The sequence below is a fragment of the Rhineura floridana genome, chromosome 22, assembly GCF_030035675.1.
Source record: "Rhineura floridana isolate rRhiFlo1 chromosome 22, rRhiFlo1.hap2, whole genome shotgun sequence".
Lineage (NCBI taxonomy): Eukaryota > Metazoa > Chordata > Lepidosauria > Squamata > Rhineuridae > Rhineura > Rhineura floridana.
Window position 1 is genome coordinate 14,798,957 of NC_084501.1, and position 139,829 is coordinate 14,938,785.

The window sequence follows — 139,829 nt, forward strand, 5'->3', positions numbered from 1 at the left end:
TAAAAAAACTCAGATTAGCTAGATACCAGTGCTAATGGTATATTCAGACAGCTTATTGACACTCATTTTTTAAAAAAAACAAACAACCCTTCAAATTAGGGGTAGGGTAGGACTAGGTCTAATGGTTTTAAGTTGCAGGAGAGTAGATTCAGATTGGAAATTAGAAGGAACTACTGGACAGTAAGGGCAGTTCGGCAATGGAACCGACTGCCTAGGGAGGTGGTGGGATCCCCTTCGCTGGATGTCTTCAAGCAGAGGCTGGACAGCTATCTGCGGGAGATGCTCTAGCTGTGGATTTCCTGCTGTGAGCAGGGGGTTGGACTCAATGGCCTACAAGGCCCCTCCCAACTCTATGATTCTATGATTCTATGATTAGCAAGACCCTAATGCTTATGGTAGATTCAGACAGCTTATTGACACTCATCACATTCTGTACAACGTACTCATCGCAACTGCTGTAGTTCACATCTTGTGTGGAAGTGATCGGCCATTTTGTTCAGGTTCAGCCCTACCATTAGGTATAGTGAGACAATCACCTCAGTTGCTGGAGTGTGTGTATGGCAGGGGAGGAGCCCCTCCAGGCATTTAGATCCTCCTGATTCCTCCCTTCCTAATCATTCTCCTCTCCAAACTGCCAGCCAAGCACTCCCAAAGTGAACAGGACTCTGTGAGCTCTAGTCAGGAGCAGTGGAGGACATGGTCCCATTGCTAATATTGAAGCAACATTCAACTGCCTGTCCAGATGGCTTCTGTGCATACAATGGCAAGGAGGAGGGCATCATGCCCTTTGCTTCAGGAAGCAAAAAGTCTTGGACCAACCATGATTTAAAAAGAAAAAGAAAAAGAGAGATGTCCTCCCGAAGACCACCACAAACCTTTGCTTGCTATGAAGAGAACTGCTATGACAGTAGAGGTTTTAGGACTGACCTCCATAAATGAGATTTAACACACACACACACACACACACACACACACACACACACACACACACAAACACACACACACGTTCCCCAATTCCATTGCATTCCCCTGTATCTTCGCATAGTCTTTTGCTGACCCTTTGGTCTGCTTTTCAATTCTTTTCTTGAAAGTTCTTGAAGGAAGGCTGTTCCATTCTCTGCATGACTTGTTGCTGGAACTGCATATGTATTTCTTCTTGCCTCCTTTTTAATAAAATCTATTCTAGAGCACATGCGTGTGTGTGTCTTATGATGATTTCTAAATCCCTGTTGTTGGAAGACTGGGATGGAGAACCTCCGGATGCTCTTGCCCTCCTGTACTCATCAGCCCCAGCCACAATAGCCAATGGGCACAGGCAGTGGCACCCTTTGGAACTGGTGGGGTGGAAGGCAGGGAGCCCAACAGTGGGTGGAGTCAGAGCCAGTGAGAGCCAACTTGCTCTAGTTTTGTTCTACAACTGAATCACTGAGCTAAGGGGGAGGAGACGAAAGTGAGATGCTAAGGCTGGTTCTAAGTAAGATGCCAGGCAAGTGGGGCCTGTCTGAGGCCAGGCTGACATTGGTGGGGTGCTGCCCCACTGGACCAGCCTGCATTGGTTACGGATGATGGGAGCTGTCATCCAAAATATGCCCCACCCACAGGCTCCCTGACGCCACCTTTTTTAAAAAAACTGAGCACCCAAATGGCTCTTAACTTGGGAGTAGATCTGTGTTTTCTCTGCTGGGAAATGCCAAGGGTATTGTATCTGTGGGATTGACAAGGGAAACCAATATTGTATTAATAAGGTCAGCTTTAAGAAGATTGACAACATTTCTCAGGGATCTTCTGCAGATTCCTAGGATTTCACAATATTTTGCCCATACTGAAATCTGAAGCTTTTTAGATGGGTGTGTGTGTGGACATGGCAGTCCCTGCACTGGCATGCAGGGTTTACTCATACCTTCTCAATGACGTTGTGGGTGGGCCTATTGCAAGATCACAATCATCACTTGCTTTTTAATTCCGCTGAGACATGCACATGGAGGGAAAGGCATGGGCAACCTAATTAAGGGGAAGGTTTTCAATGTGTGGATCAAATAATCATGTCCATGTGGATGGCAGGATCTAGAATCAATCTAGATGGAAAGTAGCATGTTGAGGAAGAGTATGCACGATTCTGGATTGAGAAAAACTACATTTTTGTATTGCAGATTGGTTAGTACATATGTATTATTATTATTATTATTATTATTATTATTATTATTATTATTATTATTATTATTATAATTTATTTATTTATATCCCGCCATCCTTCCAACACTGGAACTTGTGGCAGCTTCCAGATAAAAACACATATAATTAAAACATACAAAATCTACATTAAAATAGAATTAAACTATATCCAGTATTAAAACCATTCAAACTGATAGCTAAAAGAGGATCAAAACCAATTTAAAATAATGATATTTGGCATTAGCAGTGCAGGTCCCGGCAGTCCTAACTTTAGCATCCATCAGTACCAAAAGCTTGTTGAAATAGGAAAGTCTTTGGTTGACGCCTGAAGGTCTGCAGGAAGGGGGTCATTCTTATATCCCTAGGGAGAGAATTCCACAGCCTAGGGGCTGCCACCGAGAAGGCCCTATCCCGCGTCCCCACCAGTCAAACTTGAGAGGAAGTGGGTATGGAGAGAAGGGCCTCTCCTGAAGATCTCAGGGCCCAGGCAGGTTCATACAGGGAGATACGGTCTGATAAATAGCCTGGACCTAAGCCATACAGGGCTTTATAGGTCATCACCAGCACTTTGAATTGTGAATTGAAATAGGTAACCTTAATAATGTGTACAGGGCCAACATTCTGCCAATTTAAGCTATGAAAGAGATTGACATGTGTTATGGAAACAAGCAGAGATACTCAGCGTCTGAGCTGCATGTGCCAGTGTTTGTATTTACCCTAGAAGCAGGTTTGACCCTGCATTTAGATCACTGAGACTTAAGACTTAGTAAAATAAGAAAAACTACTTTATTTATAGAAATACACAGCAGATAGGAAATATATACCCAGCTGTAACTAACTGACTAAGTTGGAGATGCATTGCCCACTCATGGGCATTGCCCTCATGGCTCAGGGGAGAGAACAAAGGCAGAGATGTCTCCTCTCTCTTCGGACGGTGGAAGAAGTCAAAGGAAGGAGGGGCAGGTCAGCTTCCCTGAGCATATCAGTTTACATCTCAAGGAAGTTAGGTAGAGAAGAGCACAGGTAAAGGTAGGCAAGCCTAGCCAACTGGAGGACCCTGACTATATCTTCCTTCTGGAATACAAACAAAAGAACTCAAACAGGAGTTGCTCTTGCCCCACTTCCAACAACATATCAAATAACGTATTTGACTATCATATCCCGGAGCAACAATTTACAAGACAATGCAAAACCGCATACATTCTTAGGTATCATGTAACTGCATTTTCCAAGTAAATGTTATTCTGCCAGCTCCAGTGGGACTATATGCCACCCGGGCTGCCAGATAATATTCTTGTGGAGGTGTGGGATCCACCCGCTCTAGATGTTATTCAGGCTGCTAAAGGGAAAGCCCTCACCATCAAATTGCCCAGCAACAACTTGTAAGACAATGCAAAACCATGTATGTTATTAGGTGTCATGTAACTTCATTTTCCAAGTAATTGTTATTCTCTTCTGTGTATTCGTTTTTTCCCCCTTCTTTCTTTTGAACACGGTGTGGCTTTAGGGTGGATGATCTCATGGGCCCAAATGCCAAGCATCCCCAATCGGATCACCAAGGTGGCAGGGTGTCCAGATGCTTGCCTCATCCATGTATGTCTTACACATCTGCAGCTGTTTCCTCTGATCTTTGATACCTTTCTCTGCTCACTATAGTTTTCTTCTTCTTCTCCGCTTATGCCAGATGTTCTCTTACATAGACTATGGAGCTATCTGCTGCCCATCCTAACACTTTACATGCTACAGCTATGGAACGCCAATCCATTCTGACACTTTAAGAGAAGGTGTTGCAGGACAAGTACAGATTACTACCCCTCTCTGTTATCACTTGCAACAGAAGAGGATGGGGATGTTACCATGCAAGAGTTGTATCCAGCTAAGATCTACAAACAGTAAACCCGCTGAAATCAATAAACCTATGTTAGTCATGTCTTTTCTTAGCAGGATGAGCATTCCATACATTCCTAAATCTATAGAAGGAGGCAAACATCCACAAATTAATGCAGAAATGCAGAGAACTGAGTTTACGACTAGAAAATTGAGAGAGCTGAAATTGATGGATTCTTTCCATCCCTAACACTTGCCAATGAACATGGAGATGGCCAAAATGTGAGAGAACATCAGATGCTTCCATAGGGGACTCCAGAAGGAATGAGAAGGTCTTGGAATATAATTCATGGGACTCTCCCACAGTTATTCTCTATATCATCTGACATGCATAAGAAGACACATTGGTCTTTCTAATGGAAAAGACTGCCAGTATCTATTTGTGGTGTCCCCTTTTGTCTGAATGTGCAGAGATTACATTATCATCAGCATATTGAAGTTCTACGACAGAGGTTGACATTACCTTACTTTTTGCTTTCAGCCTACTGAGATTAAAAAGCTGTTCGATATATGATTTCCACACCAGTAGGAAGTTTCCCCTCAATAAGGTGTAGAATCAAAGCAATGAAGATAGCAAATAAGGTAGGAGCAATGACACATCCCTGTCTTATGCCTTATCCGACTCTGAGTGGATCACTCTGAAAGCCACTGTTATCCAAAATTGTCACTGTCGTTGTCATGAAGGAGTCGCAAAATATTCACAAATTTATCAGGGCAAACAGTGTTCAGAAGGATGGTCCAGAGAGCGGTTCAATTCACAGTATCTTAGTCAGATTAATAGACACCATATTTAAAGGTTGATTCTGCTCCCTGCATTTTTCTTGAAGCTGTCATGCAGTGAAGATCATGTCCACTGTCCGCCTGGAAGGGCAGGAACCATTTTGAGATTTGGGGAGGATATCCTCTGAGATTGGTAGGAGGTGATTTATGAGGATCCTTGCAAGGCTTTTACCTGTGGAAGTAAGAAGAGAGATACCTCGATAGTTCCCACAATCTGTTCTATCACCCTTCTTAAAAAGGGTGATAATTATGGCATCCCTGAAGTCTTCCGGGATCTCCTCTCTCATCCAGTTTTTTCCCCGATGAGCTTATGAAGTTGTGTAAATTCAGGCCCACTTTCTTTAAAGACTTCAGCAGGAATCCCATCAGGTCCACTAGCTTTGTTATTCTTCATTTGATTGATGGTTTTACTGACTTCATCCAAATTAGGGGATACTGAGGGTTTGTCTCTTGTTTGTTGTTGTGGAATTTGTGAGAAGTCCTCACCAGCCACAATAGAGTTATGATTAAGGAGGTTGTGCTAATGCTCTTTCCAGCGCAGTGGAATAGACTCTTTATTCTTAAGAAGTTTGGTACCATCCATTGAACGCAAGGGATTTGCACTGTAATTTGTTGGTCCATAGATGGCGTTTGTGGCATTAAAAAAGCCTTGTGCGTCATGAGCATCTGCAAAGTGCTGGATTTCTTGAGCTTGCTTTATCCACCAGTTAACGTCTTTCTGCCATATCTGGAAGGTTTTCCTTTTCTTGTTGATGATAAGTTCAATCTCACTATCATTCTCATCCAACCAATCCTGATGTTTCTTAGTTTGCTATCCAATAGTTTGTTCACATGCTGCAATAATGAATGTCTTCAGTTTAATCCAGTATTCCTCAACATTTTCAGGGAGTTCCATCGGTAGAAGTTTTTCAGAGTTGTTTGAAAGCAGGCTCAGTTAATAAGATCTTGAAGGCCATGGATGTTCATTTTACGCCTTGGTTTTCTTCCTTGGAACCTACATTGAAGAACAATATTAATTGTCATAGTGGATGGAATTAATCGGTGATCTATCCAACACGCATCAGCACTCGTTATGGTCCTAGTGAGGAATACATCATGACGATCTCTGGCATGGACAATTACGTAATCCAGGAGGTGCCAGTGTTTTGACCGAGGGTGCTTCCATGATGTTTTAAATTTATTTTTCTGACAAAAGAGTGTGTTTTATATATATATAGCAAAGATTCTGGAGACAAGTTGGTGAATAACACTATTAAGAAGACCTTCTGGGGCAGTAATATTTATATATTTTCTTTCAGACCTTTGGCAGATTCATTCACCCTTCCAAAGTGCAAATTTCTCATGCATCCAACTTAGATCATACTAATTAGCATCTCTGCAATCACAGCCCAGGTCTCTGGGAGTCCCGTACATTGGGTTTCAAGAACATTCCCTTTCATTTTGAACTAAGACATGGATATGTTTTGTGTTCTATTTCATTTTGGGAGTCTCGGCATTAAAAAAATAAAATCAGACATGTGCATAATAAAATTGTAAGCAGTAAAATCAGGTTTTTATTATATTGACAAAATGTTTCAGCTTCCACCTTCATCAGCTGCCAACATACAAATGCTGTTATCAAGGTGGCAGTTACAGAGCTTCGAGGAGCTTTGAGCTTTTAGCTGAAACGTTTTGTAATATATTAATATTAATATATATATTAATGATTAATGCTGCCACTCACGCAAGTAATTTTGTAATGCTATTCTTCTCTTTTTCAAAGTAAGAAAAGCTTTGCTTTAGTCTGGTTTGTACCTGCATTGTTTGGTTATATACGTACCATTTAGTCACATTTCAGGGCAAAATGCTTGTTTTTATCCCTAGCAAAAGATCCCCCTCAAGGAGGTGTGCTTCATGGGCCATGTGGGTGGCAAGTTCACACACTCAGACTCCCAAGAGCACATGTCGTAACATTATCCTTCCCAGGGCCTTCAACAAACTTCAATTTGGTTTTACTTGTTGTGGACCAAGAGCAAAGGGTGACAGAAGTGTCTGCAAGATTTTTAGCAGATGCTGTTAGAACAAGATCTTCATTGGTACCTTGGGTTTTAATCTGATGTAGGTTGTTTTGTTGTTGATGATGACGATGATGGGTTTACTTGTCCATTTCTCTTACAATGATGGATTTTGGATATATCAATCTCACCAGTTGGTTTTCACCGGTTCCCTCCGGTATTGGAGGGAAGGTGGGGACATACAGGAGATTATTGAAGAAGTCATGCTAGATGCATGATGGCACAGGGTTTCTGTAACTTGCCAATTAGCGTAAGGGGGGAAAGGGGGAAAATTGGAAGCTTTCTCTTCCTTGGTTTTTAGAGTCGTGATCTGAAATGTTTCAAGCAGAGACAAAGGGAAAGGACCAGACTAAAGTGAGCAGGACTAGGGATGGCTGAGAAACTCAATTCAATTCACCTTTAATGCTGAATTTATCAAATTCACATTTTCCAAAATGATATGAGAACTGAAACACGGCCATATTTCAAAATTCCCACTTCTCTGTGTTCTTTTCTATGCAGTCTAACCAACCAGTGTTTTACGAATACCGATTATGTGAAGGGAAACTGTGATCAAAATGAATACATGCAAGAAAATAACATGCAAATATGCATTGTGTGAAGGGAATCTCTTGCAAAATTGTGTACATTTGTCTCAAGTGGAGAAATTCACAGGAAAATGTTTGGGGATTTTTGTTACTGTCGAAACCTGGAGAAGTAAATTTAAGACTGGAAAAAATGAGAAATGGAGGGAAACAAAACTGACAGATCCTTGCATCTCTCTGTACGACACAGTACTACCAAATTTCCAGGAGTACACCTCCATCTCTGCACAAGATTTGTGGGAGGTCTCCATTGGATGGGGAAGACTTAAATCCAGCAGCACTTGGTGGGACAGAGTGATGTGGCATTGTGTAACGTCCTTCCCCAGCACCACCTTTGAAGCTCTCACTTGTGGCTACCAGCAGACAGGAACGTCAGGTTTTCTTCTTACCCTTTACAGCTCTAGCACAGATTTCAACAAATCCCCCTGCTAGGCCTCACTACCCAACACTCTGTATCTCTTATAGCCTTTAGACTGTGCCTTAGTCTCTGCCAGGCTATCTCAATACCTTGTCTCTGGGTATAGGTAATTCCCAACCCCCCCCTGCATCCTCTTGTCTCTGAAGCATACAGCCCTGGGTTTCTCTGTGGGAGTGGATGCACTTTCCTCCGATCCGCCGCTGCCACCATTCGATACAACTGTTCAGCCTTGGTTACTTTGCTATTCCCCCTGGTATGTGTTCCCAGCTGAAGGAATCAGGCTTATGTTTAACCAAGAAAGTATTTATTTAATATTAAAATAACAAGATTACTGAAGGAATGTTTCACAAGCATATGGTTTCATCTATATTCTGTTAGGTACTTGACTTCTTACTAATTGTCTCAGAACTCCGACTCACTCTCAACGGCAACACCAAACACCATCCACCTCCTCAATTCACCACTCAATTCACCACCTCCAAACACCTTCTAAACACCACCCAGATTGAACTGTCATTCTTCCATTTATACTCCCAACCATTCAAACGCTCAGCCAATCATCCAGCATTCTACTGCTCATGTACTCCCCCCTCCTCTTTCACTCCACTTACCATATGTCTTCTATATAAACAGCACTTACCATATTTACAATATAAGCAGGAACATCACATTCTCCACCCTTAAAATAACAGCAAAGTATTATTCCTACTCTAGGATTCATACGACGCGTTAATAATAAAAAACAAGTCTCATGGGAAAATGTCTTTTCGCACCCACATCTGGGTCATGTCACTGCAGTCCCAGCCACCTGTCTTGAAAGTCCATCGGCTAATACATTGTCCTTGCCTTTTATGAACTTAAAGTCCACCTGGTAATCTTGTAAAGCCCAGGACCACCTCTGCAGCATGGTGTTATTATTTCTCATGGTCTCTAACCATAGCAATGCTCGATGATCTGTTGTCACTGTAAATCTTCGTCCCCACACGCATGGGCACAACTTGCTCAGTCCCCACATGACCGCTAGGCACTCCTTTTGGACCGATGAATAATTCTTCTCCCTTGATGTCAGCTTGCGACTAAGATACGCCACTGGATGTCTGGTGCCTCCCCTCTCTTGCAGCAAGACAGCTCCCAGTGCTAGGTCCGACGCATCCGTGGCCACGATAAATGGTTGCTCGAAATCTGGTGCTATCAATACAGGCCCTTGGCACAAGGCTTGCTTTAGAAGGTCAAAAGCCTTTTGACATTCATCTGTCCACACCACACGCTCAGCACACCTTTTCCTTGTTAGGTAATGCAAAGGGGTTGCTATTTTCCCAAAATATTTTATAAATTTACAGTAGAAACCAGCCACACCTAAAAATGCTCTCCCTTGTTTCCTGATTTCCTCAAGCATGCTTTCATTCTGACTCACTCGTTTGTGTAATGAGAAAGAAATAATCGGGCTTGACTCCTTTAAACTCCTGGGATGCTTGGGTAAGGTACATGTTATGTCTGCACCATGAGGCTTTTTAACCCCATGATCTAGAGTCATTAGGATTTTTACTTCTGTAGACAGACTAGTGAAGAAATTCTTCAAGAACCCCAGGGTATCCTGATCAATATTGAGATGAAATGGCACTAATGACACTCGTAAACAACACTCTTGTGATCTGCCCAACTCAGGGCACATCTGCAATGCTTTGACTGTCAACATATCAGAATGTGCCTTTCTAAACATTTATTTACTACAGTAAAGGTATAGAAATTTATTCATCTGAGATGTATCCAAACGATCTCTGTTCTCAAGATCTTGAACCACAACCACTTGACAAGAAACTGGTTGCTTTAACAAGTTGACCTCTGATTTTGATTCGCCAGATGGATATACTTCAGGCTTGAATCGCACCCTGGTTAATTGTATTTCCATCAAGAAATCTGGGTTCCTTCCTCTTTCCCCACAGGATGTATTACGCCCATGCCTCGTGGATGTATGAGAAGGAAAACTCTGAAAACTAATGTAGTTTTTAACCAAAGATGTAGGTGGTGCTTTTCCAAAGTCCTTTCCCCCATAAAGGTACGAAATGGGTGAGGTTTCTTTTACAACATAGCGCACCAATGGAATAGGAAATCTCAGTGGAGCTTTTGTTTTTACCCCACTTTTCCCCTCTTTATGACATACCATACTTGATGAACAATATTGTTTGACATCTTCAGAAATGTTTGGCCAATAATAGTGTTCAGCCAATCTTTTCTTGGTCTTCTTTATTCCAAGATGCCCTGAACATGGGACATCATTGGCTACCTCTAGCAATCTGGCTCTGTATTTGCTAGGTACCACCAATTGTTTCACTGGTTCACATTCATTCTCTCTCTCAGCAGGCATCCACAGTCTGTACAGCACACCATTCTCACACACAATTTGATCCCTCAGAGTCTCTGTAAAAGGGATTCTGTTTTGGAGGGCTTTTTCTTTTATTATATTCAAACTGCTATCATTTTTCAGCTCCTCCCTGAACTGCTGTGTCTCTGTGTCAGACCCCATTCAAAACAGTGTCTCTCTCTCTCTGCAGGCCAGCTAGGGGTTGCTATGGCGACCTCAGGCTTGATAACAGGTTCCACCCTGTTTTCTTCAGCCTATGTTAAAATGGCCTCTGTTGCTTTGCCAAGTTGTTGTCTGGTCACCACATATATTTTTCCTTGTGCCCCCATAACATCTCTTCCCAGTATCACTGGTTCTTGTTGTTGGGCATTAATACCTACTTTACAGATCTCCTCCTTTCCTCTCCACTTTAATTTTATCAGGGCCATGGGTATGCTTCCTGGTTCACCCCTCACTCCTTGGATTGTCACTGTTTCCTGAGGTAATATTTCCCCAGATTTTATCAAATCTGGCCTCAGTAATGTCTGAGCTGCGCCAGTATCAAGCTATGCCCAATAATTTGCCCCTTGCACACTCACTTCTTCCCTCAGACTCGAATCAAAGTCTTGTACATTTGTCCAGTTTATCTGGCAGAACTGAACTTTCTTTCTTTCTAACTCCCTTGGTTCTGTTTTCACTGCCCTTCCCTGAGCAGGATTACCAATGGGGTTGGCGACCTCACATTGAAAACGTAGGTGCCCCGGTCTACTACATTTATAACATAATTTCTCCTCCATTCTGGGGTACACAGATCCACTCTGGGGTGTTCTGTGCCCTTCAGTCTTTATTGGAGGATTCATTTGCTGTGGTACCACATCCTTTCTACCACCATTATATGGTCTGGGTTTAAACTCTCTCAATGTTTTGCCCACCCAGCCAGTTCTATTTGAGGCAAAGTGATCTGCCAACTCTGCTGCCTCTTGAACAGATTTAGGGGAACGGTCTTTAATTTTATTTATTTATTTATTTATTTATTTAATTAAGCTTATATACCGCCCGACTAGCAACAGCTCTCTGGGCGGTGAACATTAAAAATACAATAAAAATAACACAAAACTGTACACAAAACTGTACAGTCTAAAATCAAAATATAATAATTTAGAATTAACAGGAATTAAAATGCCTCAGCGAAGAGAAAGGTTTTAACCTGGCGCCGAAAAGATGATAGTGTCGGCGCCAGGCGCACCTCCTCAGGGAGACCATTCCATAGTTCGGGGGCCACCACTGAGAAGGCCCTAGATCTTGTCACCACTCTCCGGGCTTCCCTATGAGTCGGAACCCGGAGGAGGGCCTTCGTAGTAGACCGTAGTGTACGGGCCGGTTCATATCGGGAGAGGCGTTCTGACAGATATCGTGGTCCCGCGCCATATAAGGCTTTATAGGTAAGTACCAACACTTTGAATCTGGCCCGGAAGCATATTGGAAGCCAGTGCAAATGGGCTAGCACAGGTGTTATATGCTCAGACCACTTAGTTCTTGTTAGCAGTCTGGCCGCCGCATTTTGCACTAGCTGTAGCTTCCGAATCGTCTTCAAATGTAGCCCTACGTAAAGCGCATTGCAGTAGTCCAGACGCGAGGTTACCATAGCATGTACCACTGATGAGAGGTCCTCCTTACTCAGATAGGGACGTAGCTGGGCTACCAACCGAAGTTGGTAGAATGCATTCCGGGCCACCGAGGCTACATGAGCCTCAAGTGTGAGGGAAGAGTCTAAGATGACTCCCAAACTACGCACCTGTTCCTTTAGGGGGAGTGTAACCCCATCCAGGACAGGGTATATATCCACCATCCGATCAGAGAAACCATCCACCAACAGCATCTCAGTCTTGTCAGGATTGAGTCTCAGTTTGTTAGTTCTCATCCAGTCCATTGTCGCAGCCAGGCAACGGTTCAGCACGTCGACTGCCTCACCTGAAGAAGATGTAAAGGAGAAGTAGAGCTGCGTGTCATCAGCATACTGATGACAACGCACTCTAAAACTCCTGATGACCGCCCCCAGCGGCTTCATATAAATGTTAAAAAGCATGGGAGACAGAACCGAACCCTGCGGGACCCCACATTGGAGAACCCACGGTGTCGAGCAATGTTCCCCAAGCACTGTCTTCTGGAGATGACCCACTAAGTAGGAGCGGAACCACTGCCAAGCAGTGCCTCCAACTCCCAATTCCGCAAGCCTCTCCAGAAGGATACCATGGTCGATGGTATCAAAAGCCACTGAGAGGTCAAGGAGAATCAACAGAGTTACACTCCCTCTGTCTCTCTCCCGACATAGGTCATCAAACAGGGCGACCAAGGCAGTCTCAGTGCCAAAACCAGGCCTGAACCCCGATTGAAATGGATCTAGATAATAGGTTTCATCCAATAGCTCCTGGAGCTGGTCAGCAACCACACGTTCCAGGATCTTGCCCAGGAACGGAACATTGGCTACTGGTCTGTAGCTGCTGACATCCTCTGGGTCCAAGGAAGGTTTTTTCAGGAGTGGTCTCACTGCCGCCTCTTTTAGACAGCCAGGGACCACTCCCTCTCGTAAAGAGGCATTAATCACTTCCTTGGCCCAGCCAACTGTTCCTTCCTTGCTAGTTTTAATTAGCCAAGAGGGGCAAGGATCCAGTACCGAAGTGGTCGCACGAACCTGTCCAAGCACCTTGTCCACGTCCTCGAACTGAACCAACTGAAACTCATCCAACAAAACATGACAAGACTGTGCTCCGGACACCTCAGTAGGATTAACTGCTATTAAATAGGAGTCTAAGTCCCAGCGAATGCATGAGATCTTATGCTGGAAGTGTTCAGCAAATTTATTATATCGAGCTACCGATGTATCTGCCGTATCTTGTAGGCCTGGATGAAGTAGGCCACGAACCACTTTAAAAAGCTCCCGTGGGCGTGAGAGAGATGACTGAATAGTGGCGGCGAAATGTTGTTTTTTTGCCCCCCTCGCCGCTCCTACATAGAGCTTAGTAGAAGCACGAACCAGCTCATAATTGCATTCATCGGGAGTTCGTCTCCATCTCCGCTCAAGCCGCCTCCTGTCTTGTTTCATCGCTCTCAGCTCCGGAGTATACCAAGGAGCTGTATGAGCTCTACATAGGAGAGGGCACGCAGGAGCGATCGTGTCAACAGCCCAGGTCATCTCTGTATTCCACAGATCGGCCAGGGCTTCGACAGGAGCGCCAGTCTTATCAGCCAGAAAACCCCCCAGAGCCTTTTGAAAACCTTCAGAATTCATTAGTCTCCGGGGGTGGACCAATTTAATAGGTCCCCCACCCTTGCAGAGGGAAAAGGCTACTGAAAGTCTAAACTTCAGCAAGCAATGATCTGTCCATGACAACGGGAGAGATGTAAAACTCCCCACATCCAGATCACTATCCCCATGTCCAGTAGCAAAGACCAGGTCAAGAGTATGCCCCGATGTATGTGTTGGGCCACTAACATATTGAGACAGCCCCATGGTTGTCATGGCGGCCATGAAGTCCTGAGCTGCCCCAGACAAAGTAGCCTCAGCATGAATGTTGAGATCTCCCAGTACTAATAGTCTGGGGGATCTCAACAGTATCTCCGAGACCACTTCTGTCAGCTCAGTTAGGGAAGCCATTGGGCAGCAAGGTGGGCGGTACACCAAAAGGATTCCCAGTCTGTCCCTCTGGCCCAGCACAAGGTGCAAACACTCCCGATCAGTGATTGCATGGACATGGTGCTTGGTGAGTGAGATGGAACTCTTATAGACCACAGCAACCCCACCTCCTCGACCCTCAGATTTACCATGATGCTGAACCAGATACCCCAGTGGGCAGAGCTGGGACAGACTAACTCCTCCCTGTTCGCCCACCCAGGTCTCGGTTATACATGCCAGATCGGCCACCTCGTCCACAATCAAATCATGGACAAGGGAGGTTTTATTATGTACCGATCTGGCATTAAAAAGCAGCAACTGGAGATCTGAGAGTTGGCTGATAGGACAACCAACAACCCTGCCGGTATGAGAAGGACCAGAACGCGGCACAGCCACTACATGTCTAGGCCGCATTCTCCTTACCTGGCACGTCCCTCTCATATCACCATACCTCCCTCTACCCGTCACTATGGCAATTGGGGCCCCCTCAGGTCTCCCCTCTTGATGATAAAATATCTTCCCGAGGCACATGATAAACTATAAATACAAAAAACTGATATACATAAAAAATACACATTCACTCACAACATACACTCATATAACACCCATTCATCCACTTCAAACCCACACAGAAGACACAGTCCTGTATTCTGTGCGCCCAAACGCCAGCTCTAAGACCCTTCTTCTTCCCACGTATAACACCACCTGGGGCCTGGTCCTGCAAGGTGCCCACGTGCAGAGCAGGAGCCCAAGAAGGAGAGACCAGAGATGTTGGCTAAGCAGCAGCAGCAAAGCAGGCAGATGGCTCTCCCTTCCTGGGCGTTGATGGTCCTCTTCCCTTGCAGGCACTGGATCTTAACAAGGAGCCTTATTTCTGGACGTAACTGATGGTATAATTGATCCAGTATCATGAGGCTTTTCACCTCTTCTACTGACTGAGCTTTGGCACTTCCCATCCACTTTCCAAATATGTCCACCAATTTTGCTCCCAGTTCAACAAAAGACCTTCCTGCCTGGATCTGGCAGTTTCGAAATAACTTCCTGAAATAGTCAGGTCCCAGTCTGAATCTTTTGTACACTGCCTCTTTAAACTCGCCATATGTGACGGGCCTGTCTGAGGGGAAATATTGGTATACCTCTTCCAATTCCCCTTTGATCAAATTTGATAAATATTGCATATATTTATCCTCCGGTAGCCCGCACATCTGAGCTGCCTTTTCGAAGGTGTTGAGGTAAATCTGTGGGTCTTGTCCAGGCTCATACACCGTAAAGTCTTTTGGTGTAACCTTGATTTTTGTTTCATTTCTGTCTTTCCTTATTTCATCAGAATGAAACTTCTCTCTTTCAAATTTTAACTTTTCCACTTGTATTTCAGCATCCATTCTCATTCTCTCAATTTCCAACTCCCGCTGTTTTGCTTTCTCCTCAGTCTCCATCACACGTTGCTTTTCCTTTTCCCCAATCTCCACCCTCAGTTTCATCATCTCAATCTCTCTGTCCTTATCTTTTTCCTCATTTTCCTTTCTCAATTTCTCAGCCTCCAATTTTAACTTCTCTCTTAAATACTCCACATAAGCAGGATTCCTTAAACACCCTTCTGTGGTTTCTTCTCTGACAGGTTGTTTTCGTTGGACAGATGCAAATGCTATCAATGCTACTCGCAATTCATCTACCCCTTTTCCCTCATGAGGTAAATTGAATGTTATGCACTTCTCCACCAGCTCCTCTCTTTTCCTCTTTATATATTCAGCCATGTTTTAGGAGTTCACTCACACTTTGCCACACACTCTTTGCCAGTCACTCTCACAAGTAATCTTTATTTGTTATTTCTTTTAGCCACACCACTTTTAGGGACTGTCTATTGTTCGTATCCCACCGCTACAGCGACCACATGTGATGCCCTTCCCCAGCACCACCTGTGAAGCTCTCACTTGTGGCTACCAGCAGACACAAATGTCAGGTTTTCTTCTTACCCTTTACAGCTCTAGCACAGATTTCAACAAATCCCCCTGCTAGGCTTCACTACCCCACACTCTGTATCTCTTATAGCCTTTAGACTGTGCCTTAGTCTCTGCCAAGCTATCTCGATACCTTGTCTCTGGGTATAGGTAATTCACGACCCCCCCCCCGCAGCCTCTTGTCTCTGAAGCATACAGCCCTGGGTTTCTCTGTGGGACTGGATACACTTTCCTCCGATCCGCCGCTGCCACCATTTGATACAACTGTTCAGCCTTGGTAACTTTGCTATTCCCCCTGGTATGTGTTCCCAGCTGAAGGAATCAGGCTTATGTTTAACCAAGGAAGTATTTGTTTAATATTAGAAATAACAAGATTACTGAAGGAATGTTTCACAAGCGTATGGTTTAATCTATATTCTGTTAGGTACTTGACTTCTTACTAATTGCCTTAGAACTCTGACTCACTCTCAAGAACAACACCGACCACCATCCACCTCCTCAATTCACCACCTCCAAACACCTTCTAAACACCACCTAAACACCCCCGATTCAACTGTCATTCTTCCATTTATACTCCCAACCATTCAAATGCTCAGCCAATCATCCAGCATTCTATTGCTCATGTACTCCCCCTCCTCTTTCACTCCACTTACCATATGTCTTCTATATAAACAGCACTTACCATATTTACAATATAAGCAGGAACATCACACATTGCTCACTTGGCTTCCTACATGCACCCAGTGCTCCTTCCAACTTCCTGATATCGACATCCCGAGTTGGCATTTTAAGGTCTTTCTAGATGCACATTTACTTTTTATGAAACTATATAGCTAAAGTGATTTGGAGTGCCATTCAGCATCTTGAAATGGTGCACCAACAATGGCATATCTTCAAACAAGAGAATGTCACATTTTCTAATTAAAATACTATCATTTAGGATGTTAATTACAGCAGAAAGGTTGATGCTGTATCCTGTCCCAATCTTGTCTTGGGCTGGATTTCCAATGTGCTCTTAAAATCTTAATGATCTGGATGCTTTATAAGAACACTGCTGACTCACCATATGGAAGTCGGGAAACAGTATAAATGCTCTCACCATTTCAGTTATTTCCACCAGGGTCTTTTGGCATCCAGCGATCTTTGGGGCTCATATTTTCCTGCTGCTGGTAAGTTGTCTTTAATAAATCCGTTCTGAGAAAAGGATGTGAAGGCACTCTGTGCCTCTGGAGCATATTTGCTTGGAATATTAGATTGGGAAATTGAATTTGGGAAGAGGCAAATGAGAAAACTAGGGTATTTTGAGATTCGACTGACAGACTTGGTGTGGCTCACCGTAAAAATGGAAGAACATGATGGTCACTGGAACAGTGTGCTACGTTTTATTCTACCTTGGTTTGTGACATGATCCAGTGGCATCAAGTTCATTATTAGCAATGGGCATTCCTACCTAGATCAAGCTCCATTCAACTCAATGAGGTTTACTTCTGAGTAAGCATAAGTAGGATTTCACTGTCAGTCTAGGAATATATGCAAGCGATATGCAAGATTCCCTTATACATGCACAGAGCGCTCCAGTTTGCATCTTCCAAACAACAAGCAAAGGAAAATCTTTGATGGTAAAAGAGTTGTGTATTAGGAGGCTGTTTCTGCTCTTCAAAAAAAAGGAGTTGCTGGATGAGGGGCAAGAGCATCTCCTGTTTGGTTTCTTTTGTTTTTATTCCAGAAGGAAGATAGAGTTAGGGTCCTCCAGCTGACTAGGCTTGCCTACCTTTACCCATGCTCTTCTCTACCGAACTTCCTTCCATTGTAAACTGATATGCTCAGGGAAGCTGACCTGCCCCTCCTTCCTTTGTCGTCTTCTTTAACTGTCCGAGGAGAGAGGAGACATCTTTGACTTTGCTCTCTCTCCTGAGCCATGAGGGCAATAGCCAAGTTTGGGCATTGGGCCTCCAACTTAGTTAGTTAGTTAGAACTAGGTATGTTTTTCATATCTACTCTGTATTTCTATAAATAAAGTAGCTTTTCTTATTGTGCTAAGTCTTAAGTCTGAGTGCTGTAAATGCAGGGTAAAAGTCTGCTACTTTCATAAATACACAAACGGGCACACACGCAGCTCAGACCACTGAGGATCTCTGCATATATATACATATTTCCATCACAGAGTCAACCAAAAATACAGGAGGCATTTTGAAAGGAACCTGTCATGCAGAGACAGCTCTAATCTCTGCAAAAGGAAAACATGCTTTGAGACCTTTGCCTCAGTGCTCTTGAGGGATTAGCATTTGCTGACACAATTGAGCTGTTTGATCTCTCCCTCCCCTTCCAATATTAAGCAGGAGGCTTTTTATACTGCCTCAAGATGCAACCTACTTTGAATACTGTTGTACAGACTTGAAAAGTATTACGTTTTTCATCCAGGAGAACCCCTGCGGGTCTCAAACTGAAATGCCACCAGTTTCCAATCCTGTGATACTTTGCAGCACACCCTTGCACAGGAAAGAAAAGAGAGGCTCCAATGCTTTACCAATATACCTCCTTGCTCTCCACCACACCACAACCCCATCCAGTGAATGCCAAAGAGCTCATTCCTCTGGTACAATCTTGCCTTCCCCTTGCTGCTGTCTGTTCAGCATAACATAGGGAGCTGACATTTACTGTGGTGGCACTGACCCTTTGGGATTCCCTTCCCTTAAATATTAGACAGACTCCATCTCTGTTATATTTTTGGCACCTACTGAAGACCTTCCACTTTCAACAAGCCTCTTACATAGAGACCCTCCTAGTCTGAGTCTGTCTTGGAATTGCTTTTCAAAATATTTTTAAAGCTGGGTATCTTCTTAAAATAAGATTGGATTTGATTAGTTTTTTTTAAAGCTGTTTCAATGTGTTTTTCAAGATGTTTTGTTTTCATATGTTTTAAAGATGTTTTAGGGTGCTTTTCGTGTTTTTGTTTACTGCCTGGTCTCCTTCTGGGAGGAAGGTCAGGTTATAAATTGAATAAAAAATCAAAAAATCAAACAAGCATTCAAGTGCACGTCAACATTCACAAGCTTAAATGATTCCACTCCCTTTCCCCCCAGGTTCTTTCTAGTCTGGAAAGTCATCTATCAACATCAGAGTGATGGAAGTGCTCCAGCCACTGACCGTGCCACTGCCCTATCCTGTCATAGTTCGTAGGCCTGTTCCTAATCCCTACCACCACACAGAAATCCTCCCCTGTCTGATGGAGTCCCCATATGAATTTTGGAAGTTGGCACATCCCAATTCCTCCTGAGCAACAACCCTGAGCAGATATATGGAGGGTCCTCAGGCACTAGCTTTCCCCAACCTTCATCTGAAATTCATTTGCCACCACTGATACAACCATACTCATTTCTTTACAATCCCGGAACAAGCTCACCCCTTCATTGAATGGGAACATGATCATCACAGGAATGGAAAAGAACGGTACCCGAATTGCACAAAATGGATTCACAGGTGATGATTGTATGGGTTTTGTTGCCAGAAATGTTGAGCCTCTCCATCCAGATAAACAAGAGCAGACTGGATCATCACCTCTGACACTCATACCTACACCTGCCTGCTCAAAGCACCTCTCAGGTTTCCCTCCAACTCTCTTAGATATGGAGTTTTTTCCTTCCTTTCTTTCAAGGCAACCTGAAGGCATTCTGACCAAAATTCAAGGGATCCCAAATTCACTGCTCATTCTTTGATGCATCTCTGAATATTCCTCAGGCCTGCAAGATTTATGATGCTTCCACTTTACTGAGAAGCTCTGCTATTCTCTTTGTATTTATGCCTTCTCTCATGTTAGTCATCTTTCATCTATCATTCCGCTCTTCTGCACAAAATGTATTGCTCACCTTTCTGAAGCTGCTCATCATGGAAAAGCTTCCCTGCACTCCTCTTTCCCGCACAATAAACCTTTATTTATAATAAACCTCAAGGGGATGGAGCGACTCCCTTACGAGGAAAGGTTGCAGCATTTAGGGCTTTTTAGTTTAGACAAAAGGCGGGTCAGAGGAGACATGATAGAAGTGTATAAAATTATGCATGGCATTGAGAAAGTGGATAGAGAAAAGTTCTTCTCCCTCTCTCATAATACTAGAACTCGTGGACATTCAAAGAAGCTGAATGTTGGAAGATTCAGGACAGACAAAAGGAAGTACTTCTTTACTCAGCGCATAGTTGAACTATGGAATTTGCTCCCACAAGATGCAGTAATGGCCACCAGCTTGGACGGCTTTAAAAGAAGATTAGACAAATTCATGGAGGACAGGGCTATCAATGGCTACTAGCCGTGATGGCTGTGCTGTGCCACCCTAGTCAGAGGCAGCATGCTTCTGAAAACCAGTTGCCGGAAGCCTCAGGAGGGGAGAGTGTTCTTGCACTCGGGTCCTGCTTGCGGGCTTCCCCCAGGCACCTGGTTGGCCACTGTGAGAACAGGATGCTGGACTAGATGGGCCACTGGCCTGATCCAGTGGGCTCTTCTTATGTTCTTATGTTCTTACCTATCTGCATCAAAATGATCTGTTGTGGTCCTCTTATGTTTTACTCCTTTGGGGCAATCAGGTTTAGATTCTGGTTGGGTGAGGATTGCTCAAGATAGAAGTGATTTTAGGAAAGATAGAACTATCAACACTAAAAGGGTAAAGTCTTAGTGATTGGTCACTGTTTGAGTAAGGTCTCAGAGTTCAATTCCAGCACCCTTTTCAAAAGGATTAAACATCTGGGTGGAACTCTCCTTCCTCAGATATTACCACCAGTTCTGAGCTTAGTCCAGTTATTTCCCCTCAATGTCAAGGTACCTCTCAGGATTGTTGCTGAAATTGGACTGAGGCATCACCATTTCTAGAAAGAGATTCCCTCTAGTATTCTGTAAGCTGATCCTCAATGGATGAATGTGCTTTGACATTGTGTTCCATTATTTCTTGCTTGCTTGCTTGCATTCATATACAGCCCCATAGCTGAGGCTCTCTGGGCGGTTTACAACAATTAAAAACAATAAGAACAAATACACAAATTTTAAAACACATGAAAAAAATTTAAAAAGACAATTAAAAATAATCTTGTGTAGAATCCAGTTTCATCTGGAACATTCTGCACCTGGGGATCCCACACAAAGGATATCAGATTCATCAAATGGAACATCATGTGTCCCAAGGCGAATTATGGTTGCTAAAGTGTTTGTGGGGTATCCGCCTTGTGCTGCCCTCTGGGCGGCAGGTTTGGGAAATAGCAGAACCAAAGACAGGTGTGGGTGGAAACAGGATGCAACCTTAATAAATAGCACAACTAATTGGTGTCGGCATGGCACTGGAGATAGGGTTGAAGTCTCCTCAAACCACCTGCCTGTTGTTTAAGAACTGCCTCAGAACGACTATTGAGGAAACCGGGGGAGCTGGCAAGACTAAAGTGCACCCAGTCTGGTGCTTTCCAAGCATCTGGAGCCCCACTAGCAACTGGAGTTAGTTGGCTTCGGATCGGGTCTCCGAGAGAAGCCCATACTATGAACTTCCCTCCAAGGTGATGTTAATTCTCCTCTCCAAAGCCATTTCCTCCCCTTCCAAAAGTTTTGAAAAATTATAAGTAATGTGTAATAGTTCTAGCTGCTCACTGAGGGAAAGGAAGAACAACCCTCCCCATGGGAGAGGAAAAAATCCTTTCTGACCCTGTTAACCGGAGACCCCATAAAGCCTCAGCAGGAGCTGGACCCCGAGGGTGGGTGGATTGGGTGAATTTCACAAAGGAGGGGATCCAAGGAGGGGATCTGGGAAGGTGCTGCACCAGCACTTCTGCAGGTCAAGGCACCACCAGCCATGGATTCTTCCCTTCCCTTGCTAGGGCCAGCCCCGCAACCCCACAACCAGGTCTCTGCACACAATGGCAGCCAGAACTTTGTATCAAGAAAGATGTGTTTCCTAGGTCACCTGAAATAAGATGCATGGAACTCACAAAGTATTTGATGATAATCTCCAAAGAAGACAAATATGTAGAAGTTTGACCTTCCAGGAGTCTTTTAGCTAATGCTGTTTGGGACAATTTCAGAAAGTAGAAATGTTGTGTCTGTGTGGCAGAATACACATTCACATGTGCATGGCTGAGGGTCAGCACTCATGTGCAAATGGACTCCACAGGAAGGTTTCATATAGGGCAACACAAACCCTTCATCCAGCCGGGGTGGCACAATGCCCCTCTCGCTGCAGCCCCTCTCCTTCCTCCTCACCTCCTACCTGGAAGTCAGATCTGTCATGTTCAGTGACTCTGTGTTGCTGTTTTTGTTAAAGGTCAAGGTGTCCCCACAATTATAGTGCGAGTCGTTTCCGACTCTTAGGGTGACATCTTGCCACATTTATGAGGCAGACTGTATACATGTGGTGGAATTGCCAGTTCCATCCCTGGCCTTTCTTTACCCCCCAGCATATGCCGGGTACTCATTTTACCGACCACAGATGGATGGAAGGCTGATTGGACCTCAACCCCTTTTACCGGAGATTCGACTTCCTCCTTCCGTTGGAATCGACCTCCGTCCGTGAGCAGAGCTTTGACTGCATTACCGACACTTACCACTCTGCGCCACGGAGGAACTTGCTGTTTTTGTTAGGTACGCATATATACTATGGTGGTGACAGAGAGCTGTTCCATTTTTTTTAAAAAAAACTCTATCCAATAAACAAGGTGTAATGCACAATGTTTGCTTTCTTTTTTGTGTAAACAGTTTGAACATCTTCAATGTATTAATTCATGATGATTTCTAATTAATGTGGGGGGAACAATGGTATTCTGACCTTTCCCCTCATATAGGAGTTTGTTGAGGATGGGCTAAGAGCAAGATGAGATGACTGTTTGTTAGAATTTGACCTGGGACTTCCTCGTGAGCACAGCTTACAGTGCATCTGCTGCTACAGCCCTTCTCCTTCCCCTCCTCTCCGCTTGCCTTTTGACTGTCAGAAGACCTATCCTTGGTGAGTCTGTCAGTGTTGTTGTCTTTGTTGCATATGTATATGCACAAACTTATGTGGCTGGGATTTTTTTTTAAAAAAAATTCTTTCCAATAAACATGTTCTTACTGTTCCCCCCATATGTAGTTAGGTTGGGCTTGATGCACAAGAGATGAGGATCCCAGAAGGTAGCATTGGCTGAGTTTTTCTTGGTTCCGTTGCCCCCCAAAAGCTTCTGGGGTGCCCCAGAGCACTATCTTGTCTCAGATGCTATTTCACATCTACATGAAGCTGGGAGCGATGAGGAGATCTGGAGGGAGATATGAGGAATGGGCCGTAGCTCAGCTGTTCTGCATGCAGAAGGTGTGACGTTCAACCCCTGGCATCTCCAGGTTGAGCTGGGACAGACCCCTGCATGAATCCCTGGAGAGCTGCTGCTGCTCAGTGTAGATGCACCAGTGGGTCTGGCCCAGTATAAGACATGTTTCTATCTTCCCAAGTCTGGCCACTGTGAGACAATCACATAAGGCTAAAAAAAGAGAGGCAGCAATGGCCAAGGGGAACACCCCCAACAATTCCTACTTTTAAAAAAGGAAATTGCAACGCCCTCGCTGCCCAAGGGTGGGTGGCCAGGACTCTGACCTTCTTAGAGGAGAAGTGAGTGGGGTGGCACAGTAACTCAAACAATAGCCCAGGTATAATTCTCCCTGCCAGTCCAAAGAGTTTCTCACCTGCTCCTCCTGATGGAAGAAACTTCTGCAGACTTCCTCCTCTAATGATGGGAGGGACGTTCACCCTGGTTGAAGGGACAGGGGTGGCATTTGCTTCCTAGCTTTGGATATGACAGCCGGTTTTAAGAGGGGGCATTAGCCTACTGGGTTGGGATAACTCTTTCCCAATTATTGATTTTCAGTACATACAATAATAAATAATAATAAATTTAATTTCTGTGTCGCCTATCTGGCCAAAGGCCACTCTAGGCGACGTACAAAACAGTTAAAACACAATGAGATAAAATACAATAATACAATAAAAACAGTATGAGAACAATACAGCAGCAACAATATTAAAACAGGGTAGGAGGCATTTCAGTCACAGTAATTAACCCTCCCCGGAGATCCCAAAGGCCTGTTGAAAGAGCCAGGTCTTTAAGGCTTTACGGAATACATTTAGGGAAGAGGCGTGCCGGAGATCTTGTGGGAGGGAGTTCCAGAGAGTGGGGGCCGCCACTGAGAATGCCCTCTCTCTTGTACCCGCCAATCTAGCTGTTTTTGTCGGCGGGATTGAGAGAAGACCTTGAGTGGCTGATCTTGTCGGGCGGCATAATTGGTGGCGTTGAAGGCGCTCCGTAAGATAAACTGGGCCGAGACCGTATAGGGATTTAAAGGTTAATACCAACACCTTGAATTGGGCCCGGAAAACAACTGGAAGCCAGTGTAGGTCGAACAACACTGGTGTGATGTGATCCCGGCGGCGACTATTCGTAAGTAGTCGAGCCGCCGCATTTTGTATAAGTTGTAATTTCCGGACCGTTTTCAAGGGTAACCCCACGTAGAGTGCATTACAGTAGTCCAAACGAGAGGTGACCAGGGCGTGTACTACCAGGGGGAGCTGATGAGCAGGAAGGTAGGGTTGCAGCCTTCGTATGAGGTGTAGTTGATACCAGGCTGCCCGGCTCACCGCCGAAATCTGAGCCTCCATGGACAGCCTGGAGTCAAGTACAACCCCAAGGCTGCAGACCTGGTCCTTCAGGGGTAAACTCACCCCATTGAACTTCAGGTCAACATCTCCCAACCTTCTTTTGTCCCCCACAAGTAGCACCTCGGTCTTATCGGGGTTCAGCTTCAGCTTGTTCCTTCCCATCCATCCACTCACGGATTCCAGGCACTTGGACAAGGTCTCCATAGCCAACTCTGGTGAAGATTTAAACGAAAGATAGAGCTGAGTGTCATCTGCATATTGGTGACACTGCAGCCCAAATCTCCTGATGATTGTCCCCTGCGGCTTCATATAAATATTAAATAGCATGGGAGAGAGGATAGAGCCCTGTGGCACACCACAATTGAGAGGCTAAGGGTCTGAAACCTCCTCCCCCAATGCTACTTGTTGGTACCTATCGGAGAGAAAGGAATGGAACCACTGTAATACATTGCCTCCAATTCCCAATCCCTCCAGGCGATGTAAAAGGATACTGTGGTCGACAGTATCAAAAGGCGCTGAGAGATCGAGGAGGACAAGAAAGGTGAATTCTCCCCTATCTAATGCCCTCCTCAAATCATCTACCAGAGCGACCAAGGCTGTTTCAGTTCCGTGACCAGTCCTGAAACCCGATTGGTATGGATCCAAGTAATCCGTTTCATCCAAGTGTGTTGACAACTGGTTGGCCACCACTCGCTCAATGACCTTGCCCAAAAATGGTAGGTTCGAAATTGGGCGGAAGTTATTGAAAACTTGGGGATCCAAGGAGGGCTTCTTCAGGATGGGCTTTACAATTGCCTCCTTGAATGCTGATGGCATCACACCCTCTTTCAAGGAAGCGTTTACCACCGCCTTGATCCCCTCGCCCAATTTCTCTCTGCAGCTCATAAGGAGCCACGATGGGCAAGGATCAGTTAGACAAGTGGTAGGCTTCACAGATGAAAGCACCTTGTCCACATCCTCAGAAGGGAGAAGCTGAAACCGATCCCAACTTACCGGCATGCAACTGGCCAACTCTGGTTCATCCACTGTATCCATGGCGCACGGGATCGAGCTCTGTAAGTGTTCGATTTTGTCAGCGAAGTGCTTTGCTAATATATCACAGGAGGCCTTTGACTGTTCCAAGGGTTCCTGAGCAACTGGACCGACCAGGCTTCGGACCACCTGGAACAGCCTCCTGGGACAGCACTCCACAGATGCAATAGAGGCAGCAAAGAAAGCCTTCTTTCCTGCCTTTATTGCCACTTGGTAGGCAGCTACTGCTGCTCTAACCTGTGTCCGGACATCTTCGGAGCGAGATTTCCGCCACCGGCGCTCTAGTCGTCTCACCTCCTGTCTCAAACTACGCAACCGTGGTGTATACCATGGTTCTAGTTGAGTTCTATTCAGGGGGAGAGGATGTTTTGGAGCCACCCGGTCTAATGCCCTGGTGATCCCATCATTCCACTCCTTCACCAGGGTTTCGACCGGGCAACCTTCAGCAGGTTCCAATTCCCCTATCGCAGTCAGGAATCCATCTGGATCCATCAGGCGCCTAGGGTGGACCATTCTAATAGGTCCTTCACCCCTGCGGAGGGGGCATGGCATTGAGAAGTCTATGTTTACCAGGTAGTGATCTGACCATGACACAGGGGTGGAATGAACCACTCCCAACTTCAGACCACTTCTCTCCTCTCCCAGGACAAATACAAGGTCAAGAGCATGACCGGCTACATGGGTGGTCCAGTATTACTAAGGTGCAGTTCCCAGGAAGCCATGGTTTCCAGGAAATCCCGAGGGGCTCCAGTGAGAGTGGCCTTGGCATGCACGTTAAAGTCACCCAGCACTAACAATTCTGGGGACAATGCCCATACAGCTGAGACCACCTCCAGCACCTCGGCCAGGGAGTCTGCTGTGCAGCGGGGTGGGCGGTACACCAGCAGGATCCCTAAACTGCCCTTCGGGCCCAACCTCCAGTACATACAATCAACAAATTGAGTCCTATGGAGAGGAGGTCTGGAAAAAACCAAGGACTCTCGGTAGATGACTGCCACACCCCCTCCCCGCCTTCCTACCCTCGGCTGCTGTGCATAACAGAAACCTGGTGGACACATGGCCTCAAGAATGGGAGCAGAGGCCTCGTCCAGCCAAGTTTCTCTAATGCATGCCAGGTCTGCCCGCCCATCCAAGATCATATCATGAATGAGTGAGGTTTTCTGAGCCACAGACCTGTAAATACAAGTAAATTTCACAGTGTGCTCTCGTTTTACTTCCAAGATTATACTTTTGGCAAAGAGCATGTGACAGAACAATCTGTGACATTCCTAGTTTCTTTATCACAAAGGTGAAATTGCACCACATCTTAATCCCTGGACCTATTTGTTTGAACTTTGATATATTTCTTACCCAGGGGCACCTCCTGCATGGCCCCAGTTCTCAGTCTGACTGCCTAAAAACAAACTAAGGGAGGAAAAGTAATTTCTTCTTCTGGTTTCCCTTTCCAAATATTTAAGTCTATCCTCATGTGAAAAGCACTAATATTTCTGAAATTTGGCAGACTTCACAATCTCAGTACGGATGACCATCCCTGCACTCCTGAAGGAATTGATAGAAACTTTCCTCTTTTTTCAAAAAAATAAATACATGAATAAATATTCCTTCCAGGAAAACCCTTGATCCTAGTTGAAATTTGTCATCATTAATTCACTCTGGTAATATACTTGAAATTTTATTTATTTATTTATTTATTATTCACTATTAGATTTATATCCCACCTGTCCTCCAAGCAGGAGCCCAAAGAGGCAAACAAAAGCACTAAAAACACGTTAAAACATCATAAAAACAGACTTTAAAATACATGAAGACAGAACATCTTTAAAGTTGTCATGCTCACTCCACTCTGGTCATATGCCTGCAAGTTTTATCCGCTTATGTGAAAAGAAACAAAAGCTGCATCCATTCTTTATGTTTCCCATTCCAGAGCTTCAAATTTAACTGATCAGATTAGGACCTGAATAAGAAATCAGATTAGAATGAGGCAGAATGGATTTGAAAGAGAGACTAAAGAAGGAAGTGTGTCTCAACAGGACAGACATACACACACATCATGATAACAAACACACAAGACTCACACATCATGATAACAAACAAATTGCAATCAGAAGAAATAATGACCTGCTGCAAAACTGATATGATAAGAGAATGCAGAGAATGTCCCCTTGTCATCCCTTGATGGATCTCTGAATATTCTTCGGACCTGCAAAAGTGATGATGCTTCCAGCTTCCAGAGAAGCTCTTTGTCTAGAGTCATTTTAATTTACCTGTCATTAAACTCTCCTGCACAAAATGGCTTGTTGACTTTTCTGAAGCTGCTCACCTTAGAAATGCTTTCATGCATTCCTTTCCTCCCTACAATAAATGTTATCTATCTGCATGACAATTATCTGTTGTGCTTTAATTCAGTTATAGTTTCTTTTAGTCATTATGGACAATCAGGTTGAGGCTCACGTTAGCTGGGGGGGGTACGTGTGCTCAAGGCAGATGCAATTTTCAAATGACCCAGATGGAAGAATTATCCATTTATGCTTCCTTCTTATGTGGCCCTTACATTCTACATTCCAGATTAAAATTCCAAATCAATATTTATAATTATTTAATCAGGCTTTCAATTTCAAGGTCCCCCTCAGGGTTTTTTGTTGAAAACTGGATTGAGGTATAACCGTTTCTAGAAAGAGATTCCTTCTAGTATAGCATAAACTGTCCTTCATTGGATCAATATGTGTTGGCGTTCTGTCCAAGTATTTTTTGGAATGTAGCACCAATTCCTCAAAATGCAAACATCTTTATATGGAATTAGACATAACTGGAGCAAAGAACTGGAAGCTCACCTAATACCTGCGCAATAAGAAAAAGCCATATGCACTATTAAACTGGCCATTCATGGTGTTAAGATGAGGTTCATCCAACCAAAAATAATCCTCTGAGCCTACTGGACACCAGCACGCCTTAAGCACAAGGATATCCCACTGCTGGAGATGCAAACAGCCACAAGACAACCTAACTTGCCTACTATGCTACTGAGCAGTAATCAAACCCTTCTGGAAGGAAGTACAGGCTAGAATTAACTTGCTTTTTGGCAACTCCTCAGTAACAGGAGACACCAATATAGTGATCAGCTACATAGTTGCCAGATGGGGGATCCCCCAAAGGACAGGAAGAATGGATCAAGTGAGCCATATTGGCAAATAAATAAATGAATAGATATAATGATGGAACACCATTTAGGTGAGTTACCCTTGGCCTAGGGATGCAACACTAACCACAAATGAGAATCATTTCATGGCTTGCTAACCCACTCAACTAGTAGTATAGTGGCAAATTCAGAAGGGCAAGGTCCCTTCATGATAGTCACAGCCACACCCCTCCCTCCACCCTTTGTATTGTTGCTGGGCTGAGAATGAGATGCTTGTTCATGCCTTCTCTTACTATGTCAGACACCCTAGGAGACTATCAGCATGAAATGACAGAGTGTTAGCTGCTGAAGAGAGTATTCTCAGTGGCCGACTCACCTCCTTTCACTCTTATTTGTTCCAATCCACAGGAAAAGGCAAGGAAGCATCTTAGAAGACAGTTCTCACTCCCCCTCTCATGCTGACCGGCTCATCAGATGCTGGAGATTCTGCTCCCATAAACATAAGGGGTATAAGACACACACCCCAAGACCCTGGCCAACTATACCCCTGCACTCAACAACAGCTCCCATTTTTTCCTCCTTTTTTCAAGTAGCTTGCCATCGTTTCCACCTCCCACCTTAGGAAACTATATTCCTTTGTCATGACAGTCAACTGGGCTGCTAGATGAGTAAAAAGAATGTGTGTCCTCGTGTTAATGGCTTAATTAAGCAATTAGTTGTGTAGATGCCAAAGGATAAAAAAAACTCATCTGTTGACTGGCTCATCTCACCAGAGAGAAAAACAAGGGACAAGTGCAAGATATATTCTGGAGCTATGGGAAAGGTTTCAGTCTGGGAAAACAATCTCAACCTGGAGAAACTTCCTATGTGGTGTGTTGGTTAGAATCAGTGGCAGATTTATGGTCTGTAGGGGCCCTGCGTGCAGCCTTTTTTCGGGGGGAGTGTTGTTCATCTAAATAAACGTGATGATGTCTGAAAAGTATGATGTAGCTATATGCATAAGAACGAATGTGTTAATAACATGGATCTCTTTTTTTAACTATTGCATTATTAAAAAGTAGTTCTTTGTTTTTCGTTCATTATATCCAACGCGTATAGAGAGAGATTGAAAAATCTCACTTCTCTTCTTCCGAAAAAGAACTTTATTTACTGAGACAAAATAGATGAAAATCCAAAGGTTTTCATAAACTGTTCATAGAGCTTTGTCATGACAACAGCATAAAGAGGAAACAGCCTTTCCATTGGGACATCTGGTGGGCCACTGTGAGAACAGGATGCTGTACTAGAAGAGCTACAGGCCTCATCCAGCAGCCAGGCTCTTCTTATCTTCTTATGCTCTAAAAGTCCATCAGCATCAGAAAGCCCAAGTCACACCAAGCACTGAAGACAGGGTAGTCCAGACCTTCTGCACCTAGCAGACCACCAGGAAATTCGGCTCAATAACTACACAAAAATAATCAAACTTCCAAGAGATTTGGAGCCCATTTCTGGAACCTTTCATTAGGTAAGACCCACAACTAGGAAGAATTGGGATGCACAATTTAATGCAATGCAGCGATGGAAACTTCTCCAGTTCAACGGTGATGAATCTGGGACCTCAGCAGAACACTGACAATCATTCACCTTAACGCTTATCTGAGCAAAGGAACCCTAACACTGCACAACATGCCAAACGACTGAGCTTCAGAAATGAAAATGTTGTAAACATCCCTTCCCCTCAAAAAAAAGTGGGACATGAGGGCAAAAGGTGGTAGGAGAGTGCGGGGGAGGGATAAGAAACTGTGTTGTTTTAATAATGTGAAACCCTAACATACTATACATTCAAACATGTTGTCTTTGATTGAGAATTTCAATGTATATTTTATATTCTTTGTAAAGCATTTAGAGGGATTTCCCTCCTTCATATCATTCAGTAGGAAACAGATTCTGTTAAATAGAAAGTAAAAAGTTACCGGAGTCACATCAAATGTTTTCATGCATCCAAAATGAGCCATTCATTCTCTTTTCCACCCCAAATTTGGCACAAATCATCCTCACACCTACCTCTCTTACACTGCTAGGTTTTAGATCAGTCCGTTGAAGCATTTTTTAATGATAAGCCATAGAAACCCCCACCCCACCCAAATTTCTCATTATAATGGAGGAAGACCATTCACCTGAGCTACCCATGACCCTGGGATTCAACCCTAACCACAAATGAGAATCATTTCATGGCTTGTTAATCCACTCAACCAGTAGTGTAGTGGCAAATTCAGAACTGCCGGGTCTCTGCATGATAGTCACAGCCACACCCCTCCCTCCGCCCCTTTTTTTGCTGCTGGGTTGAGAATGAGATCCTTGTTCATGCCTTCTCCCACATCAACAAACGCTGTAGGAGCCAATCAGCATGAAATGAGAGAGTGTTAGCTACTGAAGAAAGTCTTCAGAGAATTGGTGACATTCCAGTGGCGGACATCTTAGAAGGGCTGGTGTGAGACTGAATCAACTTACTTGGGTGGGAGTTCATCTGTAACAGCTAAAGGAATTGGTTAGGAAGGGTAATGCTGACACCTAATCAGACTCTTACGTGAAATTTTGTTTTTAATTGTGTATTGACACACCAGAACAGAAGGGAATTAGGGTGTGCAATCTGGAATAGTACACTAATGCACGATTCAACTTGCTATAAAAATAAATGGGAGAATACATACATTTTGTTTGGAGGGGAAGCACCTTAAAACTATTTATTTGATATTTTTTTTAAAAAAATCACATTATAACAATATTGGAAAGGTGTTGCTTGAAATAATTGAAAGGAGACACAAGAATGACCATGGGGAGGAACGTAGGATTTATAGTCTCATATATGACCACAGGAATATATTATTAAGAATATGGATTCTGATGTACAGAAGAAAATATGGACTACCTATGTAATGAGAAATTTCTATCAGAAATCAGAAGAAGACTAGGACTGGGGAGGGCCGCTATGAGAGAACTAGAAAAGGTCCTGAAATGCAAAGATGTATCACTGAACACCAAAGTCAGGATTATTTAGACCATGTCATTCCCGATCTCTATGTATGGATGTGAAAGTTGGACAGTGAAAAAAGCAGATAAGAAAAAAATCAACTCATTTGAAATATGGTATTAGAGGAGCACTTTGCGGATACCATGGACTGAGAAAAAATAATAATTGGGTGTTAGAACAAATTAAACCCGAGCTATCACTAGAAGCTAAAATGATGCAACTGAGGTTATCATACTTTGGACACATAATGAGAAGACGTGATTCAGTAGAAAAGACAGTAATGCTGGGAAAAACAGAAGGGAGTAGAAAAAGAGGAAGGCCAAACAAGAGATGGATTGATTCCATGAAGGGATCATAGTATAACATCCTGCCTTGAGTTTCTGAAAGAGCAATCTCAGCACCATCACTGCACATAAATAGTTATACTCGCCCAATATTAACACAAACTCAGTATTTTGCATACAAACATTCTCTTTCCAGTTGTCAATGGTTTTTGTCAAGAAATGTGGAGAATTCCAATTCATCTACATGGTCCCAAATGCAGAACAGCTGAAATTATCCTCTAGTTTCAATACCCTGCATATTTGAGAGTCACCACCATCTATTCTTCCTTCAAAAGGAAGTCTTCCTTCAAAAAATGGAAGTCTTGTCCAAATGAAGAAAATAAAAAAAGAACACAAACTCTGGCAAAAGAAATGCAAGAAGACAATAAGGGATGCTAAAAAAGAATTTGAGGAGCACATTGCTAAGAACATAAAAACCAACAACAAAAAATTCTATAAATACATTCAAAGCAGGAGACCATCTAGGGAGACAATTGGACCCTTGGATGATAAGGGAGTCAAAGGTGTACTAAAGAACGATAAGGAGATTGCAGAGAAGCTAAATGAATTCTTTGCATCTGTCTTCACAGTGGAAGATATAGGGCAGATCCCTGAACCTGAACTAACATTTGCAGGAAGGGACTCTGAGGAACTGAGACAAATAGTGGTAACGAGAGAGGAAGTTCTAAGCTTAATGGACAATATAAAAACTGACAAATCACCGGGCCCGGATGGCATCCACCCGAGAGTTCTCAAAGAACTCAAAGGTGAAATTGCTGATCTGTTAACTAAAATATGTAACTTGTCCCTTGGGTCCTCCTCCGTGCCTGAGGACTGGAAAGTGGCAAATGTAACGCCAATCTTCAAAAAGGGATCCAGAGGGGATCCCGGAAATTACAGGCCAGTTAGCTTAACTTCTGTCCCTGGAAAACTGGTAGAAAGCATGATTAAAGCTAGATTAACGAAGCACATAGAAGAACAAGCCTTGCTGAAGCAGAGCCAGCATGGCTTCTGCAAGGGAAAGTCCTGTCTCAGTAACCTATTAGAATTCTTTGAGAGTGTCAACAAGCATATAGATAGAGGTGATCCAGTGGACATAGTGTACTTAGACTTTCAAAAAGCGTTCTCCCAATGGAGGGCTGTAGAAAGTGGAGTCCCTCAAGGATCGGTATTGGGACCTGTACTTTTCAACGTTCATTAATGACCTAGAATTAGGAGTGAGCAGTGAAGTGGCCAAGTTTGCTGACGACACTAAATTGTTCAGGGTTGTTAAAACAAAAAGGGATTGTGAAGAGCTCCAAAAAGACCTCTCCAAACTGAGTGAATGGGCAGAAAAATGGCAAATGCAATTCAATATAAACAAGTGTAAAATTATGCATATTGGAGCAAAAAAACTTAATTTCACATATACGCTCATGGGGTCTGAACTGGCGGTGACCGACCAGGAGACAGACCTCGGGGTTGTAGTGGACAGCACGATGAAAATGTCGACCCAGTGTGCGGCAGCTGTGAAAAAGGCAAATTCCATGCTAGCGATAATTAGGAAAGGTATTGAAAATAAAACAGCCGATATCATAATGCCATTGTATAAATCTATGGTGCGGCCGCATTTGGAATACTGTGTACAGTTCTGGTCGCCTCATCTCAAAAAGGATATTCTAGAGTTGGAAAAGGTTCAGAAGAGGGCAACCAGAATGATCAAGGGGATGGAGCGACTCCCTTACGAGGAAAGGTTGCAGCATTTGGGGCTTTTTAGTTTAGAGAAAAGGCGGGTCAGAGGAGACATGATAGAAGTGTATAAAATTATGCATGGCCTTGAGAAAGTGGATAGAGAAAAGTTCTTCTCCCTCTCTCATAATACTAGAACTCGTGGACATTCAAAGAAGCTGAATGTTGGAAGATTCAGGACAGACAAAAGGAAGTACTTCTTTACTCAGCGCATAGTTAAACTATGGAATTTGCTCCCACAAGATGCAGTAATGGCCACCAGCTTGGACGGCTTTAAAAGAAGATTAGACAAATTCATGGAGGACAGGGCTATCAATGGCTACTAGCCATGATGGCTGTGCTCTGCCACCCTAGTCAGAGGCAGCATGCTTCTGAAAACCAGTTGCCGGAAGCTTCAGGAGGGGAGAGTGTTCTTGCACTCGGGTCCTGCTTGTGGGCTTCCCCCAGGCACCTGGTTGGCCACTGTGAGAACAGGATGCTGGACTAGATGGGCCACTGGCCTGATCCAGCAGGCTCTTCTTATGTTCTTATGTTCCTATGTTCTTATGTTCTTATTCCATAGGGTTCATCAAACCTGTTCTTTCTCTCTCAAGAAATTATTATTATTAAATGTTCTACCTCTGCCTTCCTCCCAGAGAGAGCCCAAGATGGCACACAATGGACAGAACACATGAAAAAACACTGAAAACATCTCAAAAACAAAATATATTAAAAACATATTAAAATATCTTTTAAAAACGAAATATATATCTATAAAACAATTTTAAAAGCAATTCCAACACAGACACAGACTGGGATAAGGTCTCTACTTAAAAGGCTTGTTGAAAGAGGAAGATCTTCAGTAGGCACTGAAAAGACAACAGAGATGGAGTCTGTATAATATTTAAGGGGAGGGCAATCCAAAGGGTCAGTGCCACTACACTCAAGGTCCACTTCCTATATTGTGCAGAGTGGACCTTTGGATAACTTGGTGTCTGCAGGAGGCCCTCACCTGCAGAGCACAGTGATCAACAGGATATGTAAGGGGTAAGATGACCTTTCAAGTACCTTGTCCCAAGTTGTGTAGGGCTTTGTACACCGAAACCAGCACCTTGTTTTTAATTTCTTCATGTATCCTGGCAACCACAGCATCAAAACCATTGAATCCTTGACCCATGAATCTTTGAACTGGGTTTGAAATATTTTCAATTTCATTTGCACATGACCTTCCTGTCCTCTAAGAGTCAGCAGCATAATACGCATGTCTCTTCAAAAGTGATTCCCACAGAGAATCAAAGCAACGAAGAGAGCAAATAAGGTAGGAGCAATGACACATCCCTGTCTTACGCCTTATCCGACTCTGAATGGATCACTCTGAAAGCCATTGTTATCCAAAATTGTCGCTGTCGTTGTCATGAAGGAGTCGCAAAATATTCACAAATTTATCAGGGTATCCAGTTTTCAGAAGGATGGTCCAGACAGCGGTTCAATTCACAGTATCAAAGGCCTTAGTCAGATTAATAGATGCCATAGATGTCCTTGTTAAACCTATAGCCAGCCCAGTGTCTACAGGAACAGCAAATGCAAGTGTGCAAGCAATTTCCTGGAAATACCCCCAAAGCATTTCTTTATTGAGAGGGCTGTTATCACCTGACATCTCTTTGATCTTTTTAAGAATGTATCTGGCCATGTTCCCAGCTAGGGAAGGAGCAGGCAGCTACCAAGGAGGTCAGCTGCGCAGGAGCCTCTGGGACGTGTCAACAGGCAGCATGGTAAGCAGAATTCATGAAGAACATTCAAGGTCTTTTGGTCCGGATAATACTTGCCTCCCTGTGATACACTTGCAAGAAGACGGCTGGGAAGAGGCTACATCTCAGCAGCATTCTCTAGTACTTTTCGTTCAAAAAGCAATGTTTTTGTTTGCTTGCTTATGCGCTTTCTCATTCACAAAAAAACCTGTTGAAAGCGAGAACAAAAGTCCACAGCTTTCACGCCATTACAACAGATAAGTAGGCAGGGATGCTTTGCAAGGTATCTGCATCAGCTTGACCTACCTGACAGGCTTGTTTTTGAGGCTAAAAGGGAGGGGGTAACAGGCCCTGTTAGGGTCAAGCTATATTCCAACCTCCTCCGTGGCACAGAGTGGTAAGTGGCGGTAACGCAGCCGAAGCTCTGCTCACGGCTGGAGTTCGATTCCATCGAAAGGAGGAAGTCGAATCTCCGGTAAAAGGGGTGGAGGTCCACTCAGCCTTCCATCCATCCATGCTCAATAAAATGAGTACCCGGCATATGCTGGGGGGTAAAGAAAGGCCGGGGAAGGAACTGGCAATCCCACCCCATATATACGGCCTGCCTAGTAAACGTCGCAAGACGTCACCCTAAGAGTCGGAAACGACTCGCACTACAAGTGCGGGGACACCTTTACCTTTTGCATCATTGCAAGTTGTTCCCCCACTTCAGTCCTCAAACATCTTCCACATGGCAATGTTTAATGCACAGGCGTGTGCATGAGAAGAACGGAGGGGATAACCCTTTTTTTGGTGGGGTAAGGAACATATGTAGAAGCGGATGTGGATCAAGGAGGCTGAGGGCAACGTGCTTGTCTTTGTCTGGAAGCATTGTGCAGCTGTGCAAATATAGGATGAGAAAAGAGCTGCCCCATTTACCAAAAAATAAATCTGTCCCTTTCCGCCGATCGATTTACTCAGGGCTTTTTTGTGACACTCCTCACTGGTATTTATTTATTAAATTTATATCCCGCCCTTCCTCCTAGAAGGAGCCCAGGGTGGCAAATGATAAAACACTAAAAAACGCAGAGCTTGGAAGATTACTTTTAAAAAGTAATAAATTACAGTTACAGTTACATGCCCCCCCAAAAGTACTAATTACCGTTACCATTTCAATTGCTCTGAAAGTAACTGATTACTTTACTTATACTCAAAAGTAATTGCTACAATTACATTTTAGTTACTTTTTAAAATAAAATTGCCTACAAGGTGCTGGCCTTGGCTGCTGCACATCCAAGTAGCCTAAACAACATTAAAAATAAGCACACACACACAGAGGGTAGTAGCATATATATTTTTATCCATAAGATTAACAGAATGGCATAACAGAATCTCACATCCCCTCACTCCACCCCCAGCAATGATACCCCAACACACATATTTTTCTATATTTATATTGCCTCCAGCTCTTTTCTCCTTCCACTCCTGTCAATTTGTAAACGATTGTTTTCTCCACGCCGTCTCGCTCTCCACCTCCTCCCTTGTCGCCTCCTAAGCCCCCATAGAGCATGAAGGAAGAACGACGCTGCACAGAAGCCCAATTTGAAGCACATGATTTTAATTCACCAATCAGAGAAGCAGAAGACTTCCCCTGCAACCCTCTCCCCCAAGTAATGCGCAAAAGTACTGCTGGAAACATTACAATTACTCCTCAAAAGTAATGAAGTTACTACTCATTCTATTACCAGCAAAATGTAATGAAGTTACCCACTCGTTACTCAAAAAAGTAATAAATTACAAGTAATTTGTTACTTGTAACGAGTTACTTCCAAGCTCTGGAAATCATCTTTAAGGTATATTAAAAACAAAACATCTTAAAAATATTTTAGAAACAGAACACCTTTAAAAACAGCTATGAAGTACTGGCACCTCTTTTTGTCCCCCAAATAAAGCCTTGGATTTACTTATGGAAGGATGGCTGGAATTAAAACAATGCACAGAAATACAATCCACTGATTTCTCTTTATTTATTCAATTAATGTCCCATTGTTCCCCAGTGGTCTCAAAGATGCTTACAGCAGACATGTTAACAGTTCTGTCCCCAATGGGCTCACCATATAAGCCTTAAAAATGGAACCCTGTTGCACGTTTTCCACTACATCAGGAATTATTAAAATTTCTACCGCCAGAGTCCACTTGAAATGGCTGAAAATACTGAGGCGTACCACCAGTCACAGAATGATGGCAACTGGGGGAGGAGTTTGGCATAATTAGCTAACAATTACTGATACCACTTTCTAATCCATCTTTGGGAATGGCTGAATTCTTTGCCACATCATTTTCCTGGTGGCAAGGAGTTCCACAGTTCAGCTTCCTTCAAGCTAAGTAAAGAAATTTACTCCATTTTTTAAAAAGAGAATTTGTTCTGCTAGGGAGATAAATGTGCTTTAATCCACTTTAATCACGCAAACCTAAAGCTGCTCTGGAGGCATTGTCCAGGTAAAATCAGTCCCACCAATTTAGGCAGAAATTGCTGATTCAGAGGCTCTAAGCACAGAAAGCTTTTCCTTTTATATTTTTTACCTTCATACCCTCGGATGCCTCTCAAAATATTTCTACCCATCTACTGCAATTTCTTCTCCTTTCAAACTCAACGTGTGCCTTAATTCTGCCCCTCCCAATTGCCTGTTACTTTCATCCCTCCTCCTTCGTCCTTTTACATTCCTTTTTTCTGGCTATAACAGCTTTCCTGTTTTATCCCCTTCCTTTCTATTCCCAGTAGATTTATTTATTTATTATTAATAAATATTAACCATTTATTTCATTTTCTAATGTCCTTCAACACCTCTGGCCCTTTCACCTGAGAGACGGGAGATCTTCCTTGCTTCTCTCCTGCCCCCGCCCCATAAACTTCTATGTCTCCCAGACACCTTTGTTCACCCATGCAATGAGTTGCCGATGCTGGTATTATCCAAGCAGGGGCTATGGCGCAGCTAGGGGGCAAGGCAGGCAGCTGAGGGGGCACTGGACAGGTTGTGGCAAAACTGATCTAAAATCTCAGTGGATCCAGTTAGCCAGGGGAAGGCCAAAGAAACTCTTCTGGGTCGCCGGCTTTTCCAAATGGTCCCATTTTGCTTAGTTCTTGGCCTTCAAAGGGAAACCACCTCTGGCTGCTCCCTCAGTCAGTCACTGACACTTTCATCGGAGGGGAGGATATGGCTTATTGACGGAGTTTTAAATGTAAATCTTCAGGCCTTCTCTTTCACCTTCCAGATTCTTTAGCTGTTTTTCCATCATTGGAGTGATGTTGCTTAAGTTCAGCCTAGAAAATACAGAACAAATATAGCCCAAGATCGTTATCACCTAAAGAAACAGACTGGCAGTCATTGTTGTTTGGGGGACAGAAAAAAGCAAGCAGAATATATGACATGAAAGCGAACTAGTAACACATACGATTTAGTTTTGCGAGTTTAAAGTGGACTAAAAGGCTCTAGCACGACAAATCCACTTTTTAATTGAAAAAAATGGAAAAGTGTGGGATGAACGAATGATTAATGGGAAGACGTGTCAACTTCCCATAATCAAATCAGAAAAAATGCGAGATGAATGTTCATTTGTGATATAAGCGCCCCACAAACAAATACCAACAAATTTGCTTTGGAGTTACCCTTTCACACTCAACTTGTACCTTATTCCCACCCCAAGCTGCCAGTTTCTTTCATCTTTCCCTCCGGTTCCTTTTCTGCTGTATTCCTTTGAGACTGGGCAGCTGGATCTGTACACAATATTCCAAAATGCGCTCACACTGTGGATTTGTGGCAGTCGCTTGCAGCGGTGGCACCAAACCACACCAGGAAACAGATCAACAACTCTCTTCTCCAGACAGCTACCTCAGGGATCCATACAACAGAAGTGGTGGGGCCTGATTTCCTCCATGCGTTACCTGCTCACATTTTCCGATCACAGAGTTTTAATTTGGGGGACTAGAAGTTTAGAATTCCCTACACTCAGGACAGCCCCAGCCCTGATCATACCTGATTTCTGTAAGAGCAGGACAGGTCAGGATGAGAGCATGGATGTCTTCAGCGCACTGATCTGTGAAAAGGTTGCCACTCAGGTCTAGATGTTTGAGGTTAGTGTTGTCAGCCAAAGCAGCAGAAAGTTTTCCACAGGATTCATCTGACAAGCCAATTTCCTGGATTCTGTGGCAGACACATGAAGGCGTTAAAAGGTGTGCCAGCCTCTTCAGAACTTTTCTGGTCCCTTCCTCTCAAGAAATTGGGGTACCCAAAAAGTATAATGAAAAGAATTGGGGGTACCCATGGTAGGGCCTTCTCAGTAGTGGTGCCATGACTTGGAAATATCACCCTATTGGTGGGGAGGTAAAGAGTTCTACCTGGTCTTTAGAGAGCGATCTCTAAACAGCAGATAGAGTAACCCCTCTGGCTGGTCTTTAAGTTCCTCTTTAAAGGGTAGCCAGAAGAATTTTTTAATCTCATCTCCAAACTCAGTGCTAAGTCCCACAGCACTGAGATAGGAGATAAAGCCCTCTGCTTGCTGTTTGAGAGTATAAGGCAGCATTATACTCCAACTCTGCCTCAGTCCTACAGAGGGCATTCTAACATTGCAATTATTCTGAGCTCTGCCGGATTGGTGTCTGGGTCATATTTTTTGTCTGAAACATCTTGCACATTTATTTAGTATCTGAGTGCAGAAGGGAAAAGTGATTCCTATTATGGAAAAACATATTTAAATTCTGTTTCAAGAAAACTTTGATGCAGTCACAGCAATTCTCAACTCCTGTCTTCTCAAAAATAATACCTATTTTGCCAAAGTGAAGGGGGAGGTCGTTTGTGTTAACTTTGAAATGTATTACAATTTTTTTTTGTTTATTGTGCTGTTGATGTATTATTGATGTTGTATTGGTGTATTTTTATATTGGTGCTTTTTTGTAAGTCGCATGGAGGGCCTCCTGGCCGGAAGGTGGGGTAGAAATATTAAAATCAAAATCAAATTTTTGATGAACCCTCTTTAAGCGTAAAAAGCAAGCGAAAGCACCAAGTTTTACTTCGTGCAGCTCCTTCTGTGCAGAGTAGAAAGCCTTTTCCAGCCATCCCAGCGCCGGAGAGGAAAGGGCAGAAATTGCTGATTTTGCGTGTGAGCACACATTTGCATGTGCGTTTGCATGAAAGTTATATGTACGCCTGTATGACGGCATGTATGCGCGAGTGAGAGAAAGGGCGCCGTGTGATTGCGTGTCTGGTGAACGTGCATGTGTGTGAGTGTCCGATTTCCATCTGTAGTGCGTGCATGCGCATATACTGTACATTTGGCCACACCCACTACTGACATGTAGTCCTTGGAGGTGTGACTGGCCACCAGTGCAAACCTTAGGCTGAAAAAAGTTAGCTATCCCTGCTCTAAACATTGGCATTTATTCCTACATAGGTGTGTATAGGATTGCAGCTTAAATGAATCACAGTGTCTTCATATTGGGGCAGTGAGTCCCACAAGTTAATTGCATATTGCATGTAGAAGTGTTTTCTCTTTGTCTCTCCTGAACTACCTACCACCAGTTTCATTGGGCAATGCCAAGTTCTGGCACTATGAGGAAGAAATATTTCTTTCTGCTGCCTCTTACACTCCATTCAAAGTGTTATAAACTTGGATGTGTTGGGTTTTTGTATTTTCCAGTGTTAGGTACTGCGTTTAACTATGTAAATTGGTGATTGGTCTATTTATTTAGGGGTTGGCGACATCACCTTCAGTATCTGACAAAAACGCTAGTCGTATTTATTTTCAACAACTAACCTTTTTAAAAGGTTAAACGACACTCTCTGACCTGCAAATATTTCAACATACCCTGCGTACCTTAAGGTAGTTCCTTTGAATGATACTTACACTAGTTTCTGTATCGTGCACTGTGGATTGCTGAACGCCGTCAGTAGGTCAGAGAGGCCCTCATCCCGCAGTTTGTTCTTGGTCAGGTCAAGACTTAAGAGGGTCTGACTCTCTGAAAGGGCAGAACTCAGGTCTCTACAGCACTGTTCGGTAAGGGCATTCTTTGCCAAGCTGGAAAGAGCGTGCAGCAGTAACAAAGTTAGGAAATGAAAGAGAAGATGGAAATTATGTACACACACAGAACTGGTATCTGAAGAGCTCAATTTTCTTCTTTCTTCCCTATTAAAGAGTAAGCATAATTGATCATTGTCAAAGATTGCCCCCCCAGGATCCCTTGACCTCAACACCCCAAGGGGGTTCTTTGCTTCTGAGAACAGTCCCAATTCCCTTGGGCCACTGCTTCCCAGGTATACTCTCCCTCTTCCAGGATTAGTTTTACAGTAGAACTGCCACCACCCCTCTATTAGCTCCCTACTCTGAGAAAGTGGACCTCAGAGTGCTAATGAAGACCCTAGAGCAAGCCTATTGTTACTCCTTGTGCTCTAGAGCATTGACCCACATTAACCAACGGTAATCAGTTGCATCCAGTCATCAAGGACTGGATTTAGAGTCATGCATTCCAAGCAATACACACCAGTAATAAACGGGTAGTTTATTGAAAAGAAAAGAAAAGTACCTACAAAAAGAGAGCAGCATCTGTTTCCTTTAAAGCTAATTGCCTTCAACCGGGCTCACAACATTGGCATACCGATAGTGAGAGATTCAAGCAGACAAAGAAAAACAACAAACCTCTGCCTAACCTAGCTAGGTCACTTACTTCAGTAACGCCTGGTTCCCAAACAGCATCGTCAGGCAAGTCCAAATATGTGGAATTAGGAAAAGGGAACGAGTAACTGAAGGATCATCCTTTATTTTTATGGGGTTCAGCTGGCAACAGGGAGGGGTCCAATTAGCCATCCTAGGCGCCCCTTCTGTGATCACTTTCTTTGAAGATAAGGGTGGCTGATCTGCAATACCCACTTTCCCTGACTTTGATCTCAGGAAGCAGATAAGAGGTAAGGTTCAGTTGCATCTTCTTGACACTAGCAAATTCCCTGTCTGGCACTAAAGCCTTTGGCCTAAGCCTTTCTCCTTCTCCAGCAGAGTATCCCAGGGATCAACAAGCTCCCAGAATTCCCTCTGGTTGAACCATCTTAGCTTGACCAACTTCAACTCAACGTTAGCTATTCTTGACAATCATCGTGTCTGAGTAAAAGGATTTGTGTTGTAAATGATGTTTCTAGTCCTCATGGTGCCAAGAGCACCACTGCCCGCAAATGGTGCCATGGAGCAGGGGTGGGGAACAGGATCCAGCTGGTGGGGCAGATCCTGAGCTCCCCCCCCGGTGGGCCACTTTGATAGGTGGGTAGGGTTGACCCAGTGACATCAGGTGTGGGGCAGGTGGGTGTGGCTAGTGGAAAACAGCCCCGCAAGCCAAATGAGACCTTGTTGGGTCTAATCAGGCCTGCTCAACATTGCTGTTGCCTCTTTCCCACTTTCTCACGACTCCTAGATATCTTCAATTACCTGTAAAACTCTGCGTCATGGAAATGTGTTGTAGTGACATGTCCATTAAGTAGCGGATATAAATTTTGTTAACAGTAGATAAATAAATGTTGAAGAGCGCTGGACGTTGACCCAGACCACTCAGGTTAAATGACTACTGAACAGAAAGCTTGGGAGACAGTGCAGTCCTATACATGTAATCTCCATTGGGTAAGTGTACATTGGATTGCAGCCTTACTCTCAGCTTCATGTTCACCCGCAGGGTTGTTTCAAGATAAACAGGGAAGGGCACTGTCCTGTGCTTGCTGCAGCACGTGAGAAGCATGTAATAAATGCTATTTATTCAATAAATGGGCAAATTCATTTCTAGTTAGCGCTTGTAACTGTATTCCCACATTCATTCTTGACCCAAGGCTGATCTACCTAAGTCTCACTTTCCGGAAGAATATGAGAACTCAAACGCAGCCATCGTTTGAAATTCACACTTCTCTGAATTTTGCAAAGTAGTTCTTCAGCCAAGTAACATGTACAAGAATACATCTACTGGGGTAAAGTGTACACAAATATATATATATGTAAGAGGAAATCACATACAAAAATGCATTATATTAGAGAAAATGTCTTTGCAAAAATGTGCATATTAGGCAAGATTGCATACAACAATGGGTATATTGGGAGAAACTCACTAAAAATGCTGGTAATTTTTTGGTGAGGATTTTTTTTTTTAATTGCAAACGGAAATGTGGAGATTGAAAACACCAGAGAATAAAATGGGCAGATTCTCCCATCTCAATTCTCCACTATTGACATCTAACACCATCATCCACAATTCTACAATTGTGAAAGGGATTCAAATTGAAAGGACGCCAGAGCAAACCATTTCCAAATCAATTTGTATCAGGAAAATTCGCTAGAGGGTTCCTTCTCCCAGACACCTTCCTCCAGCGCAGACCCAGTGAGGATTTGTTAAGGAGCAGTCCATCGACTGTGACAAACATACCTTAGGCTTTCCAGTTGACAGTCTGGATGCTTTAAGACAGAAACGAGCTCTTTGGTTGATGGATTGTTCAGATCATTATTGCAGAGTCTGTGGAAAAAGGCGAAAGAATTTATCGGAACGTAAAAGCATTTAGCAGTCACAATAGGGTAGGGTTCTCTTCTGTGTCATGTCCCTTAGATGGTGAGCCTGAAGGAAGAGACTGTCTCTTCCCACTGATGCTGGTAAGCTGCTTTGGGAGCCATTTTCATCAAAGGCCTTGCCCAAGTTGGACTGCCCCCTCTCCTTCCCTCAGGGCCACTATTTGCCCTGTGGGAACAGGAAGAGAGCTATGGAGGCAACATTGGGGTACCAGCCAGACTGTCCTCTGCTCTCCACAGGGCCAACAGACACCATCTACCTTGAGGAAAGGAAGAAGAGAGTAAAGGAGGCCGGCCAAGACAACATCGGAGCAAACTTTTCATTTTGATCTATTTATTTGGTTTAGGGTTGTAAAACTGTAAATGATCTTCTGTGTCTGGGCAGAAAGGCAGTACATAAATGCAATAAATAAATAAATACGCCTGAAAATAAGCATGGGCTTATGTCTGTAACATCAGCCTCTGGAATTGGCTGGCTGTGTGAAGCTTCTGGACTAGCAAGGCATAGTTCAAACCCTCAGAGCCTGCCTCCCTGTCTGCATTTGCCACCTAGTCAACAGAGCAGAATCTTCTTGCCTGCTCTTGTCCCAACAGCGGCACCAGTCCCTTGATCGGGTGCCAGACCTGCGCACCACCCACTGACTGCAAGGACCTTTGGACTGGAGAACTTGTCAGGCCTCAGATACAGCTAAATGCCTGAGGCCTTGTCTGGCTTCGATACTTGAATGCAAAATACACTGTCTCATAGAAATGTGTGTGTTTCCTTTTATTGTTCATAGCCATTGGCCGTCACAATGAAATATTCATACAAGAATTTCAAAAGAGGACAGTTGATGCAGAGAATATATATATAAGCATTTCGAGGTTAAAAATTACAAAAATTCAAGGGAAAAGAGCAAATAGAAGATTATATAAAATCATTTCAACTAAAATTATCGGACCAAACAAAAAGTGCTACAATCAGGATAAAATTGGGGCTTCTACTAAATGTATATAGAAATGTATTCTGGGAAATTTGCAACATGCCCTTTTAAAATGTAAATTTCAAATTCGTTCAGGATGTTCTTTGGTGTGTTTTTATTTTTGTTGAATTGTTTTGTTTATGTTTGTCACCCTGAGCTCCTACAGGAGGAAGGGCTGCGTATAAATTCTAATTCTCTAGAATAAGAATACGGATAAGCTCCAGTAGTAACAGTAAGTTGTAGGAGTAATAATATAGTTGGAAGCATCATCCCCAATCCTTCCTGGCTCACTGTAGAACAGAGGTGCTGTTTCAGATTTTTGGAAAGTGGGGTTGGGCAGATTCAGCAAGGTCTAAAGACTACATTCAAACTAAAAACGGCAAAAAAAAAAGCTTGTGTTAAGAGCATTTACTATGAATATTATTTTAATCTGTCGATCATTTGGAATGTTTTCTCAATCCTGGAAATTGCTTGTATTTGACATCAACCATGAATTCTGTTTCAGCCACTTACCTCAGTTCTCTGATTTTGTTCAGCTGAGGGCTGAGCCTCTGCAACCCCTCATTCTGGATGAAGCACGAATCAAGATTTAAGAGGTCAATCTTTCTGCCGCAACTCAGAACATAAGCAAGGATGGTACAATCAACAGGCATCAGATACAGCTCTGAGAAGTCCATGGAGGCATGATCATCTCCCAGTGCCTGACGTACAAGTAGTTTGTTGTGTTTCTCAAAGAGCAAACTGAAGAAGTTCAAAGTCTTTCTTTTACCATCATGATTCTCCATGCTCAAGAAAGCGATGCAGTCCATCTTCATGATCCAATCAAGGACTCGCTTAGTGGTCATTGAAGAGAACTTCCCCAAAATTTCCTCCAGGGGTGCCCTTGTTGCGGGATGGGACAAGCCAGACAGGAAGCAAAGAAAAATGTCATACTCCCCACCTTGGCTGTTTTGGGCTGCTGTCTTAATGCATCCAAAATTATCCTCTTTGAAGTCTAGGTAATGGACAAGGGCAGCAAAAAACTCTTGAACAGTGAGGTGGACAAAAGAATAGGTGACCTTGGAAGACGAGATGTCACTTTGTATGTTTTCCACCAGGAAAGCACTGAAGGGCAGAGATGAATCTACCCCAAATGCCTCCAATAATTGCTAATCAAAGATAAGAATGTGATACTGGAGACCATAGTCGGCCAACCAACCAAGTTTTATCAACATTTCCCGCACTTCTTCCCTCTTAGGGAGCCCCCTGGTGTGGTTGGCCATCATATGCTTGACGTAGCTTACAAAGAGCTGAGTCACAGTCTTGGGAAGGGGGTGCGACTGCCCAGTGGTGGAGGAGAAGCAAGGTTGCAAGGCTGTGCAAGTAATCCAGCAGTAGGAGGGATTGTAACAAAGAGTGTACAGAACCTGGCTCTCCCTCACATGCGCTAATGCTCTCTGGGCAACCACGACATCTCCAAAGAAGTTGCCGAAGTACCTTTCTCTTTCCTGGGAGAGGAAGCCCACAATACTGGCCACTCTGTGGAGGACTCCAGTTTTCAAACGGCTGAATTTGCTTGGGCGGCTGGTCAGGAGAACGGAACATCCCTTCAGAAGTGTTTGGTTCAGCAGGCTGGCTACAATCACCTCAACCGGTTTCACATCTCGTGGCTCTGCACAGAAGCCTAAGCTCAAATCAAGGTCACGTTTGCTCTCGTCCAAGCCGTCAAAGATGAAGAGCAATTTCTCTGGCTCTCGTAGAATTGCCCCAAGTTTATCGTGTAATTTGGGGTACCCCCGTTGGATTAAACTTTCTAGACTGGCCATCTCTCCCACAGTGTTGAGTTCTCGGAATTTGAAGAAGAAAATAAAGGTGAACTTCTGGTAGTGTTTTCCATTTGCCCAGTTGAAGACAAATTTCTGCACCAGGGTCGTCTTGCCCACCCCGGCCACCCCACTCACCATGACAAACAGGGGCATATGTTATGCTGAACGGACAGCAGTAAGGGGCAAGGCAAGATTGTACCGGAGGAGGGAGCTCCTTGGCATTCACTGGATGGGGGTGCAGTGTGGTGGGAAGCAAGAAGGTATATTGGTAAAGCATTGAAGCCTCTCTTTTCCTTCCTGTGAAAGGGTGCGGTGCGAAATATCACAGGATTGGAAGCTGGTGGCATTTCAGATTGAGACCCGCAGTGGTTCTCCTGGATGGAAAATGTAATACTTGTCAAGTCTGTACAACAGTATTCAATGGGGGTAAGTAGGGGTGGTGTAGGGGGAGGTTGCAGTTGGGAGAGCTCACCCCAGGCATCACCTTTCATACACCCCAAATGTTGACTGGTGGAGTCTGCTCTCCAGCATGGATTTCTGAGAAGACATCCTCATCATGCTGGCAGAGATCGCTCCCCCAACTGACATGTGTAAGGGAAAGGGGGTGGGTGGGGGTAGAAACACAGTACCTCCCATTTTAAATTTTGGGGCATCTGAGTCCAGCTGGAGATGGACTTTTAAAGGTTCAGTCCAACTCGGACATGTGAAAGCCTCGCTTGAATCACCCCATTCCTCTCGCAGTGCAGGAAGTGCACAGAACTGATGCCCACGCCTCATCATGAATTTCTTGCCCCTGGATTAGGTCATATACTCAGAATAAAACAAATCCATTACAGTGTTTCTGCAACAATCATATTCTTACATTTTCATTTTCATGTCCTATGGCAAGGGGAGGGGGTGCAGCACATACCTGCCTCACAACACCCATGCTCCAATGGTGATTTCTACTGCTCCTCTTTCCATTCATCTTGGGCATGCCTACGAACTCACTTCTCTTCCTCTGATTTTCTGGCTTCCCTCCACCTACCCTTTGGCCAGGTCCCTCCCCTCCAGCGCCTGCTCTGGAAACCCCCAGTCTCCGGAATCCGAGTCAGAAATGACTTTTTGCAGAACCATTGGCTGTGTGTTCATCAGCTGTGGCTAATAATGTGAATCCCATCGCGTGTTCATTGTAGCTCCAAGAAGATGGTGACTAAGTGTCCCTATATTAAATTCAATGGGGCTTACTGCATGGTTGAAGGGGTTTCAGATTGCATCTTGAGGCAGTGTAAAAAACCTCCTGCTTAATATTGGAAGGGGAGGGAGAGATCAAACAGCTCAATTGTGTCAGCAAATGCTAATCCCTAAAGAGCCCTGAGGCAAGGGTCTCAAAGCATGTTTTGCTTTTGCAGAGATTAGAGCTGCCTCTCAATGACAGGTTCCTCTCAAAATGCCTCCTGTAGTTTTGGCATGACAGATCTGACTTCCAGGTGGCAGGTGAGGAGGAAGGAGAGGGGCTGCAGCAATACTGGCATTCTGCCACCCCGGCTGGATGAAGGGTTTGTGTTGCCCTATATGAAACCTTCCTGTGGAGTCCATTCGCATGTGAGTGCCGACTCTCAGCCATGCACATGTGAATGTGTATTCCTCCACACAGACACAACATTTCTACTTTCTGAAATTGACCCAAACATCATTAGCTGAAGGACTCCTGGAAGGTCAAACTTCTACATATTTGTCTTCTTTGGAGATTATCATCAAATACTTTGTGAGTTCCATGCATCTTATTTCAGGTGACCTAGGAAACACATCTTTCTTGATACAAAGTTCTGGCTGCCATTGTGTGCAGAGACCTGGTTGTGGGGTTGCGGGGCTGGCCCTAGCAAGGGAAGGGAAGAATCCATGGCTGGTGGTGCCTTGATCTGCAGAAGTGCTGGTGCAGCACCTTCCCAGATCCCCTCCTTGGATCCCCTCCTTTGTGAAATTCACCCAATCCACCCACCCTCGGGGTCCAGCTCCTGCTGAGGCTTTATGGGGTCTCTGGTTAACAGGGTCAGAAAGGATTTTTTCCTCTCCCATGGGGAGGGTTGTTCTTCCTTTCCCTCAGTGAACAGCTAGAACTATTACACATTACTTATAATTTTTCACAACTTTTGGAAGGGGAGGAAATGGCATTGAGCAGGAGAATTAACATCACCTTGGAGGGAAGTTCATAGTATGGGCTTCTCTCGGAGACCCGATCCGAAGCCAACTAACTCCAGTTGCTAGTGGGGCTCCAGATGCTTGGAAAGCACCAGACTGGGTGCACTTTAGTCTTGCCAGCTCCCCCGGTTTCCTCAATATTCGTTCTGAGGCAGTTCTTAAACAACAGGAAGGTGGTTTGAGGAGACTTCGACCCTGTCTCCAGTGCCATGCCGACAACAATTAGTTGCGGTATTTATTAAGGTTGCATCCTGTTTCCACCCACACCTGTCTTTGGTTCTGCTATTTCCCAAACCTGCCGCCCAGAGGGCAGCACAAGGCGGATACCCCGCAAACACTTTGGCAACCACAATTCGCCTTGGGACACATGACGTTCCATTTGATGAATCTGATATTCTTTGTGTGGGATCCCCAGGTGCAGAATGTTCCAGATGAAACCGGATTCTACACTAGATTATTTTTAATTGTCTTTTTAAATTTTTTTCATGTGTTTTAAAATTTGTGTATTTGTTCTTATTGTTTTTAATTGTTGTAAACCGCCCAGAGAGCCTCAGCTATGGGGCTGTATATGAATGCAAGCAAGCAAGCAAGAAATAATGGAACACAATGTCAAAGCATATTCATCCATTGAGGATCAGTTTACAGAATACTAGAGGGAATCTCTTTCTAGAAATGGTGATGCCTCAGTCCAATTTCAGCAACAATCCTGAGAGGTACCTTGACATTGAGGGGAAATAACTGGACTAAGCTCAGCTCTGGTGGTAATATCTGAGGAAGGACAGTTCAACCCAGATGTTTCATCCTTTTGAAAAGGGTGCTGGAATTGAACTTTGAGACCTTACTCAAATAGGGACCAACCACTAAGACTTTACCTTTTAGTGTTGATAGTTCTATCTTTCCTAAAATCACTTCTATCTTGAGCAATCCTCACCCAACCAGAATCTCAACCTGATTGCCCCAAAGGAGTAAAACATAAGAGGACCACAACAGATCGTTTTGATGCAGATAGGTAAGGTTTATTGTATGGGAAAGAGGAGTGCAGGGAAGCCTTTCCATGATGAGCAGCTTCAGAAAGGTGAACAATACATTTTGTGCAGAAGAGCAGAATGACAGATGAAAGATGAGTAAGATGAGAGAAGGCATAAATACAAAGAGAATAACAGAGCTTCTCAGTAAAGTGGAAGCATCATAAATCTTGCAGCCCTGAGGAATATTCAGAGATGCATCAAAGAATGAGCAGTGAATTTGGGATCCCTTGAATTTTGGTCAGAATGCCTTCAGGTTGGCTTGAAAGAAAGGAAGCAAAAAAGTCCATATCTAAGAGAGTTGGAGGGAAACCTGAGAGGTGCTTTGAGCAGGCAGGTGTAGGTATGAGTGTCAGAGGTGATGATCCAGTCTGCTCTTGTTTCTCTGGATGGAGAGGCTCAACATTTCTGGCACCTAAACCCATACAATCATCACCTGTGAATCCATTTTGTGCAATTCGGGTACCGTTCTGTTCCATTCCTGTGATGATCATGTTCCCATTCAATGAAGGGGTGAGCTTGTTCCGGGATTGTAAAGAAATGAGTATGGTTGTATCAGTGGTGGCAAATGAATTTCAGATGAAGGTTGGGGAAAGCTAGAGCCTGAGGACCCTCCATATCTCTGCTCAGGGTTGTTGCTCAGGAGGAATGGGGATGTGCCAACTTCCAAAATTGATATGGGGACTCCATCAGACAGGGGAGGATGCCAGCGTGGTCGGTAGGTATTAACAACAGGCCTACGAACTATGATAGGAAAGGGCAGTGGCACGTGCAGTGGCTGGAGCACTTCCATCCCTCTGATGTTGATAGATGACTTTCCAGACTAGAAAGAACCTGGGGGGAAAGGGAGTGGAATCATTTAATCTTGTGAATGTTGACGTGCACTTGAATGCTTGTTTGATTTTTTGATTTTTTATTCAATTTATAACCTGACCTTCCTCCCAGAAGGAGACCAGGAAGTAAACAAAAACACAAAAAGCACCCTAAAACATCTTTCAAACATATGAAAACAAAACATCTTGAAAAACACATTGAAACAGCTTTAAAAAAACTTATCAAATCCAGTCTTATTTTAAGGTACCCAGCTTTAAAAATATTTTAAAAAGCAATTCCAACACAGACTCAGACAAGGAGGGTCTCTATGTAAGAGGCTTGTTGAAAGGGGAAGATTTTCAGTAGGTGCCGAAAATATAACAATGACGGTCCTGCCCATTTGGTAGGGGCGGGTTTGCCTACACCCTATTTCTAGGATGGCTCGGGAAGGTTCCAGAAATTGTGTAAGAGGTCAGGTGAGGTATCTTGACCAATGGGGTAAGGGTTTTGAGCGGCTATATATAGCCTGCTCCGCTTTAAGAGCACGCCTTTTTTGCCTTGCGGCACATTAAGAAAAGGCTCCTTGGGTCTCCTGCTGCTGACCGTCTTTGGTGAATTTTCCTTGTAGAGGTTTCCTGCTTTCTACTGCTGGTACTCTCGTGCCTTGTTTAGCTTTGCTTTCTCATCAGCTGAGAGTTGGGTGTGGGGCTTGCCTATTGGCGTTAGTGCCTCATCTTACCTACTTCCCGGGCGTTCTTTCTGTTTGTTGCAGCCTTCCTCTTTTTCCCGCGCGTCAGCTGGGCAGCGGTGTTTGACCGGCTGCCTCGGCTTGCCGGCTGGCTCTGGCGCTGCGGCGCTGAGCCTGCACGTGGCTGCTTCCTGGAGTTCTCCCTCATCGCCTTCCTTTTGTTGGGCCCCCTTTTCCCGCGCGTCAGCTGGGCAGCGGTTGCAGTGTTGCTTGCTAGCTCTACTGCTGCTGCGCTGAGCCTGCACGTGGCTTTCTATAGGACTTCTCACACTTTGCCTTCTGTTGTTGGCCCCTTTCCGTTTGTCAGCTCTTCCTGGAGCTGGCTGTTTGCAGGTGCGTTCCAGCACCAATCCCACCCCATTTATTTCGGGGGCCTTCCTTGCACCCTATTGGGGCCTTGCTACAGTGGGTTTTAAGCAAGTGCTTTGCACAAGCAACCCCCCTTTGTGGATGGTAACCTTCATTAACCCCCCCCTCCATTCAGCCTGCTACATAATTCTTCCACCCCTTTTTGGATTGTGGGGAGTTGGGTTGTTTACCCCTCCCCTTAGCCCCCTCCCTTATTCCTTTTGCCTCTTTCATGGGGGAGGTGTGAGTTGCTCACAAGGGTGGGGGGGTGTCTGCTTGTTTTGTCTTCTTAATGAATTATATATAATATTATTTTATTATTAAATATATAAATAAATAGATACGTACATGAATTAATTTTCAGATATTTCTAGATATATAATATCATTTTATTATTATTAAATAAATAAATACATGAATTCATTTTAATATTTATAGATATGAATTTAGATTCCCCCCGTTCCTTTTGCTTTTTTCGCGTAGGAGGGGTGAGTAGCTTGGAAGGGGGGGGTGTCTGCTTGTTTTGATTTCTTCAATTCTTTATTATATATGGAATGATTTTATCATTATTATATGAATAAATACTTTGATAATATATAAATTAATTTTAAAATCTTTATAGATATATGCATAATCATATATAGATATATGAAGCTTATTCTGGCGGGTAGCATTGCGGATGTAGGTTTTAGATTGATCTTCGTTGTTGCTTATCCCCATATCATTTATTTTATATACTTAGTTCTGTTTGTATTCCTGCATGCATGTTTTGTATTTTAAAATGATGTTCTGGATCATGTAGCTTCATAATTTGTTGCATTTCTTATGCATGGAGGAAAAGTATAGATGCTTCTACAATAGCGTCTCTAAAGGGCAATAGTTTATTTTAAGGTGAGTATAGAAAAATCCCACATCTCATATTTCTTTTGCGGTTTTTTTTAAAAAATATGTGAATAGGTGTGATTCCAAGAAAGGTAATCTATGCTATGTAAGCTTATAGGAAATGCTCTGCAGCCAGGTGAACTCATTGTTGTGGCGTTCTGAGCCAAGCAGAAAGGAAATGCCCTACAGCCAGGTAAACTCATAGTTGTGGCTTTCGGGGAGCCAATATGTTTAAGGTTCATATATATTTTTCCTGTAGTTTTAAATGCTCTGTTTTATCCCTGAAATATCTAAAATGAAACATTCTGCTTAATTTGAGATTGACAGTTTATTGGTCCTTGATTAAAGTGCTCCTCTAGCATTAGGTAAATCTTTATTATGACGCTTTTCCACGGAATTTTAAATCAATTTAACTTTATTCCACAAATATGAATTGTATACTGCTTGTTTCACAAGATACAGGTACCCTCTTCAATCGCATCTATTTCATGGCAGTCTCGTGTACACTGGGCGCTGCTACCAGTTTTCTTCAGCGGCCGTTCTTTCTTCAAAGAACAGAGGACTTCCTCCTGTAGCCTGAACTGCAGGTAAGTTTTGATACAGGCTGTAGTTGATAATTTGGTGTCAATTCAGGAGCTTGGGCGTGCCAAATAATGGCTGGCTGCCTTTAGGTGCCTGGGGGCTCACTATAGAATTTATTTTCTTGGATTATCTTCCTACAGTGCCAGCGGTACATATGTGGCCTTCTGCCCTTCAGATCTGCATGATACGTTCAGTGCAGCACTTGGCTATGGTTATGGGGTAAATCCCCAGACCCTCAATGCTATTTGAGCTATGCGCTTTGTGCATGCGTTTATTCTGCAAAGTATAATACAATATCTATTCATCACTTGGTATGTCTGGGTTTACGTGCAGTCAGGAACCCATTTTATGAATATCATAAAGGGGTTGGTTACATTTCACTCTAATGCCACCTGATCTTATGAGGCCATTCCCCCCCCCCAATGAACGAATGATGTACACCTTGTTGCAGTTTATTATCTACTAAAGAGGGCTGGACGTTACCATTGGGAATATATCTTGCCTCCTTTCTGCCTTTGTCATTAATTTTCTGGCCAAGTGCATTAGGGAACCCATTTCATGAAAACCAAAGGGTGTTAGTTGCATTCCACCCTGTGACCGCCTGGTCCTATGTGGCCATTTGCCCCGGATGTGCTATCGATACTCCTGCCTTCGATGATTCTTAGTTCCCCCCCCTTACAGGACAGTTGTCCTGGGCGGTGGCCTTAATAATATTTTCAGTGAGCCTTTTGCCCTGGAAAAATTAGCTTTCTGGGCAAGTCATTGTAAAATTTGAGCCCTGCGCTTATATTGCCGTGCTGTTTGTTTTTTTTAGCGCATACGCTTAATATGGACCAGTGGGCTAGTGACTGAGTGGTTAAGCTGAGGGGCTGCCCATCGCCCACTCTGTCTCTGGTTTCCCTCGGATAGAGCTTTTTCTCTGTTAGGCCAGTGGGCCAGTACTATCTTTTCATATTCATTAATGGCTACATATTGATTTAATTTTGATTATTGCTATGTTGTTCGTATGGCCATTATGTTTAGAGGTTGCATTTCTTTCACACAGGAGCGGCTGCGACAACTGCCTTAGCGGGCATGCGTTCTGGAAGTATTCTGATATTTATGCTATATTCGAAAGGGCAAAATTAATTCTGTCATAATTATCGCTTGACACTCTCTGCGCTGGCCTTTAATCCAAGGCAAGAGGAATGCAGGATCATTCTGTAGATTTAGGGTCAGAAAGGTCCTTGAGGGTTGGTTGTGTTCCGCTCCCAAGGCCACTGACCGGAGGAGGCTAATCACTCCGCTTTAAGAGCGCGCCTTTTTTGCCTTGCGGCACCCACCCACCCCTCCCTTGTCAGTATGGGCTCAGCTAGTCGCCTGCGGGGGCTGAGTAGGAATTTTTTTTTTGAGATTCTGATTTCAGAATCTCTTTGGTTTTGCCTACTCCATACTGCTTGAGTTTAATTCATTTGACTTGTTCCAGGTGGGTTGTGGTGATTCCGGTTTGGCTGGCGTTGGATTCGGGCAGGTGAGGTAATTGGGGTTAAAGACAACTTCCCAACAGCAGGAAAAGATGAGCCCCAAAAACTTCTGCAAGCCAAAAGACACTGGTGGAAATAGCTGAAATGGTGAGAGCATTGATACTGTTTCCCGACTTCCATATATTGCGTTAGCACTGCTCTTAGAAAACATCCGGATCATTAAAATTTTCAGCGCACATTGTAAATCCAGCCCATGAAAAGATTGGGGCAGGATACAGCATCAACCTGTCTGCTGTAATTAACAGCCTAAATTATAGTATTTAATTGGAAAATGTGACATTCTTTTCTTTGAAGATATGCCATTGTTGGTGTACCATTTCAAGATGCTGAATGACACTCTGAAGCACTTTAGCTATATAGTTTCATGAAAAGTAAATGTGCATCTAGAAAGACCATAAAATGCCAACTTGGGATGTCGATATCAGGACGTTGCCAGGAGGCTGTTGCTATCCGTAACCGAGAGGGAGAGTGGCACTGTGCCATCACTGAACTTCCACCACGTCTGAATCTCTCAGTTAGCAGCAGTGGCTCCATGTAGGAAGCCAAGTGAGCAATGCCACGTTACTCTGTCCCACCAAGTGCTACTGGATTTAAGTCTTCCCCATCCAATGGAGACCTCCCACAAATCTTGTGCAGAGATGGAGGTGTACTCCTAGACATTTAGTAGTAATGAATGATACGAAGGAGGGAAATCCCTCTAAATGCTTTCCAAAGAATATAAAATATACACTGACATTCTCAATCAAAGTCAACATTTTTGAATGTATAGTGTGTTAGGGTTTCACATTATTAAAACAAGACAGTGCCTTAGCCCTCCCCCGCACTCTCCTACCACCTTTTGCCCTCATGCCCTACTTTTTTTTGAGGGGAAGGGATGTTTACAACATTTTCATTTCTGACGCTCAGTCGTTTGGCATGTTGTGCAGTGTTAGGGTTCCTTTGCTCAGAAAAGCGTTAAGTTTTGGTCCTCTGAGTTTCTCATTTTTCCAACCTTACATTTAGTTCTCAACATTTTTGCAGCAATTTTCCATTTCTTAAAAAAAAAAAGTCCTCATGGAAATTCTCCAGTATATTAGTGCAAATTTCTCCTAATGGGCACATTTTAATTTATTTATTTATTTATTTATTATTTGATTGATATCCTGCCCTTCCTCCCAGCAGGAACTCATATGTAATTTTGACTTATCACAATAAGAAAAGCAAGGACAAGACCGTGTTCTGGATGCTTCATTAGATCCCACTGCCTTAATATTGGAGTCTAAGTCCCGGCGAATGCATGCGATCTTATCCTGGAAGTGCCTCACAAACTCATCACAGCGGGCTACAGATGAATCTATGGTGTCCCGAGGGCCAGAATGTAAAAGCCCTCATACGATTTTAAAGAGCTCCGCCGGGCGGGAGAGAGATGCCTTAATTGTGGCAGCAAAATATCTCTTTTTTGCTGCCCTCACCGCTACTATATACCGCTTAGAAGAGGCACTCACCAAGGCATAATTGCATTCGTCAGGAGTTCGCCTCCATCTGCACTCAAGCCTCCTCCTCTCTTGCTTCATCACTCTCAGCTCCGGGGTATACCATGGAGCTGTATGAGCTCTACATAGGAGGGGGCGCATGGGAGCGATCATGTCAACCGCCCGGGTCATCTCCGTATTCCACAATCCGACCAGGGCTTCGACAGGAGCGCCAGTCTTCTCAGTCGGGAAATCCCCCAGAGCCCTTTGGAAACCCTCAGGATCCATTAGTCTCCGGGGGCGGACCAATTTAATAGGTCCCCCACCCTTGCAGAGGGAAAGGGTTGCTGTGAGCCTAAACTTCAGCAAGCGGTGATCTGTCCATGACAATGGGGTAGATGAAAAACCCCCAACCACCAGATCACCATCTCCATGCCCAGTGGCGAAGATCAAATCAAGAGTATGTCCTGACACATGCGTTGGGCCAGTAACAACCTGAGACAGCCCCATGGTTGTCATGGAGGCCATGAAGTCCTGAGCCGCCCCAGATAGAGCAGTCTCAGCATGGATGTTGAAGTCCCCCAGTACCAATAGTCTAGGGGACCGCAGCAATACCTCCGAGACTACCTCTGTCAGCTCAGTTAGGGAATTTGTTGGGCAGCAGGGTGGGCGGTACACCAACAAAATTCCCAGTCTGTCTCTCTGACCCAGCACAAGGTGGAGACACTCCAAACCAGTCGACACCTGGACAGGGTGCTTGGTGAGTGAGAAAGAACTCCTATAGACCACAGCAACCCCGCCTCCCCGTCCTTCGGTTCTACCATGATGCTGAACCGTATACCCAGGTGGGCAGAGCCGGGAAAGAGCAACTCCTCCCTGATCGCCCACCCAGGTTTCAGTTATGCTTGAGCTTCCGCCGGGCCTTGAAGACCAGGCTCTTCAGGCAGGCTTTTGGGGTGGGTTAGGTTTTTACTGTTATGGTTTTAAATTTTAACGTTTTAATGTATTGTTTTTATCTTGTACGTCGCCCAGAGTGGCTGGACAACCAGCCAGATGGGCGACTAATAAATTTAATAAACAAATAAATAAATAAATATATGCAGAGATCCTCAGTGGTCTGAGCTGCGTGTGTGCCCGTTTGTGTATTTATGAAAGTAGCAGACTTTTACCCTGCATTTACAGCACTCAGACTTAAGACTTAGCACAATAAGAAAAGCTACTTTATTTATAGAAATACAGAGTAGATATGAAAAACATACCTAGTTCTAACTAACTAACTAAGTTGGAGGCCCAATGCCCAAACTTGGCTATTGCCCTCATGGCTCAGGAGAGAGAGCAAAGTCAAAGATGTCTCCTCTCTGCTTGGACAGTTAAAGAAGAAGACAAAGGAAGGAGGGGCAGGTCAGCTTCCCTGAGTATATCAGTTTACAATGGAAGGAAGTTCGGTAGAGAAGAGCATGGGTAAAGGTAGGCAAGCCTAGCCAGCTGGAGGACCCTAACACTATCTTCTTTCTGGAATACAAACAAAAGAACCCAAACAGAGTTGCTCTTGCCCCACTTCCAGGAACCCCCCCTTTTTTTTTGTAGAGCAGAAACAGCCTCCTAATACACCACTCTTTTACCATCAAAGATTTTCCTTTGCTTGTTGTTTGGAAGATGCAATCTGGACCGCCTTGTGCCCGCATAAGGGAAGCTTGCATATCCCTTGCAAATATTCCTAGACTACCTATGTCTACTCAGAAGCAAACCTCATTGAGATGAATGGAGCTTGATCTAAGTAGGGGTGCCCATTGCTAATAATGAAATTGATGCCACTGAATGAGGTCACCCACCCAGGCTAAAACAAACTTATCACACTGTTCCAGTGATCATCATATTCTTACATTTTCTCGGCTAGTCACACCAAGTCTGTGAGATGAATCTGAAAATACCCTACTTTTCTCATTTGCCTCTTCCCACATTCAATTTCAAATACCAAAATCCCAAGCAAATATACTCCAGAGTGCCTTCACACCCTCTTCTCAGAAAGCATTTATGTAAAGACAACTTACCAACAGCAGGAAAAGGTGAGCCCCAGAAATCGAGGGAAGCCAAAAGATACTAGTGGAAACGACTGAAATGGTGAGAGCATTTATATGGTTTCCCAACTTCCAAATATTGAGTCAGCACTCTTCTGGGCAAACATTCAGATCATTAAGGTATTAAAATCTTAAGAGCACATAGTAAATCCAGCCCATGATGAGATTGGGTCAAGATACTGCATCAACCTGTCTGCTGTAATTAATAACCTAAAGGTGACTATCTTAATTGGAAAATGTGACATTCTTTTCTTTGAAGATATGCCATTGTTGGTGTACAATTTCAAGATGCTGAATGATCTTCCAAAGCACTTTAGTTACATAGTTACATAAAAAGTAAATGTGCATCTAGGAAGACCTTAATATGCCAACTCTGGTTTGTGTAAAATGAGTGCTAGAAAATCCTAAAGTGGGGGGAGGAATCCTTGGTACTCCTGATGTTGCAGGGTATAATTCCCATCATCCCTGACCATTGCCCATGCATGATGGTTGAGAATCATGAGAACTGGGGTTCAACATCATCTGAACAGCCCAGGTCACCTACCTCTGTCCTAAGTGGATCTGAAAACAACCTCTAGTTCACTCGGACTCCTACCCTATGTGGATCAAGCTTCACTTTGTTCAATGTCATCCATTAAAAGAAACAGCCAACATCTGTTTCCACAGATGTAGTGCCTGTGAACCTGAACTCAGTGTGCCATTTGTTCAGCCCTAAGTTGAGAAAACTGCCTTCAGGAACTGGTTGCCCATTGACGTCTGACAGATACACAATTCATTGGAAAGAAAGAAAGAAAATCATGATATCTACAGGCTTCCTATGAAGGATCAGTTCACTCATGGGCAGCACCTGATTGCTTTTGGGAAATTCTTTTCATTTTGCTTATTTATTGCACTTGTTATTGCTGTATGGCTCTCTGGTATTTCCAAATATTTAGACTCCTATGCATTATCCACAGAATTACTTAATTCCTATCAGAGCTATAATATTATTTTTTATTTTATATGAATCATGACCAAGCTTAGAGCAGATGGTTCCTTTTTGCTTACTCTTTAGTATGCTTTTCTCCACAAATGCAGCAATTTGTACAACATATTAAAAGAGAAACAAAGGGGCTTCATGGAGACACTGAACAGCATTTGAGGCAAGATGGATCCTTGGAACACCTCCAAAACCCAAACAAAGTTGGCATCACAGCTTTCTCCTAAAGCTGCCTTCCAAGAGTCAATCCCTAGGAAGGACCTACATCTGCTACATGTCCAGGCTTCTCCTGAGTCAATGTATTTCATAGTTGATCTCATCAAGCACACCCTTCTTCTGAAATTCCACTGATACCTTGTCTGTGAAACTGAACCCTAGTCCTGTTCCTCTTAGTGTGGTCCTTTCCCTTTGTCTCTCTGCTCGAAACATTTTGGATCAAAATGACTCTCAAAAATAAAGGAAGAGAAGGCTTCCAATTTCCCCAATTTCCCCCCTCACGCTAATTGAAAAGTTACAGGAACCCCATGCCATCCTGTATCTAGGATGACTTCAGCAATAATCTCCTGTACATCCCCACCTTCCCTCCAATATGCCATGTGGCGAATTGGATAAGCCCCATGCTTTCTTTGCTCTATTGCCAGCTTGTGCCAGTGCCTTCACTACCCCTGAACAAGAGACACCAAGTTCAAATCCTTTATCTGCATTAGCCACAAGCCACTGATATATCCAAAAACCATCAACTAAAAACCCAAAAATCCTACATCAGATTAAAACTCAAGGTACCATTGTAGATGTCATTCTAATGGCTTCTGCTAAACCTTTTGCAGGCACTTCTGACACCTCTGCTCTTGGTCTGCAACACAAAAACACACATACAAGTTAGTTGAAGGCCCTGGGAAAGATGACAACAATGGAGTAATCAGCTCACTTCTCAAATCTTTCTAGGAAGAGCAGAATAGCATTACATGGGCTCCTGTTTCAACACTACCATCTCCACATAGGCATACAGAATTTTGCAGTGGAATTCTTTTAAAATGCCCTTTTACTATGGCTGACGGTAGTATATTCAATCTTGCTCTAGGAAAAGCTCTTCTATATCTAAGAATTATTAGTTTTTGTAAATAGGGTGCCAGTGAATTCAGATGACTGAGCAGAAAACTGTGACACTATGGGCAGAATTTTCTTATAGCAGCCAAATTGCTTTGTTGTTCCATGTCATAGAGGCGCAGTTTAATTAGAACTCTTGCTTTGTTAGCCCCTTAGATTGCTGTGGTGATAAACCATAAGAGGAGCGCCTGAAGGAGACGCCAAGTATATCTGCAGTCTGCAGAAACATGGACCAGGAGAGGGCTGAGTTGGCAAACGCCACACGCTCCACGCGAAACTTTGCGGTCATCCAGCAGTTGTTATGGCTCTGAAGCAGGAAGGACAACATGAATGATGCTCAAAGGTAATTGACGAGAACGCCCAGACGCCCAAAATGAAATAGAAGACAAAACGTACTTATCTCTTAGTTCAAAATCAAACGGAATGTTCTTGGAACCCAATCTATGGGACTCCCAGAGACCTGGGCTGTGATTACGCTAATTACGCTAATTAGTATGATCTAAGCTGGATGCGTGCAAAGTTTGCACTTTCGGAGGGTGGATCAAGCTGTCGAAGGTCTGAAAGAAAACATATAAAAGTCACTGCCCCAGAAGGTCTTCTTAACAGTGTCATTCACCAACTCTTGTCTCCGGAATATCTGCTCTTCCTACTCTAGGTAAGTGTATGTATATACATTCCCCCTGTGGGAATCTCTTTTGTAGAGAGATTCGTATTATTCTGCTGATTCTTAGAGGACAGGAAGGTCATCTGCAAATGAAATTGAAAATATTTGAAAGATTCACAGGTCAAGGATTCAATGGTTTTATGTTGTAGTTGCCAGGATACATGAAGGAATAACAAACAAGGTGCTGGTGCTGGTGTGCAAAGCCCTACACAGCTTGGGACCAGGTGACTTGAGACCATTTAGATGAACTGGAATTCTCCCCATTCGCTGACAAAAATCATGGACAAATGCAAACTGATTGTCTGCATGCAAAATACAGAGTTTCTGTTAACATAGGGCGAGTATAACATTGTATGCGCAGTGGTGGTGCTGTGGTTCCTCTTTCAGAAACCTAAGGCAGGACCTTATACCATGTAGGTGGTGGTGGAATTCAGAGATGTTCTAGGGTATGGATGCTCAGCCAGCGCACGAAGATGTTCAAACTTGTGCTGAGGCAATAATTCTGAGAAGCCGTTTTCTGGAAACATTCTGAGATTTTTCATATATAGAGGGATTGAAAATGCTGTCAGTTTTGGTCCTCTGAGTTTCTCATTTTTCCAACCTTACATTTAGTTCTCAACATTTTTGCAGCAATTTTCCTTAAAAAAAACAAAAGTCCTCATGGAAATTCCCCGGTATGTTAGTGCAAATTTCTCCTAATTTTAATTAATTTATTTTTTTATTTTTATATTTTTTATTGATATCCTGCCCTTCCTCCCAGCAGGAATTCATATGTAGTTTCGACTGATATATTTATTTATTTGCGCACTTTCCCCTAACAGAACCATTTTTGCAAATGTTGCTTGGCAAAACACACACACAGTTTCCAAACTCTAGTTGCCAAATATTCTCCGCCATTTGTTATTTCGGTCTGATGCTATTACTCCCCATGTTCCCGAAAAAGGCTCATTCCTGTATTTCCTGTAAGTTACTTCCAGCAACAGTTCTCCAATATTCTCTTTTTTCTTTCTTTTTTTCCACTTTTTTCCCCAGGAAGTCACAAAAATGTTAAAATTAATTAAAATACATAAAATACAATTAAAATACATAATATATAATATATATATATTAATGATTAATGCTGCCACTCACACAAGTAATCTTGTAATGCTATCCTTCTCTTTTTCTCAATGAAAGCTTTGCTTTAGTCTGGTTTGGACCTGTATTTTGGGGTTATATACGGACCATTTAGTCACATTTCAGGGCAAAGCGCTTGTTTCTATCCCTAGCAAAAGATCCCCCTCCTCTCAAAGAGGTATGTTTCATGGGCCATGTGGGTGGCAAGTTCACACACTCAGGCTCCCAATTCCACGTGCCGTAACATTATCCTTCCCAGGGCCTTCAACTAACTTCGATGTAGTTTTACTTGTGCAGACCAAGACCAGAGGGTGCCGGAAATATCTGCAAAATTTTTACCAGATGCCGTTAGAACAAGATCTTCATTGGTACCTTGGGTTTTAATCTGATCTAGGTTGTTTTGTTGTTGATGATGAGGATGAGGATGGTTTTATTTGTCCATTTCTCATACGATCATGGATTTTGGATATATCAGTTTCACCGGTTGGTATTCACCGGTTCCTCCGGTATTGGAGGGAAGGTGGGGACATACAGGAGATTATTGAAGAAGTCATGCTAGATGCATGATGGGACAGGGTTCCTGTAACTTGCCAATTAGCGGAAGGGGGAAAAAGGGGGAAATTGGAAGCCTTCTCTTCCTTAGTTTTTAGAGTCCTTGTGATCCAAAATGTTTTGAGCAGAGACAAAGGGAAAGGACCAGACTAAAGTGAGCAGGACTAGTGATGGCTGAGAAACTCAATTCAATTCACCTTTAATGCTGAATTTATCAAATTCACATTTTCCAAAATGATATGAGAACTGAAACACGGCCATATTTCAAAATCCCCACTTCTCTGTGTTCTTTTCTATGCAGTCTAACCAACCAGTGTTTTACGAATACCGATTATGTGAAGGGAAACTGTGATCAAAATGAATACATGCAAGAAAATAACATGCAAATATGCATTGTGTGAAGGGAATCTCTTGCAAAATTGTGTACATTTGTCTCAAGTGGAGAAATTCACGGGAAAATGTTTGGGAACTTTTGTTACTGTAGAAACCTGGAGAAGTGAATTTAAGACTGGAAAAATGAGAAATGGAGGGAAACAAAAATGGCAGATCCTTGCATCTCTCTGTATGAAACAGTACTACCAAATTTCCAGGACTACACCTCCATCTCTGCACAAGATTTGTTGGAGGTCTCCATTGGATGGGGAAGACTTAAATCCAGTAGCACTTTGTGGCATTGCTCACTTGGCTTCCTACATGGAGCCACTGCTGCTAACTGAGAGATTCAGACGTGGTGGAAGTTCAGTGATGGCACAGTGCCACTCTCCCTCTCGGTTACGGATAGCAACAGCCTTCCTCCTAGGTGTGCTTAGCCTTCCTGTGCCTGCGAGGGTCGTCATGTGTGGCCACTCTATTTTATTTTGGGCACATCGGAGAGCCTTCTCTACGCTTGCCAGGACACAGCTGCAGCTTTCCGCTAGAGCAATGGTTGGCTGGGAGGCTCAGAGGGGCATGCTTTGGGATGCGCTCATTCCTTTGGTGTGTCGCCTTATGGCATCGCTTAACCAGCCACATGTGTTGGTGGTTCATTTAGGGGAAAACGACTTGGTGCAGCGGCCAGGTATGGATCTGCTGCTTAGGATCACCCAGGATTTTAATGCTCTCATCCAGTCATACCCGGACCTTGTTATAGTCTGGTCCGACATGCTGGTGCGACGTGCAATGCACCCCAACAGGATCGACAGATCCAGAAAGTGGGGAAATAGGAAAGTTAGGAGTTTAGTTTTGTCATTGGGTGGGGCATATATTCCTCATGACAGAATCCGTTTTCATGCACCGCATCTGTTTCGAGATGATGGTGTCCATCTTTCGGATATTGGGTGTGATTTGCTATTGGAGGATTTTAGGTTGGGTTTGGGGGCTTTGTTTTCTTTGGGTTGAGGGGACCAAGCTTCAGCTGATCCCCTCTTGTGGCGTTGGATTCGGGCAGGTGAGGTAATTGGGGTTAAAAATGGAGGTGGATGAGGCATTTGGGTAAAGGGCACTCCCTGGTGAAACATCATGGCGTAATGCCTGTTGTGGATCCGGGGGGGTGTCCACGTGGGACCGGCTTGCGCATCATGGTGAACGCCTGTACGGTGGGGCCAGGATGCGGAGGTTGGAACCACAAACCTGACTCCGATTGCAAGGAGGGAGAAGTTTTCCCACATCCTTGTCTGGGGAGTTGCAGTACGATGTGACTGACTTGCCTCCTGGTTTGGAGGGTCTAGACCCTCATAGATAGGTTGGGCCTCACCTGCCTGAAGGATTTGAGATTATTAATTGGCGGATTGGAATTTGATTGATTATGTGTTATATTTTAATAAATATAACATTTCAACCATACATGTGTCACGAGTCTTCTTTGGTGTGGTGGCAAATCAGTGTTTCCCTGCCCCACTTTTCTGTACTGTGCTGTTCCTACTTGGAAGAGGGAAGTGGGAAGGAACGAGAGGCTACTGAACCACTCATGCTTAGTTGGCAAAGACTGCGTCTCTCTCCTAACTCTCTCTTCCTTCTGGAATACAAACAAAAGAACCCAAACAGGATTTGCTCTTGCCCCACTTCCAGCAACTCCTTTTTTTTTGTAGAGCAGAAACAGCCTCCTAATACACCACTCTTTTACCATCAAAGATTTTCCTTTGCTTGTTGTTTGGAAGATGCAATCTGGACCGCCTAGTGCCTGCATGAGGGAAGCTTGCATATCCCTTGCAGATATTCCTAGACTGACAGTGTAATGCTACCTATGCCTACTCAGAAGCAAACCTCATTGAGTTGAACGGAGCTTGATCTAAGTAGGGATGCCCATTGCTAAGAATGGACTTGATGCCACTGGATCAGGTCACACGCACAGGTTGAATCAAAGGAATCACACTGTTCCAGTGATCAGCATGTTCTTCCGTTTTCTCGGTGGGTCACACCAAATATGTGAATCGAATCTCAAAATACCCTAGTTTTCTCGTTTGCCTCTTCCCAAATTCAGTTTCAAATACCAAAATCCTAAGCAAATATGCTCCAGAGGCACAGAGTACCTTCACACCTTCTTCTCACAAAGCATTTATGTAAAGACAACTTCCCAACAGCAGGAAAAGATGAGCCCCAAAAACTTCTGCAAGCCAAAAGACACTGGTGGAAATAGCTGAAATGGTGAGAGCATTGATACTGTTTCCCGACTTCCATATATTGCGTTAGCACTGCTCTTAGAAAACATCCGGATCATTAAAATTTTCAGCGCACATTGTAAATCCAGCCCATGAAAAGATTGGGGCAGGATACAGCATCAACCTGTCTGCTGTAATTAACAACCTAAATTATAGTATTTAATTGGAAAATGTGACATTCTTTTCTTTGAAGATATGCCATTGTTGGTGTACCATTTCAAGATGCTGAATGACACTCTGAAGCACTTTAGCTATATAGTTTCATGAAAAGTAAATGTGCATCTAGAAAGACCATAAAATGCCAACTCGGGATGTCGATATCAGGACGTTGCCAGGAGGCTGTTGCTATCCGTAACCGAGAGGGAGAGTGGCACTGTGCCATCACTGAACTTCCACCACGTCTGAATCTCTCAGTTAGCAGCAGTGGCTCCATGTAGGAAGCCAAGTGAGCAATGCCACAAAGTGCTACTGGATTTAAGTCTTCCCCATCCAATGGAGACCTCCCACAAATCTTTGCAGAAATGGAGGTGTACTCCTGGAAATTTGGTAGTAATGAATGATACGAAGGAGGGAAATCCCTCTAAATGCTTTCCAAAGAATATAAAATATACACTGAAATTCTCAATCAAAGTCAACATTTTTGAATGTAGAGTGTGTTAGGGTTTCACATTATTAAAACAAGACAGTGCCTTAGCCCTCCCCCGCACTCTCCTACCACCTTTTGCCCTCATGCCCTACTTTTTTTTGAGGGGAAGGGATGTTTACAACATTTTCATTTCTGACGCTCAGTCGTTTGGCATGTTGTGCACTGTTAGGGTTCCTTTGCTCAGAAAAGCGTTAAGTTTTGGTCCTCTGAGTTTCTCATTTTTCCAACCTTACATTTAGTTCTCAACATTTTTGCAGCAATTTTCCATTTCTTAAAAAAAAAAGTCCTCATGGAAATTCTCCAGTATATTAGTGCAAATTTCTCCTAATGAGCACATTTTAATTTATTTATTTATTTATTTATTATTTGATTGATATCCTGCCCTTCCTCCCAGCAGGAACTCATATGTAATTTTGACTTATCAGAATAAGAAAAGCAAGGACAAGACCGTGTTCTGGATGCTTCATTAGATCCCACTGCCATAATATTGGAGTCTAAGTCCCAGCGAATGCATGCGATCTTATCCTGGAAGTGCCTCACAAACTCATCACAGCGGGCTACAGATGAATCTATGATGTCCCGAGGGCCAGAATGTAAAAGCCCTCATACGATTTTAAAGAGCTCCGCCGGGCGGGAGAGAGATGCCTTAATTGTGGCAGCAAAATATCTCTTTTTTGCTGCCCTCACCGCTACTATATACCGCTTAGAAGAGGCACTCACCAAGGCATAATTGCATTCGTCAGGAGTTCGCCTCCATCTGCACTCAAGCCTCCTCCTCTCTTGCTTCATCACTCTCAGCTCCGGGGTATACCATGGAGCTGTATGAGCTCTACATAGGAGGGGGCGCATGGGAGCGATCATGTCAACCGCCCGGGTCATCTCCGTATTCCACAATCCGACCAGGGCTTCGACAGGAGCGCCAGTCTTCTCAGTCGGGAAATCCCCCAGAGCCCTTTGGAAACCCTCAGGATCCATTAGTCTCCGGGGGCGGACCAATTTAATAGGTCCCCCACCCTTGCAGAGGGAAAGGGTCGCTGTGAGCCTAAACTTCAGCAAGCGGTGATCTGTCCATGACAATGGGGTAGATGAAAAACCCCCAACCACCAGATCACCATCTCCATGCCCAGTGGCGAAGATCAAATCAAGAGTATGTCCTGACACATGCGTTGGGCCAGTAACAACCTGAGACAGCCCCATGGTTGTCATGGAGGCCATGAAGTCCTGAGCCGCCCCAGATAGAGCAGTCTCAGCATGGATGTTGAAGTCCCCCAGTACCAATAGTCTAGGGGACCGCAGCAATACCTCCGAGACTACCTCTGTCAGCTCAGTTAGGGAATTTGTTGGGCAGCAGGGTGGGCGGTACACCAACAAAATTCCCAGTCTGTCTCTCTGACCCAGCACAAGGTGGAGACACTCCAAACCAGTCGACACCTGGACAGGGTGCTTGGTGAGTGAGAAAGAACTCCTATAGACCACAGCAACCCCGCCTCCCCGTCCTTCGGTTCTACCATGATGCTGAACCGTATACCCAGGTGGGCAGAGCCGGGAAAGAGCAACTCCTCCCTGATCGCCCACCCAGGTTTCAGTTATGCTTGAGCTTCCGCCGGGCCTTGAAGACCAGGCTCTTCAGGCAGGCTTTTGGGGTGGGTTAGGTTTTTACTGTTATGGTTTTAAATTTTAACGTTTTAATGTATTGTTTTTATCTTGTACGTCGCCCAGAGTGGCTGGACAACCAGCCAGATGGGCGACTAATAAATTTAATAAACAAATAAATAAATAAATATATGCAGAGATCCTCAGTGGTCTGAGCTGCGTGTGTGCCCGTTTGTGTATTTATGAAAGTAGCAGACTTTTACCCTGCATTTACAGCACTCAGACTTAAGACTTAGCACAATAAGAAAAGCTACTTTATTTATAGAAATACAGAGTAGATATGAAAAACATACCTAGTTCTAACTAACTAACTAAGTTGGAGGCCCAATGCCCAAACTTGGCTATTGCCCTCATGGCTCAGGAGAGAGAGCAAAGTCAAAGATGTCTCCTCTCTGCTTGGACAGTTAAAGAAGAAGACAAAGGAAGGAGGGGCAGGTCAGCTTCCCTGAGTATATCAGTTTACAATGGAAGGAAGTTCGGTAGAGAAGAGCATGGGTAAAGGTAGGCAAGCCTAGCCAGCTGGAGGACCCTAACACTATCTTCTTTCTGGAATACAAACAAAAGAACCCAAACAGAGTTGCTCTTGCCCCACTTCCAGGAACCCCCCCTTTTTTTTTGTAGAGCAGAAACAGCCTCCTAATACACCACTCTTTTACCATCAAAGATTTTCCTTTGCTTGTTGTTTGGAAGATGCAATCTGGACCGCCTTGTGCCCGCATAAGGGAAGCTTGCATATCCCTTGCAAATATTCCTAGACTACCTATGTCTACTCAGAAGCAAACCTCATTGAGTTGAATGGAGCTTGATCTAAGTAGGGGTGCCCATTGCTAATAATGAAATTGATGCCACTGAATGAGGTCACCCACCCAGGCTAAAACAAACTTATCACACTGTTCCAGTGATCATCATATTCTTACATTTTCTCGGCTAGTCACACCAAGTCTGTGAGATGAATCTGAAAATACCCTACTTTTCTCATTTGCCTCTTCCCACATTCAATTTCAAATACCAAAATCCCAAGCAAATATACTCCAGAGTGCCTTCACACCCTCTTCTCAGAAAGCATTTATGTAAAGACAACTTACCAACAGCAGGAAAAGGTGAGCCCCAGAAATCGAGGGAAGCCAAAAGATACTAGTGGAAACGACTGAAATGGTGAGAGCATTTATATGGTTTCCCAACTTCCAAATATTGAGTCAGCACTCTTCTGGGCAAACATTCAGATCATTAAGGTATTAAAATCTTAAGAGCACATAGTAAATCCAGCCCATGATGAGATTGGATCAAGATACTGCATCAACCTGTCTGCTGTAATTAATAACCTAAAGGTGACTATCTTAATTGGAAAATGTGACATTCTTTTCTTTGAAGATATGCCATTGTTGGTGTACAATTTCAAGATGCTGAATGACCTTCCAAAGCACTTTAGTTACATAGTTACATAAAAAGTAAATGTGCATCTAGGAAGACCTTAATATGCCAACTCTGGTTTGTGTAAAATGAGTGCTAGAAAATCCTAAAGTGGGGGGAGGAATCCTTGGTACTCCTGATGTTGCAGGGTATAATTCCCATCATCCCTGACCATTGCCCATGCATGATGGTTGAGAATCATGAGAACTGGGGTTCAACATCATCTGAACAGCCCAGGTCACCTACCTCTGTCCTAAGTGGATCTGAAAACAACCTCTAGTTCACTCGGACTCCTACCCTATGTGGATCAAGCTTCACTTTGTTCAATGTCATCCATTAAAAGAAACAGCCAACATCTGTTTCCACAGATGTAGTGCCTGTGAACCTGAACTCAGTGTGCCATTTGTTCAGCCCTAAGTTGAGAAAACTGCCTTCAGGAACTGGTTGCCCATTGACGTCTGACAGATACACAATTCATTGGAAAGAAAGAAAGAAAATCATGATATCTACAGGCTTCCTATGAAGGATCAGTTCACTCATGGGCAGCACCTGATTGCTTTTGGGAAATTCTTTTCATTTTGCTTATTTATTGCACTTGTTATTGCTGTATGGCTCTCTGGTATTTCCAAATATTTAGACTCCTATGCATTATCCACAGAATTACTTAATTCCTATCAGAGCTATAATATTATTTTTTATTTTATATGAATCATGACCAAGCTTAGAGCAGATGGTTCCTTTTTGCTTACTCTTTAGTATGCTTTTCTCCACAAATGCAGCAATTTGTACAACATATTAAAAGAGAAACAAAGGGGCTTCATGGAGACACTGAACAGCATTTGAGGCAAGATGGATCCTTGGAACACCTCCAAAACCCAAACAAAGTTGGCATCACAGCTTTCTCCTAAAGCTGCCTTCCAAGAGTCAATCCCTAGGAAGGACCTACATCTGCTACATGTCCAGGCTTCTCCTGAGTCAATGTATTTCATAGTTGATCTCATCAAGCACACCCTTCTTCTGAAATTCCACTGATACCTTGTCTGTGAAACTGAACCCTAGTCCTGTTCCTCTTAGTGTGGTCCTTTCCCTTTGTCTCTCTGCTCGAAACATTTTGGATCAAAATGACTCTCAAAAATAAAGGAAGAGAAGGCTTCCAATTTCCCCAATTTCCCCCCTCACGCTAATTGAAAAGTTACAGGAACCCCATGCCATCCTGTATCTAGGATGACTTCAGCAATAATCTCCTGTACATCCCCACCTTCCCTCCAATATGCCATGTGGCGAATTGGATAAGCCCCATGCTTTCTTTGCTCTATTGCCAGCTTGTGCCAGTGCCTTCACTACCCCTGAACAAGAGACACCAAGTTCAAATCCTTTATCTGCATTAGCCACAAGCCACTGATATATCCAAAAACCATCAACTAAAAACCCAAAAATCCTACATCAGATTAAAACTCAAGGTACCATTGTAGATGTCATTCTAATGGCTTCTGCTAAACCTTTTGCAGGCACTTCTGACACCTCTGCTCTTGGTCTGCAACACAAAAACACACATACAAGTTAGTTGAAGGCCCTGGGAAAGATGACAACAATGGAGTAATCAGCTCACTTCTCAAATCTTTCTAGGAAGAGCAGAATAGCATTACATGGGCTCCTGTTTCAACACTACCATCTCCACATAGGCATACAGAATTTTGCAGTGGAATTCTTTTAAAATGCCCTTTTACTATGGCTGACGGTAGTATATTCAATCTTGCTCTAGGAAAAGCTCTTCTATATCTAAGAATTATTAGTTTTTGTAAATAGGGTGCCAGTGAATTCAGATGACTGAGCAGAAAACTGTGACACTATGGGCAGAATTTTCTTATAGCAGCCAAATTGCTTTGTTGTTCCATGTCATAGAGGCGCAGTTTAATTAGAACTCTTGCTTTGTTAGCCCCTTAGATTGCTGTGGTGATAAACCATAAGAGGAGCACCTGAAGGAGATGCCAAGTATATCTGCAGTCTGCAGAAACATGGACCAGGAGAGGGCTGAGTTGGCAAACGCCACACGCTCCACGCGAAACTTTGCCGTCATCCAGCAGTTGTTATGGCTCTGAAGCAGGAAGGACAACATGAATGATGCTCAAAGGTAATTGACGAGAACGCCCAGACGCCCAAAATGAAATAGAAGACAAAACGTACTTATCTCTTAGTTCAAAATCAAACGGAATGTTCTTGGAACCCAATCTATGGGACTCCCAGAGACCTGGGCTGTGATTACGCTAATTACGCTAATTAGTATGATCTAAGCTGGATGCGTGCAAAGTTTGCACTTTCGGAGGGTGGATCAAGCTGTCGAAGGTCTGAAAGAAAACATATAAAAGTCACTGCCCCAGAAGGTCTTCTTAACAGTGTCATTCACCAACTCTTGTCTCCGGAATATCTGCTCTTCCTACTCTAGGTAAGTGTATGTATATACATTCCCCCTGTGGGAATCTCTTTTGTAGAGAGATTCGTATTATTCTGCTGATTCTTAGAGGACAGGAAGGTCATCTGCAAATGAAATTGAAAATATTTGAAAGATTCACAGGTCAAGGATTCAATGGTTTTATGTTGTAGTTGCCAGGATACATGAAGGAATAACAAACAAGGTGCTGGTGCTGGTGTGCAAAGCCCTACACAGCTTGGGACCAGGTGACTTGAGACCATTTAGATGAACTGGAATTCTCCCCATTCGCTGACAAAAATCATGGACAAATGCAAACTGATTGTCTGCATGCAAAATACAGAGTTTCTGTTAACATAGGGCGAGTATAACATTGTATGTGCAGTGGTGGTGCTGTGGTTCCTCTTTCAGAAACCTAAGGCAGGACCTTATACCATGTAGGTGGTGGTGGAATTCAGAGATGTTCTAGGGTATGGATGCTCAGCCAGCGCACGAAGATGTTCAAACTTGTGCTGAGGCAATAATTCTGAGAAGCCGTTTTCTGGAAACATTCTGAGATTTTTCATATATAGAGGGATTGAAAATGCTGTCAGTTTTGGTCCTCTGAGTTTCTCATTTTTCCAACCTTACATTTAGTTCTCAACATTTTTGCAGCAATTTTCCTTAAAAAAAACAAAAGTCCTCATGGAAATTCCCCGGTATGTTAGTGCAAATTTCTCCTAATTTTAATTAATTTATTTTTTTATTTTTATATTTTTTATTGATATCCTGCCCTTCCTCCCAGCAGGAATTCATATGTAGTTTCGACTGATATATTTATTTATTTGCGCACTTTCCCCTAACAGAACCATTTTTGCAAATGTTGCTTGGCAAAACACACACACAGTTTCCAAACTCTAGTTGCCAAATATTCTCCGCCATTTGTTATTTCGGTCTGATGCTATTACTCCCCATGTTCCCGAAAAAGGCTCATTCCTGTATTTCCTGTAAGTTACTTCCAGCAACAGTTCTCCAATATTCTCTTTTTTCTTTCTTTTTTTCCACTTTTTTCCCCAGGAAGTCACAAAAATGTTAAAATTAATTAAAATACATAAAATACAATTAAAATACATAATATATAATATATATATATTAATGATTAATGCTGCCACTCACACAAGTAATCTTGTAATGCTATCCTTCTCTTTTTCTCAATGAAAGCTTTGCTTTAGTCTGGTTTGGACCTGTATTTTGGGGTTATATACGGACCATTTAGTCACATTTCAGGGCAAAGTGCTTGTTTCTATCCCTAGCAAAAGATCCCCCTCCTCTCAAAGAGGTATGTTTCATGGGCCATGTGGGTGGCAAGTTCACACACTCAGGCTCCCAATTCCACGTGCCGTAACATTATCCTTCCCAGGGCCTTCAACTAACTTCGATGTAGTTTTACTTGTGCAGACCAAGACCAGAGGGTGCCGGAAATATCTGCAAAATTTTTACCAGATGCCGTTAGAACAAGATCTTCATTGGTACCTTGGGTTTTAATCTGATCTAGGTTGTTTTGTTGTTGATGATGAGGATGAGGATGGTTTTATTTGTCCATTTCTCATACGATCATGGATTTTGGATATATCAGTTTCACCGGTTGGTATTCACCGGTTCCTCCGGTATTGGAGGGAAGGTGGGGACATACAGGAGATTATTGAAGAAGTCATGCTAGATGCATGATGGGACAGGGTTCCTGTAACTTGCCAATTAGCGGAAGGGGGAAAAAGGGGGAAATTGGAAGCCTTCTCTTCCTTAGTTTTTAGAGTCCTTGTGATCCAAAATGTTTTGAGCAGAGACAAAGGGAAAGGACCAGACTAAAGTGAGCAGGACTAGTGATGGCTGAGAAACTCAATTCAATTCACCTTTAATGCTGAATTTATCAAATTCACATTTTCCAAAATGATATGAGAACTGAAACACGGCCATATTTCAAAATCCCCACTTCTCTGTGTTCTTTTCTATGCAGTCTAACCAACCAGTGTTTTACGAATACCGATTATGTGAAGGGAAACTGTGATCAAAATGAATACATGCAAGAAAATAACATGCAAATATGCATTGTGTGAAGGGAATCTCTTGCAAAATTGTGTACATTTGTCTCAAGTGGAGAAATTCACGGGAAAATGTTTGGGAACTTTTGTTACTGTAGAAACCTGGAGAAGTGAATTTAAGACTGGAAAAATGAGAAATGGAGGGAAACAAAAATGGCAGATCCTTGCATCTCTCTGTATGAAACAGTACTACCAAATTTCCAGGACTACACCTCCATCTCTGCACAAGATTTGTTGGAGGTCTCCATTGGATGGGGAAGACTTAAATCCAGTAGCACTTTGTGGCATTGCTCACTTGGCTTCCTACATGGAGCCACTGCTGCTAACTGAGAGATTCAGACGTGGTGGAAGTTCAGTGATGGCACAGTGCCACTCTCCCTCTCGGTTACGGATAGCAACAGCCTCCTGGCAACGTCCTGATATCGACATCCCGAGTTGGCATTTTATGGTCTTTCTAGATGCACATTTACTTTTCATGAAACTATATAGCTAAAGTGCTTCAGAGTGCCATTCAGCATCTTGAAATGGTACACCAACAATGGCATATCATCAAAGAAAAGAATGTCACATTTTCCACTTAAATTACTATCATTTAGGTTGTTAATTACAACAGACAGGTTGATGCTGTATCCTGCCCCAATCTTGTCTTGGGCTGGATCTACCATGTGCTCTTAAGTTTTTAATACCTTAATGATCCGAATGTTTTATAAGAACAGTGATGACTCACCATATGGAAGTCAGGAAACAGTATAAATGCTCTCACCATTTCAGTTATTTCCACCAGTGTCTTTTGGCGTCCCACGATTTTTGGGGGTCATCTTTTCCTGCTGTTGGTAAGTTGTCTTTACATAAATGCTTTGTGAGAAGAGGGTGTGAAGGTACTCTGTGCCTCTGGAGCATATTTGCTTGGGATTTTGGTATTTGAAACTGAATTTGGGAAGAGGCAAACGAGAAAACTAGGGTATTTTGAGATTCGACTCACGTATTTGGTGTGACTCACCGAGAAAACGGAAGACCATGCTGATCACTGGAACAGTGTGATTCCTTTGATTCAACCTGGGTGTGTGACCTGATCCAGTGGCATCAAGTGCATTCTTAGCAATGGGCATCCCTACCTAGAGCAAGCTCCATTCAACTCAATGAGGTTTGCTTCTGAGTAGGCATAGGTAGGATTTCACTGTCAGTCTAGGAATATTTGCAAATCTTGGTTCGAACATGATTGTATAGCTCAGAAGAAACTCCTTATTGCAAAGTATAGAGCTTATAGAGACACCAATTCCCCTCCACTATTTTTACAATGGATGGAGGAGAAAAAACATTATGAACAGTTAAAGTCAAAAAAGCTCTGTCACAAAAAGAAGACTGGCAATGTCTGTTAAAAGCATCCAGAGTAAAGGATTCATCTACCTTTTGGAAATTAGTCACAAAGGGTTAGCCTAGTTCCATGCCTAACTTGGATTCTCATATATCAGTGGCTACCTGGGAAGACCACTTCACCAAAATCTATTGAAGAGAACAGATATATTATCAGCCAATCAAGTCCCAGGGTCACGATTTCCCTGAATGGCCTCCTGTCCCCTCTAAAGAAGTAGTCGATCTAATTGCTAAATTGAAATCAGGAAAAGCACCTGGTTTGGATAATATTCCACCAGAGCTTTTCAAAGCTAATGTTGACTGGTGGGCGCCGGTTGTAGTTACCCTATTCACACGTATTGACTCTGACATTGTCATTCCAGATGACTGGGGCTTGGCAATAATTATTCCAATCTTCAAAAAAGGTACTAGATCTGATCCGGCCAATTACAGACCGATCAGTCTGTTAAATATTATGCCAGCCACTTAAGTGACAAACTTCAAACTTGGATGGAACAAGAAAATATTCTTGAGGAAGAACAGGAGTGATTTAGAGCTGGTCGCTCCACAATGGATCACGGTCTTGTCTTATCCCATCTGATAGAAAAATATTCAACGCCCCCTGGAGGAGCTCTTTATACAGCATTTATCGATTTTAAGGCAGCCTTCAACATGACACCTAGATATAAACTTGGGAAAAGCTAGAGTCTACTAATATAGACAGACACCTGCTTGCTCTAATAAGTTGTCTATATGAATCCACCTATTTACGAATTAGATGCAATAGCGCTGGTCATCTATCCAAGGCCATTCCCACATTCAAAGGTGTTAAACAGGGATGCATTTTGGCTCCCAGGCTGTTTAATCTATATATCAACTCCTTGGTTAAAACTCTGTCATCTATAGGAAATCATTCTCCCAGTTTATCCAAGAGGCCTACATCTATTCTCCTATATGCTGATGATCTTCTTCTCCTCTGGTTGACCCCTGTGGGGTTGAGACGATTAATGAATGCCCTTGCTAGTTACTGCAAGAATGAGCTCCTGGAAATTAACCATAACAAATCAAAAGTTGTGGTCTTTTCCAGAAGAAGATTAAAACACCGTTGGCATATCACCGATCATCCTGCAGAGCAGGTTAAATCCTTTAGATATCTTGGGATGATATTTCATTCCTCAGGATCCTGGCGCCCCCAAGTAAACAATGCTACTGCCAACACTCACAGAACCACTAAGGTGCTTCTTTCCTTTTATTATAAGAAAGGAGGACAGTATGTTCCTTCCGCCATTCAGATTTTTGCGGCCAAAGTAATCGCCCAGCTATTATATGGTGCCCAAATGGGTACTTATAATGACTACGCACCTTTGGAGGTAGTTCAGACAAAACTTTTGAGATCAATTCTCGGTACTCCATCCTGTGTCCCTAACTCCATATTGCGCCTAGAAGCAGGTCTCATTACGATCGAGGCCCACATTTGGTTGCTTAAATTTAAATTATGGCTAAAATGGTTGTTTGTCCCGGTAGGTTTGGCCCCATTAACATTAACTGATGCTTTTTGCTCAAAATGGAAAAAGTCCCTAACAAGCAAGTCACTATCTTTAGGGTTCTCTCTACCTATGATTTTGACATTGGGTTTCTCCAAAGCAAAATCCCTCATTTTCCAAAGAATTTATGACATAGAATTACAAGCCCATTTAACCAGGACGGAAACATACCCAGACCTTAGGTTTAACACAAGGTTATTTGCTCTGGCTCATCATTGGTTTAATTTGACTGTCCCAAGGTTTAGGAGGGTGTTTACCCTTGCAAAATTGAATGTGCTACCATCGACACTCTTGGAGGGCAGATTCAAAAAGATGAAATATGATGAACGGATATGCCCATGTGGCAATGATGCAGTGGAGTCGGTTTGTCATGTGTTACACTGCCCTTTTTATCATGATCTTCGAGCCATTCTAATTACACCAGTTGTGCAGAGAATTCCTCCTAGTGATGAAAGCTTCGCTGTGGGTTATCTTTTGTCCGATCATGTCTCTTTTGTGACAGCTAAGGGAGCTCGTTTCTGTGCTGCCGCTATCCGTGTCAGGAAGATTGTGGTGTCTGCTTAACTTGTGCGAGATTCTCAGTCGCTTTCTACTAATTGAATGTAATATTATTATACTCTGCTGATGTTGTCTGTTCTGTAAAATATTTTGGAGAAACTGATGCTCCTCGTGGTGATTTATCGTCTGATAAATTCCTACTTTGCTGAAATGTCAAGCATCATTTTAAGTCTTATAGGAAAAGTGGAAAGGAAAATACTTGGTTTTTAAAGTGATGTTTTAGTGATAAATATTGGTTTCATACATATCTTAATGTTCTTGTTTGGTCTATGACTGTAATAAATTTTATCGATTTGCAAGCGATATGCAAGCTTCCCTTATGCGTGCACAGGGCAGTCCAGTTTGCATCTTCCAAACAACAAGCAAAGGAAAATCTTTGATGGTAAAAGAGTGGTGTATTTGCAGAAGTTGTTTCTGCTGTTAAAAAAAACAGGAATTTTTAGAAGTGTGGCAAGAGACCTCCTGTTTGGGTTCTTCTGTTTGTATTCCAGAAGAGAGAGTTAGGGTCCTCCAGCTGACTAGGCTTGCCTACCTTTACCTGTTTAAATGAGTAAACTAGTATTCAAGTGCACAGCAACATTCACCAGACTAAATTATTCCATTCCCTCTCCCCCCAGCTGCTTTCTGGACTGGAACGTCATCTGTCAACTTCAGAGTGATGGATTCACGGCCACGGATAATATTCCGTCCTATTCATGGTTATATTCCTCGCCTGTCTATTGGAATCCCCAAAGCATTTTTGAATGCCCTCAGACCCCCATTCCTCCTGTGCAACAACCCTGCCCAGAGATGTGAAGGGTTTTCAGGCCCTAGCTTTCCTTACGCTTTATCTGAAATTCATTTCCAACCCCTGATGCAACCAAACTCATTTCTTTACAATCCGAGCACAAGCTCACATCTCCTCGGGTGACAGCTGTGCAGGATGAGCTGGCCCCTTCATTGAATGGGAACATGATCATCACAGGATTGGAATGAAATGGTACCCGAATTGCACAAAATGGATTCACAGCAGATTATTGTATGGGTGTTTGTGCCAGAAATGTTGAGCCTCCCCATCCAGATAAACAAGAGTAGACTGGATCTATGATTGCTCATCACCTCTGACACTCGTACCTACACCTGCCTGCTCAAAGCTTCATTTAGGTTTCCCTCCAATTCTCTTAGATATGGACCTTTTTTCTTCCTTTCTTTCAAGGCAACCTGAAGACACTTTGACCAAAATGCATGGGATCCCAAATTCACTTATCATTCTTTGATGGATCTCTGAATATTTCTCAGGTCTGCAAGGTTTATGGTGCTTCCGCTTTCCCGAGAAGATCTGTTTTTTCACTGTGTACCTATGCCTTGTCTCATTTTACTCCTCATTCATCTGTCATTTCACTCTTCTGCACAAAATGTATTGTTCACCTGTTGAAGCTGCTCATCATAGAAATGCTTTTGTGAACTCCTCTTCCCCCTGCAATAAACCTCATCTATCTGCATCAAAATGATCTGTTGTGGTCCTCCTGTGTTTTACTCCTTTGGGGCAATCAGGTTTCGATTCCGGTTGGGTGAGAATTGTTCGAGATAGAAGTGATTTTAGGAAAGAGAGTGTTGAGAGTTCAACACTAAAATAGTAAAGTCATAGTGTCTGATCACAGTGTAAGGTCCCAACGTCCAATTCCAGCATCCTCTTCAAAAGAATTAAACATCTGGGTTGAACTCTCCCTCCTCAGATATTAAGACCTGAGCTGAGTTTTGTCGAATTATTTCCCCTCATTGTCAAGGTATCTCTCAGGACTGTTGTTGAAATTGGATCAAGGCATCACCATTTCTAGAAAGAGATTCCCACTAGTATTCTGTAAGGTGGCGCTCAACGGATCAATGTGGTTTGACATTCTGTTCTAGTATAGAATCCAATTTCATCTGGAACATCCTGCAAGTAGGAATGTCTCACAAAGCATCAAAGATGATTCAACAGAGCAAAGAATGTGTTATGGTGTGTGTGACAGAGCTGCTCAATTTTTTATTTTTTAAAAAATCTATCCAATAAACAGAGTGCAATGCATAATGTTTTTTGTTCTTTTTTATAAAAACAGTTCAAACATCTTAAATGTATCATTTTCATCATGATTTCAAAATAATGGGGGGAAACCATGGTGTTCTGACGTTTCCCCTCATATTGGAGTTTTTGACAGTGGGCTTTAAGCGCAAGATGAGATGATGGTTTGTTACAAATGGAACTTGGACTTTCTCATGAGCACAGCATCTGCTGCTACAGCCCTTCTCCTTCCCCTCCTCTCCGCTTGTCATTTCACTGTCAGAAGACTATCCTTGGTGGGTCTGTGTGAGCGTTGTTGTCTTTGTTGCATATGTACATGCACAAAGTTACATGGGTGGGAACTCTTTCATTTCATTTCAAAAAAACCTTTCCAATAAACACGGTGTCCTTACCTCACATCAGCTTCTTTATTTTTTAAGGCTGTGCTTGGTGCCCAGCAAGAGATGCCAGAGATTCCAGAAGGTAGTACAGGCTGAGAGTTTCTTGAACCCCTGGCCCCTGGAGGCTTATGACATGCCCCAGGGCATTATACTCTCTCAGATGCTATTTCACATCAACCTGAAGCTGGGAGCGATGAGGAGATCTGGAGGGAGATATGAGGAATGGGCCGTAGCTCAGCTGTTCTGCATGCAGAAGGTGTGACGTTCAACCCCTGGCATCTCCAGGTTGAGCTGGGACAGACCCCTGCATGAATCCCTGGAGAGCTGCTGCTGCTCAGTGTAGATGCACCAGTGGGTCTGGCCCAGTATAAGACATGTTTCTATCTTCCTAAGTCTGGCCACTGTGAGCCAATCACATAAGGCTAAAAAAAGAGAGGCAGCAATGGCCAAGGGGAACACCTCCAACAATTCCTACTTTTAAAAAAGAAAATTGCAACGCCCTCGCTGCCCAAGGGTGGGTGGCCAGGACTCTGACCGTCTTAGAGGAGAAGTGAGTGGGGTGGCACAGTAACTCAAACAATAGCCCAGGTATGGTTCTCCCTGCCGGTCCAAAGAGTTTCTCACCTGCTCCTCCTGATGGAGGAAACTTCTGCAGACTTCCTCCTCTAATGATGGGAGGGACGTTCACCCTGGTTGAAGGGACAGGGGTGGCATTTGCTTCCTAGCTTTGGATATGACAGCCGGTTTTAAGAGGGGGCATTAGCCTACTGGGATGGCATAACTCTTTCCCAATTATTGATTTTCAGTACATACAATAATAAATAATAATACATTTAATTTCTGTGTCGCCTATCTGGCCAAAGGCCACTCTAGGCGGCGTACAAAACAGTTAAAACACAATGAGATAAAATACAATAATACAATAAAAACAGTATGAGAGCAATACAGCAGCAACAATATTAAAACAGGGTAGGAGGCATTTCAGTCACGGTAATTAACCCTCCCCGGAGATCCCAAAGGCCTGTTGAAAGAGCCAGGTCTTTAAGGCTTTCCGAAATACATTTAGGGAAGAGGCGTGCTGGAGATCTTGTGGGAGGGAGTTCCAGAGAGTGGGGGCCGCCACTGAGAATGCCCTCTCTCTTGTACCCGCCAATCTAGTTGTTTTTGTCGGCGGGATTGAGAGAAGGCCTTGAGTGGCTGATCTTGTCGGGCGGCATAATTGGTGGCGTTGAAGGCGCTCCGTAAGATAAACTGGGCCGGAACCATGTAGGGATTTAAAGGTCAATACCAACACCTTGAATTGGGCTCGGAAAATAACTGGTAGCTAGTGTAGGTCGAACAACACTGGTGTGATGTGATCCCGGCGGCGACTATTCGTAAGTAGTCGAGCCGCTGCATTTTGGAAAAGTTGTAATTTCCAGACCATTTTCAAGGGTAACCCCACGTAGAGCGCATTACAGTAGTCCAAACGAGTGGTGACCAGGGCGTGTACTACCAGGGGGAGCTGATGAGCAGGAAGGTAGGGTTGCAGCCTTCGTATGAGGTGTAGTTGATACCAGGCTGCCCGGCTCACCGCCGAAATCTGAGCCTCCATGGACAGCCTGGAGTCAAGTACAACCCCAAGACTGCAGACCTGGTCCTTCAGGGGTAAACTCATCCCATTGAACTTCAGGTCAATGTCACCCAATCTTCTCTTGTCCCCCAAAAGTAGTACCTCGGTCTTATCGGGGTTCAGATTCAGCTTGTTCCTTCCCATCCATCCACTCACGGATTCCAGGCACTTGGACAAGGTCTCCACAGCCAACTCTGGTGAAGATTCAAACGAAAGATAGAGCTGAGTGTCATCTGCATATTGGTGACACTGCAGCCCAAATCTCCTGATGATTGTCCCCTGCGGCTTCATATAAATATTAAATAGCATGGGAGAGAGGATAGAGCCCTGTGGCACACCACAATTGAGAGGCTAAGGGTCTGAAACCTCCTCCCCCAATGCTACTTGTTGGTACCTATCGGAGAGAAAGGAATGGAACCACTGTAATACAGTGCCTCCAATTCCCAATCCCTCCAGGCGATGTAAAAGGATACTGTGGTCGACAGTATCAAAAGGCGCTGAGAGATCGAGGAGGACAAGAAAGGTGAATTCTCCCCTATCTAATGCCCTCCTCAAATCATCTACCAGAGCGACCAAGGCTGTTTCAGTTCCGTGACCAGTCCTGAAACCAGATTGGTATGGATCCAAGTAATCCGTTTCATCCAAGTGTGTTGACAACTGGTTGGCCACCACTCGCTCAATGACCTTGCCCAAAAATGGTAGGTTCGAAATTGGGCGGAAGTTATTGAAAACTTGGGGATCCAAGGAGGGCTTCTTCAGGATGGGCTTTACAATTGCCTCCTTGAAGGCTGATGGCATCACACCCTCTTTCAAGGAAGCGTTTACCACCGCCTTGATCCCCTCGCCCAATTTCTCTCTGCAGCTCATAAGGAGCCACGATGGGCAAGGATCAGTTAGACAAGTGGTAGGCTTCACAGATGAAAGCACCTTGTCCACATCCTCAGAAGGGAGAAGCTGAAACCGATCCTAACTTACCGGCATGCAACTGGCCAACTCTGGTTCATCCACTGTATCCATGGCGCACGGGATCGAGCTCTGTAAGTGTTCGATTTTGTCAGCGAAGTGCTTTGCTAATATATCACAGGAGGCCTTTGACTGTTCCAAGGGTTCCTGAGCAACTGGACCGACCAGGCTTTGGACCACCTGGAACAGCCTCCTGGGACAGCACTCCACAGATGCAATAGAGGCAGCAAAGAAAGCCTTCTTTCCTGCCTTTATTGCCACTTGGTAGGCAGCTACTGCTGCTCTAACCTGTGTCCGGACATCTTCGGAGCGAGATTTCCGCCACCGGCGCTCTAGTCGTCTCACCTCCTGTCTCAAACTACGCAACCGTGGTGTATACCATGGTTCTAGTTGAGTTCTATTCAGGGGGAGAGGACGTTTCGGAGCCACCCGGTCTAATGCCCTGGTGATCCCATCATTCCACTCCTTCACCAGGGTTTCGACCGGGCAACCTTCAGCAGGTTCCAATTCCCCTATCGCAGTCAGGAATCCATCCGGATCCATCAGGCGCCTAGGGTGGACCATTCTAATAGGTCCTTCACCCCTGCGGAGGGGGCATGGCATTGAGAAGTCTATGTTTACCAGGTAGTGATCTGACCATGACACAGGGGTGGAATGAACCACTCCCAACTTCAGACCACTTCTCTCCTCTCCCAGGACAAATACAAGGTCAAGAGCATGACCGGCTACATGGGTGGTCCAGTATTACTAAGGTGCAGTTCCCAGGAAGCCATGGTTTCCAGGAAATCCCGAGGGGCTCCAGTGAGAGTGGCCTCGGCATGCACGTTAAAGTCACCCAGCACTAACAATTCTGGGGACAATGCCCATACAGCTGAGACCACCTCCAGCACCTCGGCCAGGGAGTCTGCTGTGCAGCGGGGTGGGCGGTACACCAGCAGGATCCCTAAACTGCCCTTCGGGCCCAACCTCCAGTACATACAATCAACAAATTGAGTCCTATGGAGAGGAGGTCTGGAAAAAACCAAGGACTCTCGGTAGATGACTGCCACACCCCCTCCCCGCCTTCCTACCCTCGGCTGCTGTGCATAACAGAAACCTGGTGGACACATGGCCTCAAGAATGGGAGCAGAGGCCTCGTCCAGCCAAGTTTCTCTAATGCATGACAGGTCTGCCCGCCCATCCAAGATCATATCATGAATGAGTGAGGTTTTCTGAGCCACAGACTTGTAAATACAAGTAAATTTCACAGTGTGCTCTCGTTTTACTTCCAAGAGGATACTTTTGGCAAAGAGCATGTGACAGAACAATCTGTGACATTCCTAGTTTCTTTATCACAAAGGTGAAATTGCACCGCATCTTAACCCCTGGACCTATTTGTTTGAACTTTGATATATTTCTTACCCAGGGGCACCTCCTGCATGGCCCCAGTTCTCAGTCTGACTGCCCAGAAACAAACTAAGGGAGGAAAAGTAATTTCTTCTTCTGGTTTCTCTTTCCAAATATTTAAGTCTATCCTTATGTGAAAAGCACTAATATTTCTGAAATTTGGCAGACTTCACAACCTCAGTAGGGATGACCATCCCTGCACTCCTGAAGGAATTGATAGAAACTTTCCTCTTTTTTCAAAAAAATAAATACATGAATAAATATTCCTTCCAGGAAAACCCTTGATCCTAGTTGAAATTTGTCATCATTAATTCACTCTGGTAATATACTTGAAATTTTATTTATTTATTTATTTATTATTCACTATTAGATTTATATCCCACCTGTCCTCCAAGCAGGAGCCCAAAGAGGCAAACAAAAGCACTAAAAACACTTTAAAACACCATAAAAACAGACTTTAAAATACATGAAAACAGAACGTCTTTAAAGTTGTCATGCTCACTCCACTCTGGTCATATGCCTGCAAGTTTTATCCGCTTATGTGAAAAGAAACAAAAGCTGCATCCATTCTTTATGTTTCCCATTCCAGAGCTTCAAATTTAACTGATCAGATTAGGACCTGAATAAGAAATAAGAATGAGGCAGAATGGATTTGAAAGAGAGACTAAAGAAGGAAGTGTGTCTCAACAGGACAGACATACACACACATCATGATAACAAACACACAAGACTCACACATCATGATAACAAACAAATTGCAATCAGAAGAAATAATGACCTGCTGCAAAACTGATATGATAAGAGAATGCAGAGAATGTCCCCTTGTCATCCCTTGATGGATCTCTGAATATTCTTCGGACCTGCAAAAGTGATGATGCTTCCAGTTTCCAGAGAAGCTCTTTGTCTAGAGTCATTTTAATTTACCTGTCATTAAACTCTCCTGCACAAAATGGCTTGTTGACTTTTCTGAAGCTTCTCACCTTAGAAATGCTTTCATGCATTCCTTTCCTCCCTACAATAAATGTTATCTATCTGCATGACAATTATCTGTTGTGCTTTAATTCAGTTATAGTTTCTTTTAGTCATTATGGACAATCAGGTTGAGGCTCACGTTAGCTGGGGGGGGTACGTGTGCTCAAGGCAGATGCAATTTTCAAATGACCCAGATGGAAGAATTATCCATTTATGCTTCCTTCTTATGTGGCCCTTACATTCTACATTCCAGATTAAAATTCCAAATCAATATTTATAATTATTTAATCAGGCTTTCAATTTCAAGGTCCCCCTCAGGGTTTTTTGTTGAAAACTGGATTGAGGTATAACCGTTTCTAGAAAGAGATTCCTTCTAGTATAGCATAAACTGTCCTTCATTGGATCAATATGTGTTGGCGTTCTGTCCAAGTATTTTTTGGAATGTAGCACCAATTCCTCAAAATGCAAACATCTTTATATGGAATTAGACATAACTGGAGCAAAGAACTGGAAGCTCACCTAATACCTGCGCAATAAGAAAAAGCCATATGCACTATTAAACTGGCCATTCATGGTGTTAAGATGAGGTTCATCCAACCAAAAATAATCCTCTGAGCCTACTGGACACCAGCACGCCTTAAGCACAAGGATATCCCACTGCTGGAGATGCAAACAGCCACAAGACAACCTAACTTGCCTACTATGCTACTGAGCAGTAATCAAACCCTTCTGGAAGGAAGTACAGGCTAGAATTAACTTGCTTTTTGGCAACTCCTCAGTAACAGGAGACACCAATATAGTGATCAGCTACATAGTTGCCAGATGGGGGATCCCCCAAAGGACAGGAAGAATGGATCAAGTGAGCCATATTGGCAAATAAATAAATGAATAGATATAATGATGGAACACCATTTAGGTGAGTTACCCTTGGGCTAGGGATGCAACACTAACCACAAATGAGAATCATTTCATGGCTTGCTAACCCACTCAACCAGTAGTATAGTGGCAAATTCAGAAGGGCAAGGTCCCTTCATGATAGTCACAGCCACACCCCTCCCTCCACCCTTTGTATTGTTGCTGGGCTGAGAATGAGATGCTTGTTTATGCCTTCTCTTACTATGTCAGACACCCTAGGAGACTATCAGCATGAAATGACAGAGTGTTAGCTGCTGAAGAGAGTATTCTCAGTGGCCGACTCACCTCCTTTCACTCTTATTTGTTCCAATCCACAGGAAAAGGCAAGGAAGCATCTTAGAAGACAGTTCTCACTCCCCCTCTCATGCTGACCGGCTCATCAGATGCTGGAGATTCTGCTCCCATAAACATAAGGGGTATAAGACACACACCCCAAGACCCTGGCCAACTATACCCCTGCACTCAACAACAGCTCCCATTTTTTCCTCCTTTTTTCAAGTAGCTTGCCATCGTTTCCACCTCCCACCTTAGGAAACTATATTCCTTTGTCATGACAGTCAACTGGGCTGCTAGATGAGTAAAAAGAATGTGTGTCCTCGTGTTAATGGCTTAATTAAGCAATTAGTTGTGTAGATGCCAAAGGATAAAAAAAACTCATCTGTTGACTGGCTCATCTCACCAGAGAGAAAAACAAGGGACAAGTGCAAGATATATTCTGGAGCTATGGGAAAGGTTTCAGTCTGGGAAAACAATCTCAACCTGGAGAAACTTCCTATGTGGTGTGTTGGTTAGAATCAGTGGCAGATTTATGGTCTGTAGGGGCCCTGCGTGCAGCCTTTTTTCGGGGGGAGTGTTGTTCATCTAAGTAAACGTGATGATGTCTGAAAAGTATGATGTAGCTATATGCATAAGAACGAATGTGTTAATAACATGGATCTCTTTTTTTAACTATTGCATTATTAAAAAGTAGTTCTTTGTTTTTCGTTCATTATATCCAACGCGTATAGAGAGAGATTGAAAAATCTCACTTCTCTTCTTCCGAAAAAGAACTTTATTTACTGAGACAAAATAGATGAAAATCCAAAGGTTTTCATAAACTGTTCATAGAGCTTTGTCATGACAACAGCATAAAGAGGAAACAGCCTTTCCATTGGGACAGGATGCTGGACTAGAAGAGCTACAGGCCTCATCCAGCAGCCAGGCTCTTCTTATCTTCTTATGCTCTAAAAGTCCATCAGCATCAGAAAGCCCAAGTCACACCAAGCACTGAAGACAGGGTAGTCCAGACCTTCTGCACCTAGCAGACCACCAGGAAATTCGGCTCAATAACTACACAAAAATAATCAAACTTCCAAGAGATTTGGAGCCCATTTCTGGAACCTTTCATTAGGTAAGACCCACAACTAGGAAGAATTGGGATGCACAATTTAATGCAATGCAGCGATGGAAACTTCTCCAGTTCAACGGTGATGAATCTGGGGCCTCAGCAGAACACTGACAATCATTCACCTTAACGCTTATCTGAGCAAAGGAACCCTAACACTGCACAACATGCCAAACGACTGAGCTTCAGAAATGAAAATGTTGTAAACATCCCTTCCCCTCAAAAAAAAGTGGGACATGAGGGCAAAAGGTGGTAGGAGAGTGCGGGGGAGGGATAAGAAACTGTGTTGTTTTAATAATGTGAAACCCTAACATACTATACATTCAAACATGTTGTCTTTGATTGAGAATTTCAATGTATATTTTATATTCTTTGTAAAGCATTTAGAGGGATTTCCCTCCTTCATATCATTCAGTAGGAAACAGATTCTGTTAAATAGAAAGTAAAAAGTTACCGGAGTCACATCAAATGTTTTCATGCATCCAAAATGAGCCATTCATTCTCTTTTCCACCCCAAATTTGGCACAAATCATCCTCACACCTACCTCTCTTACACTGCTAGGTTTTAGATCAGTCCGTTGAAGCATTTTTTAATGATAAGCCATAGAAACCCCCACCCCACCCAAATTTCTCATTATAATGGAGGAAGACTATTCACCTGAGCTACCCATGACCCTGGGATTCAACCCTAACCACAAATGAGAATCATTTCATGGCTTGTTAATCCACTCAACCAGTAGTGTAGTGGCAAATTCAGAACTGCCGGGTCTCTGCATGATAGTCACAGCCACACCCCTCCCTCCGCCCCTTTTTTTGCTGCTGGGTTGAGAATGAGATCCTTGTTCATGCCTTCTCCCACATCAACAAACGCTGTAGGAGCCAATCAGCATGAAATGAGAGAGTGTTAGCTACTGAAGAAAGTCTTCAGAGAATTGGTGACATTCCAGTGGCGGACATCTTAGAAGGGCTGGTGTGAGACTGAATCAACTTACTTGGGTGGGAGTTCATCTGTAACAGCTAAAGGAATTGGTTAGGAAGGGTAATGCTGACACCTAATCAGACTCTTACGTGAAATTTTGTTTTTAATTGTGTATTGACACACCAGAACAGAAGGGAATTAGGGTGTGCAATCTGGAATAGTACACTAATGCACGATTCAACTTGCTATAAAAATAAATGGGAGAATACACACATTTTGTTTGGAGGGGAAGCACCTTAAAACTATTTATTTGATATTTTTTTTAAAAAAATCACATTATAACAATATTGGAAAGGTGTTGCTTGAAATAATTGAAAGGAGACACAAGAATGACCATGGGGAGGAACGTAGGATTTATAGTCTCATATATGACCACAGGAATATATTATTAAGAATATGGATTCTGATGTACAGAAGAAAATATGGACTACCTATGTAATGAGAAATTTCTATCAGAAATCAGAAGAAGACTAGGACTGGGGAGGGCCGCTATGAGAGAACTAGAAAAGGTCCTGAAATGCAAAGATGTATCACTGAACACCAAAGTCAGGATTATTTAGACCATGTCATTCCCGATCTCTATGTATGGATGTGAAAGTTGGACAGTGAAAAAAGCAGATAAGAAAAAAATCAACTCATTTGAAATATGGTATTAGAGGAGCACTTTGCGGATACCATGGACTGAGAAAAAATAATAATTGGGTGTTAGAACAAATTAAACCCGAGCTATCACTAGAAGCTAAAATGATGCAACTGAGGTTATCATACTTTGGACACATAATGAGAAGACGTGATTCAGTAGAAAAGACAGTAATGCTGGGAAAAACAGAAGGGAGTAGAAAAAGAGGAAGGCCAAACAAGAGATGGATTGATTCCATGAAGGGATCATAGTATAACATCCTGCCTTGAGTTTCTGAAAGAGCAATCTCAGCACCATCACTGCACATAAATAGTTATACTCGCCCAATATTAACACAAACTCAGTATTTTGCATACAAACATTCTCTTTCCAGTTGTCAATGGTTTTTGTCAAGAAATGTGGAGAATTCCAATTCATCTACATGGTCCCAAATGCAGAACAGCTGAAATTATCCTCTAGTTTCAATACCCTGCATATTTGAGAGTCACCACCATCTATTCTTCCTTCAAAAGGAAGTCTTCCTTCAAAAAATGGAAGTCTTGTCCAAATGAAGAAAATAAAAAAAGAACACAAACTCTGGCAAAAGAAATGCAAGAAGACAATAAGGGATGCTAAAAAAGAATTTGAGGAGCACATTGCTAAGAACATAAAAACCAACAACAAAAAATTCTATAAATACATTCAAAGCAGGAGACCATCTAGGGAGACAATTGGACCCTTGGATGATAAGGGAGTCAAAGGTGTACTAAAGAACGATAAGGAGATTGCAGAGAAGCTAAATGAATTCTTTGCATCTGTCTTCACAGTGGAAGATATAGGGCAGATCCCTGAACCTGAACTAACATTTGCAGGAAGGGACTCTGAGCAACTGAGACAAATAGTGGTAACGAGAAAGGAAGTTCTAAGCTTAATGGACAATATAAAAACTGACAAATCACCGGGCCCGGATGGCATCCACCCGAGAGTTCTCAAAGAACTCAAAGGTGAAATTGCTGATCTGTTAACTAAAATATGTAACTTGTCCCTTGGGTCCTCCTCCGTGCCTGAGGACTGGAAAGTGGCAAATGTAACGCCAATCTTCAAAAAGGGATCCAGAGGGGATCCCGGAAATTACAGGCCAGTTAGCTTAACTTCTGTCCCTGGAAAACTGGTAGAAAGTATGATTAAAGCTAGATTAACGAAGCACATAGAAGAACAAGCCTTGCTGAAGCAGAGCCAGCATGGCTTCTGCAAGGGAAAGTCCTGTCTCAGTAACCTATTAGAATTCTTTGAGAGTGTCAACAAGCATATAGATAGAGGTGATCCAGTGGACATAGTGTACTTAGACTTTCAAAAAGCGTTCTCCCAATGGAGGGCTGTAGAAAGTGGAGTCCCTCAAGGATCGGTATTGGGACCTGTACTTTTCAACGTTCATTAATGACCTAGAATTAGGAGTGAGCAGTGAAGTGGCCAAGTTTGCTGATGACACTAAATTGTTCAGGGTTGTTAAAACAAAAAGGGATTGTGAAGAGCTCCAAAAAGACCTCTCCAAACTGAGTGAATGGGCAGAAAAATGGCAAATGCAATTCAATATAAACAAGTGTAAAATTATGCATATTGGAGCAAAAAATCTGAATTTCACATATACGCTCATGGGGTCTGAACTGGCGGTGACCGACCAGGAGACAGACCTCGGGGTTGTAGTGGACAGCACGATGAAAATGTCGACAGAGTGTGCGGCAGCTGTGAAAAAGGCAAATTCCATGCTAGCGATAATTAGGAAAGGTATTGAAAATAAAACAGCCGATATCATAATGCCATTGTATAAATCTATGGTGCGGCCGCATTTGGAATACTGTGTACAGTTCTGGTCGCCTCATCTCAAAAAGGATATTCTAGAGTTGGAAAAGGTTCAGAAGAGGGCAACCAGAATGATCAAGGGGATGGAGCGACTCCCTTACGAGGAAAGGTTGCAGCATTTGGGGCTTTTTAGTTTAGAGAAAAGGCGGGTCAGAGGAGACATGATAGAAGTGTATAAAATTATGCATGGCCTTGAGAAAGTGGATAGAGAAAAGTTCTTCTCCCTCTCTCATAATACTAGAACTCGTGGACATTCAAAGAAGCTGAATGTTGGAAGATTCAGGACAGACAAAAGGAAGTACTTCTTTACTCAGCGCATAGTTAAACTATGGAATTTGCTCCCACAAGATGCAGTAATGGCCACCAGCTTGGACGGCTTTAAAAGAAGATTAGACAAATTCATGGAGGACAGGGCTATCAATGGCTACTAGCCATGATGGCTGTGCTCTGCCACCCTAGTCAGAGGCAGCATGCTTCTGAAAACCAGTTGCCGGAAGCTTCAGGAGGGGAGAGTGTTCTTGCACTCGGGTCCTGCTTGTGGGCTTCCCCCAGGCACCTGGTTGGCCACTGTGAGAACAGGATGCTGGACTAGATGGGCCACTGGCCTGATCCAGCAGGCTCTTCTTATGTTCTTATGTTCCTATGTTCTTATGTTCTTATTCCATAGGGTTCATCAAACCTGTTCTTTCTCTCTCAAGAAATTATTATTATTAAATGTTCTACCTCTGCCTTCCTCCCAGAGAGAGCCCAAGATGGCACACAATGGACAGAACACATGAAAAAACACTGAAAACATCTCAAAAACAAAATATATTAAAAACATATTAAAATATCTTTTAAAAACGAAATATATATCTATAAAACAATTTTAAAAGCAATTCCAACACAGACACAGACTGGGATAAGGTCTCTACTTAAAAGGCTTGTTGAAAGAGGAAGATCTTCAGTAGGCACTGAAAAGACAACAGAGATGGAGTCTGTATAATATTTAAGGGGAGGGCAATCCAAAGGGTCAGTGCCACTACACTCAAGGTCCACTTCCTATATTGTGCAGAGTGGACCTTTGGATAACTTGGTGTCTGCAGGAGGCCCTCACCTGCAGAGCACAGTGATCAACAGGATATGTAAGGGGTAAGATGACCTTTCAAGTACCTTGTCCCAAGTTGTGTAGGGCTTTGTACACCGAAACCAGCACCTTGTTTTTAATTTCTTCATGTATCCTGGCAACCACAGCATCAAAACCATTGAATCCTTGACCCATGAATCTTTGAACTGGGTTTGAAATATTTTCAATTTCATTTGCACATGACCTTCCTGTCCTCTAAGAGTCAGCAGCATAATACGCATGTCTCTTCAAAAGTGATTCCCACAGAGAATCAAAGCAACGAAGAGAGCAAATAAGGTAGGAGCAATGACACATCCCTGTCTTACGCCTTATCCGACTCTGAATGGATCACTCTGAAAGCCATTGTTATCCAAAATTGTCGCTGTCGTTGTCATGAAGGAGTCGCAAAATATTCACAAATTTATCAGGGTATCCAGTTTTCAGAAGGATGGTCCAGACAGCGGTTCAATTCACAGTATCAAAGGCCTTAGTCAGATTAATAGATGCCATAGATGTCCTTGTTAAACCTATAGCCAGCCCAGTGTCTACAGGAACAGCAAATGCAAGTGTGCAAGCAATTTCCTGGAAATACCCCCAAAGCATTTCTTTATTGAGAGGGCTGTTATCACCTGACATCTCTTTGATCTTTTTAAGAATGTATCTGGCCATGTTCCCAGCTAGGGAAGGAGCAGGCAGCTACCAAGGAGGTCAGCTGCGCAGGAGCCTCTGGGACGTGTCAACAGGCAGCATGGTAAGCAGAATTCATGAAGAACATTCAAGGTCTTTTGGTCCGGATAATACTTGCCTCCCTGTGATACACTTGCAAGAAGACGGCTGGGAAGAGGCTACGTCTCAGCAGCATTCTCTAGTACTTTTCATTCAAAAAGCAATGTTTTTGTTTGCTTGCTTATGCGCTTTCTCATTCACAAAAAAACCTGTTGAAAGCGAGAACAAAAGTCCACAGCTTTCACGCCATTACAACAGATAAGTAGGCAGGGATGCTTTGCAAGGTATCTGCATCAGCTTGACCTACCTGACAGGCTTGTTTTTGAGGCTAAAAGGGAGGGGGTAACAGGCCCTGTTAGGGTCAAGCTATATTCCAACCTCCTCCGTGGCACAGAGTGGTAAGTGGCGGTAACGCAGCCGAAGCTCTGCTCACGGCTGGAGTTCGATTCCATCGAAAGGAGGAAGTCGAATCTCCGGTAAAAGGGGTGGAGGTCCACTCAGCCTTCCATCCATCCATGCTCAATAAAATGAGTACCCGGCATATGCTGGGGGGTAAAGAAAGGCCGGGGAAGGAACTGGCAATCCCACCCCATATATATGGCCTGCCTAGTAAACGTCGCAAGACGTCACCCTAAGAGTCGGAAACGACTCGCACTACAAGTGCGGGGACACCTTTACCTTTTGCATCATTGCAAGTTGTTCCCCCACTTCAGTCCTCAAACATCTTCCACATGGCAATGTTTAATGCACAGGCGTGTGCATGAGAAGAACGGAGGGGATAACCCTTTTTTTGGTGGGGTAAGGAACATATGTAGAAGCGGATGTGGATCAAGGAGGCTGAGGGCAACGTGCTTGTCTTTGTCTGGAAGCATTGTGCAGCTGTGCAAATATAGGATGAGAAAAGAGCTGCCCCATTTACCAAAAAATAAATCTGTCCCTTTCCGCCGATCGATTTACTCAGGGCTTTTTTGTGACACTCCTCACTGGTATTTATTTATTAAATTTATATCCCGCCCTTCCTCCTAGAAGGAGCCCAGGGTGGCAAATGATAAAACACTAAAAAACGCAGAGCTTGGAAGATTACTTTTAAAAAGTAATAAATTACAGTTACAGTTACATGCCCCCCCAAAAGTACTAATTACCGTTACCATTTCAATTGCTCTGAAAGTAACTGATTACTTTACTTATACTCAAAAGTAATTGCTACAATTACATTTTAGTTACTTTTTAAAATAAAATTGCCTACAAGGTGCTGGCCTTGGCTGCTGCACATCCAAGTAGCCTAAACAACATTAAAAATAAGCACACACACACAGAGGGTAGTAGCATATATATTTTTATCCATAAGATTAACAGAATGGCATAACAGAATCTCACATCCCCTCACTCCACCCCCAGCAATGATACCCCAACACACATATTTTTCTATATTTATATTGCCTCCAGCTCTTTTCTCCTTCCACTCCTGTCAATTTGTAAACGATTGTTTTCTCCACGCCGTCTCGCTCTCCACCTCCTCCCTTGTCGCCTCCTAAGCCCCCATAGAGCATGAAGGAAGAACGACGCTGCACAGAAGCCCAATTTGAAGCACATGATTTTAATTCACCAATCAGAGAAGCAGAAGACTTCCCCTGCAACCCTCTCCCCCAAGTAATGCGCAAAAGTACTGCTGGAAACATTACAATTACTCCTCAAAAGTAATGAAGTTACTACTCATTCTATTACCAGCAAAATGTAATGAAGTTACCCACTCGTTACTCAAAAAAGTAATAAATTACAAGTAATTTGTTACTTGTAACGAGTTACTTCCAAGCTCTGGAAATCATCTTTAAGGTATATTAAAAACAAAACATCTTAAAAATATTTTAGAAACAGAACACCTTTAAAAACAGCTATGAAGTACTGGCACCTCTTTTTGTCCCCCAAATAAAGCCTTGGATTTACTTATGGAAGGATGGCTGGAATTAAAACAATGCACAGAAATACAATCCACTGATTTCTCTTTATTTATTCAATTAATGTCCCATTGTTCCCCAGTGGTCTCAAAGATGCTTACAGCAGACATGTTAACAGTTCTGTCCCCAATGGGCTCACCATATAAGCCTTAAAAATGGAACCCTGTTGCACGTTTTCCACTACATCAGGAATTATTAAAATTTCTACCGCCAGAGTCCACTTGAAATGGCTGAAAATACTGAGGCGTACCACCAGTCACAGAATGATGGCAACTGGGGGAGGAGTTTGGCATAATTAGCTAACAATTACTGATACCACTTTCTAATCCATCTTTGGGAATGGCTGAATTCTTTGCCACATCATTTTCCTGGTGGCAAGGAGTTCCACAGTTCAGCTTCCTTCAAGCTAAGTAAAGAAATTTACTCCATTTTTTAAAAAGAGAATTTGTTCTGCTAGGGAGATAAATGTGCTTTAATCCACTTTAATCACGCAAACCTAAAGCTGCTCTGGAGGCATTGTCCAGGTAAAATCAGTCCCACCAATTTAGGCAGAAATTGCTGATTCAGAGGCTCTAAGCACAGAAAGCTTTTCCTTTTATATTTTTTACCTTCATACCCTCGGATGCCTCTCAAAATATTTCTACCCATCTACTGCAATTTCTTCTCCTTTCAAACTCAACGTGTGCCTTAATTCTGCCCCTCCCAATTGCCTGTTACTTTCATCCCTCCTCCTTCGTCCTTTTACATTCCTTTTTTCTGGCTATAACAGCTTTCCTGTTTTATCCCCTTCCTTTCTATTCCCAGTAGATTTATTTATTTATTATTAATAAATATTAACCATTTATTTCATTTTCTAATGTCCTTCAACACCTCTGGCCCTTTCACCTGAGAGACGGGAGATCTTCCTTGCTTCTCTCCTGCCCCCGCCCCATAAACTTCTATGTCTCCCAGACACCTTTGTTCACCCATGCAATGAGTTGCCGATGCTGGTATTATCCAAGCAGGGGCTATGGCGCAGCTAGGGGGCAAGGCAGGCAGCTGAGGGGGCACTGGACAGGTTGTGGCAAAACTGATCTAAAATCTCAGTGGATCCAGTTAGCCAGGGGAAGGCCAAAGAAACTCTTCTGGGTCGCCGGCTTTTCCAAATGGTCCCATTTTGCTTAGTTCTTGGCCTTCAAAGGGAAACCACCTCTGGCTGCTCCCTCAGTCAGTCACTGACACTTTCATCGGAGGGGAGGATATGGCTTATTGACGGAGTTTTAAATGTAAATCTTCAGGCCTTCTCTTTCACCTTCCAGATTCTTTAGCTGTTTTTCCATCATTGGAGTGATGTTGCTTAAGTTCAGCCTAGAAAATACAGAACAAATATAGCCCAAGATCGTTATCACCTAAAGAAACAGACTGGCAGTCATTGTTGTTTGGGGGACAGAAAAAAGCAAGCAGAATATATGACATGAAAGCGAACTAGTAACACATACGATTTAGTTTTGCGAGTTTAAAGTGGACTAAAAGGCTCTAGCACGACAAATCCACTTTTTAATTGAAAAAAATGGAAAAGTGTGGGATGAACGAATGATTAATGGGAAGACGTGTCAACTTCCCATAATCAAATCAGAAAAAATGCGAGATGAATGTTCATTTGTGATATAAGCGCCCCACAAACAAATACCAACAAATTTGCTTTGGAGTTACCCTTTCACACTCAACTTGTACCTTATTCCCACCCCAAGCTGCCAGTTTCTTTCATCTTTCCCTCCGGTTCCTTTTCTGCTGTATTCCTTTGAGACTGGGCAGCTGGATCTGTACACAATATTCCAAAATGCGCTCACACTGTGGATTTGTGGCAGTCGCTTGCAGCGGTGGCACCAAACCACACCAGGAAACAGATCAACAACTCTCTTCTCCAGACAGCTACCTCAGGGATCCATACAACAGAAGTGGTGGGGCCTGATTTCCTCCATGCGTTACCTGCTCACATTTTCCGATCACAGAGTTTTAATTTGGGGGACTAGAAGTTTAGAATTCCCTACACTCAGGACAGCCCCAGCCCTGATCATACCTGATTTCTGTAAGAGCAGGACAGGTCAGGATGAGAGCATGGATGTCTTCAGCGCACTGATCTGTGAAAAGGTTGCCACTCAGGTCTAGATGTTTGAGGTTAGTGTTGTCAGCCAAAGCAGCAGAAAGTTTTCCACAGGATTCATCTGACAAGCCAATTTCCTGGATTCTGTGGCAGACACATGAAGGCGTTAAAAGGTGTGCCAGCCTCTTCAGAACTTTTCTGGTCCCTTCCTCTCAAGAAATTGGGGTACCCAAAAAGTATAATGAAAAGAATTGGGGGTACCCATGGTAGGGCCTTCTCAGTAGTGGTGCCATGACTTGGAAATATCACCCTATTGGTGGGGAGGTAAAGAGTTCTACCTGGTCTTTAGAGAGCGATCTCTAAACAGCAGATAGAGTAACCCCTCTGGCTGGTCTTTAAGTTCCTCTTTAAAGGGTAGCCAGAAGAATTTTTTAATCTCATCTCCAAACTCAGTGCTAAGTCCCACAGCACTGAGATAGGAGATAAAGCCCTCTGCTTGCTGTTTGAGAGTATAAGGCAGCATTATACTCCAACTCTGCCTCAGTCCTACAGAGGGCATTCTAACATTGCAATTATTCTGAGCTCTGCCGGATTGGTGTCTGGGTCATATTTTTTGTCTGAAACATCTTGCACATTTATTTAGTATCTGAGTGCAGAAGGGAAAAGTGATTCCTATTATGGAAAAACATATTTAAATTCTGTTTCAAGAAAACTTTGATGCAGTCACAGCAATTCTCAACTCCTGTCTTCTCAAAAATAATACCTATTTTGCCAAAGTGAAGGGGGAGGTCGTTTGTGTTAACTTTGAAATGTATTACAATTTTTTTTTGTTTATTGTGCTGTTGATGTATTATTGATGTTGTATTGGTGTATTTTTATATTGGTGCTTTTTTGTAAGTCGCATGGAGGGCCTCCTGGCCGGAAGGTGGGGTAGAAATATTAAAATCAAAATCAAATTTTTGATGAACCCTCTTTAAGCGTAAAAAGCAAGCGAAAGCACCAAGTTTTACTTCGTGCAGCTCCTTCTGTGCAGAGTAGAAAGCCTTTTCCAGCCATCCCAGCGCCGGAGAGGAAAGGGCAGAAATTGCTGATTTTGCGTGTGAGCACACATTTGCATGTGCGTTTGCATGAAAGTTATATGTACGCCTGTATGACGGCATGTATGCGCGAGTGAGAGAAAGGGCGCCGTGTGATTGCGTGTCTGGTGAACGTGCATGTGTGTGAGTGTCCGATTTCCATCTGTAGTGCGTGCATGCGCATATACTGTACATTTGGCCACACCCACTACTGACATGTAGTCCTTGGAGGTGTGACTGGCCACCAGTGCAAACCTTAGGCTGAAAAAAGTTAGCTATCCCTGCTCTAAACATTGGCATTTATTCCTACATAGGTGTGTATAGGATTGCAGCTTAAATGAATCACAGTGTCTTCATATTGGGGCAGTGAGTCCCACAAGTTAATTGCATATTGCATGTAGAAGTGTTTTCTCTTTGTCTCTCCTGAACTACCTACCACCAGTTTCATTGGGCAATGCCAAGTTCTGGCACTATGAGGAAGAAATATTTCTTTCTGCTGCCTCTTACACTCCATTCAAAGTGTTATAAACTTGGATGTGTTGGGTTTTTGTATTTTCCAGTGTTAGGTACTGCGTTTAACTATGTAAATTGGTGATTGGTCTATTTATTTAGGGGTTGGCGACATCACCTTCAGTATCTGACAAAAACGCTAGTCGTATTTATTTTCAACAACTAACCTTTTTAAAAGGTTAAACGACACTCTCTGACCTGCAAATATTTCAACATACCCTGCGTACCTTAAGGTAGTTCCTTTGAATGATACTTACACTAGTTTCTGTATCGTGCACTGTGGATTGCTGAACGCCGTCAGTAGGTCAGAGAGGCCCTCATCCCGCAGTTTGTTCTTGGTCAGGTCAAGACTTAAGAGGGTCTGACTCTCTGAAAGGGCAGAACTCAGGTCTCTACAGCACTGTTCGGTAAGGGCATTCTTTGCCAAGCTGGAAAGAGCGTGCAGCAGTAACAAAGTTAGGAAATGAAAGAGAAGATGGAAATTATGTACACACACAGAACTGGTATCTGAAGAGCTCAATTTTCTTCTTTCTTCCCTATTAAAGAGTAAGCATAATTGATCATTGTCAAAGATTGCCCCCCCAGGATCCCTTGACCTCAACACCCCAAGGGGGTTCTTTGCTTCTGAGAACAGTCCCAATTCCCTTGGGCCACTGCTTCCCAGGTATACTCTCCCTCTTCCAGGATTAGTTTTACAGTAGAACTGCCACCACCCCTCTATTAGCTCCCTACTCTGAGAAAGTGGACCTCAGAGTGCTAATGAAGACCCTAGAGCAAGCCTATTGTTACTCCTTGTGCTCTAGAGCATTGACCCACATTAACCAACGGTAATCAGTTGCATCCAGTCATCAAGGACTGGATTTAGAGTCATGCATTCCAAGCAATACACACCAGTAATAAACGGGTAGTTTATTGAAAAGAAAAGAAAAGTACCTACAAAAAGAGAGCAGCATCTGTTTCCTTTAAAGCTAATTGCCTTCAACCGGGCTCACAACATTGGCATACCGATAGTGAGAGATTCAAGCAGACAAAGAAAAACAACAAACCTCTGCCTAACCTAGCTAGGTCACTTACTTCAGTAACGCCTGGTTCCCAAACAGCATCGTCAGGCAAGTCCAAATATGTGGAATTAGGAAAAGGGAACGAGTAACTGAAGGATCATCCTTTATTTTTATGGGGTTCAGCTGGCAACAGGGAGGGGTCCAATTAACCATCCTAGGCGCCCCTTCTGTGATCACTTTCTTTGAAGATAAGGGTGGCTGATCTGCAATACCCACTTTCCCTGACTTTGATCTCAGGAAGCAGATAAGAGGTAAGGTTCAGTTGCATCTTCTTGACACTAGCAAATTCCCTGTCTGGCACTAAAGCCTTTGGCCTAAGCCTTTCTCCTTCTCCAGCAGAGTATCCCAGGGATCAACAAGCTCCCAGAATTCCCTCTGGTTGAACCATCTTAGCTTGACCAACTTCAACTCAACGTTAGCTATTCTTGACAATCATCGTGTCTGAGTAAAAGGATTTGTGTTGTAAATGATGTTTCTAGTCCTCATGGTGCCAAGAGCACCACTGCCCGCAAATGGTGCCATGGAGCAGGGGTGGGGAACAGGATCCAGCTGGTGGGGCAGATCCTGAGCTCCCCCCCCGGTGGGCCACTTTGATAGGTGGGTAGGGTTGACCCAGTGACATCAGGTGTGGGGCAGGTGGGTGTGGCTAGTGGAAAACAGCCCCGCAAGCCAAATGAGACCTTGTTGGGTCTAATCAGGCCTGCTCAACATTGCTGTTGCCTCTTTCCCACTTTCTCACGACTCCTAGATATCTTCAATTACCTGTAAAACTCTGCGTCATGGAAATGTGTTGTAGTGACATGTCCATTAAGTAGCGGATATAAATTTTGTTAACAGTAGATAAATAAATGTTGAAGAGCGCTGGACGTTGACCCAGACCACTCAGGTTAAATGACTACTGAACAGAAAGCTTGGGAGACAGTGCAGTCCTATACATGTAATCTCCATTGGGTAAGTGTACATTGGATTGCAGCCTTACTCTCAGCTTCATGTTCACCCGCAGGGTTGTTTCAAGATAAACAGGGAAGGGCACTGTCCTGTGCTTGCTGCAGCACGTGAGAAGCATGTAATAAATGCTATTTATTCAATAAATGGGCAAATTCATTTCTAGTTAGCGCTTGTAACTGTATTCCCACATTCATTCTTGACCCAAGGCTGATCTACCTAAGTCTCACTTTCCGGAAGAATATGAGAACTCAAACGCAGCCATCGTTTGAAATTCACACTTCTCTGAATTTTGCAAAGTAGTTCTTCAGCCAAGTAACATGTACAAGAATACATCTACTGGGGTAAAGTGTACACAAATATATATATATGTAAGAGGAAATCACATACAAAAATGCATTATATTAGAGAAAATGTCTTTGCAAAAATGTGCATATTAGGCAAGATTGCATACAACAATGGGTATATTGGGAGAAACTCACTAAAAATGCTGGTAATTTTTTGGTGAGGATTTTTTTTTTTAATTGCAAACGGAAATGTGGAGATTGAAAACACCAGAGAATAAAATGGGCAGATTCTCCCATCTCAATTCTCCACTATTGACATCTAACACCATCATCCACAATTCTACAATTGTGAAAGGGATTCAAATTGAAAGGACGCCAGAGCAAACCATTTCCAAATCAATTTGTATCAGGAAAATTCGCTAGAGGGTTCCTTCTCCCAGACACCTTCCTCCAGCGCAGACCCAGTGAGGATTTGTTAAGGAGCAGTCCATCGACTGTGACAAACATACCTTAGGCTTTCCAGTTGACAGTCTGGATGCTTTAAGACAGAAACGAGCTCTTTGGTTGATGGATTGTTCAGATCATTATTGCAGAGTCTGTGGAAAAAGGCGAAAGAATTTATCGGAACGTAAAAGCATTTAGCAGTCACAATAGGGTAGGGTTCTCTTCTGTGTCATGTCCCTTAGATGGTGAGCCTGAAGGAAGAGACTGTCTCTTCCCACTGATGCTGGTAAGCTGCTTTGGGAGCCATTTTCATCAAAGGCCTTGCCCAAGTTGGACTGCCCCCTCTCCTTCCCTCAGGGCCACTATTTGCCCTGTGGGAACAGGAAGAGAGCTATGGAGGCAACATTGGGGTACCAGCCAGACTGTCCTCTGCTCTCCACAGGGCCAACAGACACCATCTACCTTGAGGAAAGGAAGAAGAGAGTAAAGGAGGCCGGCCAAGACAACATCGGAGCAAACTTTTCATTTTGATCTATTTATTTGGTTTAGGGTTGTAAAACTGTAAATGATCTTCTGTGTCTGGGCAGAAAGGCAGTACATAAATGCAATAAATAAATAAATACGCCTGAAAATAAGCATGGGCTTATGTCTGTAACATCAGCCTCTGGAATTGGCTGGCTGTGTGAAGCTTCTGGACTAGCAAGGCATAGTTCAAACCCTCAGAGCCTGCCTCCCTGTCTGCATTTGCCACCTAGTCAACAGAGCAGAATCTTCTTGCCTGCTCTTGTCCCAACAGCGGCACCAGTCCCTTGATCGGGTGCCAGACCTGCGCACCACCCACTGACTGCAAGGACCTTTGGACTGGAGAACTTGTCAGGCCTCAGATACAGCTAAATGCCTGAGGCCTTGTCTGGCTTCGATACTTGAATGCAAAATACACTGTCTCATAGAAATGTGTGTGTTTCCTTTTATTGTTCATAGCCATTGGCCGTCACAATGAAATATTCATACAAGAATTTCAAAAGAGGACAGTTGATGCAGAGAATATATATATAAGCATTTCGAGGTTAAAAATTACAAAAATTCAAGGGAAAAGAGCAAATAGAAGATTATATAAAATCATTTCAACTAAAATTATCGGACCAAACAAAAAGTGCTACAATCAGGATAAAATTGGGGCTTCTACTAAATGTATATAGAAATGTATTCTGGGAAATTTGCAACATGCCCTTTTAAAATGTAAATTTCAAATTCGTTCAGGATGTTCTTTGGTGTGTTTTTATTTTTGTTGAATTGTTTTGTTTATGTTTGTCACCCTGAGCTCCTACAGGAGGAAGGGCTGCGTATAAATTCTAATTCTCTAGAATAAGAATACGGATAAGCTCCAGTAGTAACAGTAAGTTGTAGGAGTAATAATATAGTTGGAAGCATCATCCCCAATCCTTCCTGGCTCACTGTAGAACAGAGGTGCTGTTTCAGATTTTTGGAAAGTGGGGTTGGGCAGATTCAGCAAGGTCTAAAGACTACATTCAAACTAAAAACGGCAAAAAAAAAAGCTTGTGTTAAGAGCATTTACTATGAATATTATTTTAATCTGTCGATCATTTGGAATGTTTTCTCAATCCTGGAAATTGCTTGTATTTGACATCAACCATGAATTCTGTTTCAGCCACTTACCTCAGTTCTCTGATTTTGTTCAGCTGAGGGCTGAGCCTCTGCAACCCCTCATTCTGGATGAAGCACGAATCAAGATTTAAGAGGTCAATCTTTCTGCCGCAACTCAGAACATAAGCAAGGATGGTGCAATCAACAGGCATCAGATACAGCTCTGAGAAGTCCATGGAGGCATGATCATCTCCCAGTGCCTGACGTACAAGTAGTTTGTTGTGTTTCTCAAAGAGCAAACTGAAGAAGTTCAAAGTCTTTCTTTTACCATCATGATTCTCCATGCTCAAGAAAGCGATGCAGTCCATCTTCATGATCCAATCAAGGACTCGCTTAGTGGTCATTGAAGAGAACTTCCCCAAAATTTCCTCCAGGGGTGCCCTTGGTGCGGGATGGGACAAGCCAGACAGGAAGCGAAGAAAAATGTCATACTCCCCACCTTGGCTGTTTTGGGCTGCTGTCTTAATGCATCCAAAATTATCCTCTTTGAAGTCTAGGTAATGGACAAGGGCAGCAAAAAACTCTTGAACAGTGAGGTGGACAAAAGAATAGGTGACCTTGGAAGACGAGATGTCACTTTGTATGTTTTCCACCAGGAAAGCACTGAAGGGCAGAGATGAATCTACCCCAAATGCCTCCAATAATTGCTGATCAAAGATAAGAATGTGATACTGGAGACCATAGTCGGCCAACCAACCAAGTTTTATCAACATTTCCCGCACTTCTTCCCTCTTAGGGAGCCCCCTGGTGTGGTTGGCCATCATATGCTTGACGTAGCTTACAAAGAGCTGAGTCACAGTCTTGGGAAGGGGGTGCGACTGCCCAGTGGTGGAGGAGAAGCAAGGTTGCAAGGCTGTGCAAGTAATCCAGCAGTAGGAGGGATTGTAACAAAGAGTGTACAGAACCTGGCTCTCCCTCACATGCGCTAATGCTCTCTGGGCAACCACGACATCTCCAAAGAAGTTGCCGAAGTACCTTTCTCTTTCCTGGGAGAGGAAGCCCACAATACTGGCCACTCTGTGGAGGACTCCAGTTTTCAAACGGCTGAGTTTGCTTGGGTGGCTGGTCAGGAGAACGGAACATCCCTTCAGAAGTGTTTGGTTCAGCAGGCTGGCTACAATCACCTCAACCGGTTTCACATCTCGTGTCTCTGCACAGAAGCCTAAGCTCAAATCAAGGTCACGTTTGCTCTCGTCCAAGCCGTCAAAGATGAAGAGCAATTTCTCTGGCTCTCGTAGAATTGCCCCAAGTTTATCGTGTAATTTGGGGTACCCCCGTTGGATTAAACTTTCTAGACTGGCCATCTCTCCCACAGTGTTGAGTTCTCGGAATTTGAAGAAGAAAATAAAGGTGAACTTCTGGTAGTGTTTTCCAGTTGCCCAGTTGAAGACAAATTTCTGCACCAGGGTCGTCTTGCCCACCCCGGCCACCCCACTCACCATGACAAACAGGGGCATATGTTATGCTGAACGGACAGCAGTAAGGGGCAAGGCAAGATTGTACCGGAGGAGGGAGCTCCTTGGCATTCACTGGATGGGGGTGCAGTGTGGTGGGAAGCAAGAAGGTATATTGGTAAAGCATTGAAGCCTCTCTTTTCCTTCCTGTGAAAGGGTGCGGTGCGAAATATCACAGGATTGGAAGCTGGTGGCATTTCAGTTTGAGACCCGCAGGGGTTCTCCTGGATGGAAAATGTAATACTTGTCAAGTCTGTACAACAGTATTCAATGGGGGTAAGTAGGGGTGGTGTAGGGGGAGGTTGCAGTTGGGAGAGCTCACCCCAGGCATCACCTTTCATACACCCCAAATGTTGACTGGTGGAGTCTGCTCTCCAGCATGGATTTCTGAGAAGACATCCTCGTCATGCTGGCAGAGATCGCTCCCCCAACTGACATGTGTAAGGGAAAGGGGGTGGGTGGGGGTAGAAACACAGTACCTCCCATTTTAAATTTTGGGGCATCTGAGTCCAGCTGGAGATGGACTTTTAAAGGTTCAGTCCAACTCGGACATGTGAAAGCCTCGCTTGAATCACCCCATTCCTCTCGCAGTGCAGGAAGTGCACAGAACTGATGCCCACGCCTCATCATGAATTTCTTGCCCCTGGATTAGGTCATATACTCAGAATAAAACAAATCCATTACAGTGTTCCTGCAACAATCATATTCTTACATTTTCATTTTCATGTCCTATGGCAAGGGGAGGGGGTGCAGCACATACCTGCCTCACAACACCCATGCTCCAATGGTGATTTCTACTGCTCCTCTTTCCATTCATCTTGGGCATGCCTACGAACTCACTTCTCTTCCTCTGATCTTCTGGCTTCCCTCCACCTACCCTTTGGCCAGGTCCCTCCCCTCCAGCGCCTGCTCTGGAAACCCCCAGTCTCCGGAATCCGAGTCAGAAATGACTTTTTGCAGAACCATTGGCTGTGTGTTCATCAGCTGTGGCTAATAATGTGAATCCCATCGCGTGTTCATTGTAGCTCCAAGAAGACGGTGACTAAGTGTCCCTATATTAAATTCAATGGGGCTTACTGCATGGTTGAAGGGGTTTCAGATTGCGTCTTGAGGCAGTGTAAAAACCTCCTGCTTAATATTGGAAGGGGAGGGAGAGATCAAACAGCTCAATTGTGTCAGCAAATGCTAATCCCTAAAGAGCCCTGAGGAAAGGGTCTCAAAGCATGTTTTGCTTTTGCAGAGATTAGAGCTGCCTCTCCATGACAGGTTCCTCTCAAAATGCCTCCTGTAGTTTTGGCATGACAGATCTGACTTCCAGGTGGCAGGTGAGGAGGAAGGAGAGGGGCTGCAGCAATACTGGCATTCTGCCACCCCGGCTGGATGAAGGGTTTGTGTTGCCCTATATGAAACCTTCCTGTGGAGTCCATTCGCATGTGAGTGCTGACCCTCAGCCATGCACATGTGAATGTGTATTCCTCCACACAGACACAACATTTCTACTTTCTGAAATTGACCCAAACAGCATTAGCTGAAGGACTCCTGGAAGGTCAAACTTCTACATATTTGTCTTCTTTGGAGATTATCGTCAAATACTTTGTGAGTTCCATGCATCTTATTTCAGGTGACCTAGGAAACACATCTTTCTTGATACAAAGTTCTGGCTGCCATTGTGTGCAGAGACCTGGTTGTGGGGTTGCGGGGCTGGCCCTGGCAAGGGAGGGGAAGAATCCATGGCTGGTGGTGCCTTGACCTGCAGAAGTGCTGGTGCAGCACCTTCCCAGATCCTCTCCTTGGATCCCCTCCTTTGTGAAATTCGCCCAATCCACCCACCCTCGAGGTCCAGCTCCTGCTGAGGCTTTATGGGGTCTCTGGTTAACAGGGTCAGAAAGGATTTTTTCCTCTCCCATGGGGAGGGTTGTTCTTCCTTTCCCTCAGTGAACAGCTAGAACTATTACACATTACTTATAATTTTTCACAACTTTTGGAAGGGGAGGAAATGGCATTGAGCAGGAGAATTAACATCACCTTGGAGGGAAGTTCATAGTATGGGCTTCTCTCGGAGACCCGATCCGAAGCCAACTAACTCCAGTTGCTAGTGGGGCTCCAGATGCTTGGAAAGCACCAGACTGGGTGCACTTTAGTCTTGCCAGCTCCCCCGGTTTCCTCAATATTCGTTCTGAGGCAGTTCTTAAACAACAGGAAGGTGGTTTGAGGAGACTTCGACCCTGTCTCCAGTGCCATGCCGACAACAATTAGTTGTGGTATTTATTAAGGTTGCATCATGTTTCCACCCACACCTGTCTTTGGTTCTGCTATTTCCCAAACCTGCCGCCCAGAGGGCAGCACAAGGCGGATACCCCACAAACACTTTGGCAACCACAATTCGCCTTGGGACACATGACGTTCCATTTGATGAATCTGATATTCTTTGTGTGGGATCCCCAGGTGCAGAATGTTCCAGATGAAACTGGATTCTACACTAGATTATTTTTAATTGTCTTTTTAAATTTTTTTCATGTGTTTTAAAATTTGTGTATTTGTTCTTATTGTTTTTAATTGTTGTAAACCGCCCAGAGAGCCTCAGCTATGGGGCTGTATATGAATGCAAGCAAGCAAGCAAGAAATAATGGAACACAATGTCAAAGCATATTCATCCATTGAGGATCAGCTTACAGAATACTAGAGGGAATCTCTTTCTAGAAATGGTGATGCCTCAGTCCAATTTCAGCAACAATCCTGAGAGGTACCTTGACATTGAGGGGAAATAACTGGACTAAGCTCAGCTCTGGTGGTAATATCTGAGGAAGGACAGTTCAACCCAGATGTTTAATCCTTTTGAAAAGGGTGCTGGAATTGAACTTTGAGACCTTACTCAAATAGGGACCAACCACTAAGACTTTACCTTTTAGTGTTGATAGTTCTATCTTTCCTAAAATCACTTCTATCTTGAGCAATCCTCACCCAACCAGAATCTAAACCTGATTGCCCCAAAGGAGTAAAACATAAGAGGACCACAACAGATCGTTTTGATGCAGATAGGTAAGGTTTATTGTATGGGAAAGAGGAGTGCAGGGAAGCCTTTCCATGATGAGCAGCTTCAGAAAGGTGAACAATACATTTTGTGCAGAAGAGCGGAATGACAGATGAAAGATGAGTAAGATGAGAGAAGGCATAAATACAAAGAGAATAACAGAGCTTCTCAGTAAAGTGGAAGCATCATAAATCTTGCAGCCCTGAGGAATATTCAGAGATGCATCAAAGAATGAGCAGTGAATTTGGGATCCCTTGAATTTTGGTCAGAATGCCTTCAGGTTGGCTTGAAAGAAAGGAAGCAAAAAAGTCCATATCTAAGAGAGTTGGAGGGAAACCTGAGAGGTGCTTTGAGCAGGCAGGTGTAGGTATGAGTGTCAGAGGTGACGATCCAGTCTGCTCTTGTTTCTCTGGATGGGGAGGCTCAACATTTCTGGCACCTAAACGCATACAATCATCACCTGTGAATCCATTTTGTGCAATTCGGGTACCGTTCTGTTCCATTCCTTTGATGATCATGTTCCCATTCAGTGAAGGGGTGAGCTTGTTCCGGGATTGTAAAGAAATGAGTATGGTTGTATCAGTGGTGGCAAATTAACTTCAGATGAAGGTTGGGGAAAGCTAGGGCCTGAGGACCCTCCATATCTCTGCTCAGGGTTGTTGCTCAGGAGGAATAGGGATGTGCCAACTTCCAAAATTGATATGGGGACTCCATCAGACAGGGGAGGACGCCAGTGTGGTTGGTAGGGATAAGGAATAATATTCGTATGAATTGATAAACGAAAGGGCAGGTGCACGGGCTGTGGCTGGAGCACTTCCATCCCTCTGATGTTGATAGATGACTTTCCAGACTAGAGAGAACCTGGGGGGAAAGGGAGTGGAATCATTTAATCTTGTGAATGTTGACGTGCACTTGAATGCTTGTTTGATTTTTTGATTTTTTATTCAATTTATAACCTGACCTTCCTCCCAGAAGGAGACCAGGCAGTAAACAAAAACACAAAAAGCACCTAAAACATCTTTCAAACATATGAAAACAAAACATCTTGAAAAACACATTGAAACAGCTTTAAAAAAACTAATCAAATCCAGTCTTATTTTAAGGTACCCAGCTTTAAAAATATTTTAAAAAGCAATTCCAACACAGACTCAGACAAGGAGGGTCTCTATGTAAGAGGCTTGTTGAAAGTGGAAGATTTTCAGTAGGTGCCGAAAATATAACAATGACGGTCCTGCCCATTTGGTAGGGGCGGGTTTGCCTACACCCTATTTCTAGGAAGGCTCGGGAAGGTTCCAGAAATTGTGTAAGAGGTCAGGTGAGGTATCTTGACCAATGGGGTAAGGGTTTTGAGCGGCTATATATAGCCTGCTCCGCTTTAAGAGCACGCCTTTTTTGCCTTGCGGCACATTAAGAAAAGGCTCCTTGGGTCTCCTGCTGCTGACCGTCTTTGGTGAATTTTCCTTGTAGAGGTTTCCTGCTTTCTACTGCTGGTACTCTCGTGCCTTGTTTAGCTTTGCTTTCTCATCAGCTGAGAGTTGGGTGTGGGGCTTGCCTATTGGCGTTAGTGCCTCATCTTACCTACTTCCCGGGCGTTCTTTCTGTTTGTTGCAGCCTTCCTCTTTTTCCCGCGCGTCAGCTGGGCAGCGGTGTTTGACCGGCTGCCTCGGCTTGCCGGCTGGCTCTGGCGCTGCGGCGCTGAGCCTGCACGTGGCTGCTTCCTGGAGTTCTCCCTCATCGCCTTCCTTTTGTTGGGCCCCCTTTTCCCGCGCGTCAGCTGGGCAGCGGTTGCAGTGTTGCTTGCTAGCTCTACTGCTGCTGCGCTGAGCCTGCACGTGGCTTTCTATAGGACTTCTCACACTTTGCCTTCTGTTGTTGGCCCCTTTCCGTTTGTCAGCTCTTCCTGGAGCTGGCTGTTTGCAGGTGCGTTCCAGCACCAATCCCACCCCATTTATTTCAGGGGCCTTCCTTGCACCCTATTGGGGCCTTGCTAGAGTGGGTTTTAAGCAAGTGCTTTGCACAAGCAACCCCCCTTTGTGGATGGTAACCTTCATTAACCCCCCCCTCCATTCAGCCTGCTACATAATTCTTCCACCCCTTTTTGGATTGTGGGGAGTTGGGTTGTTTACCCCTTCCCTTAGCCCCCTCCCTTATTCCTTTTGCCTCTTTCATGGGGGAGGTGTGAGTTGCTCACAAGGGTGGGGGGGTGTCTGCTTGTTTTGTCTTCTTAATGAATTATATATAATATTATTTTATTATTAAATATATAAATAAATAGATACGTACATGAATTAATTTTCAGATATTTCTAGATATATAATATCATTTTATTATTATTAAATAAATAAATACATGAATTCATTTTAATATTTATAGATATGTATTTAGATTCCCCCCGTTCCTTTTGCTTTTTTCGCGTAGGAGGGGTGAGTAGCTTGGAAGGGGGGGGTATCTGCTTGTTTGGATTTCTTCAATTCTTTATTATATATGGAATGATTTTATCATTATTATATGAATAAATACTTTGATAATATATAAATTAATTTTAAAATCTTTATAGATATATGCATAATCATATATAGATATATGAAGCTTATTCTGTTGGGTAGCATTGCGGATGTAGGTTTTAGATTGATCTTCGTTGTTGCTTATCCCCATATCATTTATTTTATATACTTAGTTCTGTTTGTATTCCTGCATGCATGTTTTGTATTTTAAAATGATGTTCTGGATCATGTAGCTTCATAATTTGTTGCATTTCTTATGCATGGAGGAAAAGTATAGATGCTTCTACAATAGCGTCTCTAAAGGGCAATAGTTTATTTTAAGGTGAGTATAGAAAAATCCCACATCTCATATTTCTTTTGCGGTTTTTTTTAAAAAATATGTGAATAGGTGTGATTCCAAGAAAGGTAATCTATGCTATGTAAGCTTATAGGAAATGCTCTGCAGCCAGGTGAACTCATTGTTGTGGCGTTCTGAGCCAAGCAGAAAGGAAATGCCCTACAGCCAGGTAAACTCATAGTTGTGGCTTTCGGGGAGCCAATATGTTTAAGGTTCATATATATTTTTCCTGTAGTTTTAAATGCTCTGTTTTATCCCTGAAATATCTAAAATGAAACATTCTGCTTAATTTGAGATTGACAGTTTATTGGTCCTCGATTAAAGTGCTCCTCTAGCATTAGGTAAATCTTTATTATGACGCTTTTCCACGGAATTTTAAATCAATTTAACTTTATTCCACAAATATGAATTGTATACTGCTTGTTTCACAAGATACAGGTACCCTCTTCAATCGCATCTATTTCATGGCAGTCTCGTGTACACTGGGCGCTGCTACCAGTTTTCTTCAGCGGCCGTTCTTTCTTCAAAGAACAGAGGACTTCCTCCTGTAGCCTGAACTGCAGGTAAGTTTTGATACAGGCTGTAGTTGATAATTTGGTGTCAATTCAGGAGCTTGGGCGTGCCAAATAATGGCTGGCTGCCTTTAGGTGCCTGGGGGCTCACTATAGAATTTATTTTCTTGGATTATCTTCCTACAGTGCCAGCGGTACATATGTGGCCTTCTGCCCTTCAGATCTGCATGATACGTTCAGTGCAGCACTTGGCTATGGTTATGGGGTAAATCCCCAGACCCTCAATGCTATTTGAGTTATGCGCTTTGTGCATGCGTTTATTCTGCAAAGTATAATACAATATCTATTCATCACTTGGTATGTCTGGGTTTACGTGCAGTCAGGAACCCATTTTATGAATATCATAAAGGGGTTGGTTACATTTCACTCTAATGCCACCTGATCTTATGAGGCCATTTCCCCCCCCCCCAATGAACGAATGATGTACACCTTGTTGCAGTTTATTATCTACTAAAGAGGGCAGGACGTTACCATTGGGAATATATCTTGCCTCCTTTCTGCCTTTGTCATTAATTTTCTGGCCAAGTGCATTAGGGAACCCATTTCATGAAAACCAAAGGGTGTTAGTTGCATTCCACCCTGAGACCGCCTGGTCCTATGTGGCCATTTGCCCCGGATGTGCTATCGATACTCCTGCCTTCGATGATTCTTAGTTCCCCCCCCTTACAGGACAGTTGTCCTGGGCGGTGGCCTTAATAATATTTTCAGTGAGCCTTTTGCCCTGGAAAAATTAGCTTTCTGGGCAAGTCATTGTAAAATTTGAGCCCTGCGCTTATATTGCCGTGCTGTTTTTTTTTTTTAGCGCATACGCTTAATATGGACCAGTGGGCTAGTGACTGAGTGGTTAAGCTGAGGGGCTGCCCATCGCCCACTCTGTCTCTGGTTTCCCTCGGATAGAGCTTTTTCTCTGTTAGGCCAGTGGGCCAGTACTATCTTTTCATGTTCATTAATGGCTACGTATTGATTTAATTTTGATTATTGCTATGTTGTTCGTATGGCCATTATGTTTAGAGGTTGCATTTCTTTCATACAGGAGCGGCTGCGACAACTGCCCTAGCGGGCATGCGTTCTGGAAGTATTCTGATATTTATGCTATATTCGAAAGGGCAAAATTAATTCTGTCATAATTATCGCTTGACACTCTCTGCGCTGGCCTTTAATCCAAGGCAAGAGGAATGCAGGATCATTCTGTAGATTTAGGGTCAGAAAGGTCCTTGAGGGTTGGTTGTGTTCCACTCCCAAGGCCACTGACCGGAGGAGGCCAATCACACCCGATGTCCTCCTTCAGATCCTGCCTTTATTTAGGTCAATGTGCTCATCTCAGTGTGAGTCGCACCTGTTCGCCGCAGTAACACTGACGATGTTCTATGGTGCTTTTCGCCCTAGCGAAGTATTGGCTTCCTCAAAGCGCGATGTGTCCTACCGAGCCTTTTGCTTTGGCGATTGCACGCTAGGTGCAGAGATAGTTAGGCTTTCCCTTCGAGTCTCTAAGACTGATCAAAAGGGCCGTGGCAGTATTATTTCATTGAGAGTTTGCCAGGTCCCTGAATTGTGCCCAGTGGCTGCAGTGCGTTTATTTCTGTCAATGAGGCCAGCGGGCCAGCGTTACCTCTTTATACATGCGGATGGTTCTGCCCTGACTCAATTTCAATTTTGGGCCGTTGTTCGGCAGGCCTTGTTGGCCAGTGGTCGCGATGCTGGAGTCTATGGGCTGCATTCCTTTCGGATTGGGGCGGCTATGGCCGCCGCCCTCGTGGGCATGAGCGTTGAGGACATTTAGGTGATTGGAAGGTGGCGTTCTTCCGCTTTCAAGTCTTATGTCAGGTATTGATTCTGATGTATTGTTTTTTCTTTTCTTAGGTGTGCTTAGCCTTCCTGTGCCTGCGAGGGTCGTCATGTGTGGCCACTCTATTTTATTTTGGGCACATCGGAGAGCCTTCTCTACGCTTGCCAGGACACAGCTGCAGCTTTCCGCTAGAGCAATGGTTGGCTGGGAGGCTCAGAGGGGCATGCTTTGGGATGCGCTCATTCCTTTGGTGTGTCGCCTTATGGCATCGCTTAACCAGCCACATGTGTTGGTGGTTCATTTAGGGGAAAACGACTTGGTGCAGCGGCCAGGTATGGATCTGCTGCTTAGGATCACCCAGGATTTTAATGCTCTCATCCAGTCATACCCGGACCTTGTTATAGTCTGGTCCGACATGCTGGTGCGACGTGCAATGCACCCCAACAGGATCGACAGATCCAGAAAGTGGGTAAATAGGAAAGTTAGGAGTTTAGTTTTGTCATTGGGTGGGGCATATATTCCTCATGACAGAATCCGTTTTCATGCACCGCATCTGTTTCGAGATGATGGTGTCCATCTTTCGGATATTGGGTGTGATTTGCTATTGGAGGATTTTAGGTTGGGTTTGGGGGCTTTGTTTTCTTTGGGTTGAGGGGACCAAGCTTCAGCTGATCCCCTCTTGTGGCGTTGGATTCGGGCAGGTGAGGTAATTGGGGTTAAAAATGGAGGTGGATGAGGAATTTGGGTAAAGGGCACTCCCTGGTGAAACATCATGGCGTAATGCCTGTTGTGGATCCGGGGGGGTGTCCACGTGGGACCGGCTTGCGCATCATGGTGAACGCCTGTACGGTGGGGCCAGGATGCGGAGGTTGGAACCACAAACCTGACTCCGATTGCAAGGAGGGAGAAGTTTTCCCACATCCTTGTCTGGGGAGTTGCAGTACGATGTGACTGACTTGCCTCCTGGTTTGGAGGGTCTAGACCCTCATAGATAGGTTGGGCCTCACCTGCCTGAAGGATTTGAGATTATTAATTGGCGGATTGGAATTTGATTGATTATGTGTTATATTTTAATAAATATAACATTTCAACCATACATGTGTCACGAGTCTTCTTTGGTGTGGTGGCAAATCAGTGTTTCCCTGCCCCACTTTTCTGTACTGTGCTGTTCCTACTTGGAAGAGGGAAGTGGGAAGGAACGAGAGGCTACTGAACCACTCATGCTTAGTTGGCAAAGACTGCGTCTCTCTCCTAACTCTCTCTTCCTTCTGGAATACAAAGAAAAGAACCCAAACAGGATTTGCTCTTGCCCCACTTCCAGCAACTCCTTTTTTTTGTAGAGCAGAAACAGCCTCCTAATACACCACTCTTTTACCATCAAAGATTTTCCTTTGCTTGTTGTTTGGAAGATGCAATCTGGACCGCCTAGTGCCTGCATGAGGGAAGCTTGCATATCCCTTGCAGATATTCCTAGACTGACAGTGTAATGCTACCTATGCCTACTCAGAAGCAAACCTCATTGAGTTGAACGGAGCTTGATCTAAGTAGTGATGCCCATTGCTAAGAATGGACTTGATGCCACTGGATCAGGTCACACGCACAGGTTGAATCAAAGGAATCACACTGTTCCAGTGATCAGCATGTTCTTCCGTTTTCTCGGTGGGTCACACCAAATATGTGAATCGAATCTCAAAATACCCTAGTTTTCTCGTTTGCCTCTTCCCAAATTCAGTTTCAAATACCAAAATCCTAAGCAAATATGCTCCAGAGGCACAGAGTACCTTCACACCTTCTTCTCACAAAGCATTTATGTAAAGACAACTTCCCAACAGCAGGAAAAGATGAGCCCCAAAAACTTCTGCAAGCCAAAAGACACTGGTGGAAATAGCTGAAATGGTGAGAGCATTGATACTGTTTCCCGACTTCCATATATTGCGTTAGCACTGCTCTTAGAAAACATCCGGATCATTAAAATTTTCAGCGCACATTGTAAATCCAGCCCATGAAAAGATTGGGGCAGGATACAGCATCAACCTGTCTGCTGTAATTAACAACCTAAATTATAGTATTTAATTGGAAAATGTGACATTCTTTTCTTTGAAGATATGCCATTGTTGGTGTACCATTTCAAGATGCTGAATGACACTCTGAAGCACTTTAGCTATATAGTTTCATGAAAAGTAAATGTGCATCTAGAAAGACCATAAAATGCCAACTCGGGATGTCGATATCAGGACGTTGCCAGGAGGCTGTTGCTATCCGTAACCGAGAGGGAGAGTGGCACTGTGCCATCACTGAACTTCCACCACGTCTGAATCTCTCAGTTAGCAGCAGTGGCTCCATGTAGGAAGCCAAGTGAGCAATGCCACAAAGTGCTACTGGATTTAAGTCTTCCCCATCCAATGGAGACCTCCCACAAATCTTTGCAGAGATGGAGGTGTACTCCTGGAAATTTGGTAGTAATGAATGATACGAAGGAGGGAAATCCCTCTAAATGCTTTCCAAAGAATATAAAATATACACTGAAATTCTCAATCAAAGTCAACATTTTTGAATGTAGAGTGTGTTAGGGTTTCACATTATTAAAACAAGACAGTGCCTTAGCCCTCCCCCGCACTCTCCTACCACCTTTTGCCCTCATGCCCTACTTTTTTTTGAGGGGAAGGGATGTTTACAACATTTTCATTTCTGACGCTCAGTCGTTTGGCATGTTGTGCAGTGTTAGGGTTCCTTTGCTCAGAAAAGCGTTAAGTTTTGGTCCTCTGAGTTTCTCATTTTTCCAACCTTACATTTAGTTCTCAACATTTTTGCAGCAATTTTCCATTTCTTAAAAAAAAAAAGTCCTCATGGAAATTCTCCAGTATATTAGTGCAAATTTCTCCTAATGGGCACATTTTAATTTATTTATTTATTTATTTATTATTTGATTGATATCCTGCCCTTCCTCCCAGCAGGAACTCATATGTAATTTTGACTTATCAGAATAAGAAAAGCAAGGACAAGACCGTGTTCTGGATGCTTCATTAGATCCCACTGCCATAATATTGGAGTCTAAGTCCCAGCGAATGCATGCGATCTTATCCTGGAAGTGCCTCACAAACTCATCACAGCGGGCTACAGATGAATCTATGATGTCCCGAGGGCCAGAATGTAAAAGCCCTCATACGATTTTAAAGAGCTGCGCCGGGCGGGAGAGAGATGCCTTAATTGTGGCAGCAAAATATCTCTTTTTTGCTGCCCTCACCGCTACTATATACCGCTTAGAAGAGGCACTCACCAAGGCATAATTGCATTCGTCAGGAGTTCGCCTCCATCTGCACTCAAGCCTCCTCCTCTCTTGCTTCATCACTCTCAGCTCCGGGGTATACCATGGAGCTGTATGAGCTCTACATAGGAGGGGACGCATGGGAGCGATCATGTCAACCGCCCGGGTCATCTCCGTATTCCACAATCCGACCAGGGCTTCGACAGGAGCGCCAGTCTTCTCAGTCGGGAAATCCCCCAGAGCCCTTTGGAAACCCTCAGGATCCATTAGTCTCCGGGGGCGGACCAATTTAATAGGTCCCCCACCCTTGCAGAGGGAAAGGGTCGCTGTGAGCCTAAACTTCAGCAAGCGGTGATCTGTCCATGACAATGGGGTAGATGAAAAACCCCCAACCACCAGATCACCATCTCCATGCCCAGTGGTGAAGATCAAATCAAGAGTATGTCCTGACACATGCGTTGGGCCAGTAACAACCTGAGACAGCCCCATGGTTGTCATGGAGACCATGAAGTCCTGAGCCGCCCCAGATAGAGCAGTCTCAGCATGGATGTTGAAGTCCCCCAGTACCAATAGTCTAGGGGACCGCAGCAATACCTCCGAGACTACCTCTGTCAGCTCAGTTAGGGAATTTGTTGGGCAGCAGGGTGGGCGGTACACCAACAAAATTCCCAGTCTGTCTCTCTGACCCAGCACAAGGTGGAGACACTCCAAACCAGTCGACACCTGGACAGGGTGCTTGGTGAGTGAGAAAGAACTCCTATAGACCACAGCAACCCCGCCTCCCCGTCCTTCGGTTCTACCATGATGCTGAACCGTATACCCAGGTGGGCAGAGCCGGGAAAGAGCAACTCCTCCCTGATCGCCCACCCAGGTTTCAGTTATGCTTGAACTTCCGCCGGGCCTTGAAGACCAGGCTCTTCAGGCAGGCTTTTGGGGTGGGTTAGGTTTTTACTGTTATGGTTTTAAATTTTAACGTTTTAATGTATTGTTTTTATCTTGTACGTCGCCCAGAGTGGCTGGACAACCAGCCAGATGGGCGACTAATAAATTTAATAAACAAATAAATAAATAAATATATGCAGAGATCCTCAGTGGTCTGAGCTGCGTGTGTGCCCGTTTGTGTATTTATGAAAGTAGCAGACTTTTACCCTGCATTTACAGCACTCAGACTTAAGACTTAGCACAATAAGAAAAGCTACTTTATTTATAGAAATACAGAGTAGATAGGAAAAGCATACGTAGTTCTAACTAACTAACTAAGTTGGAGGCCCAATGCCCAAACTTGGGTATTGCCCTCATGGCTCAGGAGAGAGAGCAAAGTCAAAGATGTCTCCTCTCTGCTTGGACAGTTAATGAAGAAGACAAAGGAAGGAGAGGCAGGTCAGCTTCCCTGAGTATAACAGTTTGCAATTGGAGGAAGTTCGGTAGAGAAGAGCACGGGTAAAGGTAGGCAAGCCTAGCCAGCTGGAGGACCCTAACACTATCTTCTTTCTGGAATACAAACAAAAGAACCCAAACAGAGTTGCTCTTGCCCCACTTCCAGGAACCCCCCCTTTTTTTTTGTAGAGCAGAAACAGCCTCCTAATACACCACTCTTTTACCATCAAAGATTTTCCTTTGCTTGTTGTTTGGAAGATGCAATCTGGACCGCCTTGTGCCCGCATAAGGGAAGCTTGCATATCCCTTGCAAATATTCCTAGACTACCTATGTCTACTCAGAAGCAAACCTCATTGAGTTGAATGGAGCTTGATCTAAGTAGGGGTGCCCATTGCTAATAATGAAATTGATGCCACTGAATTAGGTCACCCACCCAGGCTAAAACAAACTCATCCCACTGTTCCAGTGATCATCATTTTCTCGGCTAGTCACACCAAGTCTGTGAGATGAATCTGAAAATACCCTACTTTTCTCATTTGCCTCTTCCCACATTCAATTTCAAATACCAAAATCCCAAGCAAATATACTCCAGAGTGCCTTCACACCCTCTTCTCAGAAAGCATTTATGTAAAGACAACTTACCAACAGCAGGAAAAGGTGAGCCCCAGAAATCGAGGGAAGCCAAAAGATACTAGTGCAAACGACTGAAATGGTGAGAGCATTTATATGGTTTCCCAACTTCCAAATATTGAGTCAGCACTCTTCTGGGCAAACATTCAGATCATTAAGGTATTAAAATCTTAAGAGCACATAGTAAATCCAGCCCATGATGAGATTGGGTCAAGATACTGCATCAACCTGTCTGCTGTAATTAATAACCTAAAGGTGACTATCTTAATTGGAAAATGTGACATTCTTTTCTTTGAAGATATGCCATTGTTGGTGTACAATTTCAAGATGCTGAATGACCTTCCAAAGCACTTTAGTTACATAGTTACATAAAAAGTAAATGTGCATCTAGGAAGACCTTAATATGCCAACTCTGGTTTGTGTAAAATGAGTGCTAGAAAATCCTAAAGTGGGGGGAGGAATCCTTGGTACTCCTGATGTTGCAGGGTATAATTCCCATCATCCCTGACCATTACCCATGCATGATGGTTGAGAATCATGAGAACTGGGGTTCAACATCATCTGAACAGCCCAGGTCACCTACCTCTGTCCTAAGTGGATCTGAAAACAACCTCTAGTTCACTAGGACTCCTACCCTATGTGGATCAAGCTTCACTTTGTTCAATGTCATCCATTAAAAGAAACAGCCAACATCTGTTTCCACAGATGTAGTGCCTGTGAACCTGAACTCAGTGTGCCATTTGTTCAGCCCTAAGTTGAGAAAACTGCCTTCAGGAACTGGTTGCCCATTGACGTCTGACAGATACACAATTCATTGGAAAGAAAGAAAGAAAATATCTAGGATGACTTCAGCAATAATCTCCTGTACATCCCCACCTTCCCTCCAATATGCCATGTGGCGAATTGGATAAGCCCCATGCTTTCTTTGCTCTATTGCCAGCTAGTGCCAGTGCCTTCACTACCCCTGAACAAGAGACACCAAGTTCAGATCCTTTATCTGCATTAGCCACAAGCAACTGATATATCCAAAAACCATCAACTAAAAACCCAAAAATCCTACATCAGATTAAAACTCAAGGTACCATTGTAGATGTCATTCTAATGGCTTCTGCTAAACCTTTTGCAGGCACTTCTGACACCTCTGCTCTTGGTCTGCAACACAAAAACAAACATACAAGTTAGTTGAAGGCCCTGGGAAAGAAGACAACAATGGAGTAATCAGCTCACTTCTCAAATCTTTCTAGGAAGAGCAGAATAGCATTACATGGGCTCCTGTTTCAACACTACCATCTCCACATAGGCATACAGAATTTTGCAGTGGAATTCTTTTAAAATGCCCTTTTACTATGGCTGACGGTAGTATATTCAATCTTGCTCTAGGAAAAGCTCTTCTATATCTAAGAATTATTAGTTTTTGTAAATAGGGTGCCAGTGAATTCAGATGACTGAGCAGAAAACTGTGACACTATGGGCAGAATTTTCTTATAGCAGCCAAATTGCTTTGTTGTTCCATGTCATAGAGGCGCAATTTAATTAGAACTCTTGCTTTGTTAGCCCCTTAGATTGCTGTGGTGATAAACCATAAGAGGAGCGCCTTAAGGAGACGCCAAGTATATCTGCAGTCTGCAGAAACATGGACCAGGAGAGGGCTGAGTTGGCAAACGCCACACACTCCACACGAAACTTTGCGGTCATCCAGCAGTTGTTATGGCTCTGAAGCAGGAAGGACCACACGAATGATGCTCAAAGGCAATTGACGAGAACGCCAAGACGCCCAAAATGAAATAGAAGACAAAACGTACTTATCTCTTAGTTCAAAATCAAACGGAATGTTCTTGGAACCCAATCTATGGGACTCCCAGAGACCTGGGCTGTGATTACGCTAATTACGCTAATTAGTATGATCTAAGCCGGATGCGTGCAAAGTTTGCACTTTCGGAGGGTGGATCAAGCTGTCGAAGGTCTGAAAGAAAACATATAAAAGTCACTGCCCCAGAAGGTCTTCTTAACAGTGTCATTCACCAACTCTTGTCTCCGGAATATCTGCTCTTCCTACTCTAGGTAAGTGTATGTATATACACTCCCCCTGTGGGAATCTCTTTTGTAGAGAGATTCATATTATTCTGCTGATTCTTAGAGGACAGGAAGGTCATCTGCAAATGAAATTGAAAATATTTGAAAGATTCACAGGTCAAGGATTCAATGGTTTTATGTTGTAGTTTCCAGGATACATGAAGGAATAACAAACAAGGTGCTGGTGCTGGTGTGCAAAGCCCTACACAGCTTGGGACCAGGTGACTTGAGACCATTTAGATGAACTGGAATTCTCCCCATTCGCTGACAAAAATCATGGACAAATGCAAACTGATTGTCTGCATGCAAAATACAGAGTTTCTGTTAACATAGGGCGAGTATAACATTGTATGCGCAGTGGTGGTGCTGTGGTTCCTCTTTCAGAAACCTAAGGCAGGACCTTATACCATGATCTGCATGTAGGTGGTGGTGGAATTCAGAGATGTTCTAGGGTATGGATGCTCAGCCAGCGCACGAAGATGTTCAAACTTGTGCTGAGGCAATAATTCTGAGAAGCCGTTTTCTGGAAACATTCTGAGATTTTTCATATATAGAGGGATTGAAAATGCTGTCAGTTTTGGTCCTCTGAGTTTCTCATTTTTCCAACCTTACATTTAGTTCTCAACATTTTTGCAGCAATTTTCCTTTAAAAAAAAAAAAGTCCTCATGGAAATTCCCCTGTATGTTAGTGCGAATTTCTCCTAATTTTAATTAATTTATTTTTTTATTTTTATATTTTTTATTGATATCCCGCCCTTCCTCCCAGCAGGAATTCATATGTAGTTTTGACTGATATATTTATTTATTTGCGCACTTTCCCCTAACAGAACCATTTTGCAAACGTTGCTTGGCACACACATACAGTTTCCAAACTCTAGTTGCCAAATATTCTCCGCCATTTGTTATTTCGGTCTGATGCTATTATTCTCTGTGTTCCCGAAAAAGGCTCATTCCTGTATTTCCTGTAAGTTACTTCCAGCAACACTTCTCCAATATTCTCTTTTTTCTTTCTTTTTTTCCACTTTTTTCCCCAGGAAGTCATATTGTACATCAGTACCCTATTCCAGGTTGCATTCTCTGACTCCTTATATGCAAGGTACATAAAATAAAATAAAATACAGTCCTAGCAGACATCAGCTTTCATCTTCCTAACTGATTCTTTCAACTGTTACAGACTAACTCTCTTCCAAACAATGTTGTTTCAGGATCATAGGAATCCTTCTAAGATGTCTATGATTGGAACACTAGCATTTCCTGAAAGAGTGATCCAGCCCCTTGCTACGGTCATACCTCCACAACTATACTCGTTTGGCTCATCTGAATTACTTTATCGTGGACGATCCTCAGTAATCCCTAGCAACAATCCTGCCCAGAGTCTAGGAGGACAATCTGGTGCTAGCCTGTTGAATGCTTTACCAGACCCCCAGTTAATGATTGTAAGAGATCCTATTAGACTTCCCCGTATAATTCCTCTTTATCCAGTTGGTCCACTGTTTGAAGCAGCTCCAACCCATTTTCCATATGGGAACAGATTCCCACCTGACTGGGGGAGGGAAGAGGACCTGAAATGCAATGCATGGTAACTTGTCTGAGAGTCACTCTGGTCTGAGTGTAAGAAATGATGAGCCTCCTCATTAGGATAAATCAGAGTTTATTCATCCTAGGATGGCTCATCGCATCTGACACTCATGCCTACACACTCCTACAATGACTCACGGCTCCTTATGCTTTTCCTTCCACCTCTATTAGCAAACTGGACTGCCTTCTAGCCAATCCCGACTTATGGTGACCCTATGAATAGATTGTCATGGTAAGCAGTACTCAGAGGTGGTTCACCATTGCCTTCCTCTGAGGCTGAGAGGCAGAAATGTTGAGCCTCTCCATCCAGATAAACAAGAGCAGACTGCATCATCACCTCTGACACTCAGACCTACACCTGCCTGCTCAAAGCACCTCTCAGGTTTCCCTCCAACTCTCTTAGATATGGACTTTTTTGCTTCCTTTCTTTCAAGGCAACCTGAAGGCATTCTGACCAAAATCCAAGGGATCCCAAATTAACTGCTCATTCTTTGATGCATCTCTGAATATTCCTCAGGTCTGCAAGATTTATGATGCTTCCTGTTTGCAGAGAAGCTCTGTTATTCTCTGTGTATTTATGCCTTCTCTCATTTTACTCATCATTCATCTGTCATTTCACTCATTTCAAGGGGCCCTGTTCAATACAATACAAAATGTATTGTTCACCTTTCTGAAGCTGCTCATCATGGAAATGTTTTTCTGCACTCCTCTTTCCCATACAATAAACCTTACCTATCTGCATCAAAATGATCTGTTGTGGTCCTCTTATGTTTTACTCCTTTGGGGCAATCAGGTTTAGATTCTGGTTGGGTGAGGATTGCTCAAGATAGAAGTGATTTTAGGAAAGATAGAACTATCAACACTAAAAGGGTAAAGTCGTAGTGATTGGTCACTGTTTGAGTAAGGTCCCAAAGTTCAATTCCAGCACCCTTTTCAAAAGGATGAAACATCTGGGTTGAACTCTCCTTCCTCAGATATTATGACCAGAGCTGAGCTTAGTCCAGTTATTTCCCCTCAATGTCAAGGTACCTCTCAGGATTGTTGCTGAAATTGGATTGAGGCATCACCATTTCTAGAAAGAGATTCCCTCTAGTATTCTGTAAGCTGATCCTCAATGGATGAATGTGCTTTGACATTGTGTTCCATTATTTCTTGCTTGCTTGCTTGCATTCATATACAGCCCCATAGCTGAGGCTGTCTGGGCGGTTTACAACAATTAAAAACAATAAGAACAAATACACAAATTTTAAAACACATAATTTTTTTTAAAAAACACAATTAAAAAAAAACTAGTGTATAATCTATAGGTTATGTTAATTCTCCTGCTCAATGCCATTTCCTCCCCTTCCAAAAGTTGTGAAAAATTATAAGTAATTTGTAATAGTTCTAGCTGTTCACTGAGGGAAAGGAAGAACAACCCTCCCCATGGGAGAGGAAAAAATCCTTTCTGACCCTGTTAACCGGAGACCCCATAAAGCCTCAGCAGGAGCTGGACCCCAAGGGTGGGTGGATTGAAGAAGGGGATCCAAGGAGGAGATCTGGAAAGGTGCTGCACCAGCACTTCTGCAGGTCAAGGCACCACCAGCCATGGATTCTTCCCTTCCCTTGCTAGGGCCAGCCCCGCAACCCCACAACCAGGTCTCTGCACACAATGGCAGCCAGAACTTTGTATCAAGAAAGATGTGTTTTCTAGGTCACCTGAAATAAGATGCATGGAACTCACAAAATATTTGATGATAATCTCCAAAGAAGACAAATATGTAGAAGTTTGAACTTCCAGGAGTCCTTCAGCTAATGCTGTTTGGGTCAATTTCAGAAAGTAGAAATGTTGTGTCTGTGTGGCGGAATACATATTCACATGTGCATGGCTGAGGGTCAGCACTCATGAGCAAATGGACTCCACAGGAAGGTTTCAGATAGGGCAACACAAACCCTTCATCCAGCCGTAGTAGCACAATGCCCCTCTCACTGCAGCCCCTCTCCTTCCTCCTCACCTCCCACCTGGAAGTCAGATCTGTCATGTTCAGTGACTCTGTCTGAGTGTTGCTGTTTTTGTTAAAGGTCAAGGTGTCCCCACAATTATAGTGCGAGTCGTTTCCGACTCTTAGGGTGACGTCTTGCAATGTTTACAAGGCAGACTGTATACATGTGGTGGGATTGCCAGTTCCATCCCCAGCCTTTCTTTACCCCCCAGCATATGCCGGGTACTCATTTTACTGAAAAAAGGAGGGTGTGAACCCGGAATGCCTAAGGAGGGAGTTTCAATGTGTTTATTGTATAAATTCTTTGAAGAAATAGCTTTATGCTTATAATGTAAAATGTCCAACGCGTTTCAGCCCATCAAGGGCTTTCATCAGGGGATTATGGTTGTTAAAAACTCTATATGCACCAAAGGTGCAGAAGTACAATACTGCAGCAATCAAAAAAATTCTCTCAATACTGCAGCAATCAAATACGTCTTTGAATGCCTTCCACCTTCCCTTCTACTCATTTTACTGACCAATGATGGATGGAAGGCTGAGTGAACCTCGACCCCTTTTACCGGAGATTCGACTTCCTCCTTCCGTTGGAATCGACCTCCGGCCGTGAGCAGAGCTTCGACTGCGTTACCGCCACTTACTACTCTGCACCACGGAGGATCTTGCTGTTTTTGTTAGGTACGCATATATACTATGGTGGTGACAGAGAACTGTTCCATTTTTTCTTAAAAAAAACCTCTATCCAATAAACAAGGTGTAATGCACAATGTTTGCTTTCTTTTTTGTGTAAACAGTTTGAACGTCTTAAACGTATTAATTCATGATGATTTCTAATTAATGTGGGGGGAACAATGGTATTCTGACCTTTCCCCTCATATAGTAGTTTGTTGAGGATGGGCTAAGAGCAAGATGAGATGACTGTTTGTTAGAATTTGACCTGGGACTTCTTCGTGAGCACAGCTTACAGTGCATCTGCTGCTACAGCCCTTCTCCTTCCCCTCCTCTCTGCTTGCCTTTTGACTGTCAGAAGACCTATCCTTGGTGAGTCTGTGAGTGTTGTTGTCTTTGTTCCATACGTATATGCACAAACTTATGTGGCTGGGATTGTTTTTGTTTCAAAAAAAACTCCAATAAACATGTTCTTACTGTTCCCCCCATATGTAGTTAGGTTGGGCTTGATGCACAAGAGATGAGGATCCCAGAAGGTAGCATTGGCTGAGTTTTTCTTGGTCCCTTTGCCCCCCAAAGCTTCTGGGGTGCCCCAGGGCACTATCTTGTCTCAGATGCTATTTCACATCTACATGAAGCTGGGAGCGATGAGGAGATTTGGAGGGAGATATGAGGAATGGGCCGTAGCTCAGCTGTTCTGCATGCAGAAGGTGTGACGTTCAACCCCTGGCATCTCCAGGTTGAGCTGGGACAGACCCCTGCATGAATCCCTGGAGAGCCGATGCTGCTCAGTATGGATGCACCAATGGGTCTGGCCCAGTATAAGACATGTTTCTATCTTCCCAAGTCTGGCCACTGTGAGACAATCACATAAGGCTAAAAAAAAAAGGCAGCAATGGCCAAGGGGAACACCCCCAACAATTCCTACTTTTAAAAAAGAAAATTGCAACGCCCTCACTGCCCAAGCGTGGGTGGCCAGGACTCTGACCTTCTTAGAGGAGAAGTGAGTGGGGTGGCACCTTAACTCAAACAATAGTCCAGATCTGATTCTCCCTGCTGGTCCAAAGAGTTTCTCACCAGCTCCTCCTGATGGAGGAAACTTCTGCAGACTTCCTCCTCTAATGATGGGAGGGAAATTCACCCTGGTTGAAGGGACAGGGGTGGCATTTGCTTCCTAGCTTTGGATATGACAGTCGGTTTTAAGAGGGGGCATTAGCCTACTTGGATGGCATAACTCTTTCTCAATTATTGATTTTCATTACATACAAGTAAATTTCACAGTGTGCTCTCGTTTTACTTCCAAGAGGAAACTTTTGGTAAAGAGCATGTGACAGAACAATCTGTGACATTCCTAGTTTCTTTATCACAAAGGTGAAATTGCACCCCATCTTAACCCCTGGACCTATTTGTCTGAACTTTGATATATTTCTTACCCTGGGGCACCTCCCGCATGGCCCCAGTTCTCAGTCTGACTGCCCAGAAACAAACTAAGGGAGGAAAAGTAATTTCTTCTTCTGGTTTTCCTTTCCAAATATTTAAGTCTATCCTTATGAGAAAAGCCCCAATATTTCTGAAATTTGGCAGACTTCACAACCTCAGTAGGGATGTCCATGCCTGCACTCCTGGAGGAATTGATAGAAACTTTTCCTCTTCTTTCAAAAAAATAAATACATGAATAAATATTCCTTCCAGGAAAACCCTTGATCCTACTTGAAATTTGTCATCATCAATTCACTCTGGTAATATACTTGAAATTTTATTTATTTATTTATTTTTATTCATTATTAGATTTATATCCCACCTGTCCTCCAAGCAAGAGCCCAAGGAGGCAAACAAAAGCACTAAAAACAGACTTTAAAACATCATAAAAATACATGAAAACAGAACATCTTTAAAGTTGTCATGCTCACTCCACTCTGGTCATATGCCTGCAAGTTTTATCCGCTTATCTGAAAAGAAACAAAAGCTGCACCCATTCTTTATGTTTCCCATTCCAGAGCTTCAGATTTAACTGATCAGATTAGGACCTGAATAAGAAATCAGATTAGAATGAGGCAGAATGGATTTGAAAGAGACACTAAAGAAGGAAGTGTGTCTCAACAGGACAGACATATACATACAGCAAAGAAAGACTCACACATCATGATAACAAACAAATTGCAATCAGAAGAAATAATGAACTGATGCAGCACTGATATGATAAGAGAATGCAGAGAATAAAGTTCCTGCAATATTGCAAGGGACTAGTTTGCGGCCACCCTACTTCTGGGAAGACTCGGGAAGGTTCGAGAAGAAAGGGTAATTGGTCAGGTGGTGTACCTTGACCAACTGGAAAAAGGGTTGGAGCAGCTATATATAGCCTGCTCCTCCCTAAGAACGCGCCTTTTTTGCCTTGCGGCACCCACCCACCCCTCCCTTGTCAGTATGGGCTCTGCTAGTCGCCTGAGGGGGCTGAGTAGGAATTTTTTTTGGAGATTCTGATTTCAGAATGTCTTTGGTTTTGCCTACTCCATACTGCTTGGGTTTGATTCAATTGGCTTGTTTCGGGGGGTCGTGGTGATTCCGGTTTGGCTGGCGTTGGATTCAGGCAGGTGTGGTAATTGGGGTTAAAATAGAGGTGGATGAGGCATTTTGGTAAAGGGCACCCCCTGTTGAAACATCAAGGCGTAATGTCTGGTGTGGATCTGGGAAGTGTCCACGTGGGACCGGCTTGCGCATCAGGGTGAACGCCTGTTCGGCGGGGCCAGGATGCGGAGGTTGGAACCACATACCTGACTCCAATTGCAAGGAGGGAGAAATTTTTCCCACATCCTTGGCTAGGGAGTTGCAGTGCGAGGTGACTGACTTGCCTCCTGGTTTGGAGGGTCCATACCCTCACAGATAGGTTGAGCCTCACCTGCCCGAAGTAGTTGATATTCATTATTGGCTGATTTGAATTTGATTGATTATGTGTTATATTTTAATAAATATAACATTTCTCCATATATGTGTCATGAGTCTTCTTTGGTGTGGTGGCAATGTCCCCTTGTCATCCCTTGATGGATCTCTGAATATTCTTCGGACTTGCAAAAGTGATGATGCTTCCAGTTTCCAGAGAAGGTCTTTGTCTAGAGTCATTTTAATTTACCTGTCATTAAACTCTCCTGCACAAAATGGCTTGTTGACTTTTTTTGAAGCTGCTCACCTTAAAAATGCTTTCATGCACTCCTTTCCTCCCTACAATAAATGTTATCTATCTGCATGACGATTATCTGTTGTGGTTTAATTCAGTTATAGTTTGTTTTAGTCATTTTTTTTGGTGTTCTTTTTGTTAAATGGTTTTGTTTATCTTTGCTGCCCTCCATTCCTTTCAAAAGGAAGGGTGGGATACACATTCAATAAACAATGTGTGTTCAATGTGCACTGAATGTGTTTCAAATGCGTGGTGTGAATCTGTCTGAACTTGTGGATGGTTCCCCATCCTGGTCTAAGAGATGGGAGGGTAGGTAAATTTTATTGTTTGTAGCCAGTGGCCATCACAATATAGTGCAACCAATCAAATAGGAAAAGGCAAATAAAACCATATAAACTATAAAAGACTCCTCTTACAAGAGATCACACACAATGCCTAAAATGCATTAAAAGAAAAACAAGCCAAGGGGCTTATAGTTAAAATAGACTAGTCAGGGGCGGGCTCCGGACGCATACCCACAGTTGCTAAATGACCAGCTCTCAACTTACCTGCTGCCAAGGCAAATGTTGCCACTTGAAGTGTTACCCATGGATCGGAGGGAGCAAGAAGAGCACACGTTTGCTGCAAAGGTGGTCTGTATCTCCAGGAGTGTAAAATGGCGGCAAGGAATTTCCTTCTAGGCTTGGTATACAGCGCACATCGTAGTAAATAGTGTGCGATGTCCTCCACTTCAGGAAATTCACAAATACAGAGTCTATGATGAATAGGGCGTTTTGCGTATCTCCCCTCCAAAAAAGCGGAGGGCATAGTCTGAAAGCGTAAGGCCATAAAGGCCTTTCTTAAAGCAGTGGAGGTCAGATAGACGAAATATTGTTCAAACCCAAAAGATGTTTTAACTAAGGGATACCACCGGGAAAAGGCTGACTGAGTGGAAGCAAACACGTCCTTCCTTCTCAACAGGGTCACACTCCCCTGTCTCTCTCCTGACAGAGGTCATCACATGGGGTGACCAAGGCTGTTTCTATGCCAAAACCAGGCCTGAAACCCAACTGAAATGGATCCAGATAATTGGTCTCATCCAAGACTGTCTGGAGCTGGCCTGCCACCACTCATTCAAGGACATTGCCCAGGAATGGAACATTTGCTACTGGCCTATAGTTATTAAGGTTTTCTGGGTCCAGGGAGGGTGTCTTCAGGAGTGGTCTCACTACCGCCTCTTTCAGGCAGCCAGGGACCACCCCCTCTCACAGAGAGGCATTAATCACTTCCTTGGCCCAGCCAGCTGTTCCATCCCTGCTAGCTTTTATTTGTCAAGAAGGGCAAGGATCCAGCACAGAAGTGGTTGCACAAACCTGTCCAAGCACCTTGTCAACATCCTCAAGCTGTACCAACAGAAACTCATCCTAGAAATCAGGACAAGGCTGTGCTCTGGATATTCCGCTTGATTCACCTGCTAGAACACTGGAGGCTAAGTCGTGTTGAATGCTAAAGATTTTATCCTGGAAGTGCCTAGCAAATTCATTACAGCAGGCCGCAGAAGGTTCTACTATGTCCTTGGGGCCAGTGTGTAATAGCCCCTGGACAATTCTGAAGAGCTGCACTGTGTGGCAGATTGATGATTTTAAAGTGGCAGCAAAATTTTTTTTCTGTGCACACTGTCCTTAAATACAGCTTACCATAGGCACTTATCAGTGTGTAATTGCATTCACCAGGAGTTTGTCTCCATCTGCACTCAAGCTGTCTCCTATATTGTTTCATCGATCTCAGCTCTGGGGTATACCATTACGAGCTCTGCACAGGAGAGGGTGCTCAGGAGCAATCATGTCAACCGCCCGGGTCATTTCTGTACTCCACAGTTCAAACAGGGTTTCAACAGGAGTGCCAGCCCTATCAGCTGGAAAACTCCCCAGAGCCCTTTGGAAACCATCCAGATCCATTAGTCTCTGAGGGTGGACAAACTTAATAGGTTCCCCCACCCTTGCAGAAGGGAAAAACCGCTGTAAGTCTGAACTTCAGCAAGCAGTGATCTGTCCATGACAGAGGGACTGATGTAAGGCCCCCCACATTCAGATCACCATCTTCATGTCCAGTTGCAAAAACCAAGTCTAGAGTATGTCCTGCTACATGTGTTGGGCCAATGGCATATTGGGACAGTCCCATGGTTGTCATGGAAACCATGAAATCCTGAGCCGCCCCGGATAAGGTGGCCTTGGCATAGATGTTGACATCCCCCAGAACCAACAGGCTGGGGGATCTCAACAGTACACCCGGGACCACCTCCGTCAGCTGAGCTAGGGAGACTGTTGGGCAGCGGGGTGGGCGGTACACCAACAGAATCCCCAGTCTGTCCCGCTGACCCAACACAAGAGTATATCATTTGATGTGCAGTGTTGGTGCTGTGATTGCTCTTTCAGAAAACAAGGCAGGATCTTATACTATGATCAGCATATATGTGATGATAGAATTCAGAGGAATGGTGTTCCAGGGTATGGAATGCTGAACTAGCTGACTAAGATGTTCAAACTTGAGCTGAGGGGAGAAAAAACCTAAGAAAGTATTTTCTGGAAACATTCTGAGATTTTTCATATATAGAGATTGAAGATTCTGTCAATTATGGTCCTCTGAGTTTCTCATTTTTCTAATCTTACATTTAGTTCACAACAGTTCTGCAGCAATTTTCCATATTTTTAAGAAAACATCCTCATGGAAAGACGTCTTGGTCTTTTGCATTTGATGACTCAGGGATATTGCAGATGTTCTGTTTGATGTAATATGTTCTACTTGTCCTATTGCTTTTGAAGGTAGCTGTCTCCCTGAGGGACACACAGGTGATACAGCGTTTGGAGTGACAAGGAAGAAAGCCAGGATTGCTGAGAGGTGGCTTCATATATATAGATATGTGTCGTTCCCACTGGACTCTGTGGGAATCACTTTTGAAGAGACATGCATATTATTCTGCTGACTCTTAGAGGACAGGAAGGTCATGTGCAAATGAAATTGAAAATATTTCAAACCCAGTTCAAAGATTCATGGGTCAGGGATTCAACGGTTTTGATGCTGTAGTTGCCAGGATACATGAAGAAATTAAAAACAAGGTGCTGGTTTCGGTGTACAAAGCCCTACACAACTTGGGACAAGGTTACTTGAAAGGTCATCTTACCCCTTACACATCCTGTTGATCGCTGCGCTCTGCAGGTGAGGGCCTCCTGCAGACACCAAGTTATCCAAAAGTCCACTCTGCACAATATAGGAAGTGGACCTTGAGTGTAGTGGCACTGACCCTTTGGAATTCCCTCCCCTTAAATATTATACAGACTCCATCTCTGTTGTCTTTTCAGTGCCTACTGAAGATCTTCCTCTTTCAACAAGCCTTTTAAGTAGAGACCTTATCCCAGTCTGTGTCTGTGTTGGAATTGCTTTTAAAATTGTTTTATAGATATATATTTCTTTTTTAAAAGATATTTTAATATGTTTTAATATATTTTGTTTTTGAGATGTTTTCAGTGTTTTTTCATGTGTTCTGTCCATTGTGTGCCATCTTGGGCTCTCTCTGGGAGGAAGGCAGAGGTAGAAAATTTAATAATAATAATTTTTTGAGAGAGAAAGAACAGGTTTGATGAACCCTATGGAATAGATGGTGGTGACTCTCAAATATGCAGGGTATTGAAACTAGAGGATAATTTCAGCTGTTCTGCATTTGGGACCATTTAGATGAACTGGAATTCTCCACATTTGGTGACAAAAACCATTGACAACTGGAAAGAGAATGTTTGTATGCAAAATACTGAGTTTGTGTTAATATTGGGCGAGTATAACTATTTATGTGCAGTGATGGTGCTGAGATTGCTGTTTCAGAAACTCAACGCAGGATGTTATACTATGATCCCTTCATGGAATCAATCCATCTCTTGTTTGGCCTTCCTCTTTTTCTACTCCCTTCTGTTTTTCCCAGCATTACTGTCTTTTCTACTGAATCATGTCTTCTCATTATGTGTCCAAAGTATGATAACCTCAGTTGCATCATTTTAGCTTCTAGTGATAGCTCGGGTTTAATTTGTTCTAACACCCAATTATTATTTTTTTCTCAGTCCATGGTATCCGCAAAGTGCTCCTCTAATACCATATTTCAAATGAGTTGATTTTTTTCTTATCTGCTTTTTTCACTGTCCAACTTTCACATCCATACATAGAGATCGGGAATGACATGGTCTAAATAATCCTGACTTTGGTGTTCAGTGATACCTCGTTGCATTTCAGGACCTTTTCTAGTTCTCTCATAGCGGCCCTCCCCAGTCCTAGTCTTCTTCTGATTTCTGATAGAAATTTCTCATTACATAGGTAGCCAATATTTTCTTCTATACATCAGAATCCATATTCTTAATAATATATTCCTGTGGTCATATATGAGACTATAAATCCTACGTTCCTCCCGATGGTCATTCTTGTGTCTTCTTTCAATTATTTCAAGCAACACCTTTCCAATATTGTTATAATGTGATTTTTTTTAAAAAAATATCAAATAAATAGTTTTAAGGTGCTTCCCCTCCAAACAAAATGTGTGTATTCTCCCATTTATTTTTATAGAAAGTTGAATCGTGCATTGGTGTACTATTCCAGATTGCACACCCTAATTCCCTTCTGTTCTGGTGTGTCAATACAAAATTAAAAACAAAATTTCACGTAAGAGTCTGATTAGGTGTCAGCATTACCCATCCTAACCAATTCCTTTAGCTGTTACAGATGAACTCTCACCCAAGTAAGTTGATTCAGTCTCACACCAGCCCTTCTAAGATGTCCGCCACTGGAATGTCACCAATTCTCTGAAGACTTTCTTCAGTAGCTAACACTCTCTCATTTCATGCTGATTGGCTCCTACAGCGTTTGTTGATGTGGGAGAAGGCATGAACAAGGATCTCATTCTCAACCCAGCAGCAAAAAAAGGGGTGGAGGGAGGGGTGTGGCTGTGACTATCATGCAGAGACCCGGCAGTTCTGAATTTGCCACTACACTACTGGTTGAGTGGATTAACAAGCCATGAAATGATTCTCATTTGTGGTTAGGGTTGAATCCCAGGGTCAAGGGTAGCTCAGGTGAATGGTCTTCCACCATTATAATGAGAAATTTGGGTGGGGTGGGGGTTTCTATGGCTTATCATTAAAAAATGCTTCAACGGACTGATCTAAAACCTAGCAGTGTAAGAGAGGTAGGTGTGAGGATGATCTGTGCCAAATTTGGGGTGGAAAAGAGAACGAATGGCTCATTTTGGATGCATGAAAACATTTGATGTGACTCCGGTAACTTTTTACTTTCTATTTAACAGAATCTGTTTCCTACTGAATGATATGAAGGAGGGAAATCCCTCTAAATGCTTTACAAAGAATATAAAATATACATTGAAATTCTCAATCAAAGACAACATGTTTGAATGTATAGTATGTTAGGATTTCACATTATTAAAACAACACAGTTCCTTATCCCTCCCCCGCACTCTCCTACCACCTTTTGCCCTCATGTCCCACTTTTTTTTGAGGGGAAGGGATGTTTACAACATTTTCATTTCTGAAGCTCAGTCGTTTGGCATGTTGTGCAGTGTTAGGGTTCCTTTGCTCAGATAAGCATTAAGGTGAATGATTGTCAGTGTTCTGCTGAGGCCCCAGATTCATCACCGTTGAACTGGAGAAGTTTCCATCGCTGCATTGCATTAAATTGTGCATCCCAATTCTTCCTAGTTGTGGGTCTTACCTAATGAAAGGTTCCAGAAATGGGCTCCAAATCTCTTGGAAGTTTGATTATTTTTGTGTAGTTATTGAGCCGAATTTCCTGGTGGTCTGCTAGGTGCAGAAGGTCTGGACTACCCAGTTTTCAGTGCTTTGTGTGACTTGGGCTTTCTGATGCTGATGGACTTTTACAGCATAAGAAGATAAGAAGAGCCTGGCTGCTGGATGAGGCCTGTAGCTCTTCTAGTCCAGCATCCTGTTCTCGCAGTGGCCCACCAGATGTCCCAGTGGGAAGGCTGTTTCCTCTTTCTGCTGTTGTCATGACAAAGCTCTATGAACAGTTTATGAAAACCTTTGGATTTTCATCTATTTTGTCTCAGTAAATAAAGTTCTTTTTCGGAAGAAGAGAAGTGAGGTTTTTTAATCTCTCTCTATACGCACTGGATATAATGAACGAAAAACAAAGAACTACTTTTTAATAAAGCAATATTTTTTAAAAAAGAGATCCATGTTATTAACACATTCGTTCTTATGCATATAGCTACATCATACTTTTCAGACATCATCACGTTTATTTAGATGAACAACACTCCCCCCGAAAAAAGGCTGCACGCAGGGCCCCTACAGACCATAAATCTGCCAATGACTCTAACCAACACACCACATGGAAAGTTTCTCCAGGTTGAGATTGTTTTCCCAGACTGAAACCTTTCCCATAGCTCCGGAATATATGTTGCACTTGTCCCTTGTTTTTCTCTCCGGTGAGATGAGTCAGTCAACAGATGAGGTTTTTTTTATCCTTTGGCATCTACACAACTAATTGCTTAATTAAGCCATTAACACGAGGACACACATTCTTTTTACTCATCTAGCAGCCCAGTTGACTGTCACGACAAAGGAATATAGTTTCCTAAGGTGGGAGGTGGAAACGATGGCAAGCTACTTGAAAAAAGGAGGAAAAAATGGGAGCTGTTGTTGAGTGCAGGGGTATAGTTGGCCAGGGTCTTGGGGTGTGTGTCTTATACCCCTTATGTTTATGGGAGCAGAATCTCCAGCATCTGATGAGCCGGTCAGCATGAGAGGGGGAGTGAGAACTGTCTTCTAAGATGCTTCCTTGCCTTTTCCTGTGGATTGGAACAAATAAGAGTGAAAGGAGGTGAGTCGGCCACTGAGAATACTCTCTTCAGCAGCTAACACTCTGTCATTTCATGCTGATAGTCTCCTAGGGTGTCTGACATAGTAAGAGAAGGCATGAACAAGCATCTCATTCTCAGCCCAGCAACAATACAAAGGGTGGAGGGAGGGGTGTGGCTGTGACTATCATGAAGGGACCTTGCCCTTCTGAATTTGCCACTATACTACTGGTTGAGTGGGTTAGCAAGCCATGAAATGATTCTCATTTGTGGTTAGTGTTGCATCCCTAGGCCAAGGGTAACTCACCTAAATGGTGTTCCATCATTATATCTATTCATTTATTTATTTGCCAATATGGCTCACTTGATCCATTCTTCCTGTCCTTTGGGGGATCCCCCATCTGGCAACTATGTAGCTGATCACTATATTGGTGTCTCCTGTTACTGAGGAGTTGCCAAAAAGCAAGTTAATTCTAGCCTGTACTTCCTTCCAGAAGGGTTTGATTACTGCTCAGTAGCATAGTAGGCAAGTTAGGTTGTCTTGTGGCTGTTTGCATCTCCAGCAGTGGGATATCCTTGTGCTTAAGGCGTGCTGGTGTCCAGTAGGCCCAGAGGATTATTTTCGGTTGGATGAACCTCATCTTAACACCATGAATGGCCAGTTTAATAGTGCATATGGCTTTTTCTTATTGCGCAGGTATTAGGTGAGCTTCCAGTTCTTTGCTCCAGTTATGTCTAATTCCATATAAAGATGTTTGCATTTTGAGGAATTGGTGCTACATTCCAAAAAATACTTGAACAGAACGCCAACACATATTGATCCAATGAAGGACAGTTTATGCTATACTAGAAGGAATCTCTTTCTAGAAACGGTTATACCTCAATCCAGTTTTCAACAAAAAACCCTGAGGGGGACCTTGAAATTGAAAGCCTGATTAAATAATTATAAATATTGATTTGGAATTTTAATCTGGAATGTAGAATGTAAGGGCCACATAAGAAGGAAGCATAAATGGATAATTCTTCCATCTGGGTCATCTGAAAATTGCATCTGCCTTGAGCACACGTACCCCCCCCAGCTAACGTGAGCCTCAACCTGATTGTCCATAATGACTAAAAGAAACTATAACTGAATTAAAGCACAACAGATAATTGTCATGCAGATAGATAACATTTATTGTAGGGAGGAAAGGAATGCATGAAAGCATTTCTAAGGTGAGCAGCTTCAGAAAAGTCAACAAGCCATTTTGTGCAGGAGAGTTTAATGACAGGTAAATTAAAATGACACTAGACAAAGACCTTCTCTGGAGACTGGAAGCATCATCACTTTTGCAGGTCTGAAGAATATTCAGAGATCCATCAAGGGATGACAAGGGGACGTTCTCTGCATTCTCTTATCATATCAGTGTTGCAGCAGGTCATTATTTCTTCTGATTGCGATTTGTTTGTTATCATGATGTGTGAGTCTTGTGTGTCTGTTATCATGATGTGTGTGTATGTCTGTCCTGTTGAGACACACTTCCTTCTTTAGTCTCTCTTTCAAATCCATTCTGCCTCATTCTAATCTGATTTCTTATTCAGGTCCTAATCTGATCAGTTAAATTTGAAGCTCTGGAATGGGAAACATAAAGAATGGATGCAGCTTTTGTTTCTTTTCACATAAGCGGATAAAACTTGCAGGCATATGACCAGAGTGGAGTGAGCATGACAACTTTAAAGACGTTCTGTTTTCATGTATTTTAAAGTCTGTTTTTATGATGTTTTAAAGTGTTTTTAGTGCTTTTGTTTGCCTCTTTGGGCTCCTGCTTGGAGGACAGGTGGGATATAAATCTAATAGTGAATAATAAATAAATAAATAAATAAAATTTCAAGTATATTACCAGAGTGAATTAATGATGACAAATTTCAACTAGGATCAAGGGTTTTCCTGGAAGGAATATTTATTCATGTATTTATTTTTTTGAAAAAAGAGGAAAGTTTCTATCAATTCCTTCAGGAGTGCAGGGATGGTCATCCCTACTGAGGTTGTGAAGTCTGCCAAATTTCAGAAATATTAGTGCTTTTCACATAAGGATAGACTTAAATATTTGGAAAGAGAAACCAGAAGAAGAAATTACTTTTCCTCCCTTAGTTTGTTTCTGGGCAGTCAGACTGAGAACTGGGGCCATGCAGGAGGTGCCCCTGGGTAAGAAATATATCAAAGTTCAAACAAATAGGTCCAGGGGTTAAGATGCGGTGCAATTTCACCTTTGTGATAAAGAAACTAGGAATGTCACAGATTGTTCTGTCACATGCTCTTTGCCAAAAGTATAATCTTGGAAGTAAAACGAGAGCACACTGTGAAATTTACTTGTATTTACAGGTCTGTGGCTCAGAAAACCTCACTCATTCATGATATGATCTTGGATGGGCGGGCAGACCTGGCATGCATTAGAGAAACTTGGCTGGACGAGGCCTCTGCTCCCATTCTTGAGGCCATGTGTCCACCAGGTTTCTGTTATGCACAGCAGCCGAGGGTAGGAAGGCGGGGAGGGGGTGTGGCAGTCATCTACCGAGAGTCCTTGGTTTTTTCCAGACCTCCTCTCCATAGGACTCAATTTGTTGATTGTATGTACTGGAGGTTGGGCCCGAAGGGCAGTTTAGGGATCCTGCTGGTGTACCGCCCACCCCGCTGCACAGCAGACTCCCTGGCCGAGGTGCTGGAGGTGGTCTCGGCTGTACGGGCATTGTCCCCAGAATTGTTAGTGCTGGGTGACTTTAACGTGCATGCCGAGGCCACTCTCACTGGAGCCCCTCGGGATTTCCTGGAAACCATGGCTTCCTGGGAACTGCACCTTAGTAATACTGGGCCCACCCATGTAGCCGGTCATGCTCTTGACCTTGTATTTGTCCTGGGAGAGGAGAGAAGTGGTCTGAAGTTGGGAGTGGTTCATTCCACCCCTGTGTCATGGTCAGATCACTACCTGGTAAACATAGACTTCTCAATACCATGCCCACTCCGCAGGGGTGAAGGACCTATTAGAATGGTCCACCCTAGGCGCCTGATGGATCCGGATGGATTCCTGACTGCGATAGGGGAATTGGAACCTGCTGAAGGTTGCCCGGTCGAAACCCTGGTGAAGGAGTGGAATGATGGGATCACCAGGGCATTAGACCGGGTGGCTCCGAAACGTCCTCTCCCCCTGAATAGAACTCAACTAGAACCATGGTATACACCACGGTTGCGTAGTTTGAGACAGGAGGTGAGACGACTAGAGCGCCGGTGGCGGAAATCTCGCTCCGAAGATGTCCGGACACAGGTTAGAGCAGCAGTAGCTGCCTACCAAGTGGCAATAAAGGCAGAAAAGAAGGCTTTCTTTGCTGCCTCTATTGCATCTGCGGAGTGCTGTCCCAGGAGGCTGTTCCAGGTGGTCCGAAGCCTGGTCGGTCCAGTTGCTCAGGAACCCTTGGAACAGTCAAAGGCCTCCTGTGATATATTAGCAAAGCACTTCGCTGACAAAATCGAACACTTACAGAGCTCGATCCCGTGCGCCATGGATACAGTGGATGAACCAGAGTTGGCCAGTTGCATGCCGGTAAGTTGGGATCGGTTTCAGCTTCTCCCTTCTGAGGATGTGGACAAGATGCTTTCATCTGTGAAGCCTACCACTTGTCTAACTGATCCTTGCCCATCGTGGCTCCTTATGAGCTGAAGAGAGAAATTGGGCAAGTTGATCAAGGCGGTGGTAAACGCTTCCTTGAAAGAGGGTGTGATGCCATCAGCCTTCAAGGAGGCAATTGTAAAGCCCATCCTGAAGAAGCCCTCCTTGGATCCCCAAGTTTTCAATAACTTCCGCCCAATTTCGAACCTACCATTTTTGGGCAAGGTCATTGAGTGAGTGGTGGCCAACCAGTTGTCAACACACTTGGATGAAACGGATTACTTGGATCCATACCAATCGGGTTTCAGGACTGGTCACGCAACTGAAACAGCATTGGTCGCTCTGGTAGATAATTTGAGGAGGGCATTAGATAGGGGAGAATTCACCTTTCTTGTCCTCCTCGATCTCTCAGCGGCTTTTGATACTGTCGACCACAGTATCCTTTTACATCGCCTGGAGGGATTGGGAATTGGAGGCACTGTATTACAGTGGTTCCATTCCTTTCTCTCCGATAGGTACCAACAAGTAGCATTGGGGGAGGAGGTTTCAGACCCTTAGCCTCTCAATTGTGGTGTGCCACAGGGCTCTATCCTCTCTCCCATGCTATTTAATATTTGTATGAAGCCGCAGGGGACAATCATCAGGAGATTTGGGCTGCAGTGTCACCAATATGCAGATGACACTCAGCTCTATCTCTCGTTTAAATCTTCACCAGAGTTGGCTGTGGAGACCTTGTCCAAGTGCCTGGAATCCGTGAGTGGATGGATGGGAAGGAACAAGCTGAAGCTGAACCCCGATAAGACCGAGGTACTACTTGTGGGGGACAAGAGAAGATTGGGTGACATTGACCTGAAGTTCAATGGGGTGAATTTACCCCTGAAGGACCAGGTCTGCAGTCTTGGGGTTGTACTTGACTCCAGGCTGTCCATGGAGGCTCAGATTTCGGCGGTGAGCCGGGCAGCCTGGTATCAACTACACCTCATACGAAGGCTGCAACCCTACCTTCCTGCTCATCAGCTCCCCCTGGTAGTACACGCCCTGGTCACCTCTTGTTTGGACTACTGTAATGCGCTCTACGTGGGGTTACCCTTGAAAATGGTCTGGAAATTACAACTTATACAAAATGCAGCGGCTCTACTACTTACGAATAGTCGCCGCCGGGATCACATTACACCAGTGTTGTTCGACCTACACTAGCTACCAGTTATTTTCCGAGCCCAATTCAAGGTGTTGGTATTGACCTTTAAATCCCTACATGGTTCCGGCCCAGTTTATCTTACGGAGCGCCTTCAACGCCACCAATTATGCCGCCCGACAAGATCAGCCAAGGCCTTCTCTCAATCCCGCCGACAAAAACAGCTAGATTGGCGGGTACAAGAGAGAGGGCATTCTCAGTGGCGGCCCCCACTCTCTGGAACTCCCTCCCACAAGATCTCCAGCACGCCTCTTCCCTAGATGCATTCCGTAAAGCCTTAAAGACCTGGCTCTTTCAACAGGCCTTTGGGGTCTCCGGGGAGGGTTAATTACTGTGACTGAAATGCCTCCTACCCTGTTTTAATATTGTTGCTGCTGTATTGTTCTCATACTGTTTTTATTGTATTATTGTATTTTATCTCATTGTGTTTTAACTGTTTTGTACGTCGCCTAGAGTGGCCTTTGGCCAGATAGGCGACACAGAAATTAAATTTATTATTATTTATTATTGTATGTACTGAAAATCAATAATTGGGAAAGAGTTATGCCATCCCAGTAGGCTAATGCCCCCTCTTAAAACCGACTGTCATATCCAAAGCTAGGAAGCAAACGCCACCCCTGTCCCTTCAACAAGGGTGAACATCCCTCCCATCATTAGAGGAGGAAGTCTGCAGAAGTTTCCTCCATCAGGAGGAGCAGGTGAGAACCTCTTTAGACCGGCAGGGAGAGTCATACCTGGGCTATTGTTTGGGTTAAGGTGCCACCCCACTCACTTCTCCTCTAAGACGGTCAGAGTCCTGGACACCCACCCTTGTGCAGCGAGGGCGTTGCAATTTTCTTTTTTAAAAGTAGGAATTGTTGGAGGTGTTCCCCTTGGCCATTGCTGCCTCTCTTTTTTTAGCCTTATGTGATTGGCTCACAGTGGCCAGACTTAGGAAGATAGAAACATGTCTTATACTGGGCCAGACCCACTGGTGCATCTACACTGAGCAGCAGCAGCTCTCCAGGGATTCATGCAGGGGTCTGTCCCAGCTCAACCTGGAGATGCCAGGGGTTGAACGTCACACCTTCTGCATGCAGAACAGCTGAGCTACGGCCCATTCCTCATATCTCCCTCCAGATCTCCTCATCGCTCCCAGCTTCAGGTAGATGTGAAATAGCATCTGAGAGAGTATAATGCCCTGGGGCATGTCATAAGCCTCCAGGGGCCAGGGGTTCAAGAAACTCTCAGCCTGTACTACCTTCTGGAATCTCTGGCATCTCTTGCTGGGCACCAAGCACAGCCTTAAAAAATAAAGAAGCTGATGTGAGGTAAGGACACCGTGTTTATTGGAAAGGTTTTTTTGAAATGAAATGAAAGAGTTCCCACCCATGTAACTTTGTGCATGTACATATGCAACAAAGACAACAACGCTCACACAGACCCACCAAGGATAGTCTTCTGACAGTGAAATGACAAGCGGAGAGGAGGGGAAGGAGAAGGGCTGTAGCAGCAGATGCTGTGCTCATGAGAAAGTCCAAGTTCCATTTGTAACAAACCATCATCTCATCTTGCGCTTAAAGCCCACTGTCAAAAACTCCAATATGAGGGGAAAC

At 43.6% G+C, this 139,829-nt stretch overlaps 1 protein-coding gene, 2 long non-coding RNA genes and 1 pseudogene across 3 annotated transcripts; 1 reads left to right on the top strand and 3 right to left on the bottom strand.

Annotated features, from left to right (window-relative positions):
• Positions 1–37,353: 37,353 nt before the first annotated feature.
• Positions 37,354–46,935, bottom strand: LOC133374729 (NACHT, LRR and PYD domains-containing protein 3-like; annotated as a pseudogene).
• Positions 46,936–49,972: 3,037 nt separating this feature from the next.
• On the bottom strand, positions 49,973–58,668 carry LOC133375222 (uncharacterized). Its single transcript, XR_009760105.1, has 2 exons — positions 58,402–58,668; positions 49,973–50,837 (listed from the first exon to the last, which is right to left on the bottom strand). It is a non-coding gene; the product is annotated as an uncharacterized LOC133375222 (long non-coding RNA).
• Positions 58,669–60,687: 2,019 nt separating this feature from the next.
• On the top strand, positions 60,688–78,639 carry LOC133375220 (uncharacterized). Its single transcript, XR_009760103.1, has 3 exons — positions 60,688–61,169; positions 71,128–71,634; positions 77,770–78,639. It is a non-coding gene; the product is annotated as an uncharacterized LOC133375220 (long non-coding RNA).
• Positions 78,640–93,980: 15,341 nt separating this feature from the next.
• Positions 93,981–103,644, bottom strand: LOC133374737 (NACHT, LRR and PYD domains-containing protein 3-like). Its single transcript, XM_061605936.1, has 5 exons — positions 102,133–103,644; positions 100,521–100,607; positions 97,976–98,146; positions 96,109–96,276; positions 93,981–95,396 (listed from the first exon to the last, which is right to left on the bottom strand). Exons 1-5 carry the CDS (start codon positions 103,575–103,577, stop codon positions 95,309–95,311), a joined length of 1,959 nt encoding a protein of 652 aa, XP_061461920.1. The 5' UTR covers positions 103,578–103,644; the 3' UTR covers positions 93,981–95,308.
• Positions 103,645–139,829: the final 36,185 nt, after the last annotated feature.

Coding starts and splice junctions, on each gene's coding strand:
- LOC133374737 (XM_061605936.1), bottom strand. CDS start 103,577: ATGCCCCTGTTTGTCATGGTGAGTGGGGTGGCCGGGGTGGGCAAGACG. Junction 100,608..102,132: donor AACAAAATCAGAGAACTGAG/GTAAGTGGCTGA, acceptor CTTTTTCCACAG/ACTCTGCAATAATGATCTGA. Junction 98,147..100,520: donor TGTCAACTGGAAAGCCTAAG/GTATGTTTGTCA, acceptor CGCTCTTTCCAG/CTTGGCAAAGAATGCCCTTA.